Source organism: Salvelinus sp. IW2-2015, linkage group LG20 (genome assembly GCF_002910315.2).
Source record: "Salvelinus sp. IW2-2015 linkage group LG20, ASM291031v2, whole genome shotgun sequence".
Lineage (NCBI taxonomy): Eukaryota > Metazoa > Chordata > Actinopteri > Salmoniformes > Salmonidae > Salvelinus > Salvelinus sp. IW2-2015.
The window spans coordinates 31,380,335-31,523,240 of record NC_036860.1 but is presented as its reverse complement, the minus strand read 5'-3'; the positions used below and the strand labels follow the sequence as shown (position 1 = coordinate 31,523,240).

General features: G+C 42.7%; 5 protein-coding genes across 6 annotated transcripts; all 5 read right to left on the bottom strand.

Moving 5' to 3' along the window:
• Positions 1–2,930: 2,930 nt before the first annotated feature.
• LOC111979963 (protein phosphatase 1 regulatory subunit 14A) lies at positions 2,931–12,780 on the bottom strand. Its single transcript, XM_070449729.1, has 5 exons — positions 12,440–12,780; positions 8,232–8,304; positions 8,067–8,098; positions 7,623–7,681; positions 2,931–3,512 (listed from the first exon to the last, which is right to left on the bottom strand). Exons 1-5 carry the CDS (start codon positions 12,704–12,706, stop codon positions 3,308–3,310), a joined length of 636 nt encoding a protein of 211 aa, XP_070305830.1. The 5' UTR covers positions 12,707–12,780; the 3' UTR covers positions 2,931–3,307.
• Positions 12,781–13,360: 580 nt separating this feature from the next.
• LOC111981771 (delta-like protein B) lies at positions 13,361–21,261 on the bottom strand. The gene is made up of 7 exons (XM_024013203.2): positions 21,004–21,261; positions 20,665–20,904; positions 20,498–20,555; positions 20,120–20,377; positions 18,964–19,325; positions 18,399–18,615; positions 13,361–15,945 (listed from the first exon to the last, which is right to left on the bottom strand). Exons 1-7 carry the CDS (start codon positions 21,052–21,054, stop codon positions 15,224–15,226), a joined length of 1,908 nt encoding a protein of 635 aa, XP_023868971.1. The 5' UTR covers positions 21,055–21,261; the 3' UTR covers positions 13,361–15,223.
• Positions 21,262–58,027: 36,766 nt separating this feature from the next.
• capns1a (calpain, small subunit 1 a) lies at positions 58,028–66,634 on the bottom strand. Of its 2 annotated transcripts, none has more exons than XM_024011962.1 (11): positions 66,526–66,634; positions 65,774–65,845; positions 62,217–62,253; positions 62,011–62,103; positions 61,679–61,736; positions 61,402–61,466; positions 59,693–59,761; positions 59,466–59,544; positions 59,111–59,227; positions 58,820–58,878; positions 58,028–58,644 (listed from the first exon to the last, which is right to left on the bottom strand). In XM_024011962.1, exons 2-11 carry the CDS (start codon positions 65,818–65,820, stop codon positions 58,618–58,620), a joined length of 651 nt encoding a protein of 216 aa, XP_023867730.1. In that variant the 5' UTR covers positions 65,821–65,845; positions 66,526–66,634; the 3' UTR covers positions 58,028–58,617. The 2 variants fall into 2 exon arrangements, with proteins under 2 accessions (XP_023867730.1, XP_070305442.1); XM_070449341.1 differs by lacking the exon at positions 66,526–66,634 and adding an exon at positions 66,358–66,423.
• A 6,493-nt stretch (positions 66,635–73,127) lies between these two features.
• Positions 73,128–82,931, bottom strand: alkbh6 (alkB homolog 6). The gene is given in 7 exon segments (XM_024011961.2): positions 73,128–74,034; positions 74,836–74,891; positions 74,894–74,933; positions 80,808–80,959; positions 81,062–81,122; positions 81,229–81,297; positions 82,588–82,931. Coding segments are annotated over 7 exon segments (705 nt in total). The 5' UTR covers positions 82,642–82,931; the 3' UTR covers positions 73,128–73,761.
• A 9,873-nt stretch (positions 82,932–92,804) lies between these two features.
• On the bottom strand, positions 92,805–126,343 carry LOC111980902 (RNA-binding protein Nova-1-like). Its single transcript, XM_024011953.2, has 4 exons — positions 125,981–126,343; positions 122,833–122,976; positions 106,633–106,799; positions 92,805–101,451 (listed from the first exon to the last, which is right to left on the bottom strand). Exons 1-4 carry the CDS (start codon positions 125,982–125,984, stop codon positions 100,432–100,434), a joined length of 1,335 nt encoding a protein of 444 aa, XP_023867721.1. The 5' UTR covers positions 125,985–126,343; the 3' UTR covers positions 92,805–100,431.
• Between the last annotated feature and the right edge of the window lie 16,563 nt (positions 126,344–142,906).

The following is a 142,906-nucleotide window of genomic DNA, read 5'->3' as shown; positions in this document are numbered from 1 at the left end:
TGCCCAACTCGGAGAGGGTGAGGAGGAGGATCTGATGATTCACAGTATCGAAGGCAGCCGATAGGTCTAGAAGGATGAGAGCAAGAGAGAGAGTTAGCTTTAGCAGTGCGGAGCGCCTCCGTGATACAGAGAAGAGCAGTCTCAGTTGAATGACTAGTCTTGAAACCTGACTGATTTGGATCAAGAAGGTCATTCTGAGAGAGATAGCAGGAGAGCTGGCCAAGGACGGCACGTTCAAGAGTTTTGGAGAGAAAAGAAAGAAGGGATACTGGTCTGTAGTTGTTGACATCGGAGGATCGAGTGTAGGTTTCTTCAGAAGGGGTGCCACTCTCGCTCTCTTAAACGGAAGGGACGTAGCCAGCGGTCAGGGATGAGTTGATGAGCGAGTTGAGGTAAGGGAGAAGGTCTCCGGAAATGGTCTGGAGAAGAGAGGAGGGGATAGGGTCAAGCGGGCAGGTTGTTGGGCGGCCGGCCGTCACAAGACGCGAGATTTCATCTGGAGAGAGAGGGGAGAAAGAGGTCAGAGCACAGGGTAGGGCAGTTGTAGCAGAACCAGCGCGTGTCGTTTGACTTAGCAAACGAGGATCGGATGTCGTCGACCTTCTTTTCAAAATGGTGACGAAGTCATCTGCAGAGAGGGAGGAGGGGGGGGGGGGGGAGGAGGATTCAGGAGGGAGAGGAAGGTGGCAAAGAGCTTCCTAGGTTAGAGGCAGATGCTTGGAATTTAGAGTGGTAGAAAGTGGCTTTAGCAGCAGAGACAGAGGAGGAAAATGTAGAGAGGAGGGAGTGAAAGGATGCCAGGTCCGCAGGGAGGCGAGTTTTCCTCCATTTCCGCTCGGCTGCCCGAGCCCTGTCTGTGAGCTCGCAATGAGTCGTCGAGCCACGGAGCGGGAGGGGAGGGACCGAGCCGGCCTGGAGGATAGTGGACATAGAGAGTCAAAGATGCAGAAAGGAGGAGAGGAGGGTTGAGGGAGGCAGAGTCAGGAGATAGGTGGAGAAGGTTTGAGCAGAGAAGAGATGATAGGATGGAAGAGGAAGAAGTAGCGGGGGAGAGAGAGGCGGTAGTGGACGGCGCGATACCATCCGAGTAGGGGCAGTGTGGGAAGTGTTGGATGAGAGCGAGAGGGAAAAGGATACAAGTAGTGGTCGGAACTTGGAGGGAGTTGCAATGAGGTTAGTGGAAGAACAGCATCTAGTAAAGATGAGGTCAAGCGGATTGCCTGCCTTGTGAGTAGGGGGGGAAGGTGAGAGGGTGAGGTCAAAAGAAGAGAGGAGTGGAAAGAAGGAGGCAGAGAGGAATGAGTCAAAGGTAGACGTGGGAGGTTAAAGTCGCCCCAGAACTGTGAGAGGTGAGCCCGTCCTCAGGAAAGGAGCTTATCAAGGCATCAAGCTCATTGATGAACTCTCCYAGGGAACCTGGAGGGCGATAAATGATAAGGATGTTAAGCTTGAAAGGSCTGGTAACTGTGACAGCATGGAATWCAAAGGAGGCGATAGACAGATGGGTAAGGGGAGAAAGAGAGAATGACCACTTGGGAGAGATGAGGATCCCGGTGCCACCACCCCGCTGACCAGAAGCTCAATAATTAATAATTATTAATTATTAAAGTGTGGGAATAAGCTCATGCCAGACTTAGCCTACGTTTAACCTCTCCCTACATTAAGTCCATATGTTCATGACTCGAGTCATAGAAATCATGTCAAATTATGTTTCCTACAGAATACGTTTTGACAAGATTTTGAGTGATGAAATACATTTCAAAATATTCTATAAAAGATATTTTGAGTGTCAAAGACTCCAGTGGTCATACATAATTCATAGATTTACCAAACATGATTCTATGTTTCATTATTCCTGGTATATACTACTGGTTATGATTGCAGACAGGGCCCAGAGAATGGATGGTGCAATATTGAATTAGTCATATTTGGATTAAGTGCATGCATGGGGATGTCCACGTCACTCAGAGATATGCACATGCTGTAGAGATACACCTAACAGACTGAAACTTCACTGTTGTAGGTATAATACAGCTAGTGCTATCTAGACCTGCGCTGGCAAACAAATCCATTGCATTAGCTACTTAAATGTGAAGTAAACTCAACTGAGGAGTAATAGAGAATGGAGACTTTTAACTTGAATACGTGCAGAATACCTCTTTCCGGTTTCCCTGACTTCTGTTTTTTTTATATACTGTGTTATGCTTGTTGAGTAGCATTCCTCACAGACCGTTCCGCGTACGTTATTTTTTGTTGGTGAGATTAAACTGATAAAACTCTGAAAAGGTATTAAGGTACGTCAGAATTGCAACACAAGATTTGCTCAAGCCTAAAATGTTAGTCCGTAATCGTAACATGGTGATTATCTGTTCAAAGATTTTTTTAAATCATGTTTACGTTTAATGTTTCACACGTGGCTTTTCTTACGATCCTGACAATAAGTACGTTCAACCTTTTGGCGGCTATCTCCATAGATATTCCCCCTTAAAAGATTACATGCCTGACCCAGCCCTGGCATGTCATGCAGACAAGCATGTACAAAAGAAGGACGGACGTACTGTAGGCTACGTCACATGCAAGCCCAGAGTAGTAACACTGTCGCCTCTTTTTGAACTAGAGCCAAAGATAAACTGCCTAGAACAGTGCATATGACAACCATAGAAAGAGGAGTTGCCTACAGCACATACAGATCTCCAGGCCCATATTCATAAAGCGTCCCAGAGTAAGAGTGCTGATCTAGGATTAAGTCCCTCTCTCTATTTAATCTTCTTCATTATGATCTAAATGGCAAAACAATATCCAAGATCAGCAATGCTACTGAATTCAGGACCTGGGACCAGGCTAGACATGCTGTTCTTTTAAAACCTTGTCTAAGCAGCCTATCTACAACATCTTTGTGAATGACAACAACAACGACAATACAGGCCCTATAGTGATTGACATATGTTTTATTTACCTCCATTTTAATATGATGAATTCATTTAATTCATTTAAATTCACTCAAAAATAAAGTTGGCAGTACAAACAAGAGGGCAAACTGGTAGGGGGCCATCACTGCCAAGATGACTGGGATGAAATGGGATGACTGGGAAACAAATTTACAGAAACATTCCCAAAATTCCCAGGTTTTCTAGAAATCCCGATTGTAGGATTCCCGGGAATACTTGGTTATTTGGTCCCTGCTTATTCCTTCCTGATTCCAGAAATTCTCCAACCGGAATTTATGGAAAACGTGGGAATTTTGGGAACATTTTCAGAGTTTTAGTAAGACCCTAGTCAGAGGTCATATGTCAGTGGTTTGGTGAGCTCAGGGGGTCTGGTGGGTGTGGGTTCGGGGCCAGTTGGGTCTGTTAAAGTGGTAGGGCTCATGGCGGTGCTGGGCGTGGTTGTAGTGGGAGGGGTGTTCGATGCCCTCGGTAGCCAGCTCCTCCTGCTTGTGAAGGCCCTCCAGCTTGACCAACAGCTCTCCGATGAAGGCCTGGCACGGAGGGACATATAGTAGCATCACGTACAGTACCAGTCAAAAGTTTGGACACACCTACTCATTCAAGGGTTTTTCTTTATTTTTACTATTTTCTACATTGTAGAATAATAGTAAAGACATCAAAACTATGAAAGAATCCATATAGAATCGTGTAGTAACCAAAAAAGTGTTAAACAAATCAAAATATATTTTAGATTCTTTAAAGTAGCCACCATTTGCCTTGATGACAGCTTTACACACTTGGCATTCTTTCAACCAGCTTTATGAGGTAATCACCTGGAATGCATTTCAATTAACAGGTGTGCCTTGTTAAAAGTAAATTTGTGGGCCTCCCGGGTGGCGCAGAGGGCTAGGGCACTGCATCGCAGCGCTAGCTGTGCCATCCGAGATTCTGGGTTCGCGCCCAGGCTCTGTCGCAGCCGGCAGCGACCTGGAGGTCCGTGGGGCGACGCACAATTGGCCTAGCGTCGTCTGGGTTAGGGAGGGTTTGGCCGGTAGGGATATCCTTGTCCCATCGCGCACCAGCAACTCCTGTGGCGGGCTGGGCGCAGTGCACGCTAACCAAGGTCGCCAGGTGCACGGTGTTTCCTCTTACACATTGGTGCGGCTGGCTTCCGGGTTGGATGCGCGCTGTGTTAAGAAGCAGTGCGGCTTGGTTGGGTTGTGTTTCAGAGGACGCATGGATTTCGACCTTGCTCTCTCCCGAGCCCGTACGGGAGTTGTAGCGATGAGACAAGATAGTAATTACTAACAATTGGATACCACAAATTTGGAGAGAAAAAGGGGGTAAAAAGAAAAGAAAAAGAAAAGTTAATTTGTGGAATTTCTTTCCTTCTTAATGCGTTTGAGCCAATCAGTTGTGTTGTGTTGTGGTATACAGAAGATAGCCCTATTTGGTAAAAGTCCATATTATGGCAAGAACAGCTCAAATAAGCAAAGAGACATGAAGGTCAGCCAATCCGGAAAATTTGAAGAACTTTAAACGTTTCTTTAAGTGCAGTCACAAAAATCATCAAGCGCTGTGATGAAACTGGCACTCATGAGGACCGCCACAGGAAAGGAAGACCCAGAGTTACCTCTGCTGCAGAGGATACGTTCATTAGAGTTAACTGCACCTCAGATTGCAGCCCAAATAAATGGTATTTGATACCATTCCACCTATTCCACTCCAGCCATTACCACGAGCCTGTCCTGCCCAATTAAGGTGCCACCAACCTCCTGTGATAAGTAATGTTTTGTATTTTTCCCTTTCACATTAGATACATACACTGTGTCACACCTTGATCTGTTTCACCTGTCTTTGTGCTTGTCTCCACCCCCCTCCAGGTGTCGCCTATCTTCCTCATTATCCCCAGTGTATTTATACATGTGTTCTCTGTTTGTCTGTTGCCAGTTCATCTTGTCAGGTCATACCAGTGTGTTTCCCATCTCCCTGCTTTCTCAGGTTCTGTTTCCCTGGTTCTGACCATTCTGCCTGCACTGATCCTGAGCCTGCCTGCCGTTCTGTACCTGCGTGACGTTGACCCGTTTACAAACCTCTGCCTGTCATAAACCCCGAGTCTGCTTACTGTTCTGTACCTTATTGAGTCTGCCCTGGATTACGGACCTCTGTCTGCCTTTGACCTGTTTTTTGCCTGCCCCCTGTTCGGGTCAATAAACATCTGTGACTCCAGCTGTCTGCATCTGGGTATTATCCTGAGTTCTGATACACTGAACAAAAATACAAATGCAACTTGTAAAGTTTTGGTCCCATTTTCATGAGATGAAATAAAAGATCCCAGAAATTATCCATATGCACAAAAAGCTTATTTCTCTCAAATACTGTGCACAAATTTGTTTACATCCCTGTTAGTGAGCATTTCTCCTTTGCCAAGATAATCCATCCACCTGACAGGTGTGGCATATCAAGCAGCTGATTAAAAAGCATTACCATTACACAGTTGCACCTTGTGCTGGGGACAATAAAAGGCCACTCTAAAATGCCACAGATGTCTCAAGTTTTGATGAAGTGTGCAATTGGCATGCTGACTGCAGGAATGTCCACCAGAGCTGTTGCCAGAAATAGTCATGTTAATTTATCTGCCATAACCCACTTCCAACGTTGTTTTAGAGAATTTGGCAGTATGTCCAACTGGCCTCACAACCGCAGATCACGTGTATGGCGTTGTGTGGGCAAGCGGTTTTCTGATGTCAACGTTGTGAACAGAGTGCCCCATGGTGGCGTTGGTGTTATGGTATGGGCAGGCATAAGCTACGGACAATGAACACAATTGCATTTTATTGATGGCAATTTGAATGCACAGAAATACTGTGACGTTTTTTTGGCCCAGATGCTGTATTCCTGATATCTGTATTCCAGGTCATGTGAAATCCATAGATTAGGGCCTAATAAATGTATTTCAATTGACTGATTTCCTCATATGAACTGTAACTCAGTAAAATCTTTGAAATTGTTGCACGTTGCATTTATATTTTTCTTCAGTATAGATAATACATAGATAGGAATTAGAGTGGGAGACGGAAAATAGAGAAGTCTCAACCCCAGCCACTCTAGGTTTGGTCTCTAGACCACCTGGATTCACCATGGTGTGCTCTGTAGTGTGTGTGTGTGTGTGTGTGTGTGTGTGTGTGTGTGTTGTGTTGTGTGTGTGGTGTGTGTGTGTGTGTGTGTGTGTGTGTGTGTTGTGTGTGTGTGTGTGTGTGTGTGTGTGTGTGTGTGTGTGTGTGTGTGTGTGTGTGTGTGTGTGTTAGAAGCGTGTGTTTGGAAAGCGGTGTTGTGGAAGCGTGTGTGTGTGCATGCCAGAGTATGAGATCGGAGCGGAGTTGGAGCGAGCCCAATTTGACTGGGGTGGGGAGCGAGATTCCCAAAGGCTGGAGCATCGGCCTTCTCGCCTGCTCCAATTTTGCTCCATTAGCACTCACTTCATGAGCTCAGGGCATGCCCGCCCCAGCATGTATTTGTAGTTTGCTTGTCGTAGACTACAAATGCATGTGCTAAATCAAGGTGACTTACAAAAAGGAGGACCAAGAGCAAGAGAGGGAGTACAGTGATGTAGTGTCCACAGCTAAAGAATCATTGTGGAATCTGAAAAGACACGTATCCCAAAAGCATGATTGTGTACTTACTAAGAACTTACATGCTAAAAGAAAGGAACGAGGTGGATAGATAACTAGGTGTGTCATTGTAGCAAAGTATTTATAAACAAAACTCTGATCTCTTAAACGTTTAATTCATTTTTGTTCTATTATCTATATAATTGGCCATAATTGATTTTGGCCCATTAGGCCTGGTATACCCTAACCCTTACCCTACTTTCAAGGAGCTTTCAGTTTTGATTGGGTTATTTTGCCTAAAAACTTTTAGGCCTACCTATAGAAAAACAACAAAAAAACAACTCTGCCTCTCTGCCCAACCTGGCAAAAGTGGCCAAAGGAGTGTTTAGCATCCCCAGTGGTTCTGCAAGTGTGGAGAGGATATTCTCTGCTGCTGGCCGGCTCTCCAGCGACCATCGCATGAGCCTGAAGCCACAGACTGGCCTAACTCGTGTCTCTAAAAACTAATTTAAAAAAGATTCTAAGGCACTAATAAGGCATTTTTCATTTAATTTGTATTTAAGTCACATCCTATATACATAATTTATAGACTATAATGATTTAATACAACAAAATGCTGAGGGTTTTATGTCCTTACCAGCCTATTGTGTCGCACTTGCAAATGCTTCACAATCTATTTCTTTGTAGGCTATAGCCTTGAAAAAATTGAAATAATATAGCCTAAATAATTCATCTTCATTCCTTCTTAGGCTCGCTGTCTGGCTCCTGACCTATTTAGTGTTTATATGCTGTTTAATATGACATGTAGCCTATTTGAAACTATGTTCGCTTCTTACATTCAGTTATCATATTTATTCACATACTTTTCATTCAAATCCATTTGGTTTGGTTTCAATACTTTAAAAACCAATTGGTAGGTCCAGGTAGTCACACAAATAGATGGGTGTTGGTTCAATTGTGATTTTTTTTTTCTCCCTGTGAGTGTGGAGCGGTTTTTAGCTGAGCGGTAGGAAAGGACAAGGAGCGCCAGAAGCACCACTCCATGAGTGATGAGCGGGATTTCCAACAGCTCAACTGTGCTCACATGCTCTGGTGCATGCGCATGCGTGTTTGGGCCTGAGCAGGCCAGTGTCCAAATAGGTCCTTTGTTACAGCAGGGAACAGGGGGAAAAAGAGAAGAGAAGAAATAGGGAAGAGAGAGAGAGAAGGCTAGGACAGACGGTCATTGTAAGGCATGTGGAGTGACAGTGGAAGGAGGTGTCAGACACTGCTGCCTCCTATCGAGGCATACAGTGTGTGTGTGTGTGTGTGTGTGGTTGTGTGTGTGTGTGGTTTGTGTGTGTGTGTGTGTGTGGGTGTGTGTGTGTGTGTGTGTGTGTGTGTGTGTGTGTGGTGTGTGTGTGTGTGTGTGTGTGTGTGTGTGTGTGTGTGTGGTTGTGTGGTGTTTGTATGTAGAAAGACTAAATAAAAAGGTATGACTTAATATCATGATTATTCCATATCATAAAACATTAGGGTAAAACAATACCTCTGTGTGTTGCTGCATGTCTGAAGGATCTCCTGATGGTGAACAGAGTTTAAAGAGAGATCATTCCTAGTATCAAAAAATTCCAGCAGTAAAATTATCTGTCAAAGTCTGGTTGGTCTCAGTCTATGATCAGAAAAATTTGGGTGGGGCGGGCCTACCTTTAACTTTTCACTCGCTCCTCATCGCTAGCCAGGTCTAACAGATGATCAATGTTTACCTCATCTGGCATGTCATCCTCCTGCAAAACACAAGTCGGAAGTTTACATACACTAGGTTGAGTCATTAAAAACTCGTTTTTCAACCACTCACAAATTTCTTGTTAACAAACTATAGTTTTGACAAGTCGGTTAGGACATCTACTTGAGCATGACACGAGTAATTCTTCCCAAAATTGTTTAAGGACAGATTATTTCACTTATAATCATTGTATCACAATTCCAGTGGGTCAAAGTTTACATACACTAAGTTGACTGTGCCTTTAAACAGCTTGGAAAATTCCAGAAAATGATGTCATGGCTTTAGAAGCTTCTGATAGGCTCATTGACATCATTTGAGTCAATTGGAGGTGTACTGTGGACGTATTTCAAGGCCTACCTTCAAATCAGTGTTTCTTGCTGACATCATGGGAAAATCAAAAGAATCAGCCAAGACCTCAGAAAATAAATTGTAGACTTCCACAAGTCTGCTTCATCCTTGCGAGAAATTTCCAAACGCCTGAAGGTACCACGTTCATCTGTACAAACAATAGTACGCAAGTATAAACAATGGGACCACGCAGCCGTCATACGCTCAGGAAGGAGCGCGTTCTATCTACTAGAGAGAACGCACTTTGCGAAAAGTGCGAATCAATCCAGAACAAAAGCAAAGGACCTGTTGAAGATGCTGGAGGAAACAGGTACAAAGTATCTATATCCACAGTAAAAACGAGTCCTATATCGACATAACCTGAAAGGCCGCTCAGTAAGGAAGAAGCCACTGCTCCAAAACCGCCATAACAACACACACACACGGTTTGCAACTGCACATGGGGCAAAGTCCTCTGGTCTGATGAAACAAAAATAGAACTGTTTGGCCATAATGACCATCGTTATGTTCGGAGGAAAGGGGGGGAGGGATTGCAAGCCAAAGAAACCATCCCAACCGTGAAGCACGGGGTGCAGCATCATGTTGTGGGGGTGCTTTGCTGCAGGAGGGACTGGTGCACTTCACAAAATAGATGGCAGGAAAATTATGTGGATATATTGAAGCAACATCTCACGACATCAGTCAGGAAGTCAAAGCTTGGTCACAAATGGGTCTTTCAAATGGACAATGACCAAGCAAACTTCCAAAGTTATGGCAAAATGGCTTAAGGACAACAAGTCAAGGTATTGGAGTGGCCATCACAAAGCCCTGACTCAATCCTATCAGAAAATTTGTGGAGAATGTCAAAAGCGTGTGCGAGCAAGGAGGCCTACAAACCTGACTCAGTTACACCAGCCCTGTCAGGAAGAATGGGCCAAAATTCACACAACTTATTGTGGGAAGCTTGTGGAAGGCTACCCGAAACATTTGACTCAAGTTAAACAATTTAAAGGCAGTGCTACCAAATAATAATTGAGTGTATGTAAACTTCTGACCCACTGGGAATGTGATGAAAGAAATAAAAGTTTAAATAAATCATTCTCTCTACTATTATTCTGACATTTCACATTCTTAAAATAAAGTGGCGATCCTAACTGACCTAAAACAGGGAATTTTTACTTGGATTAAATGTCAGGAATTGTGAAAATCTGAGTTTTAATGTATTTGGCTAAGGTGTATGTAAACTTCTGACTTCAACTGTATATTAAAAACGCACACACATGTATACTGTATATTATCAGAGTAGAAAAGTAATAGTAGCAATGTCCATGTATCCAACTCTCCAAACTGTATCAGTGGCCTAGCCAGACAGAACAGAACTCTGTTGTTCCAGACCAGTTGAAGATCAGCCTCCTCTCCACACAACTGCTCTGAATTGCCGGCCTGGTACCAGTTCGACTTCTGGGTGGCTGGATTTCACAGTCATAAAATCCATAAAAATTCTCTGTTAAGGGCATATCCTAAAATGATAGTTGCTGACATTATTGTTTATCTGATCTAATGCTTAGGTGAGATCAGGCATGGGCCAACAAGGTGCACTTGTGGCCCTAAAGGGTTGAATGTCCTGCTTTACACTAGTAGTGTACTAAAATCAAATCAAATCAAAGTTTATTTGTCAAATGCGCCAAATACAACAGGTGTAGACCTTACCGTGAAATGCTTACTTACAAGTCCTTAACCAACAATACAGTTAAGAAAATAGAACGTACTAAAAAAAAAATACTAAAACTAAAGTTAAAAAAATACAAAATAAAATAAAAAGTAAGCTGTCATCAATGCAAAGGGTGTCTACTTAGAAGAATCTAAAATCTAAAATATATTTTGATTTGTTTAACACTTTTTGGATTACTACATGATTCCATATGTGTTATTTCATAGTTTTGATGTCTTCATTATTATTCTACAATGTAGAAAATAGTAAAAAATAAAGAAAAACCTGTCACGTGTGCTCCCTCTCCGGCCTCTAGGTCATCAGGCTGCTCGTTATGGCGCACACCTGTCACCATCATTACGTGTACCTGAACGTCATCAGACTCACCTGGACTCCATCACCTTCTTGATTACCTGCCCTACATATGTCACTCCCTTTGGTTCCTTCCCCAGATGTGATTGTTTCTGTTCCTGTGTAATTTCTGTGTGTTGTTCGTGGTTCTTTTTTTATATTATGGTGTGTTTATTTATTAAAGCACCTGAACTTGCTTCCTGACTCTCAGTGCACATCGTTACAAAACCCTTAAATGAGTAGGTGTGTTCCAAACTTTTGACTGGTACTGTAGGTCAAGGATGGCAGGAAGCTTGCAGTATTGTTACAAGGTTACAAGGTTATTGTTACAAGGTGCAGTATTGTTACAAGATGTGTGTCCAAAATTGCAGCCTATTCCCTATATAGTACATAACTTTGACCATAGAGCTCTGGTCAAAAGTAGTGCACTACATAAGGAATAGGGTGACATTTCAGATGCAGACAAGAACACGGAGCAGAATGTTATATTTTGACATTTTAATAATTTATCAGACACTTTTACCCAGAGCGACTTACAGGAGCAATTAGGGTTAAGTGCCTTCCTCAAGGGCACATTGACAGATGCTTCACCTAGTTGGCTTAGGAATTTGAACCAGCAACTTTTTGGTTACTGGCCCAACGCTCTTTACCGCTAGGCTCCCTGCCACTAGGACACCTGTATCCCCAAACCCAAAACATCAGAGCAGAACATCTGGCTAGTGATGTCACATGGCCAGCTGCAGTATGTTTACCCTACCTCAAGGAGTATTAACCCCATCCTCTGTACGTTCTCTTCCTGTTTCTCATCCTTCATCCCTCATACCCTCTCTGTAAGGGAGGGAATGAGGGATGAAGTTCCATTTCTGTTCCTTTCCCTTTTTCCAAGTGGCCATGTAAGGCAGTGAGTTAGCATCCCCCAGCCACCATGTATACATGTGTCTCTGTCAGGAGGCGGCTGCTACAGTGGTGGACAGTGGTGGCTCAAGACTTAAGCTACATCTGACATGGCACGTTATTCCCTAGTGCACTACCCATAGATCCCTGGTCAAAAGTAGTGAACTATAGGGAATAGGGTGGCATTTTGGACAGAGCCTTAGTCCACAGTGCACCTTGCATCTTCTCCAGTCCTTTTATGGACACTGTGCCCTCTCATAACATACATATTGTATACACCTTGTATATACATCTCATATACCACACCCACAACAATGTGCAAGTCTGCTTAGTCCTGTTAAGGACTACGCAGAACAGCTGGTTTAGAAATGCCTCTGTAATTTCAAGTGCAAGTTATTGTGTTGGAATATACTATAGTAGTTATTCTACATTGTTTGTGTCCCAGAGGAGTGTTCATTTGTCTGCCTGTTAGACATGGGTTATAAAGCCCTGTAATACCCTCAGTGCTGCGAAAAGTACAAGTTTAATGTTGAGATCCATGTGTTATGTACAGTGTGTCTTTACAGAGCACAAACCCAGCCCTTTTTATATGAATATCCAACTCAAAGCCTTGTTTTTAAACATAAAGTGAACTATTTTTTTAAATCAAATTCTATTGATTTAGGCAAAGGTGAAAGAGCAAAGTTCTCATTCTTAAAGGATGGGAAACTTTCAGATAATATTGCCTGATTAGAAAGTTAACTTGCCATGATACCCAAAATCTCTTAACAGTCTGAAACCTATTGCCTGAGCGCTTACATGACACTTTGTGTGGTGACCATTATTATGATCCATAGGCTATGACGGCACTCACTTTGCTCAAGTACAGCTCATCCAAGCAGTCATCGATCCATTTCTCCACGTCTAGTCGTCTCTGTAGCTCCTTTCTGTTGTATTTCACAGTCACTCGAGCTTGTCTCTTCTGAAGGTTGACTCCGTGTTCTCGACACGTTTCCAAATCTGATGAGTGGACTTCATCTGCTCGCATCCGTCCGACCCTGTCGGCTGCCATGTCTGGTCTGAATGGTTCCCAAGCAAATGGGAGCTTGAAACACTGTGTGGGTTGAAGCGAGAATGTCATTGTGGATTCGACAACATTCAATGTAGCAAACCTAAAACAGTCTTCGGATTCTAGTTTCACCTTTTTCCTGCGGAAGCGCACCGGAAAAAAGCGCATAGTAAAAAGTGACCGAAACATTGTAGGTTGGTAAACCAACACAGACAGAAATTGGGACAGATTCTGGTAAATATATATATATATTATAGAAACATGTGTTTGAGCAAGCGTTCGAATAATTTTGCTAATTGGGTAGGCCTACCTTGCGTACATTATGCAATGGCAGGTTACTTCACATTTTATACCAATCGTTTTACAAAAACCCCTCATTATAGGCTTATTTTCAAACCCAGCCAAATATGCATATGTAAACATTTGAATTGAATGACATTTATACCTTTGTCTATCATAGGGCCAACATGCTGTATGTTGATACTCAATCGATAGGTGACAAAAGCTGAAGATTTTGTAGTTTTTATTCAACACAAACAAAAAACTTTTTTTTTTTAGCAAATGCCTGACAAACTAACTTTGGCATGAACATTACACTGGCTGTTCTTCAGAAACAGCAATACTCATGATCCGTGTATCAAAGTCACATGTTCATTGATTTCAGGTCATAAATAATTTCCCCGGAATATTCCTGGTGTATTTAGAATACACAGAATAACAAAGATGTAGAACAAGTTGTTTATTTAGGAGCACATAAATATATCTCTGAATTTGTGACAAAAGGAAAACATTTTACATATAAACTCAGCAAAAAAAAGAAACGTCCTCTCACTGTCAACTGTGTTTATTGTCAGCAAACTTAACGTGTAAATATTTGTATGAACATAAGATTCAACAACTGAGACAAACTGAACAAGTTCCACAGACATATGACTAACAGAAATGGAACAATGTGGCCCTGAACAAAGGGGGGGGGGGTCAAAATCAAAAGTAACAGTCAGTATCTGGTGTGGCCACCAGCTGCATTTAGTACTGCAGTGCATCTCCTCCTCATGGACTGCACCAGATTTGCCCGTTCTTGCTGTGAGATGTTACCCCATTCTTCCAAGGCACCTGCAAGTTCCCGGACATTTCTGGGGGGAAATCGCCCTAGCCCTCACCCTCCGAACCAACAGGTCCCAGACGTGCCCAAGGTGGGTTTGTGCCTACAGGCGACATTGTTGCCGGTGATGTCTGGTGAGGACCTGCCTTACAACAGGCCTACAAGCCCTCATACCTGCCTCTCTGTCTATTGCACAGTCTGAGCACTGATGGAGGGATTGTGCATTCCTGGTGTAATTCTGGCAGTTGTTGTTGCCATCCTGTAACCGTCCAGCAGGTGTGATGTTCGGATGTACCAACCCTGCGCAGGTGTTGTTACACGTGGTATGCCACTGCGAGGACGATCAGCTGGCCGTCCTGTCTCCCTGTAGCGCTGTCTTAGGCGTCTCACAGTAAGGACATTGCAATTTATTGCCCTGGCCACATCTGCAGTCCTCATGCCTCCTTGCAGCACGTCTAAGGCATGTTCACGCAGATGAGCAGGGACCCTGGGCATCTTTCTTTTGCTGTTTTTCCAGAGTCAGTAGAAAGGCCTCTTTAGTGTCCTAAGTTTTCATAACTGTGACCTTAATTGCCTACCTTCTGTAAGCGTCATAACGACCGTTCCACAGGTGTATGTTCATTAATTGTTTATGGTTCATTGAACAGGCATGGGAAACAGTGTTTAAACCCTTTACAATGAAGAGCTGTGAAGTTATTTGGATTTTTACTAATTATCTTTGAAAGACAAGGTCCTGAAAAAGGGACGTTTCTTTTTTTGCTGAGTTTAATAAATAACATAAATAAAATGATGGTATAACGACTGATAGTTTCTTCTTAGGAAATGGTATGTTGACAAAATAATAGTTAATTTTAAAATGAAAAATATATATGTTTTATCTTTTGGAATTGCTAATATCAGAGTTCTGGTGAAATGAGCTAACAAACAAAAACAGTGGGAAAAGTCAATACAGCAAATATATTCATCTCCTTGAAGGTCATTGATAACAGTCTATTGTCTTCCAAAAAGGTACAGGTCAGAGAATCAGGTCTGCCTGTATTTGGTTTAAATGGTTCTTCCAGAGTCATTTGGTCAATATCACTGTGTTGGAGGAAGTGCAATGATAGGTCAGTGTCCATCGTATGTAGTTATGTGGTATTGGTAGTCATCTCTTTGGGTTATTTGACATGGAAGACCTTTCTCTGAGGAGATTTCCTAAAGTTCCCATACTTCAAGAGGTCATTTACTGTTCTTCATGACACAAGGTTGTTTTCCAACATATTTTTTCTTTGTTGTCAAAATGTGTAACAAACATTTTCAGAATGAGGGGAATAATTTCTAACCATTCAAGCAGTTTGTCTTTTTCTTCATTCACTTAACATTTCAAAAAGAGAGAAAAATAAGTGCTAACGATCCCTTGTTCTTCCTCACAGTTTTCGTCTCTCCCTCCCCAGGTGTTTGGCTGTTCAGTCTCCTTTTTCTGTCCATCTTGGGTCCAGGCCAGTGGCTCATCTCAGCCCAGCCCCGCTGTCCCCCCTCCAGAGGTAGTCCTGTCCAGGGGAGAATGAGTGGCGCTCCCCCCCAAGTCCCCGGCCCGTCCTGTCGTCTGTGGGTCTAAGCGATGCAAGTGATGCCATGCTGAGGCGCGGGTCGCTGTTGCTGATCTTGAACAGGCCACTAGCAGCCATGAAAGCCTCTCTCTCGCTGGGGAAGCGGTTGATCCCCGTCTTCAGGTCGTTGAACACCGCCGTGTCGTTCAGCTGCTTCCTGCCACTCAGCCGGCGCCGCCGCAGCACCACAATGCCCGTCGCCAGGCCAAGGGCGAGTAACGCCAGGACGCAGGAGGCTGTGAGGGCGGTGGAGGAAGGTTTATTGGTCAGTCGGGGGGCAGGATGGAAGCTGGGCTGCAGCGTGAACTCGCAGCTGGGTCCCATGAAACCCGGCGGGCACTGGCACACGGGCCCCGTGAAGTGGGTGAAGCAGGTGCCGCCATTCTGGCAGGGCTGGGCGCTGGCACCGCGGCCGCAGGCATCTGAGCGCAGGCTACAGTTCTTGCCGGCGTAGCCCAGTGTGCATGAGCAGGTGTAGTCGTCCACACCGTCCTGGCAGGTGCCAGCGTTCTGGCACGGCGCTGAAGCACAGTCGTCGATGTTGAACTGGCAGTTGGCGCCGGTAAAGCCAGAGTGGCAGCGGCACAGCACGCTTTGACCCAGGTCTAGACACTCACCACCTAGAAGACAACATTTCACACGGCGCCAATTAGTACACTGCAGCCTACCACATTCTGAAGTAGCGCAAGATGTGATACATGGGATCACACACTGTTGGCACTTCATGACATCATGAATTGATATACCCTGAAAACATGTATTAATTCATTGTTCTATCAGCCAAGTGAAGTACTTCATTATCAAGTACTTCAAGCAAGTGCAGGTGCGTACTTCAACCACTAGGTGTTGCCAGAACTAAGGCAAGATCCTCTCCATCCACTTTCACCTGTTTCCACTTTTTTGGGGAGCTGGTGGACCGTTTCAAATGCCTTGGCATAACCATCTCATTCGATCTGATATGGCCAGCCAACAAACGCTGTGATCAGAATGGTACAGCAGCGGCTCTATTTTCTGAGGCTACTGAAGAAGTTTAGCATGAGTACAGGCACTCAGTAGAGAGCATCCTGACTGGATCCATCAATGTGTGGTATGGTAACACCAATGCACAAGACTGCAAACGTTTTCAGAGGGTAGCACACACTGTAGAAAGAATCATTGGCACTACCCTCAGCGAGTACATCAATGCAGACAGATCCCTTACTAGGGCCCAAAAGACCCCAGCCACCCTGCGAGTGCACTATTCTCCCAGCTACCATCTGGGCGGGTTACAGGAGTATCAAGACCTCCACTACCAGGTTCAAGAATAGCTTAAACCAGAGTACAATCCTCCTTTTAAACCAAGCAACCTGGCTGCTGTTTTTCTCCTACTTTTGGAAGTTTACTTAAACAAGTTTTAATGACTCCAACCTAAGTGTTTCAACCACTCCACAAATTTCTTGTAAACAAACTATAGTTTTGACAAGTCGGTTAGGACATCTACTTTGTGCATGACAAGTAATTTTTCCAACAATTGTTTAGACTTGTTTAGATTATTTCACAATTCGTTGGTCAGAAGTTTACATACACTAAGTTGACTGTGCCTTTAAACAGCTTTGAAAATTCCAGAGAATTATGTCATGGCTTTAGAAGCTTCTGATAGGCTCATTGACAATCATTTGAGTCAATTGGAGGGGTACCTGTGGATGTATTTCAAGGCCTACCTTCAAACTCAGTGTTTCTTTGCTTGACATCATGGGAAAATCAAAAGAAATCAGCAAAGACCTCAGAAAAAACATTGTAGACCTCCACAAGTCTGCTTCATCCTTGCGAGAAAATTCCAAATGCCTGAAGGTACCACGTTCATCTGTACAAACAATAGTGTGCAAGTATAAACACCATGGAACCACGCAGTCATCAAACCGCTCAAGAAGGAGACGCGTTCTGTCTCCTAGAGATGAACGTACTGTGGTGGGAAAAGTTCAAATCAATCTCAGAACAGCCGCAAAGGACCTTGTGAAGATGCTGGAGGAAACAGGTACAAAAGTATCTATATCCACAGTAAAACGAGTCCTATATCAGCATAACTTGAAAGGCTGCTCAGCAAGGAAGAAGCCGCTGCTCCAAAACCGCCATAAAAGCCAGACTACGGTTTACAACTGCACATGGGGACAAAGATTGTACTTTTTGGAGAAATGTCCTCTGGTCTGATGAAACAAAAATAGAACCGTTTGGCCATAATGACCATCGTTATGTTCGGAGGAAAAAGGGGGACGCTTGCAAGCCGTTGAACACCATCCCAACCGTGAAGCATGGGGGTGGCAGCATCATGTTGTGCGGGTGCTTTGCTGCAGGAGGGACTGGTGCACTTCAAAATAGATGGCATCATGAGGCAGGAAAATTACCCATGCAAATCGGTCTTCCAAATGGACAATGACACCAAGCATACTTACAAAGTTGTGGCAAAATGGCTTAAGGACATCAAAGTCAAGGTATTGGAGTGGCCATCAAAGCCCTGACCTCAGTCTTATAGAAAATGTGTGGGCAGAACTGAAAAAGCGTGTGCGAGCAAGGAGGCCTACAAACCTGACTCAGTTACACCAGCTCTGTCAGGAGGAATAGGCCAAAATTCACCCAACTTATTGTGGGAAGCTTGTGGAAGGCTGCCCAAAACATTTGACCCAAGTTAAAAAAAAATGTAAAAGGCAATGCTACCAAATACTAATTGAGTGTATGTAAACTTCTGACCCACTAGGAATGTGATGAAATAAATAAAAGCTGAAATAAATTATTCTCTATTATTATTCTGACATTTACATTCTTAAAATAAAGTGGTGCTCCTAACTGACCTAAGACAGGAAATTTTACTCAGATTAAATGTCAGGAATTGTGAAAAACTGAGTTTATTGTATTTGGCTAAGGTGCATGTAAACATCCGACTTCAACATACTGTATGACTGAAAACATATTTTATTTTATTTTTACTGTACATGTCTATGTACTGTACTATATGTGAGAGTGCTCCAACAAAGAATTCCAACTACTTGGAAATAAACTATAAACTTCAATTTGAGCTTGATCCACTGCAGTCACTCACCATTCAGACAGGGGCTGTTGCTGCAACGGTCCAGTTTCTTCTCGCAGTTGGAGCCAGTGTAGGTGGGAGGGCAACGGCAAGTATAGCCCCCCGTCAGCATCTCCATGCAGGTGCCTCCATTGAAACAGGGCCCATCGGCACATGTCATGGCGATGATCTCACAGTTCTTCCCATAGAAGCCCTGGGGGCAGGTGCACGAGTAGTCATTCTCCAGGTCCTAAAGAGAGAGATGATTGTCATTGGAGTATTTTTGATAATGTCGAGAGAATTGTCATTAGACAGACACCTTGACTGAGCTTTGGCTTTTTACAATCCATAGATGAACCATGATTACTGATCATGTTTCTGACATTGTGTCTAATTTAAACATGTTTTACTGTGTTATGTTACACTGCGTTTGTACCTTGGGCACATTAACATTTTACCTTCAAATGGACAATTAAGGAAAAAAACAATAACATGGAATGCCAAAATAACTCAAAAAATATTGTTTAATTAACACCCCAAAATCTGAGCCAATATTTAACTACCCCCTACTACCCCTGTAAGCTGTAATATTACTCACATTGCAGCTGCCTCCGTTCTTGCAGGGGTTGCTGTCGCACTCGTTGGTCTCCAGCTCACAGTTGGTGCCACCGTAGCCCGGGCGGCAGATACAGGTGTAGCTTCCCTGGCCTGTGTTGGTACAGGTGGCACCGTTGGCACATGGCCGATGGTTGGTGCAGTAGTTGAGGTCCTGGTCGCAGAAGAGGCCGCCCCAGCCCTCCTTGCAGTCACACTGCCATGGCTGGACGCAGGTGCCATGGAGGCAGCCCGGGTAGCGCACACACTCGTTGCACGAGGGCCCCTGCCAACCCATTCTGCACTTGCAGTCCCCAGGGGCCTCACAGTAGCCATGCCTCGCGCTGCAGTCTGCCGAACAGATGGCTGGTGGGAGGAGGGGGGAGAGGGTGTGATTACAATGAATGGGCAGATTGGGCAGGCACGCATGCCCCCCCCAACTCTGTCTGAGCCCCCCCCACTGCCGGCCCTCCCAACTGTTTGTTAAGTATTAAACCAAGCAGCTGGTGAGCACTCCACCGTAGGAACAGAAGCCAGGACCTTCTTTTCGCCCTCTGCCACACACACAGCATCTCCAACATGTGTCCCTGGTGAGTCATGTTTCTTTCTCCCTTTGTTATAGGGGAACAAAGGGCAGATCGAACTCCACAAGCCTTCCTTACTATAAAGTCTATAAAGCAACACAACAGGAGGCTTTCTGAGATAAAAGTAGATACTTAAGGCTCATGCAATTATGCCTGTCTAAAATAGTAGAGTGGCTGGTTATGGGATTAAATTGAAATCCTTGAGGCAGAAGAGTAATCTTACTTTAGAATTAACTTGGCACAAACATTTTCATAAAATGTACAATTAAAATGTGTTGCACATGCTTAATTGTTGGTGTAATTATGTGTAGGCCTGTATGTACAAATTATTGCCACCAATCATTCAGGTCTATATACTGCCCTTGTGACACCTTCAAAGAGCATTAATTGTTTTCACTAAGGAGAATGCAAAAAATAGCATTTGCCTCATTTATCAATGAATCATTGTGTGCACTGTGCAGTCTATTTCCAATAGGCCTATACAGTGCAGACTGAGACAACCTGATTGACAGAATCTGAGTCTGGACAGTAATGTAGCCTAAAGTCATTGACGTTAACCAAGTAGATTGAACTTACGATCAGAACAGTAGTTGCCCTTCCAGCCCTCCAGACATTGTTTGTTCCCCTCCACGTCACAGGTGTAGTGGCCCAGAGTGTCGTCGCGGGGTCTGCAGTATTCGGCGCAGCTGTCGCCAAAGTAGTACTCGTCACAGAATGCGTGATAGGAGTAGCGCAGCTCGCTCTGCTCTCCGAAGTGGACGTCTTGAGACCAGTCCTCGCCTATGGCCAGTCTTCTTCTGGTAGCCAAGCGACTGACCAGGTTGTTTTGGTTGTCTGAAAAAATAAGGGAAAAAATAGTATTGTAGTAGCATATTGGCATACAGAATTTTTTTTAAGTAACAGGTAGGCTGTTTAAAAAAATGCTATAATAAGCCTACTGCAACAACACCTTACCTGTGTATTCTGTAGGGATTTCTGCGTTCCATGCTTCAATGATCAGCGAAAATGTTCCCTGTAAGAGGTAAATCCTGGATTAAAACGTTTATGCAAGAATGATAGAGTAACATAACATTTATATTTCCTTGTCTAACATTAGTATTTATGAATATAATATTATTTACCGGCCACTTAAAATGGAACGGTATTCTAATAGGAGCGCTGCTGGAAATTGAGGTCTGATCTGCGCGGATGACGTTGGTGTGTCCTGTTCCAAAAGTGCATGGTGGCTCCGCATGGATGACATCCTCTGAGTGTTTGAGACAAATTCTGAAAAATATGTGACAGTCCCTATGCCTTCTGCATATGCGCTGAGCAGTGTTGAACGAATGGACTTTCAACTCGAACACACCAGAAGATGATACCTGTCAAGAGAAGAGCGAATTGGACATTAGAGATATGCTGTGCATAAAGCACGGCAATATTGAATGGTTCCTTATTGTTAGGTTACACTTCGTACTTACCACTTGCACTACAGCCAAAGCAAAGACACATCTAAGAGGTAGCGAGGCCATTTCCGCCAGGTGTTTGGTTGGTAGCTATACAACAATTCGCAGGTGTTTGCATTTGTTGTGTCCAATAGAAATGTGACAGGCGCGTATTCCCAAAAACCCGGATAGAAAAAAATCCTTGCAGTCACACCATACAATTAGTATGAAAAGGTATAGCAGTCCTCGCTCTTCCCTATGTGCTGGTCTTCACTTGTTTTGGTTCTGGTGGTTAATGAGAGTGAATGAATTTTATACCCCTGATGCGCCCTGTCACGCGTCAGGAGGCGGGGCACGGTAAGACCCAAGGGACAACCACGACGCGTCGGATCATGTGTGTGGATTTGGTGCTGATTAAATTTATCAGCAAAAATAACATAAGGCCTATACTTAGAGCATAATCATATTGGAAGTGTGATTGGCACAATACACATTTTATACAGTTATACAGCTGCAACAAGCTGCGACAAACACTCAAACGGGACAGTTTTATTTCAATCTCTTCATTCAAAGACTCAATCATGGACACTCTTACTGACAGTTGTGGCTGCTTTGTGTGATGTATTGTTGTCTCTACCTTCTTGCTCTTTGTGCTGTTGTCTGTGCCCAATAATGTTTGTACCATGTTTTGTGCTGCTACCATGTTGTTATGCTGTTTTGCTACCATGCTGTGTTGTCATTTGTTTCTGCCTTCCTATGTTGTTGTCTTAGGTCTCTCTTTGTGTAGTGTTGTGTTGTGTCTCTTGTCGTGATGTGTGTTTTGTCATATATTTATATTATTGTTTTTATTTTTTAATCCCAGCCCGGTCCCCACAGGAGGCCTTTTGCCTTTTGCCTTTTGATAGGCGATCATTGTAAATAAGAATGTAGAATGTGACTTGCCTAGTTAAATAAAGGTTAAATAAACAAATAAAACATAAATACAACTAACTAGCCAAATGTCCACGATTTTGGAGTCGAGCTAGGAAATGTGTGACACAAGCATCGAAAACTACATATTTAATTATTCAACTTCAATCAGACAAATAATAATATAGGCCTACAAAAGCATACGATTTTCAACCAGTATAATGAATAGGCTTCACAGCCTAACAGCTCTACAGTATCTATACCTACTGGAAACATGTAACAGAAAAAAAGTTGTTAATTTAAGCACTTTAGCCTACCGGCACAATGATGGTAAATTAAGTGTTAGACAGCATCACATGATAATAAACATTTGGGTTATGAGTGGCTATAACCTAGGCTACTATTCGATATCACCTAATCTTAGTCCTTTCAATTCTGTTCCAAATAAGTTGTTTTCACAAAAGTTTGGCATAAGAACATATATTGTTCAGTATCAATTCATTGTTCAGTATTAATTAATGTGTGGTAAATATCGATCTGAAGGAAGTAGGGAAGAATAGCATGATCCGCCCTTTCTTCAGTCACAAAATTGTAATTGCTCAGACGCGTGCGGGCAGGTTATGGATGAGACCTTTCATTGCGCGCTTCGGGGATATTCGGGGGTCTATTGTTGAGGTTGAGACGGGGGAGGGGCACTCTCTCTGGACCCTGCAGCAGGCTAGAGTTTTTGCCTTTGTGTGAACAGCTGTATGGTAATCAATGGCACATGATCTACCGTGCGGTGTCCCCCACACACTATTGTTTTCTCAAACTGTCCTTCCCAACTGCACACAACTTTCTTAATGCATATTGATTTAGGGGGCATCAACAGGGGTGTTTCCAGCATCTGTCGTGCTTATTGCCATTATAGCCTATACACGTTTAGAAAAAAAAGGTGCTATCTAGAAGTAGTTTAGTTATAGGACTAGGCTACTTTACACCACGCACTTTAAGATCTTTGACCACTTTCAGATCATATGTCTTTCCTGTATTATTAAAATTAACTCTAATAACCCAAACAATTACTATTGGATATTGGACTACAGTCAATTTAAAATATTACTATAAAATATCCAACCAATCAAGTCTTAACAATATGGGTAGCCTGCTGAGTGCACTGCCGTTTTACGCAGAGTAGACTCATTATTCATGGGTTTTAAAGTGCGAAGAGATGTTGAAGTCTCCTAATTATTGAGAACAAAACTTTCTATCAAGCAGCACCACTTGAAAAAAAAGTGCTTCACGCGAAAGTGTGTGTGTGTGAGCTGGTGTGAGAGAGAGATTTAGAGGGGAAGGGCCACCACTGCTTGTCGTTCGTGCATTGATATTCTAATGAGTGAGGGGCGCGTGCCGTCACTGACCCACACATCATTCCTGGCACACTTCTCTGCTACAACAGTAAATCAAGTAATTCCATGAAGTTGCGCACAAATAAGTCACAAGTAGAGCATAATGAAAGAAGTCCTCAATGACAAAGAAATATAGAGAAATGTTCAACTGAAATATGTAAAATGTAAAGGACACCAAGTAAACTTGACACAACTGTTCGAAAGCATTGGAGTCAACATTGTGCAACTCAATAGTAGGAAGGTTTTCCCAATGTTTGATTTACTCAGTGTATATCTATTTATTATGCATGGGAATAGTTTGGAACAGATTTCCAAAATTAAAATCACTTGGAGCTGATTTGCATGGTGTATTTACATGATTTTTTTTATTTTACCTTTATTTAACTAGGCAAGTCAGTTAAGAACAAATTCATATTTTCAATGACTGCTTAGGAACAGTGGGTTAACTGCCTTGTTCAGGGGCAGAAAGACAGATTTTTACCTTGTCAGCTCGGGGATTCGATCGTGCAACTTTTCGGTTACTAGTCCAATGCTCTAACCACTAGGCTACCTGCCGCCCCATTTTATGTCAAACAATAAAAAAAATTACACAAAAATATATATACACTACCGTTCAAAAGTTTGGGGTCACTTAGAAATGTCCTTGTTTTTGAAAGAAAAGCATTTTTTTTGTCCATTAAAATGACATAAAATTGATCAGAAATACAGTGTAGACATTGTTGATGTTGTAAATGACTATCGTAGCTGGAAACGGCTGATTTTTTTATTCAATATCTACATAGGCGTACAGAGGCCCATTATCAGTGTAACGGCAGCCTATAGCAGGGATCGGACCAAGACGCAGCGTAGCTCGTGTTCAACATGTTTAATACAGAATGATAAACGTGAACACTTAACAAATACAAAATAACAAAATGTGGCAAACCGATACAGTCCTAGCTGGTGCAGAGAAAACACAGAGACAGGAAACAACCACCCACAATCCCCAACACAAAACAAGCCACCTATATATGATTCCCAATCAGAGACAACACAAAACATCTGCCTCTGATTGAGAACCATATTAGGCCAAACATAGAAACGGACAAACAAGACACACAACATAGAATGCCCACCCAGCTCCCGTCCTGACCACAACAAGCAAAACACATAAGAACTATGGTCAGAACGTGACAATCAGCAACCATCACTCCGGTTTCCAATGGCACGTTGTGTTTAGCTAATCCAAGATTATAATTTTAAAAGCTATAATTGATCATTAGAAAACACTTTTGCAATTGTTAAGGTGGCCTCGCAGGACGAGGCCACCACTCCACCATTGTCTTTGTCCCCTCCTTAGCGTCCTTTGAGTGGCGACCCTCGCCCCCGACCTTGGCCTAGGAATCTTCACCAAGGTCCCCACTAGATTGAGAGACAGCTCAGAACAGAGAGGTAGCTCAGGACAGAGAGGTAGCTCAGGACAGACGAGAGGTCAGCTAGGACAGAGGGCAGCTCCGGACTGAAGGGCAGCTCCGGACAGAGAGGCAGCTCTGGACTGAAGGGCAGCTCCGGACTAATGGCAGCTCTGGACTGAGGGGCAGCTCCGGACTGAGGGCAGCCCCGGACGAAGGGCAGCTCTGACTGAAGGGCAGCTCCGGGCTGAGGGGCAGCTCCGGGCTGAGGGACAGCTCCGGGCTGAGGGCAGCTCTGGACTGAAGGGCAGCTCCGGACTAATGGCAGCTCCGGACTAATGGCAGCTCCGGACTGAGGGGCAGCTCCGGGCTGGGGGCAGCTCCGGGCTGAGGGGCAGCTCCGGGCTGAGGGGCAGCTCATGACTGGGAGGGCAGCTCATGACTGGAGGGCAGCTCATGACTGGAGGGCAGCTTATGACTGGAGGGCAGCTCATGACTGGGCAGGCAGCTCATGACTGGCAGGCAGCTCTGGCAGCTCCTGACTGGCGGGGCGCTCTGGCAGCTCCTGACTGGCGGGCGGCTCTGGCGGCTCCTGACTGGCGGGCGGCTCTGGCGGCTCCTGACTGGCGGCGGCTCTGGCGGCTCCTGACTGGCGGGCGGCTCTGGCGGCTCCTGACTGGCTGGCGGCTCTGGCGGCTCCTGACTGGCTGGCGGCTCTGGCGGCTCCTGACTGGCTGGCGGCTCTGGCGGCTCCTGACTGACAGACGGCTCTAACGGCTCGGGACAGACGGGCGGCAGATGGCGCTGGGCAGACGATGGCTCAGATGGCGCTGGGCAGACGGATGGCTCAGATGCGCTGGGCAGACGGATGGCTCAGATGGCGCTGGGCAGGCAGGCAGCTCAGACGTCGCTGGGCAGACGGGCAGCGCAGGCGGCGCTGGGCAGACGAGCAGTGCAGGCGGCGTTGGGCAGACGGCCGACTCTGACCTGCTGAGGTGCACAGTAGGCCTGGTGCGTGGTGCCGGAACTGGTGGTACCGGGACTGGAGGACACTGCACCTCAAGGCTAGTGCGGGGAGCAGGAACAGGGCACACTGGACTCTCGAGGCGCACTATAGGCCTGGTGCGTGGTATCGGCACTGGTGGTACCGGGCTGAGGGCACGCACCTCAGGGCGAGTGCGGGGAGAAGGAACAGTGCGTACAGGGCTCTGGAGACGCACAGGAGGCTTGGTGCGTGGTGCCGGAACTGGAGGTACTGGGCTGGAGACACGCACCACAGGGAGAGTGCGTGGAGGAGGAACAGGGCTCTGGAGACGCACCGGAAGCCTGGTGCGTGGTGTAGGCACTGGTGGTACTGGGCTGGGGCGGGGAGGTGGCGCCGGATAGACCGGACCGTGAAGGCGTACTGGCTCCCTTGAGCACCGAGCCTGCCCAACCTTACCTGGTTGAATGCTCCCCGTAGCCCGACCAGTGCGGGGAGGTGGAATAACCCGCACTGGGCTGTGCTGGCGAACCGGGGACACCCTACGTAAGGCTGGTGCCATGTACACCAGCCCGAGGAGATGCACTGGAGACCAGATGTGTTGAGCCGGCTTCATGGCACCTGGCTCGATGCCCACTCTAGCCCGGCCGATACGTGGAGCTGGAATGTACCGCACCGGGCTAAGCACACGTACAGGAAACACCGTGCGCTTTTCCGCATAACACAGTGTCTGCCCGTACTCCCACTCTCCGCGGTAAACACAGGAAGTGGGCGCAGGTTTCCTACCTGACTTCGCCACACTCCTCTTTAGCCACCCCCCCAAGAAATTTTTGGGATTTCTTCTCGGGCTTCCAGCCACGCTTCCGTGCTGCCTCCTCATACCACCGCTCCTGGGCTTTAGCTGCCTCCATCTCTTCACGAGAGCGGCGATATTCTCCAATGTTAGCCCAGTGTCCTTTACCCTCCAAAATTCCCTCCCATGTCCAGGAGTCCTGTGTAGTGGGCCGCTGCTGCTGCTGTCGCTGCTGCCCGGTCCGAGTTTGGTGGGTGGTTCTGTAACGGCAGCCTTCCTCCTCTTCGTCTGAAGAGGAGGTATAGCAGGGATCGGACCAAGACGCAGCGTAGCTCGTGTTCAACATGTTTAATACAGAACGATAAACAACCACCCACAATCCCCAACACAAAACAAGCCACCTATATATGATTCCCAATCAGAGACAACACAAAACATCTGCCTCTGATTGAGAACCATATTAGGCCAAACATAGAAACGGACAAACAAGACACACAACATAGAATGCCCACCCAGCTCACGTCCTGACCAACACTAAAACAAGCAAAACACATAAGAACTATGGTCAGAACGTGACAATCAGCAACCATCACTCCTGTGTTCCAATGGCACGTTGTGTTAGCTAATCCAAGATTATAATTTTAAAAGGCTAATTGATCATTAGAAAACACTTTTGCAATTGTTAAACTTCCGACTTCAACTGTACATGTGTAGGGGGGTGCACAGTGTGTTCTTTTACATGTTCTTCACAGAAAATGAGCTAAGGCCAATGAGTCTCAGGATGAAAAACAATTATAATTATTAATTGTATCATTTTTCTTTTAGTAGACATTGAAAATGGGTCCCATAATCCGGACATCACACAAGGGTTAATCTAACAGTGCATTTAATGTAAAAATAAATTGGCAGTTGTAGCCTACCATATAATGAGGCCTATGCACTCACAATGGCCAATGTGTATATTGGCTCGCTCAACACAGCAGCAGGCCCCAGAGAAACAGGTACAGGGACAGGCGGGAAGACACTTCCATTACAGGAATCATAAGGATAATGTACTTTACTGTTTGACCAAATCATGGTTTTAGCCTTATACAATTAGGATGTTATTAGTGAGGTGAATAAATGTGCAGACCGCACCGATGCAACCAATTTTTTTTTTTACTCCCACATCTAGGTGTCAAAGGGTCGCAAAATGTAACAAAATGTGACTCTTTTGAGGAAAATAGGCGTATGTCGCTCGTCACTACTTTACTGGAGAGGCATTTGAATATTTATTTTTTTGGATCAAAATACGTTTTTTGGCAGAAATGCATTCTGGAACATGTGAATTTTCATGTGCCTTAATAACAAACCTGCATGCCATCTGTAAATACAGATACAAATATTAAATTACGAGCATAGTTGTTTTAGCCACGGAAAAAGTTAGGAGCCTTCCCACTAGCCATGATTGACTGAGATAATGGATGGGCTGGATGGGCTGGTCACGCTTATGTCTATAACATGAGCTGCTCAGTATGTGTAGGTAATCTTTTCTTACATGGACATTTTGAAACATATCAAAAAGAACTGCATAAGTGTTGCTAAGGCTCTCCACTTTCTGGAGGACCGTGTTTTGAAATCAGTGGAATGCCCGGTGGAAGCAGAGTATGATAGCTAAGGAGATGGGAAAAATTCTGCTGTTTGATTGCAAATAATGCAGAGGGAGTTGAAAAGAGAACACACAGAAGAAGGCTGTTGTAGGGGGCAGTATTTGGAAGTTTGGATGAATGAGGTGCCCAAAGTAAACTGCCTGTTACTCAGGCCCAGAAGCTAATATATGCATATAATTGGTAGTATTGGATAGAAAACACTCTAAAGTTTCCAAAACTGTTAAAATAATGTCTGTGAGTATAACAGAACTGATATAACAGGCAAAAACCCGAGGAGAATCCATCCGGATTCATTTTCTGGAGGTGACACCATTTTAAATGCCTGTCTATGGGGAAATCAATGTAATACCTCCCAGATTGCAGTTCCTAGGGCTTCCAGTAGATGTCAACAGTCTTTAGAAAGAGTTTCAGGCTTGTTTTTTGAAAAATGAGCTTGAATTTGTAGTGGCTCCCATTTTGGCTGTAGTGTTGTGGCGCACGTCGGTGAGGGCGGGCACTTCGTTATTTATCTCCTGTAATGAACATACTATTCTCTGTCTTAAATTTTATCGTTTATTTACATATTAGGGTACCTGAGGATTGATTACAAACATTGTTTGACTTGTTTGGACGAAGTTTATTGGTTACTTTCGGGATTCATTTGTATGCATTTTGAACGAGGGAAACCAGTGGATTACTGAGTCAAGCGCGCCAACTAACTTACTTTTTTGGGATATAAAGAAGGACTTTATCAAACAAAAGGACCATTTGTTATGTAGCTGGGACCCTTATCATTGCAAACAGAGGAAGATCTTCAAAGGTAAGTGATTTATTTTATCGCTATTTCTGACTTTCGTGACCCCTCTGCTTGTTTGGAAAATGTTTGTAATGCTTTTGTACGCGGGGCGCTGTCCTCAGATAATCGCATGGTATGCTTTAAGCCTTTTTGAAATCTGACAAAGCGGCTGGATTAACAAGAAGTTAAGCTTTTAAACGATGTAAGACACTTATATTTCCATGAATGTTTAATATTAAGAATTTTGTATTTTGAATTTCGCACTCTGCAATTTCACAGGATGTTGGCCAGGTGGGACGCTAGCACCCAAATTGCAGTTCCTATGCATTCCACTAGATGTCAACAGTCTTTAGCAATTGTTCAATGTTTTTCTTTTGAGAAATTAAGAAGTAGTCCTATTATTTCCATGTGTCACTCAGAAGGACTCTAGTCTTCTGGTGCACGTGAACAGGAGCGCGCTCCGTGTTGTTTTTCTCCGGTTTTGGAAACAGATTATTCCGTCTTAAATTTTATCGATTATTTACATTTTACGGTACCTGAGGTTGGATTAGAAACGTTGTTTGAAATGTTTGGACCAAGTTTCAGGTAACTTATTAGATACTTTGTAGGCATGTTGGACGAGTTGGAACCGGTGTATTTCTGAATCAAACGCGCCAAATAAATGGACATTTTTGGGACATAAAGAAGGACTTTATCGAACAAAACGACCATTCATTGTGTAACTGAGACATTTGGGATTGCAAAAAGATGAAGATCTTCAAAGGTAAGCAATTTATTTTATTGCTATTTCTGACTTTCGTTATGCATCTGTTTGGTTGGAAAATGTTTTTCATGGTTTTGTATGTGGGGCGCTGTCCTCAGATAATTGTATGGTATGCTTTCACCGTAAAGCCTTTTTGAAATCTGACAAAGTGGCTGGATTAACAAGAAGTTTATATTTTAATTGATGTAAGACACTTGTATCGTCATGAATGTTTAATATTACTTAGTTAGTATTTTTGAATTTCGCGCTCTGCAATTTACCGGATGTTGTCAAATCTATCCCGTTAATGGGATTCGAGCGTTAAGGGGTCCCTTAGAGGTTTAAACCATGCTGTTACGGCAAAATACAATTTGCTCTTAACGACTTTCCCATACAGATTAAATCACTTACCCACTCCACAGCAAGCTGATCTATCCTCACTGATTGGTGAAGTAATTTTAATGTCGCTCTAAATGTAAAAAATATGTATATTTCAGAGGTTTAAAAAGGAAAAGAAAGGAACGATAAAACAGTACCTTCTTTTGGTTAGAACCGGTTCAGAACTTAATTTTGCTGGTTGGAACAGTGGAACGGAATGAAAAAAATAAAGGTTCTGTTCAGAACAAAACAATTGGAAAATATTTTGGCTCCTTCCCCTGCTTCAATTAAAAAGGTCTCCATCTTCACAATCAATATCAAGCCTAGGCTCCTATCTCGCTTTCTCTCTCTCCTCAGCAGCAGGGCAGCCCCGGCTCCAGTTTTATTTATCGGCTTTTCATTTATTTTATCGGCCAAAAGCTGTCAATTACCGGTTAACAGAAACCCTGCGCCCCAGTGGCTTTCCATCGCCCCCCTACACACACCACAACGTGCTCTGTCCATTATGATGACATAGCGCAGCGGAGATAGAGATTTTGCAAAAACCTGTCACTCAATCATTTGAACTTTTTTTTTTGTTGCTATTTTTATGTAGGGACATAAAACTCAAACTGAGGGGGGACAAGTTTCAACTGAGGGGGCTAAGCCTATTGCAACCATTGATGGCACTAGATTATCACCAGTTGATGTCTCAAACCATCAATATGTGCTAAATTCACCCGCACAGCTGATCTCAATTGCAACCATTATTGGTCACTTCATTACCGCTTCCTAAAAGATGTCGGTGTTACCTTAGCCCAGTGGTTCTCAAACTAGGGGTCGCAACACTATATGGGGTCGCCTGATTTTAAAATGGGGTCACGGGAGAATTCCCAGAATCCTGAAGAAAAAAAATATATATGTATATACAGTGGGGCAAAAAAGTATTTAGTCAGCCACCAATTGTGCAAGTTCTCCCACTTAAAAAGATGAGAGAGGCCTGTAATTTTCATCATAGGTACACTTCAACTATGACAGACAAAATGAGAAAAAAAATCCAGAAAATCACATTGTAGGATTTTTTATTTATTTATTTGCAAATTATGGTGGAAAATAAGTATTTGGTCACCTACAAACAAGCAAGATTTCTGGCTCTCACAGACCTGTAACTTCTTCTTTAAGAGGCTCCTCTGTCCTCCAATCGTTACCTATATTAATGGCACCTGTTTGAACTTGTTATCAGTATAAAAGACACCTGTCCACAACCTCAAACAGTCACACTCCAAACTCCACTATGGCCAAGACCAAAGAGCTGTCAAAGGACACCAGAAACAAAATTGTAGACCTGCACCAGGCTGGGAAGACTGAATCTGCAATAGGTAAGCAGCTTGGTTTGAAGAAATCAACTGTGGGAGCAATTATTAGGAAATGGAAGACATACAAGACCACTGATAATCTCCCTCGATTTGGGGCTCCACGCAAGATCTCACCCCGTGGGGTCAAAATGATCACAAGAACGGTGAGCAAAAATCTCAGAACCACACGGGGGGACCTAGTGAATGACCTGCAGAGAGCTGGGACCAAAGTAACAAAGCCTACCATTAGTAACACACTACGCCGCCAGGGACTCAAATCCTGCAGTGCCAGACGTGTCCCCCTGCTTAAGCCAGTACATGTCCAGGCCCGTCTGAAGTTTGCTAGAGAGCATTTGGATGATCCAGAAGAAGATTGGGAGAATGTCATATGGTCAGATGAAACCAAAATATAACTTTTTGGTAAAAACTCAACTCGTCGTGTTTGGAGGACAAAGAATGCTGAGTTGCATCCAAAGAACACCATACCTACTGTGAAGCATGGGGGTGGAAACATCATGCTTTGGGGCTGTTTTTCTGCAAAGGGACCAGGACGACTGATCCGTGTAAAGGAAAGAATGAATGGGGCCATGTATCGTGAGATTTTGAGTGAAAACCTCCTTCCATCAGCAAGGGCATTAAAGATGAAACGTGGGTGGGTCTTTCAGCATGACAATGATCCCAAACACACCGCCCGGGCAACGAAGGAGTGGCTTCGTAAGAAGCATTTCAAGGTCCTGGAGTGGCCTAGCCAGTCTCCAGATCTCAACCCCATAGAAAACTTTGGAGGGAGTTGAAAGTCCGTGTTGCCCAGCAACAGCCCCAAAACATCACTGCTCTAGAGGAGATCTGCATGGAGGAATGGGCCAAAATACCAGCAACAGTGTGTGAAAACCTTGTGAAGACTTACAGAAAACGTTTGACCTCTGTCATTGCCAACAAAGGGTATATAACAAAGTATTGAGATAAACTTTTGTTATTGACCAAATACTTATTTTCCACCATAATTTGCAAATAAATTCATTAAAAATCCTACAATGTGATTTTCTGGATTTATTTTCTCATTTTATCTGTCATAGTTGAAGTGTACCTATGATGAAAATTACAGGCCTCTCTCATTTTTCTAAGTGGGAGAACTAGCACAATTGGTGGCTGACTAAATACTTTTTTGCCCCACTGTGTATATATATAGTCTTTGTATATCAAAATCGTTGTAATGTGGTTATCCTTCAAAATCTAAATTAAAATTATGAAAAACTAAAAGATAAAACTCAACCAGAGAGCGACTTTAGATCATGGGACAAGGCCACACTTGATCGCTGCACTTGAATCATTCCCACTGTGATTGGCTAGGCCCGCTACGCTATGAAACCTCACACAATTGCAGAGACTTTGATATTACCGGCCACAATTGATATTGTGAAAGCTGGCTTTTTATAAAGGAGTGGGACACTAACAACAATCATTTGGGCAAAACTGAAAGAACTGACCAGACGTAATGGCTTCAAGCTGGCTAGCTAATATTGTTTATTACTGGATAACATACTACTGTGATACAGTGGGGGGAAATACAATTATTTAATGTTTTCTAACTTAGCTAGCTTGTAGCTAGCTAGGTAAATTAGCTAGCTAAACAAATACCAGTAGCCACATCCATGATGAAAGATAGAAGAGGTTTTACAATCTGAGATATTTTGTATCTCGATTGTAAAACCTCTTCTATTTTTAGTCATAGATATGGCTAGCTACTAAACAGAAAGCTACAACAATATAACCAGCCACCTAAAGCTAGGTTTATCAGCAAACGTTAGCACATGACTGGAGTTGGCTTGCTAGTTTGGCTGGCGCCTGCTAACTTATGCACCATGCCTCACATTTGTAACTTGTTAGCAAACTTGTAAGATCAGCAACTGTATATAATTTTACTAGCTAGTTACAGTTGAAGTCGGAAGATTACATACACCTTAGCCAAATACATTTAAACTCAGTTTTTCACAATTCCTGACATTTAATCCTAGTAAAAATTCCTGTCTTAGGTCAGTTAGGATCACCACTTTATTATAAGAATGTGAAATGTCAGAATAATAGTAGAATAGCAGAATAATAGTATTATTTCAGCTTTTATTTATTTCATCACATTCCCAGTGGGTCAGAAGTTTACATACACTCAATTAGTATTTGGTAGCATTACCTTTCAATTGTTTAACTTGGGTCTAACGTTTTCGGGTAGCCTTCCACAAACTTCCCACAATAAGTTGGGTGAATTTTGGCCCATTCCTCCTGACAGAGCTGGTGTAACGTAGTCAGGTTGGTAGGCCTCCTTGCTCGCACACGCTTTTTCAGTTCTGCTCACAAATTTTCTATAGGATTGAGGTCAGGGCTTTGTGATGGCCACTCCAATACCTTGACTTTGTTGTCCTTAAGCAATTTTGCCACAGCTTTGGAAGTATGCTTGGGGTCATTGTCCATTTGGAAGACCCATTTGCGACCAAGCTTTAACTTCCTGACTGATGTCTTGAGATGTTGCTTCAATATATCCACATAATTTTCCTGCCTCATGATACCATCTATTTTGAAGTGCACCAGTCCCTCCTGCAGCAAAGCACCCCCACAACATGATGCTGCCACCCCCGTGCTTCACGGTTGGGATGGTGTTCTTTGGCTTGACCCCAGCCCCCCCCTTTTTCCTCCAAACATAACAATGGTCATCATGGCTAAACAGTTCTATTTTTGTGACTAAAATGGCATAGGCGGAATTGATTGACAGTGTGCCTTCGCTCTGGCTCCCCCTTCTGTCCAGCTCAGGCGTTCAGCGCCGCCGGCCTAGCTGCTGCCGGCAAACGCCCTTCACTCATCAACCCCGAACTTGCCTCGTCATCATTACACACACCTAGTTCCAATCCCCACTCTATCAGGGAGGGTAGGTAGCAACACATCTGCCACGCTGATCCTCAACACTGGAGATCCCCAGGGGTGCGTGCTCAGTCCCCTCCTGTACTCCCTGTTCACCCACGACTGCATGGCCAGGCGCGACTCCAACACCATCATTAAGTTTGCTGACGACACAACAGTGGTAGGCCTGATCACCGACAACGACGAGACAGCCTATAGGGAGGAGGTCAGAGACCTGGCCGGGTGGTGCCAGAATAACAACCTATCCCTCAACGTAACCAAGACTAAGGAGATGATTATGGACTACAGGAAAAGGAGCACCGAGCACGTCCCCATTCTCATCGACAGGGCTGTAGTGGAGCAGATTGAGAGCTTCAAATTCCTTGGTGTACACGTCAACAACAAACTAGAATGGTCCAAACACACCAAGACAGTCGTGAAGAGGGCACGACAAAGCCTATTCCCCCTCAGGAAACTAAAAAGATTTGGCATGGGTCGTGAGATCCTCAAAAGGTTCTACAGCTGCAACATTGAGAGCATCCTGACCGGTTGCATCACTGTCTGGTACGGCAATTGCTCGGCCTCCGACCGCAAGGCACTTCAGAGGGTAGTGCGTACGGCCCAGTACATCACTGGGGCAAAGCTGCCTGCCATCCAGGACCTCCACACCAGGTGGTGTCAGAGGAAGACCCTGAAAATTGTTAAAGACCCCAGCCATCCCAGTCATAGACTGTTCTCTCTACTACAGCATGGCAAGCGGTACCGGAGTGCCAAGTCTAGGACAAAAAGGCTTCTCAACAGTTTTTACCCCCAAGCCATAAGACTCCTGAACAGGTAACCAAATGGTTACCCGGACTATTTGCATTGTGTGCCCCCCAGCCCCTCTTTTACGCTGCTGCTACTCTCTGTTTATCTTATATGCATAGCCACTTTAACTATACATTCATGTACATACTACCTCAATTGGCCCGACCAACCAGTGCTCCCGCACATTGGCTAACCGGGCTATCTGCATTGTGTCCCACCACCCACCAACCCCTCTTTTTACGCTACTGCTACTCTCTGTTCATCATATATGCATAGTCACTTTAACCATACCCACATGTACATACTACCTCAATAAGCCTGACTAACCGGTGTGTGTATATAGCCTTGCTACTCTTATTTTCAAATGTCTTTTTACTGTTGTTTTATTTCTTTACTTACCTACGCACACCTACACACACACTTACTTTTTTTCCCTCCGCACTATTGGTTAGAGCCTGTAAGTAAGCATTTCTCTGTATTCGGCGCACGTGACAAATACACTTTGATTTGATTTGATATCAATGTATATATACTCCCTCTGTCATTTGTCTTTGTCGGTCATTGTAAATGTTGCTTGTTTTCCTGAGAGGAAGATCTCCTAGTATTTCCTGAGTACTTTATTTTGCACTTTGGGTTTCGTCCCGCTTTTTTTATATACGACTGCCTCCTGCCTACTCCTCTCTATACTTGTGACAAAGATTTTTGCTAACGACTTCAAAAAAATCTTGCCTAGAGAAGTTCTGAGGTTACTGTGTGTTTGTTGGTATTTTGAAGTAAACAACGCCATTATTCAAGTTTGTGGGCAATACCTGGCAGGCTGTATCAGCATTCACTGAATGCCAAACTTGGTGGTTCACTAAGAGCAGACCAATACAGAGTGAAATGTGCTAGTTCTAGCTCTTGGTTTGGATAATTGTGATGTTTATGATAAAAACGTAATGTTGATAATATAGCAATGGCTATATGCCATGGCAGAGCCAGGGTGAAATTCCCCTTTTACCTCAAGGTTTTAATATATAACCATTACTTTTGAATGTTCTATATTTTCTCTGGTTATTATTCTCATCGTCCTATGGTCTTTAAATACAGTAATGATGTTTTTATTTTACTCTCCGTCTCATACTGTGTATTATACCTTTTCATACTATAATAGGTCAAATCATCTTATCTCAATATCTCACTCTGTTCCCCAGTTATTAGCATACCCGTTGTCTTTGTATGCGAACCAATGTGGTGCATATCAATAGGTATATCTGAGAGATCTTTGTGTCAAGGAGCAGATGGACTCTGTGCCTGGTCTCTCTCCCTCTCTGATGTTGTGTCATCTGTATCCCCTTGAGTGGTGTGACAGAAGCCTGCCACGGGGCATGGGAACCTGGGAAGAGGAGTCACGCAGTCACCCAGGCCCTCCCATCACTTCCATTAAAATGACCAGCATCTGTTTGGTTCACAATACAGCCGTCCAGAGACCATTACCACCGCGAGGGAGAGGGGAGAGCTGGGGGAGAATCAGGCCCAGAGCCCCAGACCCTCAGGGGAAAAGCCAGGCTGCTTCGGCCACCGCTCCTAGCCCCTCCTACCCCCCAGCCTGCAGTCTGACTGTGGTACAGGACAAAAGGAGGAGTGGGGATTGTACTGGAGCATGTGGCTGGGTGTGGTCGGTTGAGCAATTGATATGCTGCTCATGTGTCAACGTGTGGATTAAGTATGTGTGCGTGTCTGTTATAGCTATTTTTGTATGTGTGTGTGTAAGGACATGGTACATGTCTTATCAAACTGTAATGAAACGAGTGAGAAGTACAAGGTCCCTAGCTGGCCACAAACTCTGGTCGCCTGGTCCTAAGACAACTGCCTTAACCACAATCCCAAAAAGGATATCTCTTTTGTCAAAGTTTGTAAGTCGTGTATCAACTAGGGTCATTACAATACGTGTGTGGATGTGTTTAAGTCCCCACAATAATCGTAAACGAACAAAAATTTGACCAACTGGGGACATTTTGTTAGTTCCCACAAGGTCAAATGCTATTTCTAGGGGGTTTAGGGTTAAGGTTAGAATTAGTGTTGGTTAGAATTACATTAAGGTTAGGAGCTAGGGTTAGGGTTAGGAGCTAGGGTTAGGGTTAAGGTTAAGGTAAGAGTACGGTTTAGGGTTAGGGTTAGGGGAAAGTGTATTTTCAATGGGACTGAATTGTGTGTCCCCACAAGGTTAGCTGTACAAGACTGTGTGTGTGCAATGCTTAATTTGTAAATGAGCCCGAGAGAGAGGTGACCCGGGGTGCTCTGAGGTACCAGAACGCTTGAAAGAAAATCACCTTTTATTATAAAGCATTGAGTGCTTAATCATGCTTTTGCGTACTAGCATAGATCACTAGAGTAGAGGCGCTTGCAAAAGTTGCGCACACACATGGGGAACATGTTTTGTAGCCTAGGGTTCGGGAGAAATGTGGCCTTTATAAACACATTTCATGCAATTCTATTATACCTCACAAAGGCCTGTTTTTGCTGTATGAAATTCACGGACAGATTTGCTACGCGTTCCCGACTGTAGGCATGCCTCGTGATTGGGCTACACACAATCCACAGCTAGGCAATTCTTTAAAATAAACTATTGATAATCTGTGGCTAAATTATAGGCCTACTCCTGGTGTAGTATTAATAATGATTTAATTTATTTCTGAACAGACAGCAGTCATTCTATAACTTTGGCAAATGTAGGCTATTTCAATTTATATGGGGTGCTGCGGCACCTCCAGAACCATTCGCTCGGATATGATTCTATAAGGAAATAAATGAAGTGCAACGCTGGAGAGGTGAGAGTTGCAGTCGGATGTCAGTGAGTGAGTGAGAAGCTAATCTCTTACCACAGCAATGGCCACACGTTGGTCTATATACCCTCTAAAAAATAAGGGGTTCAACAAGGGTTCTTCTAAGATCCTCAAAGTTCATCGAAGAAGCTTAGGGTTCTTGGCACTGAAAATTGCCCCCAAAAGGTTCTTCCAAGAACCCCATAGGAGGTGGGGTTCATCGTGGGGGTTCTTGCAGGAACCTAACTGCCCAACTGATACGTTTACATTTTAATTTGAAAGGACAGCAGGTGCAGTCACTTAACTGAACATTTTTAAGATCTCCTCAATTTAAAGTAAGGTTTGTCCCTTGTATGCTCTTTTCATATTTGTGCAAATCTTTCTAAAATAGAAAATGGACACAATTCAATGAATATCAACCAACCGAGGTAAAAATATGTAGGCTATAATAATATGTTGAAGGCTAGCTGTATTGGGTGCAGATGACTGAACTGCTCACTTTGTGTCTGTCTGCAGGTATACATACCAGAAGGCATACAAAGGTATGTTAAGCAGATCACATTTACCATCCTCCTCCCTTACCTCTTCAATGAATATCCCATAGGCCTCTACATTATGGACAATGTATGTGTATGAAAACTATTATCAAAACCGTTTTTTAAATTCACATTTACCACAGGTATGAATGTTGTCGTGTGCATGTTTTGTTAAGCATGTTTTGTTAAACATCTGTATAATTACTATTTTTGGATTCACAGACTTCACCCTCCCTACACCTCTGAATATAACAGGAAACCTGTTTGATCACCATGCACTGCAAAATCATTCTGGCTATGGAGAACATCAACACTAACAACACGCCAGAGGATATACCCATTATACTTGGGGCTTATACAAAATGTAAAAAATATTATTTTCTTTTTATAGTGCATATTTAGATTTTTTAAGTCTGCTTTGCCACTAAAATCGTAATAAACACTGACAACTAAAATATTGTGTTATTTTTATGCTGATTAATAATAATGGGGCCCCCATAAATGTACCCCAAAAATCTATTTGAGAAACTATTAAAGGGGGTTCTTTGAAGAACATATAGAGGTTCTCCCACAGATTCAATTTGAAGAACCCTTAAAAGATCTTCCAGGAACCTTTTCTTTTTACAGTGTAGGCTACAATGTTGCACAAATCATAAACCCGGGTCAGCCCAACACGAATCAATTATCAGCACGTTTTCACATTACGTTTTTTAGGAGGCAGCCAGGAGAATTACAGATGAGTCAACTTGAATTAGCCTAACTTATAATTTGCATATTGCAAAGGGTGAAAATTATTTTGCATGCCACAAGAGATACCAGATCCTAGAAAATGGGTTCCGGAAGGACACCGAGGTGCTGGATCCTGTTCTGGCACAAATTAAGCACTGTTACGTTTGTGTGTGTGTGTCATGGATGTGGCAGTCTCTACTAATTTCATTTTGTATCTGCCATGTCCAAGAAAACAATGGCTAAATACATTGATACCCCTCCCTGTCTTGATACCCCTTCCACATCTACCTCTATCCAAGTCCCTCCCTCTATCCGCCTGTCCCTTACTCCCCATATCCCTCTCTCTCCTCCTGGAGCTACTCTGGCAGATGGGAGATGAAAGGGGGAGCAGGGGGATGGGAGAACAAGAACAGGTGGGCATGAAGAAAGAAAAGGGCTGAGCGGTCAACGGGGGCTAAAAGAAAGGGGGAGGAAACTCCAACTTGTACTTGCAGAGAAGGAAGTAAGCCTCCATTTGAGCTCATTTTTCAAAGTAAATAAGTATTGAACATATTTTCCCAATCCAGTTTAACAGAACAAGTCATGAATCTTCCTTTCCCCAATCTGATCCAATGTCTAAACCAAAGGAAACGCGGAGAGGTAAAAATAAAACCCAATAAAATTGTATTTTTGGTCGCGGACACATATTTTGTAGATGTTATCGCAGGTGTAGCGAAATGCTTATGTTCCTAGCTCCAACAGTGCAGTAATACCTAATAATACAATACGATACACGCAAATCCCAAAAATAAAAAGAATGGAATTAAGAAATATAGTAATATTAGAACGAGCAATGTCCGGAATATAAATATACAGTGCCTTCAGAAAGTATTCAAACCTTATTCAGACTTATTCCACATTTTGTTGTGTTACAGCCTGAATTCAAAAAGGGAATAAAAAAATAATAATCTTCACCCATCTCCACACAATACCCCATAATGACAAAATGGAAACATGTTTTAAGAAATGTTTGCACATTTTGTGAACATGAAATAGAGAAATGTCTCAGTTACATAAGTATTCACAGCCCTGAGTCAATACTTTGTAGAAGCACCTTTGGCAGCGATTACAGCCGTGAGTCTTTCTGTGTAAGTTGCTAAGAGCTTTCCACACCTGGGTTGTGCAACATTTGCACATTTTTCTTTTCAAAATTCTTCAAGTTCTGTCAAATTGGTTATTGATCATTGCTAGACAACGATTTCCAGGTCTTGCCATAGACTTTCAAGTAGATTTAAGTCAAAACTGTAACTCGGCCACTCATTCACGGTCTTCTTGGTAAGCAACTTTAGTGTAGAATTGGCTTTGTGTTTTAGGTTATTGTTCTGCTGAAAGGTGAATTAATCTCCCAGTGTCTGGTGGAAAACAGACTGAACAAGGTATTCCTCTAGGATTTTGCCTGTGTTTAGCTCCATTCTGTTTCTTTTTTATCCTGAGAAACTCCCCAGTCCTTAACGATTACAAGCATACCCATAACATGATGCAGCCACCGCTATGCTTGAAAATACCAAGATTGGTGATCAGTAATCAAATCAAACGTTATTTGTCACATGCGCTGAATACAACAAGTGTAGCCTTTACAGTGAAATGCTTACTTACAAGCCCTTAACCAACAGTGCAGTTCAAGAAGAGTTAGGAAAATATTTACTAAGTAGACTAAAATAAAAAGTTAGCATAAAAAGTAACACAATAAGAATAACAATAATGACGCTATATACAGGGGGCACCGGTATCGAGTCAGTGTGCGGGGGTACAGGCTAGATGAAGGTAATCTGTACATATAGGTGGGGACGAAATGACTATGCATAGGAAACAAACAGCGAGTAGCAGCAGTGTACAAGGGAGGGTCAATGTAAATTGTCCGGTGGCGATTTTATGAATTGTTCAGCAGTCTTATGGCTTGGGGTAGAATCTGTTGAGGTGCCCTTTGGTCCTAGACTTGGTGCTCTGGTACCGCTTGCCGTGCAGTAGCAGAGAGAAGTCTATAACTTGGGTGACTGGAGTATCTGACAATTTTATGGGCTTTCTTCTGACACCGCCTATTATATAGGTCCTGGATGCTTGACCCCAGTGATGTACTGGGCCGTTCGCACTATCCTCTGTAGCGCCTTACGGTCAGATGCCGAGCAGTTACCATACCAGGCGTTGATGCAACCGGTCAGGTCGCTCTTGATGGTGCAGCTGTAGAACCTTTTGAGGATCTGTCTTTTCAGTCTCCTGAGGGGAAAAAGGTTTTGTCGTGCCCTCTTCACGACTGTCTTGGTATGTTTGGACCATGATAGTTTGTTGATGACGTGGACACCAAGGAACTTGAAACTCTCGACCCGCTCCACTACAGCCCCGTCGATGTTAAAGGGGGCCTGTTTGTCCCGCCTTTTCCTGTAGTCCACGATCAGCTCCTTTGTCTTTCTCATATTGAGGGAGAGGTTGTTGTCCTGGCACCACTCTGCCAGTTCTCTGACCTCCTCCCTATAGGCCGTCTCGTTGGTGATCAGGCCTACCACTGTTGTATCGTCAGCAAACTTAAGGATTTTGTTGTCGTGTTTGGCCACACAGTTGTGGGTGAACAGGGAATACAGGAGGGGACTAAGTACACACCCCTGAGGGGCCCCAGTGTTGAGGATCAGCATGGCAGACGTGTTGTTGCCTACTCATACCACCTGGGGGTGGCCCGTCAGGAAGTCCAGGATCCAGTTGCAGAGTCCTCAGCTTAGTGATGAGCTTCGTGGGCACTATGGTGTTGAACGCTGAGCTGTAGTCAATGAACAGCATTCTCACATAGGTGTTCCTTTTGTCCAGGTGAGAGAGGGCAGTGTGGAGTGCGATTGAGATTAAGTCACCTGTGGATCTGTTGGGGCGGTATGCGAATTGGAGTGGGTCTAGGGTGTCCGGGAGGATGCTGTTGATGTGAGCCATGACCAGCCTTTCAAAGCAATTCATGGCTACCAACTTGAGTGCCACGGGGCGGTAATCATTTAGGCAGGTTACCTTCGCTTCCTTGGGCACAGGGACAATGGTGGTCTGCTTGAAACACGTAGGTATTACAGACTCGGTTAGATAGAGATTGAAAAATGTCAGAGAAGACACTTGACAGTTGTTCCACGCATGCTTTGAGTACACATCCTGGTAATCCATCTGGCCCAGCGGCTTTGTGAATGTTGACCTGTTTAAAGGGTTTGTTCACATCGGCTACCGAGAGCGTTATCACAGTCATCCAGAACAGCTGGTGCTCTCATGCATGCTTCAGTGTTACTTGCCTTGAAGCAAGAATAAAAGGCTTCTAGCTCATCTGGTAGGCTTGCGTTACTGGGCAGCTCGCATCTGGGTTTCCCTTTGTAGTCCGTAATAGTTTTCAAGCCCTGCCACATCCGACGAGTGTCATTGCCGGTGTAGTAGGATTCAATCTTAATCCTGTATTGACACTTTGCTTGTTTGATGGTTCGTCTGAGGGCATAGCGGGATTTCTTATAAGCGTCCGGATTAGTCTCCCGCTCCTTGAAAGCGGCAGCCTTTAGCTTGATACGGATGTTGCCTGTAATCCATTGCTTCTGGTTGGGATATGTACGTACAGTCACTGTGGGGACGATGTCATCGATGCACTTATTGATGAAGCCGATGACTGAGCTGGTCTATTCCTCAATGCCATTGGATTAATCCCGGAACATATTCCAGTCTGTGCTAGCAAAACAGTCCTGTAGTGTAGCATCCATGTCATCTGACCACTTCCGTATTGAGCGAGTCACTGGTACTTCCTGCCTTAGTTTTTGCTTGTAAGCAGGAACCAGGAGGATAGAATTATGGTCAGATTTGCCAAATGGAGGGCGGTGGAGAGCTTTGTATGCATCTCTGTGTGTGGAGTAAAGGTGGTCTAGGATTTTTTTCCCCTGGTTGCACATGGGAATTTTGGTAAAACTGATTTAAGTTTTCCTGCATTAAAGTCCCCGGCCACTAGGAGCACCGCTTCTGGGTGAGCATTTTCTTATTTGCTTATGGCCTAATAGAGTTGGTTGAGAGTGATCTTAGTGCCAGCTTCGCTTTGTGGTGGTAAATAGACGGCTACGAATAATACAGATGAGAACTCTCTTGGTAGATAGTGTGGTCTACAGCTTATTGTAAGGTATTCTACCTCAGGCGAGCAATACCTCAAGACTTCTTTAATATTCGACATTGCACACCAGCAGTTATTGACAAAAAGACACACATCCCCCTCACCTCGTCTTACCAGAGGTAGCGTCTCTGTTCTGCTGGTGCATGGAAGATCCAGCTAGCTCTATATTGTCCGCATCTTCGTTCAGCCACGTCTCGGTGAAACATAAGACGTTACAGTTTTTAATGTCCCGTTGGTAGGATAATCTTAATCGTAGGTCATCAATTTTATTTTCCTTTGATTGCACGTTAGCAAGAAGAATGGAAGGCAATAGGAGTTTACTCGCTCGCCTCCGGATTCTCAGAAAGGTGCCCAATCTGCGGCCTCTTTTCTGATGTCTTTTCTTCACGCAAAAGGCATGGACCTGGGCCTGTTCCAGTGAAAGCAGGATATCCTTCTCGTTGGACTCGTTAAAGGAAAATATAAATATTTTATTATTATTAATATTCTATATTTTTTAAAGGAACTCAGTCCAGCTTTAAATGTACTCTTGTAAGTTTTAATAGTAGAAAGCTCAAGGTGCAATTTTGAAATTGTGTCACGCCCTGACCTGAGATATCTCTGTTTTCTTTATATTTTGGTTAGGTCAGGGTGTGACTAGGGTGGATACGCTAGTTTTTGTATTGTCTAGGGGTTTTGTATTGTCTAAGGGTTTTGTAGGTCTAGCTATTTGTATGTTTATGGTGGCCTGATATGGTTCCCAATCAGAGGCAGCTGTTTATCGTTGTCTCTGATTGGGGATCATATTTAGGTAGCCATTTCCCTTTGGTGTTTGTGGGTTCTTGTTCTATGTTTAGTTTCCTGTCTGTACTATTCATATAGCTTCACGGTTCGTTTTGTTATTTTGGTTAGTTTGTTCAGTGTTCATTCTTATAATAATAAAGAATGTACGCATACCACGCTGCGCCTTAATTCGATTCATACGACGAACGTGACAAATTGGGTAGTGCATCATCAGTTCCTCTTGTCATGTTAGTCATTGCAAACCTTAGAGCTATTTACAACATGTCAGAAATGTCCAGATCAACTAGCCCATGTCAGCTAACGTTTTTTTAGCCCATAGATATTGTTGTAACTTTTTTTGTCATTCAAATATCACATGAATATGTAACAGTATAACTTTAGTACCGTCCCCTCGCCCTGACACGGGCGCGAACCAGGGACCCTCTGCACACATCAACAACGGTCGCCCACGAAGCATCGTTACCCATCGCTCCACAAAGGCCACGGCCCTTGCAGAGCAAGGGGAAACCCTACTTAAGTCTCAGAGCAAGTGACGTAACTGATTGAAATGCTAGTAGCGCGTACCCGCTAACTAGCTAGCCATTTCACATCCGTTACAAATACACATTAGACATGTCAAAATGTATAGAATTACAAGAAAAGTTGCTTTAAAACCACAGAATGTTCTTTGCACCCCATGACAAAACATAGAATTGCAGTAAATAAGTTTTAAACCTGCAAAATTCTATACAGTGCCTTCGGAAAGCATTCCGGCCCCTTGACTTTTTCCACATTTTGTTACGATACAGCCTTGTTCTAAAATTGAATAAATAGTTTTTTGAAAAAGTTAAACGAGGTCTTGTATCTCCAGAGATGCCAGAGCCCGGGCTCTGGCTGGGCCACTCAAGGATATTCAGAGACGCCACTCCTGCATTGTATTGGCTGTGTGCTTAGGGTCATTGTCCGATTGGAAGGTGAATCCTGAGCACTCTGGTGCAGGTTTTCATCAAGGATCTCTCTGTACTTTGCTCCATTCATCTTAGCCTCGATCCAGACTAGTCTCCCAGTCTCTGCCTCTGAAAAACTTCCCCACATCATGATGCTGCCACCACCATGCTTCACCGTAGGGTTGGTGCCAGGTTTCTGTGGTGGTTAATTTCTTTACTATCAAATAAGGAGAGACAAACTTATCACACAAGTCAGAGTCATACTTAAACTAAATCTTTAATAATAAGAGCTTTGCAAGAGCAATGACTTTCAATGATTCACCATTTCTAATGATCCGTTGAGAGTGGCAAAACAAAAGTACAAAGCTCTTTTATAACCAAGATACACCCCTTTCAACCTACATGACGAACAACAGATACATAGAATTGTCACAAGGTTAAGATTTGTATAAAAGATATATATAAGATAGACAGCATCTGCAGTGTCAAGAGTTTTCATTGTATAGACCAGTGTCTGGCCCTCCTACTCCAAAATGGAACCATCTCTCCCTGGTACGGTATAGAACAGAAACATTAACTCATGTTCTCTGGAATGCTCTTTGGGTTTTATCACCCAAGACATCGTAAATCTCCTCTGTCAGTGTTATCTCATATAGGCCCATCCTCAGTAGAACACACACACAATAGTTAACAGAACACTCTATTCTGTCGAATAAAACAACTATTATAATGCAATACAAGCATTATAACATAATCTTGCAATTACCCTGACATTTCCTCCAGACGTGACGCTTGGCAATCAGGCCAAAGAGTTCAATGTTGGTGTCATCATACCAGAGAATCTTGTTTCTCATGGTCTAAGAATCTTTAGATATCTATTGGCAAACTCCAAGCGGGCTGTCATGTGCCTTTTACTGAGGAGTGGCTTCCGCCTGGCCACTCTACCACAAATGCCTGATTGGTGGAGTGCTGCAGAGATGGTTGTCCTTCTGGAAGTTTCTCCCATCTCAACAGAGGAACTCTTGAGCTCTGTCAGAGTGACCATTGGGTTCTTGGTCACCTCCCTGACCAAGGCCGTTCTCCCCTGATAGCTCAGTTTGCCTGGGCAGCCAGCTCTAGGAAGAATCTTGCTGGTTCCAAACTTATTCCATTTAAGAATGATGGAGGCCAATGTGTTCTTCGGGACCTTCAATGCTGCAGACATTTTTTGGTACCCTTCCCCAGATCTGTGCCTCGGCACAATCCTGCACTGTCAACTGTGGGACCTTATATAGACAGGTGTGTGCCTATCCATATTAAGTCAAATCAATTTACCACAGGTGTATTCCAATCAAGTTGTAGAAACATCTCAAGGATGATCAATGGAAACAGGATGCACCTAAGCTTAATTTCGAGTGTCATAGCAAAGGGTCTGAATACTTATGTAAATAAGAGATTTCTGTTCATTATTTTTAATACATTTACAAAAATGTCATTATGGGGTATTGTGTGTAGATTGCTGAGGATTTCTTTTATTTAATACATTTTAGAATACGGCTGTATCGTAAAACAAAATGTGGAACAAGTCAATACTTTCCGAATGCACTGTAAGTATGTACAGTTGAAGTCGGAAGGTTCCATACACGTTAGCCAAATACATTTAAACTCAGTTTTTCACAATTCCTGACATTTAATCCTAGTAACAATTCCCTGTTTTAGGTTAGTTAGGATCACCACTTCATTTTAAGAATGTGAAGTGTCAGAATAATAGTTGAGTGATTTATTTCAGCTTTTATTTCTTTCATCACATTCCCAGTGGGTCAGAAGTTTACATACACTCATTTAATATTAATATTCTCACACAAATTATCAATGAACCCACCTGGTACAACCCCAAATCCGTAAACACGGGCACCCTCATAGATATCATCCTAACCAACTTGCCCTCCAAATACATCTCTGCTGTTTTCAACCACGATCTCAGCGATCACTGCCTCATTGCCTGCATCCGTGATGGGTCTGCGGTCAAACGACAACCCCTCATCACTGTCAAACGCTAACTAAAACACTTCAGCGAGCAGGCCTTTCTAACAGACCTGGCCCAGGTATCCTGGAAGGATATTGACCTCATCCCGTCAGTAGAAGATGCCTGGTCATTATTTAAAAGTGCCTTCCTCACCATCTTAAATAAGCATGCCCCTTTAAAAAATGTAGAACCAGGAACAGATATAGCCCTTGGTTCTCACCAGACTAGACTGCCCTTGACCAGCACAAAAACATCCTGTGGCGTTCTGCATTAGCATCGAATAGCCCCCGTGACATGCAACTTTTCAGGGAAGTTAGGAACCAATATACAGAGGCAGGTAGGAAAGCTAAGGCTAGCATTTTCAAGCAGAGATTTGCATCCTGTAGCACAAACTCAAAAACGTTCTGGGACACTGTAAAGTCCATGGAGAATAAGAGCACATCCTCCCAGCTGCCCACTGCACTGAGGCTAGGAAACACTGTCACCACTGATAAATCCACTATAATTGAGAATTTAATTAATTAATTATTTTAATTGCTATATTGTAATTACTTCGCCACCATGGCCTATTTATTGCCTTACCTCCCTTATCTTACCTCATTTGCACACACTGTAAATATACTTTTTTTCTACTGTACTATTGACTGTATGAATGTTTATTCCATGTGTAACTCTGTGTTGTTGTATGTGTCAATCTGCTGTGCTTTATCTTGGCCAGGTCACAGTTGTAAATGAGAACTTGTTCTCAACTAGCCTACCTGGTTAAATAAAGGTGAAATAAGGCCTACCGGGTGGCGCAGTGGTCTAGGGCACTCTGGTTGTTTCGGTTTGTTCGTGCGTTTTTGTAGTAAGTACTTGTTCGTTCGTTCTGCGTGTGTTATGTCAGTTCGTCGTACTAAGTCTGTCTACTTTCGTTTTGTTATTTTGTTAGTTTATTCAAGTATAGTTTGTTTCGTTTTGTCTTGTAAATAAAATTCATCATGTATTCACAACCCGCTGCGCCTTGGTTCGATCACTACTCCTCCTCTTCTTATGAAGAGAGAGAGGAACGCCGTTACAAATATATATATATATATATATATTTGGTAATGTTGCCTTTAAATTGTTTAACTTGGGTCAAACGTTTATGGTAGCCTTCCCACAATAAGTTGGGTACATTTTATCCCATTCCTCCTGACAGAGCTGGTGTAACGTAGTCAGATTTGTAGGCCTCCTTGCTCGCACACGCTTTTTCAGTTCTGCCCACAAATTTTCTATAGGATTGAGGTCAGGGTTTTGTGATGGCCACTCCAATATCTTGACTTTGTTGTCCTTAAGCCATTTTGCCACAACTTTGGAAGTATGCTTGGGGTCATTGTCCATTTGGAAGACCCGTTTGCGACCAAGCTTTAACTTCCTGACTGATGTCTTGAGATGTTGCTTCATTATATCCACATAATTTCCCTGCCTCATGATGCCATCTATTGTGTGAAGTGCACCAGTCCCTCCTGCAGCAATGCACCCCCACAACATGATGCTGTCACCCCCGTGCTTCACGTTTTGGATGGTGTTCTTCGGCTTGCAAGCCCCCCCCTTTTTCCTCCAAACGTAACGATGGTCATTATGGCCAAACAGTTCTATTTTTGTTTCATCAGACCAGAGGACATTTCTCCAAAAAGTACAATCTTTGTCCCCATTTTGCAGTTGCTAACCGTAGTCTGGCTTTTTTATGGCGTTTTTGGAGCAGTGGCATCTTCCTTGCTGAGCAGCCTTTCAGGTTATGTCTATATAGGACTCGTTTTACTGTGGATATACTTTTGTACCTGTTTCCTCCAGCATCTTCACAAGGTCCTTGGCTGTTGTTCTGGGATTGATTTGCACTTTTCACACCAAAGTACGTTTATCTCTAGGAGACAGAACGCGTCTCCTTCCTGAGCGGTATGACGGCTGCATGGTCCCATGGTGTTTATACTTGTGTACTACTGTTTGTACAGATGAACGTGGTACCTTCAGGCATTTGGAAATTGCTCCCAAGGATGAACAAAACTTGTGGATGTGTAAAAAATAAATTCTGAGGTCTTGGCTGATTTATTTTGATTTTCCCATGATGTCAAGCAAAGAGGCACTGAGTTTGAAGGTAAGCCTTGACAGGTACACCTCCAATATGTCAATTAGCCTATCAGAAGCTTCTAAAGCCATGACATCATTTTCTAGAATTTTCCAAGCTGTTTAAAGGCAGTCAACTTAGTGTATGTAAACTTCTGACCCACTGAAATTTTGATACAGTGAATTATAAGTGAAATAATCTGTCTGTAAAAAAATTGCTTGTGTCATGCACAAAGTAGATGTCCTAACCGACTTGACAAAACTATAGTTTGTTAATAAGAAATTTGTGGAGTGGGTGTATGACAGCAACCTAAGTGTATGTAAACTTCCGACTTCAACTGTATATATACAAAAATATATATGGGGGATTGGAATTCATGCAGACAATTACATTGATGGAAGCTACGATCTATCTACAATATTAAAGCTGATCTACCACCTAAAAAACAAAAAAAAGAACATTAGGCTCCTTAAGAGCACATCTCGGGCTGAGCTGGATATAAAGGTGAACTTTTTAATGTTGGTTGATATTAATTGGGGCCATTGTGTGTTAAAATGCTGGTGTAAAGGCTACAATGTTCTACACTTTGGAATTCTTGATCTAGTTTCTTAATCCTTTGATGGGGTGATTGAAATGAAAAGATGCAGTCTTGCAGAACAGCCTACACTGCAGCTCAGGCCAGGCTGCCCTCTAGTGACAACATTGTCACTTTCATCCCTGGCCTTGACCCGCTTGGTCAATGTATACAATATACAATACAATATACAAGTTTTTGGGCGACCTGACCAAATTCACATAGAAATGTGAGATATAGATATGTCATTGAAAGCAAGACTAAGAAGCGGTAGACCTGTTCTATTTACGCTATTTCTATGCTTCCCAATTTTAATTTTTTTGTTTTGGCATCTTTTACAAATTTTAGTACACCAGCTTCAAACAGCTGAAAATACAATATTATATTTTCTGCAAAGCTAAAATATTGAATTGTTTTAAGATGGTCATACCGTGGATCATTTAGTTATTTGGTTTAGAATTTTTGATCCCCTTTAGCTAGCAAAAAATACATAATTTTATAATAATTTTATAAGATATTTTATTTGGCCTATATTACTATAGCCATAGAAATGCATTGAATAACACATTCATAAAAGGCAAAATAGAAATAAGGAATAAGGCTTTCAAGTGTCTGTCCTATATCTAGGAGATATAAGAAAGCTCAGGAAATATATTTTTTGGGACACATATTTAACCCCTTATTATTTTTTGCACAAAACTACCTACATATTCCATTCATTTTTATAGGTTATCTTCAGACAAGTCCCGTGACACTTCTGGGGGTTGTAGAGCAAACCATTGTGTTCACGAGTCTCCTCTTTCCACAGTGGGGTCATATTCGTTTGTAGCCCAAACATGACCCTTGTCGAGGCCGTAGAACAAAACGGAGAACTCCACGGTGTTCGTGAGTCTAAGGCCAAACCGTTATTTGTTTTAGGCCAAAGAGTTCTGACACTACAGAGGTTTCATGAGAAGAACGATTTTCAGGATGTCTCATGGGATGACAAACACTGCTGTAGCTCGGCCTCCTTCCATCACAGATGCGGAAGGCTGACATAGGCGGATGCTGTGGATTGAGACGCAGCCTACTCTAGTTTAAACTGACAGATTTTGATGGGGATTTTTTTTTTTATGATGTTACTTTGATGCATGGGCAAGTCAATACTCTTAAGGATTAAAACAGGTGAGTAGAATTTTGATTTGATTTATCGGACCATTTTAAAACGCAATACAACCACTTGTGGATTCAACAATGCCATTAAAATCATCAAGGATGACAACGTTTTTAAAAGTATTTGCATTGTGTTCCTCATGAACATACATGAAAACAAAATACATCTAGCATTTCTTATTAATAGGGGGGAGGAAACCATAAAAGGAATGAAATAGATGACCAAGTGACGTTAATTGAAACAATTATACATTTTGCCCAGAAACCATTTCCTAAAACTCCCTAGCGTAGGGACAGACTTCAGTAAAGCTCACAGACAACTAGTAAAGCTCAAACCAAGTGTATTCCCCCACTGGGTCAAACAGCTGCAAAGACAAAGACATGTTTACACAAGTACATAGACTCAGCAAAAAAAGAAATGTCTTCTCACTGTCAACTGTTAATTTTCAGCATACTTAACATGTGTAAATATTTGTATGAACATAAGATTCAACAATTGAGACATTAACTGAACAAGTTCCACAGACATGTGACTAACAGAAATGTAATAATGTGTCAAAAAATCTCCTCCTCATGGACTGCACCAGATTTGCCAGTTCTTGCTGTGAGATGTTACCCCACTTTTCCACCAAGGCACCTGCAAGTTCCCGGACATTTCTGGGGGGAATGGCCCTAGCCCTCACCCTCCGATCCAACAGGTCCCAGACGTGCTCAATGGGATTGAGATCCGGGCTCTTCGCTGGCCATGGCAGAACACTGACATTCCTGTCTTGCAGGAAATCACACACAGAACGAGCAGTGTGGCTGGTGGCACTTTCATGCTGGAGGGTTATGTCAGGATGAGCCTGCAGGAAGGGACCGCATGAGGGAGGAGGATGTCTTCCCTGTAACGCACACCGGTGAGATTGCCTTCAATGACAACAAGCTCAGTCCGATGATGCTGTGACACACCGCCCCAGACCATGACGGACCCTCCACCTCCAAATCGATCCCGCTCCAGAGCACAGGCCTAGGTGTAACGCTCATTCCTTCAACGATAAACGTGAATCCGACCATCAACCCTGGTGAGAGAAAGCCGCGACTCATCAGTGAAGAGCACTTTTTGCCAGTCCTGTCTGGTCCAGCGACAGTGGGTTTGTGCCCATAGGCGACGTGTATCTATACACAGAAGAGTGGTATCGTTCCACAGAGACACTCTTTACCCACTTCCTTAATCTATGAGCCTCGCAAATCTCTACCACAGTCATATTCAATTCCGCTTTCCCAATTCCCTGTAACGTTAAAGCCTTGGCTTTTGGGATTCCATAGAATGCACCGATGTCGGTCCTGCCAGATTCTGCAACTAACACACTTATGCAAACATTCAGTCTCAAACACAGGCCCCCTATGTACTTTGCCTCTGGCCACAAATACATTTGCACATAAATCATTCCATCTAACCCATAACACGTTAGTCACTACTGCTAGTCCACTTATATAGTTATAAACATACTAAAACATGCTCAAGTCAATTAGTCAGTTTCCAACAATCCCTCATCTGGAACAATGATCACTCATGTTCCACGCCCCCCAGAAAACATATTGACTTGAACAGGGAAGATCATTTTTATTTAACTAGGCAAGTCAGTTAAGAACAAATTCTTATTTACAATGACGGCCTTCAAAAGAATACATGTTTAATAATTTCATACACCCTTGATGAGAATGAGATTGCAACAAGAACCATCCATCCGTTCTGTTCCATGCCAATGGGATGCTAGTCTCCATGCCAGTCTCCTTAATCCTCATCCTTGGGTGTCAAAGCAAGATGCAGACTACGAGCCTTTTAAGTAATTAATTGTACTATATCATCCAGAAAGCCATATGTATTGATGAGCTTTAACATTACGATTCAGATGACATGGTAAAACAAAACCCCTACTATCAATGTCCACATCATGGTTAGTCCAAGCTACCGTCTAGTGCAGGGGTATATATATATATATATATATATATATATATATATATATATATATAAATAAATAACAGGTGCACAATTAAAATTCAAAGAGGTCCAGTGACTAACATTTTCTCCCCACAAAGGTCCAAACCATTAAAATGTCTAACGTGCGCTATGATTTGGGGGCATGTCGATCTTGTGTGTGTATATATATATATATATATATATATGTGTGTGTATGTATGTGTGTGTGTATATATGTGTGTATATATATGCATATATGTGTGTACATATGTATGTATATATGTGTGTACATATGTATGTATATATGTATGTATATATATATATGTGTGTATATATGTGTACATATGTATGTATATATATATGTGTGTGTGTGTATGTGTATCTATATATGTATATATATATGTGTGTGTGTGTGTGTTACGTTCCCCAGTTTCTGTGTTGCGGTTTTGTATGTGTGTGTTTCAGGATGGCTTCCTGAAATTCCCCCAAGCAGCTGATTGGTCGGCCCCATTGCTAATTGGAGCTGACCCCACCCTCTCGTCAGAGGATACAGCTGTATCCCATTACAGACTCCTTTCCTTCTCCAGCTATATAAGCCAGTGTTCTGTTGTGCGGAAGAGAGCTGATTATTATGTCCTGTGTTGGTTGTTGCTGAGAGAGAGCTGATGCTGATGTTTTGGTTGTTGCTCAGAGAGGTTTTCGTTAAGTATTTTTGTAGCTGCTGATTTGAGGTATGTGTGTTCCAATAGAACTGTGTTTTTGATTCTTGAAATGGTTTACTTACGTTTGTTCTGTTTCATTTGTTCCCAGGGCGGAAGGGGAAGGCACCTAGGGAGTGCTTAGGCAAGAGGCCTGGGGGCATACATAACCCGTAGTATTTACTGTATGCACAGTAGGTAAGACATGGGCGGACCACCCCCTGTAATTTGGTTGGCGCACCAGGTGGTGCTTAGGCAGGTAAGGTAGGAGAGGGGGCTTTCACTTTTACTTAATTTGCTTTGGTTCCGTCCAGCCCCTCTTCCCCAAATTACCGTGTGACGGAATAAATTCTCAGTAAACGGTAAATTCTCTGCCTTTGTCATCCTTACTTGCACCTACAATCCCATATCTCTTTCACTGCACGGGGAGTTGAGTTGTAGCAGGGTGTTGCGTTCCTTCTTCCTAGAGGTGTACTTAACAGCGTGTTTTTATGTGTGTATGTATACACACTTATTTGTGTGTGTGTATATATATATCTGTGTACAGTCGTGGCCAAAAGTCAAAGTTTGCTGCTTCAGTGTCTTCAGATATTTTTGTCAGGTGTTACTATGGAATACTGAAGTATAATTACAAGCATTTCATAAGTGTCAAAGGCTTTTATTGACAATTGCATAACGTTGATGCAGAGTCAATATTTGCAATGTTGACCCTTCTTTTTCAAGACCTCTGCAATCTGCCCTGGCATGCTGTCAATTAACTTCTGGGCCACATCCTGACTGATTGCCAATTCTTGCATAATCAATGCTTGGCTTTTTGTCAGAATGTGTTTTTTTTGACCACCTGCCTCTTGAGGATTGACCACGTTCTCAATGGGATTAAGGTCTGGGTAGTTTCCTGGCCATGGACCAAAAATATCGATGTTTTGTTCCCCGAGCCACTTAGTTATCACTTTTGCCTTATGGCAAGGTGCTCCATCATGCTGGAAAAGGCATTGTTCATCACAACTGTTCCTGGATGGTTGGGAGAAGTTGCTCTCGGAGGATGTGTTGGTACCATTCTTTATTCATGGCTGTGAAATTGTGAGTGAGCCCACTCCCTTGGCTGAGAAACAACCCCACACATGAATGGTCTCAGGATGCTTTACTGTTGGCATGACACGACTGATGGTAGCGCTCACCTTGTCTTCTCCGGACAAGCTTTTTTCCGGATGCCCTAAACAATCGGGAAGGGATTCATCAGAGAAAATGACTTTACCCCAGTCCGCAGCAGTCCAATCCCTGTACCTTTTGCAGAATATCAGTCTGTCCCTGATGTTTTTCCTGGAGAGAAGTGGCTTCTTTGCTGCCCTTGACACCAGGCCATCCTCCAAGTCTTTGCCTCACTGCGTGCAGTTGCACTCACACCTGCCTGCTGCCATTCCTGAGCAAGCTCTGATGGTGGTGGTACCCTGATCTCACAGCTGAATCAACTTTAGGAGACGGTCCTGGCACTTGCTGGACTTTCTTGGGCGCCCTGAAGCCTTCACAACAATTGAACTGCTCTCCTTGAAGTTCTTGATGATCCGATAAATGGTTGATTTATGTGCAATCTTACTGGCAGCAATATCCTTGCCTGTGAAGCCCTTTTTGTGCAAAGCAATGATGACGGCATGTGTTTCCTTGCAGGTAACCATGATTGACAGGAAGAAATATGATTCCAAGCACCACCCTCCTTTTGAAGCTTCCAGTCTGTTATTCGAACTTAATCAGCATGACAGAGTGATCTCCAGCCTTGTTAACGTGAGAATCACTGACTTGTCACCTGGTCCTTTTGTGGCAGGGCTGAAATGCAGTGGAAATGTTTTTGGGGGGGTTCATTTGCATGGCAAAAAGGGAATTTGCAAATAATCTTATCACTCTTCATAACATTCTGGAGTATATGCAAATTGCCATCATACCGAGGCAGCAGACTTCGTGAAAATTAATATTTGTCATTCAACTTTTGGCCACAACTGTATATATGTGTGTATTTGGTTGTGTGTAAATATATATATTATACACACGTGTAAATGAGTGTGTTTGTATATAAATATGCATGTATGTTTTTTGTGTGTAAAAACATTTTATTTTAGGTTCAACACTTACTACATGATTCCATAGTTTTGATGCCTTTACTATTATTCTACAGTGTAGAAAAAGTAATAAAGAAACCCTTAAATGAGTAAGTGTCCAAATGTTTGACTGGTAGTGTATATACAGTGCCTTTGGAAAGTATTCAGACCCCTTCACTTGCTCAACATGTTACGTTACAGCCTTATACTAAAATGGATTAAATAAATCCTCAGCAATCTACACACAATACCCCATAATGGACAGAGTGAAAACAGTTTAGAGATGTTGCGTATTTATAGAAAACAAAAATACCTCTACATAAGTATTCAGACCCTTTGCTATGAGACTTGATTGAGCTCAGGTGCATCCTGTTTCTACATGATTTGGAAAGGCACACACCTGTCTCTATAAGGTCCGACAGTTGACATTGCATGTCAGAGAAAAAACTAAGCCATGAGGTCGAAGGAACTGTCCGTAGAGCTCCAAGACAGGATTGTGCTGAGGCACAGCTCTGGGGAAGGGTACCAAAACATTTCTGCAGCATTTAAGGTCCCCAAGAACACCATTCTTAAATGGAATAAGTTTGGAACTACCAAGACTTTTCCTAGAGCTGGTCGCTGGCCAAACTTTACAATAGGGTGAGAAATGAACAAAAACCCGATGGTCACTCTGATACAGCTCAAGAGTTCCTCTGTGAAGATGGGAGAACCTTCCAGAAGGACAACCATCTCTGCAGCACTCCACCAAATCAGGCCTTTATGGTAGAGTAGCCAGACAGAAGCCATTCCTCAAAAAAGCACAACAGTCCGCTTGGAATTACTCTCAGACCATGAGAAACTAGATTCTCTGGTCTGATGAAACCAAGATCGAACTCTTTGGCCTGAATGCCAAGCGTCACGTCTGGAGGAAACCTTGCACCATCCCTACGGTGAAGCATGGTGTTGGTAGCATCATGCTGTGGGAATGTTTTTCAGCGGCAGGAACTGGGAGACTAGTCAGGACCGAGGAAAAGATGAATGGAGCAAAGTAGAGATCCTTGATGAATACCTGCTCAGAACCTCAGACTGGGTTAAAAGTTCACCTTCCAACAAGAAGCAAACAGCCAAGACAACGCAGGAGTGGCCCGGGGACAAGTCTCTGAATGTCTTTGAGTGGCCCAGCCAGAGCCCAGACTTGAACCCACTCCAACATCTCTGGAGAGACCTGAAAATATGTGCAGTGACGCTCCCCATCCAACCTGACAGAGCTTGAGAGGATCTGCACCAAATACAGGTGTGCCAAGCTTGTAGCGTCATACCTAACAAGACTTCAACAAAGGGTCTGAATACTTGTGATATCCATTTTCAATAAATGTGTAAACATGTGTATTCATTGAAGTGAGGGAGACATATTCCACAATGCCCGTTGTCTGCTCTCTCTCTGGTCTCGACCTTCCCTTCCCAAAACAATTCTCAGTACATCACTGGACCTATATCAAATAGACAGCATACAACTAAAATAAGATGCATTTGATAAACTATAGAATTCTGATTACAAAATAACATTTATTTATGATTGATAATAGTGTAAGCTGGAGAAAAATCAGCAGGTGGGCGCGCTAGAGGCGCATCAAAAATCAGGTAAAGTGAAGTGTGTCCACGAATGCGCGTTTATATTCTATTTGGTTCCCGTTACATTGCATGAAAGAAAAATAATACAAGCCCTGCAACCTATAATTGCACTGCTGTGACAGTCTCGCGCAATAAGTTTAACAGACGCAACCGAGTACCATCGTCATAAAATTGAGCCATAGAGCAGCCAGTGCGCCAAGTCTTGACTTAGTTAATCTTGACGTTACTGAGTAGACTGCTATTTAAGTAGCTACATTAGGTAAAGCTACCCTTTCGAAAAAAATGCATGACTTGCTAGCTAACGTTAGGTGTAACGTTTATGTACACAGCGGTAAACCCTGTTGGTATGGCAAATGGTAACATATTAGCTCTATAAAAAGCACAATGCCTCAATCAAATGTCATTTTACAAATTTGCCCATGTTTATCCACAAATAACGCTAGCTAGCTAAACTAATGTTAGTTAGCTAATGTTAACTAGTCACGTATTTACAAAATTGTAGCTAGCTACCCAACGTTTCCCAGTGATTGTCGCCTCTTCATTATTTTTACAAGACCGACAAATAAACTTGATATTTGTAATATTACTATGCATGATAGTGTTACCTTTGAGGAAAATAAAGGTTGTGTCATTTCTGATTAGTAGGAAAACATTGTAGTTGGCTAGCTAGCTAACCAGTCAGATGTCTCACGGTAGTTTGTACGCAAGCTCAGTAGCTAGCTACGTGGTTTACTTTTCTGAGAAAGGAGAAGTACCCGGACTGACCACAATACATGAGCTAGAGCACTGTGTTGGATGCACATCTGAACTATAATTTTTTATAATCCATTTATCATTCCAGCCATTAGGTAAATGCAGCAACCCTTAATGATTGAATGGTCGATAAGTAGGCTTGAAGTGTTGAAATAACATATGCAATAAATACATTGTTAAGATTTCTTTAATTCCATAAATTTCAAAGTAATAACAGCTCAGTGACTTATGGCAACATTTACCCAATCATTAAATGGCATCTGTTGGCTTCATGAAGCAATGGCACAAGACAATTTTTTGTTGTGAGACATGACAAAAACTAGCATTGTATTGCTGTTGTGTAGCTACATATGTGACAGACTATTTCATAACTGGCTTAAATAATTGTTAAATGACTACTATTTGAGAGAGCTCTTTGAAAGGTTAGGACAGCCATAGCCTGTGTAGAGGTTTTCTTGAATTCAAAAGGAAAACAAGCAGATAGTCGTGGGCGAGTGCAAGACTAGCATTGGTATTGAGCAGCCCAAAGAACACCGTGTGCAGGTTTTTGCTACCACAATAGTCTACAAATTGGTCTACAACTCCCCTTTGTTATATGAGAAAATGCTATATTCACATAGTGTAGGTTGCAAAGCATGTAGGGAAACCTGCATACACTGGGGGGCTGGTTGACTGACATAGGGCGTCCCTGGAGTGGTCTAAAGCGCAGCGCCATGTAGAAAGAATTGTTTTGTAAACACGTGTAGGCATTTAATGTGCTTAGGAGTACATTGTCAACTGGAGCCACTGCAGAGAGACAGAAAAACAATTGATTGACATCAACCCTGTACAATGGTGGGTTTTGACCTCGTGTGATATCGTCGGCATTACTCTACAATGTTGTTCCTAAAGTAGTTCTGCTAGGCTAATTACATTCATAAAACCGTCTAATTGTTACAGCTTGTAAGTGTGACATGCTTACCTCTTGAACGTTGACCTTGATAGTTCCATTGTTATCCTTGTCTAAGGTTTTGAAGGCACCTGAACCAGGAAGATACTACTTTTAGTGACAAAACAACTTTGCCAATTTTCACAATGATTATGTACCCCATTCTTTTCAAAGTACCATTAGTTGTGCTGACACACAAATGTAACAAAGGTTAATGCGTATGTAATTATATATATATATATTTTTTACATCGAACACCTATACAGATCAAAAATAACCATTGCCATGGTGATGAGATAGGAAAGAGCAGGGAATTGGACTTACGGCACATAGCGTCCAGTCTCACAAGGCAGCCAATGCAGTTGTCAAAGTCCATGTTCCCGTTCTCATCGCTGTATCTGCGAATGATCATCTGGAACAGCTGATCATTGAGGGGAAAGCCTGTGTCCAAACCATAGACATACATGTTTAGGTTTTATGTACATCCTTAGTCCACACTGAAAAGCTGATATCTATAAAGTTGTAAAGAATAACAGAATTGCTGGGTCAAACACCACTTTACTTAATAACTTAGAGAATCAAAATGTATTCATATCACAAAGTGTAATGTTTCAAGATGTATGCTGTAAAAAGTGTCTGGCAAACAGCCAAAATGTTTGTGCTACATGATAGCTCTTACCTGCCGCCCTGAAAGCATTGGGAAGCTCATCTGCACCAATAACCCCAGAGCCATCAGTGTCATAAGTCTTATACACACACTGAAAAAACACAGTGAGATATATGTGTATGTTGTATGATACATCTATGATTAAATCTCCATGGTTACAAATTTGTATTATACTTTCTAATAAAAAAATAAAAATGTATATTAGTGCCAATACTCTCAAACTACTTTGTTACTCTCACCTGCCATTTCTTGATATTGTTCCAGAGGTGTTTGAACTCATGGAATCCGAGCTTCCCAGTACTGTCACACTGCAACAGCGTTAAGGTTAACAAAAACCTGACACCTATAACAATGCTGTGTACACAAAACATTAAGAACACCCGTTCCTTCCCTGACAGACAAGGTGAATCCAGATGATAGCCATGATCCTTTATTGATGTCACTTGTTAAATCCACTTCAAAATCAATGAAGGGGAGGAGACGGGTTACAGGATTTTTCAGACAATAGGGACATGGATTGTCAAGCACACCGGTTTGAGTGTGTCAAGAACTGCAACGCTGCTGGGTTTTTCAACCTCAACAGTTTCCTGTGTGTATCAAGAACGGTCCACCACCCAAAGGACATCAAGCCAACTTGAGAACTGTGGGAAGCATTGGAGTCAACATGGGCCAGCATCCCAGTGGAATGCTTTTGACACCTTGTAGAGTCCATGCCCCGATTAATTAAGGCTGCTCTGAGGGCAAAAAGGGGGTGCAACTCAATATTAGGAAGGTGTTCCTAATGTTTTGTACACTCAGCGTAAGTTACCTCATTGGCTTGGTGGAGGCATGGGCTAATGGGAGTTTCCACCATATTTCTTATACCAGTCATTTCCTTTCAAATCAGTAAAGGGAAGTGAACACAACAAATCTAAAAGCATTGTATTGGTGGAGGCATGGGCTAGGTGGAGTTTCCACTTTATTTCTTATACCAGTCATTGGGAGATTCTCAATTTGTTTTGCTCGACTCGTTGCTTCCACTACTCGTCTCCTATGAAAAAGGCCAAAGGTAAATCGAGGAGCGGAAGAAAGGAAACAAATGCGCAGTATGAAATGAGACTCCACCACGCACATCAGGCAAATTACGTTTACAGAGGAATCCCCAAATACATGTGTTAAGTGGTAAAAAGAAATGTAGCTGGTTGTGCCAGACATTTCATATATAAAAGATAAGTAGTGTATTGATTTTAAACATGTGCATGGTCTTCTCATTCGAGAAAACAACAGATGATTCAAAGGGGGTGTGGGCAGATTTCAAAACACTTCCGTGATAGGAAACACCAGAATGTCCTTGGCTGGAGGAGGCTATCAGAGAGGTGCAAACTCCGTTCGCCTATTACCAAATTGACATCCCTACATATGGTGACCACTTATCGGTTTCCGGGTCACAGAAAAGAGGATGGCGTAGTCAAGGGTAGGACAAACTTTACCAATTGAGAATTCCCCCATTTCCTTTCAAATCAGTGAAGGGAAGTGAACATGTGCACAACTACTTCCCACAACTCTAAAAGCATTGGATTGGTGGAGTGAGAGTTTCCACCATATTTTTTTAAACCAGTAATTTCCTTTCAAAATCAGTGAAGGGAAGTGAACAAATACCCACTTAGGAAGGTATTTCGACATAGCCATAGAAAAGGTCTAAGAACAAGGGGGAGGTTATGAACAACCCATGCTTTCCAAGAGTTTAGGTCAATTTAAATAATCCATCAGATGTGTTATATGATGGATTATTTTAATTGACCTAAACTCTTGAGAAACATGGGTTGTCAATAAACCTTCCCCCACTGAGACCTTTTATATGGCTATGTCTGAATAATCTCTCCATCCTTATGGCACTAAATTCTGGAAATGATACTTTTGCATCAACATCAGATGCATTACCACAAACAGATAATAACAGGAAGGATACATCCATGACTGCAACCATGCTCCTGCAGGACTCAATGCTAAACCCGTCTGTCTTCAGGTCACCATCTAAAATTCAAAAGCAGCCAGGTCACTCACTGGATTAACATGCCCTTAATGACTCACAAAGACAAACAAAAATCAATCTCACTGAGAAATTCATCACAAATATTACATCTCAAACATGGCTTTCTGAGATAGAGTGATTGAATAACAGGTATACACTTAATGCACACAAGCACAGGCAAAGCCACATGAACATAGACAGAAACATAGCTTACGTTTGGAAATAATTCTGTTCAAGATGTTCATCAATTCAGTTGGGCTCACCTCCATGTCCTTCGGGAAAAGTTATTCTGTTTAATTACTCCAACATCGAAGAATACCACGTATAAAGTGTCTTAACAATATTCAATAGTGAATTTGAGCCATTCTTAAAACAGAAATAATTACATGAAGATCAAACTGCTATGCTGCATCAATTTCAGCTGTCACCGTGCCTTTCTAACGGCAATGTGTAGCATTGCCACAAGGGGTTTACTTTTACAGGGGTATTATGAAGGTAAACTAGAATAGGAATGTGTGAGAAGTGACAGGGACGTATCGTACTCACATCTCCAGCCAACTGCTGGAAGACTTTGCGAAACTGTCTTTCCTCGTCACTCTCATTCTGCTCTGCGTACGCAAGTGGCCTTCGTGGTGCGGGCTGCACGATAACATTTGTACTTCAGGTTACTATTATCCATAACAAATGCACATTTTCAGCAATATAGTATGCTCTGGTGATAACTTGAATGATAAAATAGCGATGCCACTCACTGGGTCAGAGGGCACAAACACAGCTGGATCAATATTGCTGCAAAGGACACAGGAAATTAACAGGTTAGTCACTTGGTAGCATTCCTAAGAGATAGATACGACACACACACACACTTGTGGACACCCCTTCAAATTAGTGTATTCGGCTATTTCAGCCACACCCGTTCCTGCAGCCATGGAATCGCCATAGACAAACATTGGCAGTAGAATGACCTTACTGAAGAGCTTTGAACGTGGCACTGTCATTGGATGCCACCTCTCCAACAAGTCAGTTCGGAAAATGTCTGCCCTGCTAAACTAAGTGCTGTTATTGTAAAGCCTTGGTTTCATGCATGTTAACATCAGAAGCCTCCTCCCTAAGTTTGTTCTATTCGCTGCTTTAGCACACTCCGCTAACCCCAATGTCCTAGCCGTGTCTGAATCCTGGCTTAGGAAGTCCACCAAAAATTCTGAAGTTTCCATCCCCAACTACAACATTTTCTGTCAAGATAGAACTTCCAAAGGTGGCGGAGTTGCAATCTACTGCAGAGATAGCCTGCAGAGTTCTGTCATACTATCCAGGTCTGTGCCCAATCAGTTCGAGCTTCTACTTTTAAAAATCCACCTTTCCAGAAATAAGTCTCTCACTGTTGCCGCTTGTTATAGACCCCCCTCAGCCCCCAGCTGTGCCCTGGACACCACATGTGAATTGATTGCCCCCCATCTATCTTCAGAGCTCGTACTCTTAAGTGACCTAAACTGGGATATGCTTAACACCCCACCAGTCCTACAATCTAAGATATATGCCCTCAATCTCACACAAATTATCAAGGAACCTCCAGGTACAACCCCAAATACGTAAACACGGGCACCCTCATAGATATCATCCTGACTAACCTGCCCTCTAAATACACCTCTGCTGTCTTCAACCAGGATCTCAGCGATCACTGCCTCATTGCCTGCATCCGCTATGGGTCTGCGGTCAAAAGACCACCCCTCATCACTGTCAAACGCTCCCTAAAACACTTCAGTGAGCAGGCCTTTCTAATCGACCTGGCCCAGGTATCCTGGAAGCATATTGACCTTATCCCATCAGTAGAGGATGCTTGGTTGTTCTTTAAAAGTGCTTTCCTCACCATCTTAAATAAGCATCCCCCATTCAAAAAAATGTAGAACTAAGAACAGATATAGCCCTTGGTTCACTAAAGACTTGACTGCCCTTAATCAGCACAAAAACATCCTGTGGCGTACAACTATCAGGGAAGTCAGGAACCAATATACACAGTCAGTTAGGAAAGTTAAGACTAGCTTTTTCAAACAGAAATTTGCATCCTGTAGCACTAATTCCAAAAGGGTTTGGGACACTAAAGTCCATAGAGAATAAGACCACCTCCTCCCAGCTGCCCACTGCACTGAGGCTAGGAAAAACTGTCACCACCGATAAATCTACAATAATCGAGAGTTTCAATAAGCATTTTTCTACGGCTGGCCATGCTTTACACCTGGCTAACCCTACTAGAGACCGACCGATTAATCGGAATGGGCAATTAATTAGGGCCGATTTCAAGTTTTCATAACAATCGGAAATTGGTATTTTTGGACACCGATTTGGCCGATTTTTACACCTTTATTTAATCTTTATTTAACTAGGCAAGTCAGTTAAGAACACATTCTTATTTTTAATGACGGCCTAGGAACGGTGGGTTAACTGCCTCGTTCAGGGGCAGAACGACAGATTTTTACCTTGTCAGCTCGGGGGATCCGGTCTTGCAACCTTACAGTTAACTGGTCCAACGCTCCCACCACCTGATTACATTGCACTCCACGAGGAGCCTGCCTGTTACGCGAATGCAGTAAGCCAAGGTAAGTTGCTAGCTAGCATTAAACTTATCTCATAAAAAACAATCAATCATAATCACTAGTTAACTACACATGGTTGATGATATTACTCGTTTATCTAGCGTGTCCTGTGTTGCATATAATCGATGCGGTGCGTATCGTTGCTCCAATGTGTACTTAACCATAAACATCAATGCCTTTCTTAAAATCAATACACAAGTATATATTTTTAAACCTGSATATTTAGCTAAAAGAAATCCAGGTTAGCAGGCAATATTAACCAGGTGAAATTGTGTCATTTCTCTTGCYTTCATTGCACGCAGAGTCAGGGTATATGCAACAGTTTGGGCCGCCTGGCTCTTTGCGAAATAATTTGCCAGAATTTTACATAATTATGACAACATTGAAGGTTGTGCAATGTAACAGGAATATTTTGACTCATGGATGCCACCCGTTAGATAAAATACGGAACGGAATAAACGTTTTGTTTTCGAGGTGATAGTTTCCGGATTAGTCAAAGGTATATGGTTTAGAGAGAAATAGTCGACGAGTTATAATTCCTGTAATAACTTGCGGCTGAACTTGACAGGGGTTCCTTCGTTATTTTACCGTTCATGTCTTCCATAGAGAATGTCTTGATCTACTTCAAATAAGGTCTGTGTTTCGTGCAGGCTTAAACCGCCTCGACGTTTTGATACCCGTGTAAATCTCACTAGGATATGGTAACGTTTGTCAACATATTTTCATAAATACACTATACAAAAAGAATTATCTTCGCTTATATTTAGCCAATATTGATCAGTTACCTTGTCCTATGGATATCTACACAGTTATAAAATTGGCACGGTGGTGTAAGCCTACACGAAACTTATTTTAAGTGAATCTAAAAATATCCTATGGAATAAATGAAGGAACCGCTTTTCAGATTTTGCTAGGTGTCATGGGAATTATGACTCGCACTTTGGTCGTCAATTCTTACRATGCCCATTATTAAAATAGGATTTCCTGCATATAGAAATGACAGTTTTTGTTTTCAACATTCKTCACAGGTAACTTAAACTCTATTTTTATTCAAACAGTTGAGAGTATTTGTCTCCTATGCAGACTCTTCAGTATCATTGTCACTTCAGAGCTGTGTGTGTGTGTGTGTGTGTGTGTGTGTGTATTTATGTATTATATTAAGTTAAAACAAAAGTGTTCATTGTTCATTCAGTATTGTTGCAATTGTCATTATTACAAAAAAGTGTGTGTATGATATATATATTATTATTTTTATAAATCGGCCGATTAATCGGTATCGGCTTTTTTTGTCCTCCAATAATCGGTATCGGCATTGAAAAATCATAATCGGTCATGATTATGCCCATGATTTTGGAATGAGATGTTCAACAAGCATGTGTCCACATACTTTTGATAATATAGTGTATGATGAGGGATTGATTTACGGCCTGAGGTTACTATCTGAAGAATCATGCTCCTATCCAACACAGCTTGGCTGTTGCAATGGTACAATCAGTTTTAGGAGTGTCAGTGTCCTAAAATTAGACTACTTTCATTGCCCTTCCTCCCCTGCAACCTATACAGCCTCCTCAACCACCTTCCCATTGGGCAAAGTCCAGGAAACATTTTTTTTGTTGTTGCCAGAAACATGTAGAGACTAAATTCCTGTGGTGAACATTGTTTATACATAAGAGAGAATGATTTAGAAGACGTCCTTACTACTACAGCCAGATCCCTACCTTACGACATCAAGAATGCCACCGATGAGTCTTTTGGCAAGAAACATGTTTAATCAATTGAAATGTGTGAACCTGGGAGAAAGGAAAAACATGAAAAAACGTTAGTCGTTTTTAAACGTAGTTTATATTTAAAAAACACACCTGAGTCAAATACATCATGGAAATCATACGGCCATTACAAGAATGGAAGCCTACTAAGTCAGCTAGGATAGGCCAATGACTATGGGGATAGGCTAATTACTCAAGTTGATACATGCCATGGGAGTCATACCCGCTGCAAATGTTTCGCCCTACGACGACTTTGGCAAAAAAAACACCCCTTTCAGAGTGGTCTGCTAAAAAGGACAAAATTAATCAATATTACCCCTGCGAATGATAAATTGATGTTTAACTCACGACAGCTAGTTAGGGGGCTAATTTGCCGACCACATCGACGTTAACGAGCGAAGTTAACTTAATCAATGCTACGAACATATTTAAATGGGAAGGCTGAACAGTCAGTTCGTTTAAATAATGTTACGATTACAACCCAAAACTGTATGGCCTTTTTCGCAAGCCTTCAAACCAACTACTAGACAGGTTACCTACTAGCTAGCTACTAGCTAGCTTGCCCGGACAGGAAAAGGATGGCTAGCAGTGTGTTACTAACTAGTTAGCTAGCTGAGAATGCTGACGTAGTAGGCAAACGAGGCTACAATAACACTATAGTCACATCGACAAAAGTATTCAACATGTTAGTAGTAGTTACTTACCAGACTTGGAGTTGCCAGTGATATTGTAAAAAGAAAGCAAGGAGGCTGTCACGCACGTTATTTTGGTAAACCAATGAGGAGTGATGCCGTGCCCATGTCATGTCTGAAACTGGGGACCTCTTAGTTAAAGTGAACGTAAGTTTTTTGCGTAGAGCTTGCTGCTTCTTCGATGAGGTTTAACGGCGGTTAGCATCCAATAAATGTTGCATTACAGCCACATACTACACTGGAGTACAACTAACTCCCTTATACTTTGCTTGAATTTTTATTTATTTTATAAAAAAATTAAAAACTACCCTCTAACACTACACTCACAAAAAAATAACACACACTACTCCACTATTTAAATATATTTAGTCCTACCTCAGGCCAATAACCTGAAAGGATGGGACACCACTTAACACACCCTGTAAATTCTGATGTCATGTCTCGCACACCCAACTACCTCTCTGCAGCTGCCACCACAACCTCAATTTTCTGTGACTTCCGTTCTATCCCTCCAGTACAGTTGATAACCATTGCTATAAATGCTAAAAATCAATCTTACTCTAACATATCACTTTTTGGCCTATCCCTCTGTACTGGTACATATCTACCTCACACCCCTCCTCTCAGGATCCCTCCCCCTTGACCCATCTTCCTCTACTTTCTTCACTGTCTCAGCATATGACAACTTTTGCACTACTCTAACCATGAAAACATCAAACTGCCTCTCTCGCACGGGCCTTTTCTGATCCCCAGCCCCATGACTACACCTACAATTAACACATACCACTACTTTCCCCAATGCTACACATTCCTTTGTCTCATGCCCTTCTGCACACTTCTCACATCTAGGAACCTCCCTCCTACACACTGCTGCTACATGCCCATAAGCTTGACACCTGTAACAACGTAAAGAGTTCGGCACAAAAGCTCATACAGGATAACTTATATATCCCAACATCACTTTGTCAAGCAGACTCAACATCAAAACAACAAACAATGACTCGTCTATTTCACCACTCACACCACCCTGTCTGCGTCGCACCAAACGACGAGCATCACAAACACCGGGAATCTTCCCCTTCAGTTGGTCAACTTTTACATTTACTGTTACCCCAGTAAATCACTCCTTTCAATGGCGCTATTTTATTGAGAGCAAAACAATTAAAATGTCTTGCCCCCATTGGTTTAACGCAGAGCACCTTCGTACCTATGACCAGCAGAAACACAAACAATTATCACAAGACCACTTCTGGTTACCCTCACTGATTCCACAGCACCCAATTCTGTTTTCACTGACCCTAAAACAAATGGATCAGCCAAAGGGCAAGGGTCCACATCTTCCAAAAACTTCAGTCCTACTGTCAGACTCATCTTTATCCTGACCCTCGGTGCAAGCCTCGGGCTCCGAGAAATTCACCACACCTACCACCTCCGATACTTCGACCTCATTCACTTCCAATTCTCCTCCTGTCTTCAGCTCACTCTGCTTACAATTTGAAGTAGTGGTTCCCCACAATTTCTACCATTCTTCTTTAACAAACCATCTCCCTTTTTCCCGCCATTTTTAACCGACTCAAGCTTATCCTCTTCCTCGCTCTCTCTCTCTGCCTCTCTTTTTCCCTCCATTTCAAGTATATGTCTCCTTATAATAATACTGCACTTCTCCTGACATACATCTTGTTCTTGCCTTTGTAACGGATGTGAAATGGCTAGCTAGTTAGCGGTGGTGCGCGCTAATAGCCTTTCAATCGGTGACGTCACTCGCTTTGAGACCTTGAAGTAGTGGTTCCCCTTGCTCTGCAAGGGCCGCGGCTTTTGTGGAGCGATGGGTAACGATGCTTCGTGCGTGACTGTTGTTGATGTGTGCAGAGGGTCCCTGGTTCACGCCCGGGTCGGGGCGAGGGGAAGGACTAAAGTTATACTGTTACACCTTCAAGGGACACCATTTAACCGGCTGTCACAATCTCTGTACAATGTAGCGCTCAACAGTGCATCCCACTTAAAAAGCAGCTGCTTTATCTTGATGTTCTTTTTTATCAAAAGCTACCTCAACTCTTTCCATTTCAAACAAGCGCACTCTTCCAACCACCATCTACATAACCCTAACCCTTTTTCTAATCTTAACCTAAGTCGCATAGAGCTTGCTATTGGTTGATTCTGATACATACTGTAGTTCCCAAGTGGGAACTCTGGTATCATCTTTCTACGCGTAAGCAAATTGAAAATGTCTGTGATTCCGCGTGAGTTGATCATGGCATAAACAAAACCACTGACACTGTCAATCAAACTCACTAGCTGGGTCCCCCGAAGCAGAATGGATGATCATGCAAAGAGAAAGGAAGTCTTTACCGCCAAACATAACTTGATCACAAGTAGAAAATACAATCCTGATAAAACCATACATTAAATATTATCATCTAACATCTGTGTGTAGTTTTCTGTACTGTTATCTGTACAAAAATCTGAAAATCTATATACTCTGGTTTCTCCTCATTACGCACAAACCTGTGCAGTGGAGATTTTCTGGGGTTGTGTCCCTCCATACCTTTTCTCCATCTTCTATTTTATTTTGGCGGACAAGGGGACAGTGCTAGTAACAGTGACTTGACCACTGCTTTGGCTGATCCCCTAGTTCACGGACCACTCAGACACCTGAAAGACTGGGGAAGAAGGGAAGCTACTGTAAGTGTCTTGACAGCGGTCTGACCTGACTCCACGGACAATCCCGGACTCCCCCAGCCACAACCAGACAACCACCCGTAGCAGTTTCCTAACAGGAGAAACCAGGCCGGACGCAGAAAACACCACCTCAACCAGGGCACAGAGTAAGGAATCCCCTAAAGATACCAACCTACGCCCGGAGCGAGCAGGCCACAGGGGAGTACCATCACTGACCTCCGGGTCTTGGGCTTCTGTGTCTGTGTAACAGTATAGCTTCCGTCCCTCTCCTCGCTCCTACCTGGGCTCGAACCAGGGACCCTCTGCACACATCAACAACTGACACTCACGAAGCATCGTTACAACTACTTCAAGGTCTCAGAGCGAGTGACGTCACCGGTTGAAACGCTATTAGCGCTCACCACCGCTAATTAGCTAGCCATTTCATATCGGTTACATCTGCTCGCTCTTCAGGTTGTCCCAGTTCCAGCACCATACCCAGTACTGGAACCAGTCCCAGACACCAGACGAGGTACAGAGGATGGACCAGAATTCTAATCTTCACCTGAAGCAAGCAGACCACAGGGGAGTGCCACCGTTGACCACTGGGTCTAGGGCTTCCTTGTGTGTCTCTGCTTGCTCCTCAGGTTGCCCTTCCTCCTGTCTACAGATCCAGTCCCAGCACTAGAACCAGCACCCACCCCAGGTTTCCAGTCCTGGTACCAGCACGACTTCCAGACCCGGACCAAACACAGGTACAAACCAATGATTTACAGCAGGGATCATCAACTAGATTCATCCACTGGCTGATTTCTTCTTGAGCGGATGGTCGGGGGGCCGGAACATAATTACAAATAATTTGGAGACTGCAAAAAGCCCAAACAGATATAATATTTGACTAAAACATAATAATTTCAAACCTTGCTTACATTTGTATATGATCACGTGTCTCTCTATTTTGTGTGGAAATGCATTTTACATTTACATTTTAGTAGACAGATTTCCCAAATTAAAATCACTTGGAGCCAATTTACTGGTGTTTTTACAGTTTATGTCCAACAATGAAAATTCAACAGAAACTTGAGGGGCCAAATAACTACCCGCGGGCCGGTAGTTGGGGAACCCTGATTTACAGTATATACACTGAGTATACAAAATACCAAGAACATCTGCTCTTTCCATGACATAGACTGCAAGGTGAATCCAGGTGAAAGCTATGATCCCTTATTGATGTCACTTGTTAAATCCACCTTATTCAGTGTAGATGAAGGGGGGCAGACAGGTTAAAAGAAGATTTTAAGACAATTGAGACATGGATTGCGTATATGTGCCATTCAGAGGGTGAATGGGCAAGACAAAATATTTAAGTGCCTTTGAACGGGGTATGGTAGTTGCCAGGTTCACCGGTTTAATGGCTGTGATAGGAGAAAACTGAGGATGGATCAACAACATTGTAGTTACTCCACAATACTAACCTCATTAACAGAGTGAAAGGGAAGCCTGTACAGAATAAAAACATTCCAAAACATGAATCCTGTTTGCAACAAGGCACTAAAGTAATACTGCAAAAAAAAATTGCCAAAGCAATTCACTTTTTGTCCTGAATATAAAAGTGTTATATTTGGTGTAAATCCAATACAACACATTACCGAGTACCACTCTCCATATTTTCAAGCATAGTAGTGGCTGCATTATGTTATGGGTATGCTTATAATCGTTAAGAGCGGGGGAGTTTTTCAGGATAAAAAAAGAAACGTAATGGAGCTAAGCACAGACAAAATCCTACAGGAAAACCTGGTTCAGTCTGCTTCCCAACAGACACTGGGAGATTAATTCACATTTCAGCAGGACAATAATCTAATACACAAGGCCAAATCTACACTGGAGTTGCTTACCAAGAAGACAATAAATGTTCCTGAGTGGCCGAGTTATAGTTCTGACTTAAATCTACTTGAAAATCTATGGCATGGCCTGAAAATGGTTGTCTATCAATGATCAACAACCAATTTGACAGAGCTAAAAGAATAATGGACAAATGTTGCACAATCCAGGTGTGGAAAGCTATTAGATACTTAACCAGAGAGACTCACAGCTGTAATCGCTGCCAAAGGTGCTTCAAAGTATTGACTCAAAGGTTAAACAACAAATGTGGAATAAGTTGAATAAAATAGAAAGGATATTTTTCCCATTCCGAAGCGAGTGCGATTATGAAGTGGCTATGTTGAGCGTAAAAGTGATCATATGAAACAGTTCATATTCACTAGATTGAGTAATTTGGCAACAATTGTGAATGATACTACCCTTAAAAATGTCCAAGAAATCAAAAATATACGAGCTGCATGATGCAACTACAGGCTACTGATGAGAAAGTCTCAAAAAAAGCTTGCGCTCTGTTCCTTGCCTTTGGCTGCACAGCTGTTCTCTCATCAAGTGATCATATTTTCACCAATCATACTTTTCTCAATTTAATCTTTAATGTGCAAAACTAGTTTTGATTTAAGAAGGGCCCGTTATGAAATGGGCAAGAACAGGGGCAGGGGAAAGAAGACGTCATCCGTTTGTACTCCAATAGTGAATGGCGGCCACTTTCCCGCCGGTTAATTTTTTATCCCCAATGACGCTGGGTATGCTACTTCAGTTTTATAGCAGAGCATGTGCTTAATATGAGCAGCTAAGAAATAAATATAGTAGCAGCAGGGATCCTCTTTTTAGTGGCAACCACAAAAACGTTGCTTTCACACGGGGTTGCATATAGAAATGTCTGGGCTTATAGGAACACTTACTTCACTCCACGCATCAATCACTGCTTGAAGAGCATGCACTCGCAGTGTGACAGGTGATATTCCGCCCAAACTCTGTATGCCATGGGCTCTCCAACCCTGTTCCTGCAGCAACCCATTGCTTAATTTGGGAAACCAAGTAAAATCTGCCGCCCTGCACAATCAATGAACCAACAGCATCGCCTAGGCCTATACGTTCTCTTCCAGATTCGTAGACAACGTTTGGAGCGTAGCACAAGGCAACCAGTCCATCCAGTATGCATAATAATACAGTCCACACTCAAAAGGCAATTACTAGAATTTGTTTAATTTTGGAGTGTAGGCTAGACCAATTACATCTGAAATCAGTTTTGTTTTATTTTTTTCTGCCGTGCATAATATGCGGTAGGCTATATATTGTATAACGGCACAATCATTTAAATTAGTTTTTAAAACTTTTTTAGCCTCGCATATGTGTAAGCTCTAATATGTGCATGGATGTTTTGAATTAATCATCACCTTAGAAAGTGCTGTCCATTTCATTGTTTTGGTCGTTGTTTCAGAGCCTATGTTTTCCACTCAGTTCCAACCTGTTGTTGAACTTCTTTCTTCAAATTGATCATCACAGTGAGGTGTTTTAAAAGCACAATACTGTTTTGAAGATAAGTGTTTATGATTTTCGATTGCATTTGCATTGATGTCAGAGTGGTTAGAAGGACAATAGAGCCCTGAGTACCAGGCCATTGGTAGCAATTTGGGTACTACCAACCAATGCCTAAAACTAACTTTTCTGTATACCAGCCACTGTGGCAGGTATAATTATTATTATTTTTTTTAAATCTACTAGCCATTCAGATTTTTTACCAGACAAAATAAAGCTTTGCATAATTACACACGAAAAAACCATGAGCATGCTTAGTAATGTTTCTAAAACAAATGTATTACTAGTAAGAATGTTGTATATTGACTGAGTTAATATTCTGTGACCTTTGAACCAAAATAACAGAAAAAAAATTCTGCTGCCCATTTAAGGTTACCTTGGTAACAGGGCCACTCAAGTCATGTGTGCCTGTGAGAATCTCACTAGTAGAGTCCAACAATGTCTGTTTTTGCTAGCAGAGGAAGCAAACTCAACATTAAAAATAACCTAGTTTGTGAACAAAACAATGTCAATAGCCAAGAAAAATGGGGACAGTCTCATTTTAGTCGAATTGAGTAAATTAGACCAACTTTTATTCCTGTGCGCATTGCTTCTAAAAACAAACCTTTTAGCACTTCACACATGGTGCTCATAGCCCCCTAGACAGGCAGCATTGCTGTGCGAGGTGGGATAGCTATAACGTTAGGATTCAGATTTCTTTGTGCATTACCAGATATTAAACAAAATGGCATTTATTTTGCTATAAATCACAACTGGCACTTGTGCCCATACTTGACTATTTTTATGAAATGCTCGCACTGTAGAGCCCTGAGTATTACCACCTGCCAACGTGGCTAGTGAATTACACATTTTAGGCCCTTCTACCAACGGATGTCCAGATCACAGAGAAGATTACCGTGACCGTTGTCATGTGGAACTTTACTGCAGCCATGACAAATGACTGCCGGTGTGGCGGTAATATGTCCACTGCAACAACCGTACCCGTTTGAAATTTCAACTTCAACAGGATGACGTCAAGAGTTGGAACATCCCAAGGATCCCATTTAAACTTTTCCTTGGCATTATAATTAATACATTTTATAGAGGATCGAGACAGTGAATGACATAATCAAGTCAGTCTGTATCATGGTGTCAATTTTTTCCCAAGCCCTCAAATGTCACTTCCTCTTGTCATTTCCTGCCCAGGAGCAGATTGGCCCTCATGACTATGGGCACGTGACGCACGGTGAGGGACACCCTGGTGCCTCGGGTTAATGTGGCACCTGGCAGGACACCAGCAGCGAGCAGGTTGGCCACCCTTTCAGTGAGGGAGTCGTGGTGTGTCCCCTGGATGCCGTGGAGGAGGCGCTGGTACATGTCGTCCTGGAGGATGAGGAGGCTCCGCGGCCGCACCAGCAGAGACAGGAGGTAGCGGCTCTCCTCAGTCTGTGGCACCTCATCCAGCTGGGGATGAAGTGAGTGACAAGACGTTAGTAAGCTAGTTCCACCAATTCTGTGTCTTTTGAAAAGTGTAACTTGGTAAATAATTATAATAATAAATCACCTCATAACATTGTCAAAAAAGAGCACATGTTCAACTTCATAAAAACAAGTTCCCATTTTAAGAGGTTAAATAAACTATAGTAAGTGTCTATTGAGTAACAGGGTTGACAATTTATTCTTAAAAAAACATCTCAAGAATGACCAATGGAAACAGGATGCACCTGAGCTGATTATTTTAATTTAATCAAATCAAGTTTATTTTATATAGCCCTTCGTACATCAGCTAATATCTCGAAGTGCTGTACAGAAACCCAGCTAAAACCCCAAACAGCAAGCAATGCAGGTGTAGAAGCACGGTGGCTAGGAAAAACTCCCTAGAAAGGCCAAAACCTAGGAAGAAACCTAGAGAGGAACCAGGCTATGAGGGGTGGCCAGTCCTCTTCTGGCTGTGCCGGGTGGAGATTATAACAGAACTATGCCAAGATGTTCAAAATATTCATAAGTGACAAGCATGGTCAAATAATAATCATGAATAATTTTCAGTTGGCTTTTCATAGAGTTGAAAATAAAATTAATCCATTTTAGAAGGCTGTAACGTAACAAAATGTGGAAAAGTCAAGGGGTCCATATACTCTCCGAATGCATTGCATCTGTATATTGCGCGTGTGAAATGTGCTCCATAGATGAATTATTACTACATGTTAGCATCTATTCACATATTTATAAATGAGAGCAGACACAGTGCTGTGTTGGGAAGCTTACCTCCTCGGCGCTGATGGGCCTGTAGAAGTCCAGCAATGTGTGGGAGCCCAGGCTAAGGTCGTCACTGTGGGATGGTACAGAGGCCCGTCCTCATGGGGCTGTGCACACACACACACACACACACACACACACACACACACACACACACACACACACACACACACACACACACACACACACACACACACACACACACACACACCACACACACACACACACACACACACACACACACACACACACACACACACACAACCCCCCTGCAGTAAGCAGTAGCCAAATCACCACCTACCAGGGGCTGGTCATATACAGTACCAGTGAAAAGTTTGGAAACACCTACTCACTCAAAGGGTTTGATTTATTTTCACTATTTTCTACATTGTAAAATAATAATGAAGACATCAAAACTATGAACTAATACATGGAATCATGTAGTAACCAAAAAAAGTGTTCAACAAAACAAAATGTATTTTATAGTTGAGATTCTTCAAAGTAGTCACCCTTTGCCTTGACAGCTTTGCACACTCTTGGCATTCTCTCAAACAGCTTCATGAGGTAGTCACCTGGAATGCATTTCAATTAACAGGTGTGCCTTGTTAAAAGTTAATTTGTGGAATTTCTTTCCTTCTTACTGCGTTTGAGCCAATCAGTTGTTAACAAGGTAGGGGTGGTATACAGAAGATAGCCCTATTTGGTAAAAGACCAAATCCATATTATGGCAAGAACAGCTCAAATAAGCAAAGAAACGACAGTCCATCATTACTTTAGAGTTACCAGCCTCAGAAATTGCAGCCCAAATAAATGCTTCAGAGTTCAAGTTATTTTTTTTGAAATTTCACCTATATTTAACCAGGTAGGCCAGTTGAGAACTGCGACCTGGCCAAGATAAAGCAAAGCAGTGTGACACAAACAACAAAACAGAGTTCCACATGGAATAAACAAACGTACAGTCAATAAACAAGAGAAATATATACAGTGTGTGCAAATGAGGTAAGGCAATAAATAGGCCGTAGTGGTGAAGTAATTACAATTTAGCAATTAAACACTGGAGTGATCGATGTGCAGAAGATGAATGTGCAAGTAGAGATACTGGGGTGCAAAGGAGAAAAAAAATATATATAACAATATGGGGATGAGGTAGTTGGATGGGCTATTTACAGATGGGCTATGTACAGGTGCAATGATATGTGAGCTGCTCTGACAGCTGGTGCTTAAAGTTAGTGAGGGAGATAAGTCTCCAGCTTCAGTGATGTTTGCAGTTCGTTCCAGTCATTGGCAGCAGAGAGCTGGAAGGAAAAGCGGCCAAAGGAGGTGTTGGCTTTGGGGATGACCAGTGAAATATACTTGCTGGAGCGCGTGCTGCGGGCGAGTGCTGCTATGGTGACCAGTGAGCTGAGATAAGGTGGGGCTTTACCTAGCAAAGACTTATAGATGACCTGGAGCCAGTGGGTTTGGTGACGAATATGAAGCGAGGGTCAGCCAACAAGAGCATACAGGTCGCAGTGGTGGGTAGTATATGGGGCTTTGGTGACAAAACAAATGGCACTGTGATAGACTACATCCAATTTGCTGAGTAAAGTGTTGGAGGCTATTTTGTAAATGACATCGCCAAAGTCAAGGATTGGTAGGATAGTCAGTTTTATAAGGGTATGTTTGGCAGCATGAGTAAAGGAGGCTTTGTTGCGAAATAGGAAGCCGATTCTAGATTTAACTTTGGATTGGAGATGCTTAATGTGAGTCTGGAAGGAGAGTTTACAGCCTAACCAGACACCTAGGTATTTGTAGTTGTCCACATATTCTAAGTCAGAACTGTCCAGAGTAGTGATGCTAGACGGGTGGGCAGGTGCGGGTAGCGATTGGTTGAAGAGCATGCATTTAGTTTTACTTGCATTTAAGAGCAGTTGGAGGCCACGGAAGGAGAGTTGTATGGCATTGAAGCTCGTCTGGAGATTAGTTAACAGTGTCCAAAGAAGGGCCAGAAGTGTACAGAATGGTGTCATCTGCATAGAGGTGGATCAGAGAATCACCAGCAGCAAGAGCGACATCATTTATGTATACAGAGAAAAGAGTCGGCACGAGAATTGAACCCTGTGGCACCCCCATAGAGACTGCCAGAAGTCCGGACAACAGGCCCTTCAATTTGACACACTGAACTCCATCTGAGAAGTAGTTGGTGAACCAGGCCAGGCAGTCATTTGAGAAACCAAGGCTGACCAAGACCGTGAGCGTGGCTGAGGTGCACCCATGACCAGCTCGGAAACCCGATTGCATAGTGGAGAAGGTACGGTGGGATTCGAATCGGTTGGTGATCTGTTTGTTAACTTGGCTTTCGAAGACCTTAGAAAAGGCAAGGTAGGATAGATATAGGTCTGTAACAGTTTGGGTCTAGAGTGTCTCCCCCTTTGAAGAGGGGGACGACCGCAGCAGCTTTCCAATTTTTGGGGATCTCAGACGTTTTGAAAGAGAGGTTGTAATAGGGGTTGCAACAATTGTGGTGGATCATTTTAGAAAGAGAGGGTCCAGATTGTCTAGCCCAGCTGATTTGTAGGGGTCCAGATTTTGCAGCTCTTTCAGAACATCAGTTATCTGGATTTGGGTGAAAGAGAAACGGGGGAGACTTAGGCAAGTTGCTGTGGGGTGTGCAGAGCTGTTGACAGGGGTAGGCGTAGCCAGGTGGAAAGCATAGCCAGCCGTAGAAAAATGCTTATTGAAATTCTGAATTATTCTCCATGGACTTAGTGTCCTAGAACTTTTTGGAGTTTGTGCTACAGGATGCAAATCTCTGTTTGAAAAAGCTAGCCTTTGCTTGCCTAACTGCCTGTATATATTAGTTCCTAACTTCCCTGAAAATTTGCATATCGCGGGTGCTATTCGATGCTAATGCAGTACGCCACAGGATGTTTTTGTGCTGGTCAAGGGCAGTCAGGTCTGGAGTGAACCAAGGGCTATATCTGTTCCTGGTTCTACATTTTTTGAATGGGGCATGCTTATTTAAGATGGTGAGGAAGGCACTTAAAGAATAACCAGGCATCCTCTACTGACGGAATGAGGTCAATATCCTTCCAGGAAAGGCCTGCTCGCTGAAGTGTTTTAGGGAGTGTTTGACAGTGCTGAGGGGTCATCGTTTGACCGCAGACCCATTACGTACGCAGGCAATGAGGCAGTGATCACTGAGATCCTGGTTGAAGACAGCAGAGGTGTATTTAGAGGGCAGGTTGGTCAGGGTGATATCTATGAGGGTGCTCGTGTTTACGGATTTGGGGTTGTACCTGGTAGGTTCCTTGATAATTTGTGTGAGATTGAGGGCATCTAGCTTAGATTGTAGGACGGCCAGGGTGTTAAACATGTCCCAGTTAAGGTCACCTAAGAGTACGAGTTCTGAAGATAGTTGCGGGGCAATCAATTCACATATGGTGTCCAGGGCACAGCTCCGGGCTGAAGGTGGTCTATAACAAGCGACAATGGTGAGAGAATTGTTTCTGGAAAGGTGGATTTTTAAAAGTAGAAGCTCGAATTGTTTGGGCACAGACATGGACAGTATGACAAAACTCTGCAGGCTAACTCTGCAGTAGATTTCGACTCTGCCCCCTTTGGCAGTTCTATCTTGTCGGGAAATGTTGTAGTTGGGGATGGAAATTTCCGAATTTTTGGTGGCCTTCCTAAGCCAGGATTCAGACACGGCTAGGACATCCGGGTTGGCAGTGTGCTAAAGCAGGGAATAAAAAAACTTAGGGAGGAGGCTTCTCATGTTAACATGCATGAAACCAAGGCTTTTACGGTTACAGAAGTCAACAAATGAGCGCGCCTGGGGAATGGGAGTGGAGCTAGGCGCTGCAGGGCCTGGATTAACCTCTACATCACCAGAGGAACAGAGGAGGGGTAGGATAAGGGTACCTGCTAAAGGCTATAAGAACTGGTCGTCTAGGGCATTCGGAACAGAGAGTAAAAGGAGCAGGTTTCTGGGCGCGGACGAATAGATTCAAGGCATAATGTTAAGACAATGGTATGGTAGGATGTGAATACAGTGGAGGTAAACCTAGGCATTGAGTGACGAGAGAGGTTTTGTCTCTAGAGACACCATTTAAACCAAATCAGGTCACCGCATGTGTGGGAGTTGGAACAAAAGGGCTAGCTAAGGCATATTGAGCAGGGCTGGAGGCTCTACAGTGAAATAAGACAATCACTAACCAAAACAGTGATCATAGGGTCCAATGAATAGCTAGGCGAGCTGGAGACACGGCAATTCAGACAGCTAGCGGGCCGGGGATAGCAGGCGGGCCTTCAGGGGACGTCGCGACCGAGGAGCCTGTTGAAACCCCCTCGGGCGGATTACGTCAGTAGGATCGTGATGGATCGGCGGGGCTCCTTGTCGGCAGTAAAAGGGGTCCAGGCCAATTGGCAAAATAGGTATTGTAGCCCAAGAAGTGGCTGATTGTCCTCTTCAGCTAGCTGGGAGATGGGCCTAGCACGAGGCTAGCTCCAGGGTAACTGGTGCTTGCTTCGAGACAGAGACGTTAGCCAGGAGTAGCCTCTCGGATAGCAGCTTGCTAGCTGCGATGATCCAGGTGAAAAGGTTCAGAGCTTGCGGTAGGAATTCGGAGATGTGGTAGAGAAAAAGCAGTCCGATATGCTCTGGGTTGAATGGCGCTGTGCAGATTGGCAGGAGTTGACCAGGCTGAGGTTAGCTGATAACCGCTAGCAGTGGCTAACTGACTAAGCTGGCTAGCTTCTGTTGGGGGTTCCGGTTCTAAAGCATAGAAAATTGCAGATCCATACCACATTGGTATTGGGTGAGGAGAGTATGTTGAAATTGAGGTAAAAAATATATATGGATTCTGATGATAGACACATCAACATCAACTGTTCAGAGGAGACTGCGTGAATCAGGCCTTGATGGTTGAATTGCTGCAAAGAAACCACTACTAAAGGACACCAACAAGAAGAAGAGACTTGCTTGGGCCAAGAAACATGAGCAATGGACATTAGAAGGTGGAAATCTGTCCTTTTGTCTGTTGAGTCCAAATTTGAGATTTTTGGTTCCAACCGCTGTATCTTTGTGAGACACAGAGTAGGTGAATGGATGCTCTCCACATGTGTGGTTCCCACCGTGACGCATAGGGGAGGTGGTGTGATGGTGCTTTGCTGGTGACACTGATTTATTTAGAATTCAAGGCACAGTTAACCAGCACGGCTACCACAGCATTCTGCAGTGATACGCCATCCCATCTGGTTTGTGCTTAGTGGGACTAGCATTTGTTTTTCAACAGGACAATGACCCAAAACACACCTCCAGACTGTGTAAGGGCTATTTCACCAAGAAGGAGAGTGATGTAGTGCTGCATCATATGACCTATTGTAAAGTGGTTGTTCCACTGGATATCATAAGGTGAATGCACCAACTTGTAAGTCGCTCTGGATAAGAGCGTCTGCTAAATGACTTAAATGTTAAATGTAATGACCTGGCCTCCACAATCACCCGACGTCAACCCAATTGAGATGGTTATCGTTTGGGATGAGTAGGACCGCAGAGTGAAGGAAAAGCAGCCAACAAGTGTTCAGCATATGTGAGAACTCCTTTAAGACTTTTGGAAAAGCATTCCTGGGGAAGGTAGTTGAGAGAATGTCAAGAGTGTGCAAAGCTGTCATCAAGGCAAAAGGTGGCTACTTTGAAGAATCTAAGATATATTTTGATTTGTTTTAACACTTTCTTGGTTACTACATGATTCCATATATGTTATTTCATAGTTTTGAAGTCTTCACTATTATTCTACAATGTATAAAATAGTAAAAAATAAAGTAGGTATCCAAACTTTTGACTGGTACTGTACAAAATGAACAATGACACAAAAGCAGTGAAGTACCACACCCGATGGAATGTATTGAACACTTATTTTCACACACACACAAAAGTGCACAAGAATATCGGTGTTATCACACAGTGCTAATGACTGAAGCTGATGTGAGGACCGTACCATTATTCCCTCCCCTGGCTTATATTCATTCACCAGTACATGATTGGCAGTCTTCCCAGCAAATGCACCAAGAGCAGATATTCTCTCGCAGTACTTCAGGAGCCAATCAGGAAGCTTCTCTCCAAGCATCCCTTTCGGACGAGGCAGCCCACCTGTATTAAGTACATAGGCGTAAGAATAGCATTTCACCCAGCAGTCATATCATTCCCAGTTCACAAATGCACCTCACATTCAGTTTTAAATCACTGACATACCCCAGTTCTGGAGCCTTCTGTTGGATAACTGCGTCCATTTAGTTTTTGGTGCCTTATACACCTGGAACAGCATTAGAATAAAGGCATTTCATGATGTCATGTCTAGTTGGCGTTATACCTAAACATGTGTAGTGCATCTGTCACCCCCTTCCCTTGTATTCCATTACCTGTTGTAATAGTTGAGACTCCTCATCCTCTGTTATGAAATCTGGAATGTAGTAAACCGTTGGTGGAGCCTAAAAATGTAAATATCCATACTCAGATTAATATCCATTGCACATTTAACCTTTTCATATAATGTATGCCTACCTAGAGCTAGACTAGTTAGTAGCAAAGATTATGATCATGTTTTCCCTTTCATCTGTGCTTGCGTAAGATGCAAGCTAGTAAAATATTGGCCAAGTAGCTAAATCTATTAGCATCCTATCCAGCTAGATAGCGTTTTTTATACTGACCAATTTATAAAACACATGTTAAATGTTTCATCAGCTGAAATAAAAATCCCTGAAATTTTCAATACCCACAAAAGCATATTTCTCTCAAAGTTTGTGCATACATTTGTTTACATCCCTATTAGTTATCATTTTTCCAATGCCAAGATAATCCATCCACCTGACAGGTGTGGCATATCAAGATGATTAAACAGCACGATCATTACACAGGTGCACCTTGTCCTGGGGACAATGAGAGGTCACTTTAAACTGTGCAGTTTCGTCACATGACACAGCTGTCAAGTTGAGGGAGCGTGCAATTTGCATGGTGATTGCAGGAATGTCTACCAGAGCTGTTGCCAGAGAACTGGATGTTAATTTCGCTACCATAAACTGCCTCCAACGTCATTTTATAGAATTTGGCAGTATGTCCACCTGGCCTCACAACCGCAGACCACGCCAGCCATATGAACAGTAACTCAAAATATTTGAAATTGTGTTTATATTTTTGTTCAGTATGTTTTAATTCAGAGAAGCTCAACCTCAACTTGCTCTCGAAAACACAACCGTTTTCAGCCATTAGCTTTGCCCACAACAATCCCTACCCTGTGTTTTAACGTTTAGAAACGTCAATAATCGCTTGTGATATGGCTTTCGAAACATACATTATCTTTCATCAGCGATAAAGAATCATTAAAATAAAAAAATATATACTTTTGCACAGATCCATACAGTTCTATGGGTGCCTCAATCTGACGAAACTACATTTCGAGTTATGCTTACACACAGGTGTTCAGAGGATGCTAGATAGCTAATTAGCACAGGTGGTAGCCTCGTCTACCGTAAACAAGCGCAGTAACATGGAGATATGGCGTGTGGGAACACTACATCGAGGTGTGTGTCAATGTAAAACAATTGTATTGTTATTTCTCGGTGAGCGTCGGTCTTATAAAACTCCCCGTAAAGAACACGCCTTCGTCCAATGACTTGTGTAACGTTAATGTAATGGAGTCGTGCTCAAGGGCTAACCCTCAACTAGCTGACAAACACTATGATACTAGAAGTACATGAGGGGGGTGGTAAAGCTTTTCTTACGTCTTTTACGACATATCGTTCCAAATCCTCAAAACTACTGCATGGGTGTTCCATATCTCCTCGTGAAAGTTGACATGGAATGCCTGCTAAAAGTAGCTGTGGTAGTTGGAAGGAGCTAACCGTTAGCTAAATTGGCAGGTAACTAGCTAGTAACCAAACGTGCACCTATACCAGCCTTTTCCCTGAATATAAAACGTATTAACCGTAGCTACTATGAACACAAAACAAAGTCATGTAATATGACAAACAAGATTCATCGATAGCTACAGTAGCTAATTGTTCTCGAAGCACTTCTCCTGATACGTTTATTAGATTCTTCTTCTAAACCTTGAACAGCTGACTTGAATCAATATGTAGTGCAATACTGCCACCTACTGCACTGGAGTATATCGCAAAGCAGAGGGTCCTTGGTTCAATCAGATATGTGATCATTGGTTCACTCAGAGATGCGGTCATTTCTGTCTAGCTCCCGCCTATCTTTTCTTTGTATTGGTGGATACTTAAATGATAAAGCCCGAGAAACCCGTGTTTGGAAGATATATTATGGCACGGGCAAACCGTGTCAATATATCCTCCAAACACTGGCTTCGAGAGCATTATCACTTTTATACAACAGGTTACCAACACATTATTGACATAGTGTAACGACCCTGGGTTTATAAGCGCGGAAATCGACTCTGCCGCACGAGCATGCTTTTGCGGCACAGTCGATAGCGCGCCGGACTTCGGGCTAGAAGGTCGAGGGTTCGAGACCTGCTCCCTGCCTGTTTCATTACACTGGTGTCAGAAGTGATCGGACCTCGCATCCACGACAGTGCGTGTGCTTGGCCGGTGAGCGCGTTCCTGTAAGACGTAGAGTCGCAAGCTAGCGCGAGGACGCGCTCTTTGAAAGGAGGGAGTAGTGTAACGACCCTGGGTTTATAAGCGCGGAAATCGACTCTGCCGCACGAGCATGCTTTTGCGGCACAGTCGATAGCGCGCCGGACTTCGGGCTAGAAGGTCGAGGGTTCGAGACCTGCTCCCTGCCTGTTTCATTACAATATTTTCACATTTTTGTTGATTTTATTCATTCTATTTCATACTTCCACAAGATATAGTCCCGACACAAATGTAGGGTTGCTACACCTTCTATCGGTTTGGTTGCCAGAGACGCGACCCTGTCAGTCTTTTTGTTCTGTATCAATGGACGCAACCTAGTTGTTCTTTCTAAATGTCCCATTGTCATACTGGCTGGCAACGTTCTAATCCCTTGCTTGCTAGCTAGCCAACTACGGCTAATTTACAGTCACGTCAAACAGTGCAGACAGAATAACAACAGTAGCTGCATTTGTTTAAACTGTATTGCAGTGACATTTATTTGGATACAGCCATAACAATGAGCTAATGAGGCGCGATTTTGCCTGGCATAGAAAATGTGCTCACTTTTCACAGACTGCAAGGTTTGTACAATTCTCTGCTGTTGAAAACTAAATGTTATTCTAAAAGAAATGTGAGAAATGTCTAGATGTTTTTTTATAGTGGAGATCAAGTGTATAACTTCCCTGCCTGGGTTGATGAGACAGTGGATTGCGCAGTCAAATGGAACAGAGTAAATAGGAATTTTCATGTCATAGATTTACCCGGTGGTAACTTGTGGAATGGACACTGGCTGGAACACGGTTTTAACCAATCAGCATTCAGGATTAGACCCACCCTTTGTATAAATCTCATTATAAACTGGGTGGTTCAAGCCCTGAATTATAGTTGGCTGACAGCCATGGTATATCAGACCGTATACCACAGGTACAACAAAACATTTATTTTTACTGCTCTAATTACGTTGGTAACCAGTTTATAATAGCAATAAAGCACAGGGGTTTGTGGTATATTGACAATATAGCACGGCTAAGGGCTGTGTCCAGGCACTCCGCATTGTACTTAAGAACAGCCCATAGCCATGGTATATTGGCCATATACCACACCTCCTCGGGCCTTATTGCTTAATTATTGTAATCCTTTTTTGAATATCCGATGAGGGTTGTTGACGTCAACCGTTTGTATTCAATGGAGAGAGATGATATGCTAATAGCCTCAAATCCTGAATATGCAGAGCCATCTCGAGACAACTCCAATATAAGTGTATTTTTCTCAAAGTTTCCGGGCTGTCATGTGTCCTTATCAGTAAACTCGTTATCAGTAAACAACTTAAGCATTACGAAAATTATATTTTATCAAAGAAACCTTACATTCATTTTTTTGTTGAACAAATTCGACACTCTCTCATTGACCTCCATACAAAAACTCCTTGCTTGTGGGTGAAACAATGCCACCTGCTGGAAGGAGAAATGTTTTCAGACGTGTTGGGCATCTCTCTGCTGGTACTCAAACTAGTGGTTCAGTGTAATACTGCAGTCTGTTTTAGGCTGTTACCTACCTAGAACGAGACTACAGTGTTTTAAAAAATCTCATTATTGATTTGTCTGAAACTGACCAAGCTAACATAATGTGCAACACAAACACATCATATATTGAGAATCTTACATAGCTAGTTCATATTAAACAATCCAAATTATTTAATAAATTCAAGACTAGTTTGGATGTATAAAGACAATTAGGGATCATAGTATGATACTTTACAGTATCTGTACAGTAGTTTATGTTTTAATAATTTTTACAAGACTTGGTATATTATGAAGAACCATGTAAATGTATTACAAAGGCTCTGCAGAGATATCTACTCATTCAATCCCACTCCAGCGAGATTCACTCCAACCATGAAATATAGGTTTCCATGGTTACATTAGGAGCTATGTTAAGGGGTGCCTCAATGCCTCTTGATTCTGCAGTAGTCTCCACCTTTATTTTCCATTCACTATGTTGCAAGACAGTGCCATCTTAGGAATAGGGCTGTGCTGCAGTTCTAGGGGAACCAATTATTTTTTGCAACATCATTGACCTGAGTCACCTTGCTGTGGGTTTCAAACGTTGTGATTTATTGAAACAAAAAATATCAGCACAGCTCGCACTTACCTGGTCATCCTGATGGGGGTGCATTGCAGATCTTGAGTTGTTCAGGAGTTGCCAGGGCTACAGATTTAATCCTTGCAAGAGCATCCCCAGTGTGACATATTGTTCTCGGTACAACCTGTTACCTTGACAACATGATTTGATCATTCTAGTCCACCACTACCTTTTCCCACAAAGGGGATCAAATGCTTTCACAAAGCCGGATAAGACTGCGGTTTGCCGGGAATGTCTTGAAATATATGGTACCACCACACTTGCTTCCAGGGTTTTTTTCTGGGTCAAAATGGGGCTTAGGTGGTGGGCGTGGCGGGGGCTTGCCCAGTGGTGTGTCGCTAACCGCAAATTGTAGAGGCAACCTTGTTGGCCACAGTGACAAAATGTAGCTGTTTTAAAGCTAATTTCCTGCAATTCTTAACATTTTGCCATGGCTTATGCTATCTGAGACTCAAATATTATAACAAAATCAATAGAGGCCCATGGCATGACAAAAATACTCCTGAATGGATAATTTAGGTGTTTTTTGGTTCTCTTATCTACGTACTTTATATCTTTATAACTTTTTTTACAATCCGAAAATGTTCTTAAAATGTATATATGTATATATACACACACTGAGTGTACAACACATTAGGAACACCTTCCTAATATTGAGTTGCACCACCTTTTGCCCTCAGAACAGCCTCAATTCATCAGGGTTGACTTCAATGCTTCCTGCAGTTGAGTCAAGTTGGCTGGATGTCCTTTGGGTGGTGGACCATTCTTGAGACACACAGGAAACTGTTGAGCGAGAAAAACTCAGCAGGGTTGCAGTTCTTGACACACTCAAAACGGTGCGCCTAGCACCCCGTTCAAAGGCACTTACATATTTTGTCTTGCCCAATTACCCTATGAATGGCACACATACACAATCCATGTCTCAATTATCTCAAGGCTTAAAAATCTTCTTTAACCTGTCTCCTTCCCTTCATCTACACTGATTGAAGTGGATTTAACAAGTGACATCAATAAGGGGTCATAGCTTTCACCTGGATTCACCTGGTTCAGGTCTGGAGATTGGGCTGGCCATGACAGGGTCTTGATCTGGTGGTCCTCCATACATACCTTGATTGACCTGGCTGTGTGGCATGGAACATTGTCCTGCTGGAAAAACCAATCCTCAGAGTTGGAGAACATTGTCAGAGCAGAAGGAAGCAAGTTTTCTTCCAGGACAACCTTGTTCGTGGCTTGATTCGTGCGTCCTTCACAAAGACAAATCTGCCAGATTCCAGCCTTACTGAAGCACCCCCAGATCATCACCGATCCTCCACCAAATTTCACAGTGGGTGCGAGACACTGTGGCTTGTTGGCCTCTCCAGGTCTCGCACTCACTGTGAAATTTGGTGGAGGATCGGCCATCGATTGCTTGGCCCAATCTCCAGACCTGAACCCCATTGAAAACCTCTGGAATGTGATCAAGAGGCAGATGGATGGTCACAAGCCATCAAACAAAGCCGAGCTACTTGAATTTTTACGCCAGGAGTTGCATAAAGTCACCAAACATCAATGTGAAAGACTGGTGGAGAGCATGCCAAGACGCATGAAAGCTGTGATTGAAAATAAGGGTAATTCCACCAAATATTGATTTCTGAACTCTTCCTAAGCCATGCTGGTTAAGTGTGCCTTGAATTCTAAATAAATCACTGACAGTGTCACCAGCAAAGCATCCCCACACATCACACCTCCTCCTCCATGCTTCATGGTGGGAACCACACATGCTGAGATCATCCGTTCACCTACTCTGCATCTCACAAAGACACGGCGGTTGGAACCAAAAATCGCACAGTTGGACTCATCAGACCAAAGGACAGATTTCTACCGGTCTAATGTCCATTGCTCGTGTTTCTTGGTCCAAGCAAGTCTCTTCTTCTTATTGGTCCTTTAGTAGTGGTTTCTTTGCAGAAATTCGACCGTGAAGGCCTGATTCACACAGTGTCCTCTGAACAGTTGATGTTGAGATGTGTCTGTTAGTTGAACTCTGTGAAGCATTTATTTGGGCTGCAATCTGAGGTGCAGTTAACTCTAATGAACTTATCCTCTGCAGCAGAGGTAACTCTGGATGTTCCTTTCCTGTGGCGGTCTTCATGAGAGCCAGTTTCATCACAGCGCTTGATGGTTTTTGCGACTGCACTTGAAGAAACTTTCAAAGTCCTTGAAATTTTACGGATTGGCTGACCTTCATGTCTTAAAGTAATGATGGATAGTCATTTTTCTTTGCTTATTTGAGATGTTCTTGCCAATATATGGACTTGATCTTTTACCAAATAGGGCTATCTTCTGTATACCACCCCTACTTTGTCACAACACAACTGATCGGTTCAAATGTATTTAGAAGGAAAGAAATTCCACAAATTAACTTTTAACAAGGCACACCTGTTCATTGAAATGCATTCCAGATGGCTACCTCATGAAGCTGGTTGAGAGAATTCCAAGAGTGTGCAAAGCTGTCATCAAGGCAAAGGTTGGCTACTTTGAAGAATCTCAAATATAACATATTTGGATTTGTTTAACACGTTTTTGGTTATTACATGATTCCATATGTGTTATTTCATAGTTTTGATGTCTTCACTATTATTCTACAATGTAGAAAATAGTAAAAATAAAGAAAAACCCTGGAATGAGTAGGTGTGTCCGAAGTTTTGACCGGTACTGTATATATATATTTTTTACTGTTTGGACATAGGCGGCCCGAAAAACACTTAAACGGCCTGCCCAAGACTTTTCTATGAAGAAAAAAACCTGTCTTCCTTTACCATTGTGCGGTGTAGGGTGGGGAGTTGGTGAGACCTTCTCCTTGATATTATGCACAAAGCACAGATGAGAATAGATTACATTTATTGTTGAATGTATACGCTCAGCCAGATATTGCTGTATTGGTTTTGCCGGCTATTTGCTAGTCTTCACACATGGTGAACCCATCTGTTGGCGCGTCTGTTTCAGTGTTTTCTGTTATCACTACCATCCCATGTTACTGAATGACTTTCCAATAACACCCTAAACAAATGCTTAATTTACTCAGGGAAACCCATATCTGTTTTTCATGTAACTTCAGAGATTGTAACTTTTCTGTGTCTCATCCAAAGTCGCCGGAACAGCCAATATCTTTCATTCATGAGGTTGCTCAGCCACCTGTCTGAATACACGCATTGGGTCTCTAAAGGAGAACATTCAAAGGGTCGGAGAAACCAAGCAGCTTCACATGGTAGGCCTACTGTGGGTGTATTGCAGTGTTGAGAGCCTTTACACTGTTTTAACCTCTCACATTCCACAGAAATATGAAACATATATTATATTAACTACCTTAGATTCATATATTTCGCAGTGGCGGAGACATGGTTGAGCAGCATCCCATATCCTCACCTCTGGAATGTACTCCCCGCCATCTACCTCAAGGCACCTCAGACTCTAGTTTCTATCAAATCTGGCCTCAAAACGCACCTACAGTGCCTTGCAAAAGTATTCAAGCCCCCGTGGATTTCTTCACCTTTCATTGGGTTACAAAGTGGGATGAAAATGGATTTAGTTGTCATTTTCTGTCAACAATATACACAAAATACTCTGTAATGTCAGCGGAAGGAAAATTCTTTAAAATATATATTTAAATTACTCAAATATAATCATTGCCTAAATATTCAGCCCCTTTGTTTAGGCAAGCCTAAATAAGTTCAGGATAAAAATGTGGCTTAACAAATCACATAATAAGTTATATGGACTCACTCTGTGTGAAATAATAGGGGTTGACATGCTGTCCACAATACATACAAGATCTGTAAGGTCCCTGAGTCAAGTATTGAATTTCAAGCACAGATTCAACTTTCGATACCACGACGGTCCTCCGATACCATGACGGCCCTCAAGGAACTACACTGGACTTTGTGGAAACTGGAAACTACATATCCTGAGGCCGCATTTATTGGAGCTGGGGACTTTAACAAAGCAAATTTGATGAAAAAAAAACCTACAAGCATTTCACTACACCCACAATAACATCTGCTAAATATGTGTAGGCGACCAATAAAATGTTGTTTTATTTCCAAAAACCAGGGATCTTTTAAAAAGCCTCATAAAGAAGGGTAGTGATTGGTAGATGGGTAACAGTAACACATCAGACATTGAATATCTCTTGAAGCATGGTCAAGTTAATAATTATGCCGTAGATTACATATATGAAACCACCCAGATACATCAAAGATACATTCGTCCTTGTGAACTGAGCTGCAGGAAAGAAATTAAACTTCCATGAGGTCATTGGTGATTTTAAAACAGTGACAGAGTTCAGTGTCTGTGATGGTTGAAAACTGAGGATGGATCAACAGCCTTGTAGTGACTCCACAATAATGACCTAAATGACAGTGAGAAGAAGAATACAATATACATAATAAAAATATTCCAAAACTTGTATCTTGTATGCAACAAGGCACTAAAGTAATACTGCAAAGGGATACACTTTTTGGCCTAAATGCAAAGACTTCTGTTTGTGACAAATCCAAAACGTAACTGAGTAAACACGGATATGATGCAGCCACCACCATGCTTGAAAATAAGGAGGCAGTTTGACATCGACAAATACTAGGGAGCTTTTCAGGATAAAAACATATGGCAAAAATCCTAGAGGAAAACCTGCTTCACACCAGCAACTGTGAGAGAAATTTACCCTTGAACGGGACGACAACAACCTACAACACAAGGCCAAATCTACACTGGAGTTGCTTACCAATAAGACAGTGAAAGTTCCTGAGTGGCAAATTTAGAGTTTTGACTTGAAAATCTATGGCAAGACTTGAAAATGTTGAGCCATGATCCCCAATCACCTTTGGCAGCGATTACAGCGGTGAGTCTTTCTGGGTAAGTCTCTAAAAGCTTTCCACACCTGGATTGTGCAACATTTGCCCATTATTGTTTTCAAAATTCTTCAAACTGTGTCAAATTGGTTGTTGATCATTGCTAGACAACCATTTTCAGGTCATGCCGTAGATTGAAGTCAAAACTGTAACTCAGCATTTATTGTCTTCCATGCCGTAGATTTAAGTCAAAACTGTAACTCAGCATTTATTGTCTTCTTGGTAAGCAACTCCAGTGTAGATTTGGCCCTGTGTATTAGATTATTGTCCTGCTGAAATGTGAACTCATCTCCCAGTGTCTGTTGGGAAGCAGACTGAACCAGGGTTTCCTGTAGGATTTTGTCTGTGCTTAGCTCCATTACGTTTCTTTTTTTATCCTGAAAAACTCCCCAGTCCTTAACGATTACAAGCATACCTATAATATAATGCAGCCACCACTATGCTTGAAAATATGGAGAGTGGTACTCGGTAATGTGTTGTATTAGATTTGCCCCCAAAATAAAATTTGTATTCAGAACAAAAGGTTAATTGCTTTGGCTCATTTTTTAGCAGTATTACTTTAGTGCTTTGTTGCAAAGAGGATGCATGTTTTGGAATATTTTTTATTCTGTCCAGGCTTCCTTCTTTTCACTCTGTCAATTAGGTTACTATTGTGGAGTAACTACAATGTTGTTGATCCATCCTCAGTTTTCACCTATCACAGCCATTAAACTCCGTAGCTGTTTTAAAGTCACCATTGGCCTCATGGTGAAATCCCTGAGCAGTTTCTTTCCTCCCTGGCAACTGAGTTAGGAAGGACACCTGTATCTTTGTCGTGACTGGGTGCATTGATACACCATAAAAATAATAACTTCACCACGCTCAAAGGGATAATCAATGTGTGCTTTTTTTTTACCCATTTACCAATAGGTGCCCTTCTTTGCAAGGCATTGAAAAACCTCCCTTGTCTTTATGGTTGAATCTGTTTTTGAAATTCACTGCTCGACTGAGGGACCTTACAGGTAATTGTGTGGGTACAGAGATGAGGAAGTCATTCAAAAATAATGTTCAACACTATTATTGCACACAGAGTGAGTCCATGCAATTTTTGTGACTTGTTAAGCAAATGTTTACTCCTGAACTTATTTAGGCTTGCCATAACAAAGGGATTTAATACTTATTGACTCAAGACATTTCAGTTTTTCCTTTTAATTAATTATGTAACATTTCTAAAAATATAATTCCACTTTGACATTATGGGATATTGTGTGTAAGCCAGTGACACAAAATCTAAATTTAATAAAAATAAAATTCACACTGTAACACAACAAAATGTGGAAAAAGTAAAGGGGTGTGAATACTTTCTAAAGGCACTGTAGATCAAGGTAACTTCAACAGGTTCTGGCCTATTTGAAGAACTTCACAGGTTCACAAAACAGATACAGGTGTAGGATATACATTTTACCAGTTTCTCACAGCAGGAAAATAATCCTGCATCAATAGAAAATGTGAATTATTGTGTGGATTATAATTAATGGAGATGTTTAGTTAGGGCAAATCAAGTCTGACATTTTGAAGTGGAAATTACTAACTTTAGAAGTCTTTTCAAACCTTGAATACACTACAAGTTTGCATTTCCTGCTGTGCAGGGAATTTCCTGCAACAACAGGGTGATCAAATTAAGATCTCAGCTATATCTGTAACGCTCCAACATTCTGCCCACACACCACTGTACTAGAACTACCCACTGGGCACACAATGGTTAAATCAACATTGTTTCCATATAATTTCAATGAAATTACATTGAACCAACGTGGAATAGACGTTGAATAGATGTCTGTGCCAGGTAGACACTAATTAGCTTAGACGCTAACTTTGGCTTTCACCAAGACCTTGAACAACGATTAGGACAGCACTCATACAGAACATGCACAATAAAACCGCAGTTATGATTTGGAGATATAGAGTGGCGCAGCGTTTAAAGGCACTGCATCACAGTGCCAGAGTCATCACTACAGACCCTGGTTAGATTCCAGGCTGTTTCACAACCGGCCGTGATTGGGCGTTCCATAGGGCGGAGCGCAATTGGCCCAATGTCGTCCGGGTTAGGGTTTGGCTGGGGTAGGCCGTCATTGTAAATAAGAATTTGTTCTTAACTGACTTGCCTAGTTAAATAAAGGTTAAATAGAAATATGTAAATGTTTCATGAACTACTTCATAAGCGAAGATTCAGCACTCCATTTAGAAAACAAACATGTCGGTGAGCATATTGCATGCAGTTTTATCAACTCAAGACCTTTCACTCCAATGAGGCAGAGAGTAGAGGTGGAGGAGAATAAAGGAACAGAAGACAAGTGATGCTAAAATGAACATTTATAATGACTCTTTGTTGCTGTTGCCATCGCAAAAATAATCTTTAAAAAACAATTCAATATATTAACACTGAAATGCTGACTTCACTGGTAGTCCACGAGTCATAAAACACAACTCACAGATTTTTTTTACAAACACAGTACTACAGTTACATTATATAGTCATTACCCTTAAATCTATTAATGAATGATGTTCAGATAAATTTATAATAATAATTAAAAAAAGTTCACAAAAATGACACTTTAAAAATCCTTTCATTCCCTTTTCATAGTTGCTGTTGTCATTAATCAACAGTGTATCGTTATAAAAGGAACTGCTTCTGAGATGTTTCACTGAGGAAAGCAGTAAATAGACTGGCAGCATATAAAAATAGTGGCATGTCATGTCAAATGTCAAACAATGAAGTGTTGTCTGGGAGAAATGGGATTGGGAAGTGAACCATCCCAGTGCTACCACAGATTCAGTGTGTAGGCTGGCTGGCTTTTGGCTTAATGGAGATTTCATTTGGCACTCGTATTGGCAAATATCTCGATTAAAAAGCTCCCATCCGTACTTCACTGAAATGGCTCAAGGAAAGAGAGTGTTGCCCTTGTATCTTTCAGATTGAGACTGTGTCTGTGTAAAGGCATCCAAGCAAATGCTTAAGTCAAAGGACAAGTGAGGCCTAAACTTTCAAATGGTATCTTCTCTGTCTTAATATAGAGACACTAGTCATTCAGATTGACAAAACTCTTTTTAGTTTTGAATAACATTTAACTTATGCTGACAGTCCATTTCTTGAAATGGAAAAACAAAAAGAGTTTTACAAAATTAAAAACCTAACCCAAAATAATATTTGCAATGGAGCCAAAGAGGTGTGCAAGGCATTGTCATGCTTTTTTCAATCAACATTTTAGTTAACTTTCAACCCTTCAGAATTATCCGGATGACAAGAAAACAAACAAACAAAATGAAAATTCATACAGTTGTAGTCTCAGCAAAGTTTGGCAATAAACCTGGGGTCAAAATAATAAAAACACACAAAGGGTGGATAAGGTCAACTAAGTTCATGGGAGGGTCATAAAAGGGTCAAAGATAAGGTGCCAGACACAACACCACACATAATCGTAATGTCATGTAGGCTGAAATGATGATGAAGAGAGTTGAGGAGAAGCGGGGGCAAGCAGCCTGAACCGTCTTAGTCCTGTGTCTGATAGTTCAACGGAATCCCCCCCCGAGGAGGATCACTGGGGGGTTAGGTGAATATCCAGATGATTATTTTTTAAATAATATATATTTTTTAAATGTTTGGAATGGTGTTGACTTAGTTTGGCACTCTGTAGTGGAGAGGTTAGAACAGTGATTGAGGTTAGTAGCAGTGCATGACAGAAGAATGAGACAGACACTCAAAGCATGCATGTGGTAAAGTAGTTAGGCCATTTTAGGTTACACAGGGTTCTAAAATGTTGTTGGCGTCAAATACACCAACACTGACAGCGGTATGACCGAAGCGATCACATTTTTCCGGTGCTGTATTTGTCTCTGATCTAATATTATATCAGCGAGACCTTGGGATAGCATTCTGTAACGTAACAAACATGGACTCTGATAACAGCACATAGAGACATTGTATGAGGTTTACCATGCTTTCAATGCCAATTTGTTCATAAAAATACTCCCACCGCTAGACTTCAAGGCAGCAGAATGCAACATGACAAGGTGGAACAGTTCCACTCTTAAGTTCCCTCTTTTAAATCTAGAATCCTTAATTGAAAAAATTACAAAGCTGAGGGATGGGTCTGGAGAAATGTAACAACTCAAATTCATAGACAGAGCCATGGATGCAAGGACTGACCATGCATGATATTAACATTTTAGTTTTAACCATGTTTTGAGGCAATAAAGTGTTTCTTTACATCTACATTGTTAGCAAACATTGGAGTAAAACAAGCGTATATTTGGGGTTCTGCTGTGATACGACAGTTGAATTAAGCTTATGAGGCATGTATAAGTTATATTCTTCAAGGATCAATGGGTATATATCATTAATTTTAAAAAAATTATGTAGCAACAAAGGATTCTATCTTCAAAGAGAGATTTGCTCATTGCGATTAACACAAATCTTTGCTAAAAGGAAATGAGAATCGATATTGTGAGGACTCGGGTGCCACCTTTTCAGAGAAGTCTGATACACAAACCCCTCTCATCATTCACAAAAAGTTTCATTTTTTTGAGTGTTTGTTTGTTTTTTACTAAAACAATAACATCAGAGCAACAGCAAAGAATGACAAAAACGGCAGAAAATTAACATTGTTTGCTTTGTTTCACATCCAATAATAGGAGATGTAATTTGTAAAAAGTAAAGTGCATTTATGCAACACCAAACATACAGGATAATGTTTACAGCGAATCTGAAGTGTTGTTGAAACATATCTGGATTATGACTATGGCCATGTCCGGCCTACCTGACTATAGCTGAAATTGGTTCTTGACATAATATGTTAACGCTACATGTAGTTGACATTCCAGCCTTGAATTCACATTTAAAGACTGATAAACATTCAACAGAAATAATGAGCAAATGGTAGTACATTCATAGATTAGATCTGGGAATTCAAGCTGTAGTATAAAAAATCGTAAAAAATATTACGCAGGTTTTGTGAGGTTTAACCTGATCCTAAAAAAATGCATGCCTGGTATTCTAGAAAGCAAAACACAAGAATAACACTGACTAACATTTTCGCATTTGTAATACTCCTCATGGTACCTTATAAAAAAAACAAAATCATATCTGTAATAATATAAAGAGATGGACTGTATGAGAATTTGATCTGAAATATGTTGTATTTGGACCAACATGACAATAATAGAACCCCTCCCAACTTACGACAATAAACCATTTTTTAAATATGAGACGGTTTTAACGTAAGTGCTCTACAACTGATTGCATGCAACGTTATGTCTTTGAATGTTGCGAGAACACCTCCATTTTTTTTTGCATTCATTTTTTCCCCTCCATATTTCACTTTGATACCATGCAATAGAAGACGTGCAAAAAGATAACACCTAACTCCACGAAACACATTTTGTCTGATAATGGCTGGCTATGTTATGAATGCTTATAACATGTTATGCTAAGTCCATGCTGGCCTATAGAGACATTTGTGAAAAACAGCAGTGCTTAAGCCACAGGTCAAATGAACACACAAGGGATGCATGGAGTGTAAAACAACATGGATCCATAAAAATCACAATCTTTAGCTCTTACTCTATGTAGCTATGGGGTAAAACAATGCACAAAACAATTATCCATCCTTTGTTTTCTTAAGTAATGTATTTGATTATCTTTTCTTAACTTAAAAACATTGTTTGATTGGCACTTGATCAGCACTTCTAAACAAGTTATTGATATCTAACATTTGATTGCACATCTACAATTTCAAAAGCTGCAGAAGTCTAGTTTGGCACAGGTTGTACTATAGAGTCTAGTATTACTGTTACTATCTTACCAATACTGTATAGTATTCTATACACCTAATTGTATGCCCCTGTCTTTTAGAGCATGTTTCTAATCAACAGACCAGACATCTTTTCAACTAAAATGTTTTGTATATTTTACTTATCAAATAGCAGCATTTTCATAATTTACAAAAAGTACATGTAAACCTATTAATTCAAAATCTTAGTAATTTCAAAGGTACATACGACAAACATAACCAAAACACAAAACAGGACAACATGCTACTATATTGCTTCCAATATTCTTTACATTTTTCTTACGGTCAAACTAAATGACAGAAATATGGACGCCATATGATGAGTCATCGTAATGCACAAACAAATAGCGAAGCTAATCTTACTCAGGCTTAGTTGGCACTCTTCATCATCCACACAAAGATAACATAGAGTTTCACATTGTATCGACGAGACGCTGGACTGCATTTGGACTACAAACTAGAATAGCTACAATAACGTACATATACATCATGTTGACATGACATATTCCACAGAAATTAATTTCTAGTCATTTTTCAGATAAGAGGATATGCATAAAGGATGTCACTGTTTCAGCATGAGGTCACGAACGAGTTCCCATCTTTCTCTTGCGCTCTATCATTAACTTTTTTTGAAATAAACTCCTGTTAAAAGGCTGAAATAGAAGTTCTGTTTGGTCAACCAACAGACATTTGCTCATTGAACAAAGATTTGCTTTCTTATTTTGCTTTCCAGTAGAAAAAAATACATAACCTCTCCCGTTCCCCTAAAAGGTCATAGATTACAATGTAAGCCTGTCTAAATCCTACTTGTTCTTCTTTTAGTAGGGAATTTGATACTGTAGTTTGAACCAATGTTGCTTGTTGGTCTTGTGGGGTGTCACAGTTTGGAGGCAGTTGTTATCTGTGCATTTTTGCCTGGTGAACTCTATGGGCTGTGAAAATATTTGCATACCCTTATGACCTATAGTGCATAACTGCTATCGATCACTTCGGCACTCCCTGCAACCCCAGACGTCAGCGCCTATGAGTAGACAGAAGGAAGGAGAGAGAGGGGGAGCAGAGTGGAGGAGAGAGAGAAGGGAATCTGGATATAGGAGCGTTCTAAAATATACTAAAAATACCATATGAAGGGTGGGAGAAATGTCGAAGTAAGTAATGTAATGAACGGAAAAGGAGGACAATGTATAGATCAGACAGCTCTAGAGTAGTCCTCTAAACCAAGTCTAGTTGCATTGCTTATATTATTAAATTCACCTTGATTTGTGCTTTTATTTTAAATCAGCGTAAACATTTTGTGAGGTTAGGGCTAAAATATGAAGGTTTCTGAACCCCACGGGTGGAAGTTACAGATATTTTAACTGGAGTGCCATTTCAAATAACCAGTGCACCATTGAGTACTGTTATAAGTCACAGCACATCCCTTCAGAAATACAATGAAAGGGAAACGTATATTCAGTTGAGTCAAGGTAATGGGGCTTGTGGCTAATGCCATGCCATGCGGAGTGCTCAAACACATAGTTGATAGTAAGATGAGGTAAAGGTAACTTCTTTCTCGAGCAAACATTCCTTAGAATAACTATTGAGTAGGTATGGTGGAGGAGGGGCGTGGTCATTTCACTCATAAAAAGGGAGTGTTGCTTTTTCTTTGATTCTCTGCCGCTATCCCTTCCGGTCCTGTATTACTGAAAGCCAATCACAGAGCTCTGGTTACATAAGGATAAACGTGTGAAATGGAAAAGAGGGTCCGAATAAGATTCAGGGACTGCTGTGCAGGAAAATAAATGTAGTAGGAGTCATTTGGGTTAATAAAAGACAATATGGTTGACCGATGACTCTGGACTCATCAGTAGAAGAGACTTCCATTAATATGAATGTATAGCAGCTCTCTGCTGTGCAATATTATTGGTAAACCAAAACATCTCCAAGACATCACATTATGGATGTTCTTGTGGAGATGTTCCTTATCTCACTGCCCGGCTGGTTTTGCTCTAGAACATGCAATGCATGTGTGTCAGCTGTAGGCCTATTTCTTGGATATGTACATCAACATATGAACACTTGGCTCAAGAAGGGACAGGCAAAATTTGCGTTGTGTCTTCGTTGTGTCTCACAGTGCAGTCATAATAGACCCAGTGTACTCGGATGAAAACCAATGTATAGCAGCGCAGAAGCAAGCAAGGGTAATCTTTGTTTGTTTGAGAATGTTCTAGAAGACAATTACCCCCCCCCCCCCCCCCCCTGCAATTATCCTTACAGAATGTCAGCAAAATGTTTCAGCAATGCATTATGCACTACTGCCAATGTAAGCTAGTGTCGATGTCTGCTTTAGGCAAGATAACAAGTTGGACTGACCAACTGCATATGCTGTTCGACTCCATATTGGTATTTACTCTGATTGGGAAGAATGGTTCATAAAAAACTCTAAATGGTTTCAGTCCAAATGTGTTTCATGGTGACTCCATTTCTTTCTCATTCGTGTCTCTCTTGACTACCAGCCACCCTAAATCTAAAGCAATCGTCTTCTTGTTCACAGATAAGGTTCAAACTGCTTTTCTTAACAAAACTGCTTTGTAGTGCTTCATTCCCTTGGGGGACTCTTCTGGTTAGATGTTCCTTCAATTGAAAAGGTAATGTAACATACCTCGAGCTGTGTATAGTGCTGTCTTCCCTTTCGGATACGATGCTCCTTCCCATAGGGGTTTAATCATATTTCTACATACTGTAGGAGTATGTCCCAAGGAGCGATATCGGCTGGCAAACTCAAAGTACATGGCCAATTTATGACAATAGGATAAAAATTATTGGTTTTAAACCAGTAACTACGTTATTTGGATCTAAACTGCCCATGATGGTACAAGAAACAGTTTGCCATGGCAACTAAAGGACAACTGATTTACTGGGGTAAAATATTAAGACTGGCAATCATAGCATGAGATCCAGTCTTACTTTACTCACATAAAGGCAGAACTAAATCCCGTAAACTATAGATGAGTGGACAACGCTTGGCATCTCACAATCATGGATAGGGAGAGCAATCTCCAAAGGGATTTTCAATTTAGGTAATACAGGAGATATAGGCCTATCTGTAGTTATGTTTTCGTAGCACCAAAAGTGGTGTGTATGTGGGTGGCGGTCTACATGTATGAATGATTGTCTGTGTGTGTTCCTGTGTATGTGTGTGTACATTCCTGTGTGTCTCATCTATCCTCTCACATTGAACATTTGACCCCTGATCTACACTCATATATAGTTACTGTGCAGTTCTGGGTTAAAACTATACATATCTGTCACTGCAACTCAACATTTGATCCTCGTTAATAACAAAATAACAATAATACTGTCTTTACATTCATATCAACCCGAATTCACAGGTTAAAATTATCTATACGTGTTTGAATGAGACCATATTTCAATAAATAATTGATGAAAATAAAAAAATTATAACAACCAAAGTGTTAAAATCTTAATTTTGATATGAATCATACAGTGGCATGTCATTAACATTGTGATGTCCGTTAAGAATTTAGATTAAAATGGATGCCTAATGGTCTTGGACGACCTCTGGTGAGCATCATTTAACCTCTCTCATGTAGACAAGGCCTTTTTTGCTTTGTTCACATGGAGAAAGGTTAACATCAAAGGAAAAAGGCATGAGCAAACATCCATCTCTGCTCTTTTAGCTTGTCTGGCACCTCAACTGACTCTCAACTCACCTGGAGCGGAGGTCTGCATCTGAAGCTGAAAAACCCACACAATGATAGAAGAGTGAAACGGAAGAGAACGAAACCCAAAACAAACCCAGCTATGAGGTTTCTGAATAGGGGCGAACTCGTGTGCTCACCCCTGGATCTGCAGCTTGGCAGTGGACCAGTTCAGCTTTACTCTAATCGCCATCATCAAAAGGACTCCTCACAGCTTTTTAAAAACATCAGGACCTCGGTCCTAAAAACACAATCACATATCACACAAACTTATCTTGGTTTTCTCCACCTCTTCCTCCTTTGTGATCTTCTCTTTTTAATACTGAAATATTGAACGGATATTTGGACATTTTTTTCCCCTCGCCGTGACCCTCGATTCCCTTTTATTTTCTCTGTCTCCATCCTTCCTTTATTTGACTAATTTTTTCCCATTTAGCCCACCTTCTGTGGGTTGGTGGCACGCACACCCTGCTCATACGTGATCCGCTGGCTGATCAGATACTGGGCAGCTTGCGTTGCCGCGGGCGACCCTGTTATGGTAACTTTACGGTTTCGCGTGCCGGGGATGAACTCTCCCTTTTTGGAGATCTGGATGCGGGCGCCTGTCAGCTCCTGGTACTCCACCAGCGTTTTACCACCTTTCCCCAGGATGGCACCCACCAGATTCTCGGGCACGGCAATCTCCACCACGTCCTTGGCCCCATCTCCCAGCTTCTCTGTGGCCAGCAGGGAAGAGGCCATCAGTGGGGATGAGGCGTTCAGGTAGCCGTTGGAGGCCCCTGTGGCGGCAGCCAGCGAGCCCAGGGAGAAGCCGCCCAGGCCGACAGCGGGGTGGCCGGAGCCGCCGGAGGCATCGCTGGCATAGGAGGCCAGGAGGTTAGCGGCGGCAGCAGCGGCTGGGTTAGCGCTAGCAGCCACGGCGGCCAGGACCCCGGAGGCGGCAGCGGGGTTCAGGCCCAGACCCAGGGTGTTGGTGTTGTAGCCATAGCTGGCCAGTGTATTGAGGGCCGAGGTGATGGCCAGCAGGTCATTGCCAGAGAAGCTGGACATGGTGCCCGGGAAGCCGCCCATTCCTGCCAGGCCGGCCTGGCCCAGAAGGCTGGAGGCAGTGGCGGCAGCCGCGGCTGCGTTGGGGAGGACCTCGGATGAGTTGGCGTAGGGGGAACCGGTGGGGTTAGAGTTGGCCACGGGGCCTGAGATGTTGGAGTAGCTGATGTTGAGGCAGCTGCTGCTCTGAGGGTCCTCCTGGATCTTCTGCACGATGATCTCCACGGCTTTGCAGTTCTGCTCGGGCTCCCCACTGATGGTGACCACGCGCTCCTGCAGGTTGATGCCTTCAGGCTTCTGGGACAGCTGCACCCAGGCACCCGACTGCTCCATCACCGCCTTGACCGTGGCCCCGCCCTTACCGATGATCAGCCCAGCCGTGCTGTTGGGCACAATCAATTTAGCCTGCAGAGGAATGTTGGGAGCCAGAGGGAGGAGGGGAGAGAGGAAGGGAGAGAGTGAGTGATTGTTAAGTAGGAAAGAGAGGTAGATAAATATATCTCTCACAGAGTCATTCTACTATCCCAGCCCCCCTGCTTTACTCAGCAATGTGTTAATCCCAGGGGTTAAGGCTACAGCTGTCGTCCAGCTCTGTGGCACTGTGGAGGACCTAGCGGGCGGTCGGCCGTTAAAAATAACCCCTTGCCTTCACATATTTCTGACCCTGTCAGGACTCGGGTTGTGGGGCAAGTACCCGGTAAGAAGGCTCGCCCCTGTCAGAAAAAGTGTGTGGCAAGTGTGACTGTGTTCTTGCCATGTGCTGACCATGTGCCCTTATGACCAGGTTTGCCATGTCCAAGGTTTTCCATCCAAATTGGGCTACTTTGAAAACGATGTTGTGGGTGAAAATGTTTTGGTGGCGGGCTGCGGGTTTTTGGGCTACTTCTAAGTTGCACTGCGACCGCCATTGCATTTCTCTTTAGAAACAAAAATGTATTTCATTGTGACCTAATGACTATCAGGCAGTGAGGCAGGCTGTTGCTGAGTGAGTGAGTGGTGGGGAGGGCCAGAGGAGTGTTTGTTGAGCGAGTGCTGCAGCAGGCAGCTGAGTTTACATGAGTGAGAGGATACATAGCAGCAGACGCGCATGTCATGACAACATTTTACCAGTTGTGGGCTATTTAGATTGTCATTATGGAGACAACTATTTCTTTTCAACCTTTTTTTCCATAAAACATTAACATGCTAGAACTGATGCGCATCAAGAAATAACGGTGTCATAGCACTGGAAAACGACATTGGGCGATTAGATAAAAAATTAACCATATCAAACGAAGTGTTTTATGCATGTTCAGTTCTTGGGTCTCGAAGGCTGCGCGAGTAGAAATTTGAAATGGAAGTTATGGATCCCCCTCGTGTGCTTCTGTTATGGGGAAGTACTCAATGGAACTGACATTGAAATGTTGAGAATGATATCTGTTGGCCATCAAGTAGCCTATTCATTTATCTGCCATTGTAGGCTACTGTAGTCTACCATTTGATACAATAAATATGTTAAAATGGCGATATCACTGGAGTCATTACAAATCAATTAGTGCCACTTGTGTAGCCTACCTGGAGCTGGCAAACCAATTTAATAAATAGCCTATAACTTCAGTTTATTGTTGTTGTAGCCTTGTGTTATTATGCAATTATTAATTCATTAAATTGGAAGTTATCAAAGCTCTATCACAATTGCTGATCAGTAGGTAGAATGCATTAGATTGACAGTAACAGTAGTTAGATTAGGCTAAAGAAAAAAAACACTGGCTGTTGTTGACAAGCATATTCAGTTCATATCCATATTCTTAATATTTGGTTCAGTGATAGAAATTATGACCCCATCCTCAGTACCCTATTCCAGCAGGCTATTGGGCAACACAAGCACTTCTTACCTCGAAATCACCTCGCTATTCATGTTGAATAAATGAGTCTGTCAATTTGAACGAAGCAAGCCGCTAAATCATTCTGCTTACATCTTGCCTACATCTTGGCTAGGCTACTGTAGGCTATCTGAAATTAGATGTAGACCTATCAGGGCTATAGGCTACCTGCATATAGCTAAGATCCTCCTGATTCATGCTTACAAGCAAAAATTAAAGCAGGAAGCACCAGTGACTCGGTCTATAAAAAAGTGGTCAGATGAAGCAGATGCTAAACTACAAGACTGTTTTGCTATCACAGACTGGAACATGTTCCGGGATTCTTCCGATGGCATTGAGTACACCACATCGGTCACTGGCTTTATCAATAAGTGAAGTGCATCGAGGACGTCATTACCACAGTGACTGTACGTACATACCCCAACCAGAAGCCATGGATTACAGGCAACATTCGCACTGAGCTAAAGGGTAGAGCTGCCACTTTCAAGGTGTGGGACTCTAACCCGGAAGCGTACAAGAAATGCTGCTATGCCCTGCGACAAACCATCAAACAGATAAAGCGTCAATACAGGGCTAAGATTGAATCATACTACACCGGCTCCGATGCCTGTCTTATATGGCAAGGCTTGCAAACTATTACAGACTTCAAAGGGAAGCACAGCCACGAGCTGCCCAGTGACATGAGCCTACAAGATGAGCTAAATCACTTCTATGCTCGCTTCGAGGCAAGCAACACTGAGGCATGCATGAGAGCATCAGCTGTTCCGGGCGACTGTGTGATCATGCACTCAGTAGCCGACGTGAGTAAGACCTTTAAACAGGTCAAAATACATAAGGCTGCGGTGCCAGACGGATTACCAGGACGTGTGCTCCGGGCATGTGCTGACCAACTGGCAGGTGTCTTCACTAACATTTTCAACATGACCCTGATTGAGCCTGTAATACCAACATGTTTCAAGCAGACCACCATAGTCCCTGTGCTCAAGAACACAAAGGTAACCTGCCTAAATGACTCACTCAAGTCCGTAGCCATGAAGTGCTTTGAAAGGCTGGTCATGGCTCACATCAACACCATTATCCCAGAAACCCTAGACCCACTCCAATTTGCATACCGCTCAAACAGATCCACAGATGATGCCATCTCTATTGCACTCTACACTGCCCTTTCCCACCTGGACAAAAGGAACACTTATGTGAGAATGCTATTCATTGACTACAGCTCAGCGTTCAACACCATAGTACCCTCAAAACTCATCACTAAGCTAAGGATCCTGTGACTAAACACCTCCCTCTGCAACTGGATCCTGGACTTCCTTATGGGCCGCCCCCAGGTGGTGAGGGTAGGTAGCTACACATCTGCCACGCTTTTCATCAACCTTGGAGCCCCCCTGGGGTGATTGCTCAGTCCCCTCCTGTACTCCCTGTTCACCCACGACTGCATGACCAGGCACGACTCCAACACCATCATTAAGTTTGCTGACGACACAACAGTGGTAGGCCTGATCACCGACAGCGACGAGACAGCCTATAGGGAGGAGGTCAGAGACCTGGCCGGGTGGTGCCAGAATAACAACCTATCCCTCAACGTAACCAAGACTAAGGAGATGATTGTGGACTACAGGAAAAGGAGGACCGAGTATGCCCCTATTCTCATCGATGGGGCTGTAGTGGAGCACGTTCAGAGCTTCAAGTTCCTTGGTGTCCACATCACCAACAAACTAGAATGGTCCAAACACACCAAGACAGTCGTGAAGAGGGCACGAGAAAGCCGATTCCCCCTCAGGAAACCAAAAAGATTTGGCATGGGTCCTGAGATCCTCAAAAGGTTGTACAGCTGCAACATCAAGAGCATCCTGACTGGTTGCATCACTGCCTGGTACGGCAATTGCTCGGCCTCCGACCGCAAGGCACTACAGAGGGTAGTGCGTACGGCCCAGTACATCACTGGGGCTAAGCTGCCTGCCATCCAGGATCTCTACACCAGGCGGTGTCAGAGGAAGGCCCTAAAAATGGTCAAATTGCCACCCCAGTCATAGACTGTTCTCTCTACTACCGCATGGCAAGCGGTGCCAGAGTGTCAAGTCTAGGACAAAAAGTCTTAACAGTTTTCACCCCCAAGCCATAAGACTCCTTAACAGGTAATCAAATGGCTACCCGGACTATTTGCATTGTGTGCCCCCGCCAACCCCTCTTTTACGCTGCTGCTACTCTCTGTTTATCATATATGGACAGTCACTTTAACTATACATTCATGTACATATGTACATACTACCTCAATTGGCCCGACCAACCAGTGCTCCCGCACATTGGCTAACCGGGATATCTGCATTGTGTCCCGCCACCCGCCAACCCCTCTTTACGCTACTGCTACTCTCTGTTCATCATATATGCATAGTCACTTTAACCATATCTACATGTACATACTACCTCAATCAGCCTGACTAATCGGTGTCTGTATGTAGCTTCGCTACTGTATATAGCCTCGCTACTGTTTTTCACTGTCTTTTTACTGTTGTTTTTATTTCTTTACTTACCTATTGTTCACCTAATACCTTTTTTGCACTATTGGTTGGAGCCTGTAAGTAAGCATTTCACTGTAAGATCTACACCTGTTGTATTCGGCGCACGTGACAAATAAACTTTGATTTGAAAACCAAGGCAAAGTTGAATTGCAATCATAAACCCAGATTTTAGTCTGTAGCCTATGCCTATTGAAATAACAAGACAATCTCGCAAATGGGCCATTTATAACGGTTTGTAGTCTTAACACCTGACATAATAACGGCACAATTGCCATTTTTTTAAAGTGTTTTTTTGCGCAGAGACTTTGAAATCCTCTGTCCAACTTTCATCACTCAAACTCTCCTGTCTGATATATTTATATTTATGCACATGCGCAAAAGGGATTTATTTACATGTATAGCCTGGGTGGTTCGAGCCTTGAATGCTGATTGAATGACAGCCGTGGTATATCAGACCGTATACCACTGGTATGACAAAAAAATATATTTTTACTGCTCTAATTACATTGGTAACCAGTTTATAATCGCAATAAGGCACCTTGGGGGTTTGTGGTATATGGCCAATATACCACGGCTAAGGGCTGTATCCAGGAACTCCGCGTTGCGTCTTGCTTAAGAACAGCCCTTAGCCGTCGTATATTGGCCATATACCACACCCTCGTGCCGTATTGCTTAAGTATGGAACGGGTATGACAAAAAAAACGTTTTACTGTTCTAATTACGTTGGTAACCAGTTTACTGTATAATAGCAATAAGGAACCTTTGGGGGTTGTGGTATATGGCCAATACACGGCTAATGGCTGTATCCAGGCATTCTTGCAACATATTCAAATTCCTTTATTACGTCACGTCATAGCTCGCATTTATTATTTTGATGAAAACCAGATGCAGCTTCTAATGTCATTACAAGTTACGTCGATATTTCTTCTTAATTGGCCCGATAACGTTATGGAAAAAGGGTTTATTGCATAAATGTGTCAAATCCTCTCTTGTTGCAGAAAAAATATGGGCTACTTTTCAGGCCTTCTGTACGGGTTTTGAGTGGTCATTGGGTTAGAAATTTTAGTTAGACCTGGAAACCCTGCTTATGACATGTCAATATTGTAGACAAACAGACAGATCATCAGGGAAGGAACATGCTTTGATCTGTCAAGTATGATGGTCGGTCAGGGCTGGCTGACTGTGAGTGGACCGTGCCTCACCTGTTTGACGCGGTCGGGGTTGACAGTGGTCTGTGGTTGCAGTATGCTGACTGGCTCTGTTTTCTGGGCGCTCTGAGGCATCTCACGGACTTTCTCCGCGATGAAGCTGTGGACGCTATTCAGCGCCTCGACTGTACCCTGTATCAGACATACACGCTCTGTGGTTCCTGTGTGGAGAGAAGAGAAAACATATACATCTCGGTGTATCAATACTACTTTCTTTGGGATCACAGTCTTGTGAGAACATAGATTCTTGTGCCTTGAGGTCAGCGTCTGCTATGGCTGTAGTATATCACTTGCAAGAGACTTCCTTGTTCAATTTAAGGAACAGGATTTCTTGGATAAAACATGTTTTTATCAAGTACCTGTTTTACTAAAACTAGTACTTAGTGTTGCAAAGCAACCTAATTTATAACTGAATAGCTACTTATGCAGTGACTATTTGCAGAAAAAAATGGATGCTCAAGGTTTGATATCACAGTTTCTTTATGCAGTGGTGCTAATTGCTAACCTATCCCATAATACCCCACCTCCCAAGTAGGCGCTCAAAAATAGAGCAGCTAAAAGAGTAGGATTCCTCCTAAATTATGTAACTCTTCCAGGGCCCTGGAATGCAGGGCCTTTCCTTTCCCCACTGCCCCGTCCATAGTCTCCATACACCCTTCCCTCTTGCAAGTTTCTTTCTACACCCCCGTTGTCGGGCCTACCGGAATTCCGTTGCCATGGTTAAGGAGCTGCGCTGTGGAAACAGGTGATGTAACAGCATGTCCGTTCTACAGCCTGCTTCTCTTCCTTTGACTCCTTCGCTTTCTCTCCCTCTCTTACTCCCCTCGTTTGCCTTGCTTTATTTCTCTCCTTCCTTCGCACAGATTCACATTCAAGAAAAACTTAAATATGTTTTACCTCATTTCTACCAGCATGCCACATGTGGAATCAGAGGGAAAAAAACTTGAGACCACCTTTACTCCACACACAGAGCCTTTATTTGGCAAATCTGACCATAATTATATCCTCCTGATTCCTGCTTACAAGCTAAAACTAAAGCAGGAAGTACCAGTGATTCGTACATATCAAAACCAGAAGCCATGGATTACAGGCAACATCCGTATCGAGCTTAAGGCTAGCGCTGTCGCTTTCAAGGAGCTGGATCCGGACGCTTACAAGAAATCCCGCTATGGCCTCAGATGAACCATCAAACAGGCAAAGCGTCAATACAGAACTAAGATTGAATCCTACTACACCGGCTCTGATGCTCGTCGGATGTGGCAGGGCTTGAAAACTATTACGGACTACAAAGGGAAACCCAGCCACGAGCTGCACAGTGACGTGCTCCTACCAGACGAGCTAAATGCCTTTTATGCGTTTTATGTGAGCAAGACAAAAGAGCTGTGGACTATAGGAAAAGGAGGTCCGAACAGGTCCCCATTAACTTCGACAGGGCAGTAATGTAGCGGGTCGAGAGTTTCAAGCTCTTTGGTGTCCATAAGACCAACGAACTATCATGGTCCAAACACAACAAGACAGGTTTGAAGAGTGCACAACACCTTCTCTCCCTCAGGAGACTGAAAAGATTTGGCATGGGTCCCCAGATCCTTAAAAAGTTCTACAGCTCCACTATCGAGAGCATCCTGACCAGTTGCATCACCGCCTGGTATGGCAACTGCTCAGCATCTGAACGTAAAGCGCTATATAGGGTAGTGCGTATGTCCCAGTACATCACTGGGGTTTAAGCTTCCTGCCATCCAGGACCTATATATTTAAAAAAATGATTTAACCTTTATTTAACCAGGAAGGGCTCATTGAGATTTGAAATCTCTTTTTCAACAGCGTTCTGGCCAAGATAGGCAGCACCAAGTCATTACACAATTACAGACAGACATGAAAAACTACAAGTAATCTAGTAAAAAAACTGAGAATTCACAAGAGTAAAACAAAATCATAAAACAGCAAATTAAAAGCATTGACAGGTCAGGGAATCAGCCTCAAAATCATTCATCAATGATTTAAAAACACCAATCGGTTCTTCCAGTTGAAAAGTATTTTGTAAGGCGTTCCAAGCAGAGTACATAAAAGCCTTTTTACCAAATTCAGTTCGGACATTTGGAACAGTTAGCAGGATAAAGTCATGCGAACAAAGAGAGTACCCATCACATTTCTGAAAAATATAAAAATGCCTTTTTTTGTTAGTTGTTGAATATGCAATTTAAAAGAGAGGCCATCATCATTTCAAATGCCAAGATATTTATATGAGGTTACAGTCCCAATCTCATTGCGGTAGTAATAGGTGAAAGGTTCAGAGGTCTATTTCTTGCTTTAGAAAACACCATTAGTTTAGTTTTGTCAATATTGAGGATAAGCTTCAATTGACACAAGGTATGTTGAACAGTATAAAAAGCAGTTTGCAAGTTCTGGAAAGCTTTTGTGAGAGACGAGTCACAACAATAAATAACAGTATCATCAACATAAAAGTGAAGTTGCACATTTTGCACATTTTTGTCTAAATTATTTATATAAATAGTGAATAAGAGGGGACCAAGTACAAAGCCCTGGGACACACCATTACAGACAGACAATTTAACAGACATGAGTCCATCAAATTGAGTGCACTGAGTTCTATCAGACAGATAGTTAGCAAACAATGCAACTGAATGCTCTGAAAGACCTAAGCTCGACAATCTCTGACTCAGTATAGCATGATCAACTGTATCAAAAGCCTTAGAGAAGTCAAGGACTTCAGTGATATAATTTAAAACCTTAATGGCTGCTGTAATTGTGTTATGTTTCTTCCTGAAGCCCGATTGGTACGTTGATAAAGTAGAGTTACTATATAAAAAGGTTTCAAGTATTTTCGCCAGGGGTGACAGCTTTTAGATTGGCCTATAATTATTTAAAAGAGTTGGATCTCCCTCTTTTATTAAAAGTGGTAGGACAAATGTGTCACGCCCTGACCATAGAGAGTATTTTATTCTCTATTTTGGTTAGGTGTGACTAGGGTGGTTGATCTAGTGTGTTGATTTCTATGTTGGCCTGGTATGGTTCCCAATCAGAGGCAGCTGTTTATCATTGTCTCTGATTGGGGATCATATTTAGGCAGCCATTTCACCACTGTGTTTTGTGGGATCTTGTTTATGTGTAGTTGCCTGTGAGCACTGCTTGAGCTTCACATATCGGTTATGCTTCTTTGTTGTTTTTGTGAGTTTCATTTGATTAAACATGTGGAACTCTACGTACGCTGCGCCTTGGTCCGTTAATTCATTAGACGATCGTGACAAAATGCTGATTTCCAGATCTTTGGAATTTCAATACATTCCAGGGTTAGATTGAACAGATATGTACTGTAAGTGGTTCAGCTATGAAATCAGCTGCCAGTTTTAAAAAGCAGGGATCAAGAAGATCAGGACCTGCAGGCTTTCTCTGATCTAAGGATTTCAGGGCTTTATGTACTTCCTGCACTGAGAATGGCAAAAAGCTAGAAGTTGGACCAGCTCTCACTGGTTCATCCACACAGGGTTGTACAGAGACAGAGGATACTGAATCAAACAGCCTACCAGATGATACAACGTGCTTATTGAAACAATTCAGCATTTCAGTTGTCATATTCAACCACAGAGTCCTTCAATACACATGACAGTAATTCATGTAAACATTACAGACATAGACTTAATAGCCTTCCAAAACTTTCTAGGGTCATTCTTGTTATCAGTGGTAACAGACATAACATTTTCAGACTTGGCCTTCCTGAGAAGAAAAGAACACTTGTTTCGTAGCTGCCTGAAAAGAAGCCAATCAGCATCAGAATATGATTTCCTTGCTTTAGCCCAGGCTAGATTACGTTTGTTAATAATACAAGACATCTCAGAAGAAAACCCTGGATTATCCCGCCCTTTAACTCTGAACCTGTGGAATGGGGCATGTTTGTTTACTATTTGGATAAAAAACAATCTGAAAGAATTTACAGGCAGTTTCCACTCCAGACAAAATAAAACAAATCATGAAAGAAAGCCTGCTCATTAAAACTCTTTAAATGTCTTACGAATAAAGCGTGGGTTTGTTTTAGGAACCTTCGTATTTCTAACAGCAACAACAGCACAATGGTCACTTAAATCATTACAGTAAACACCAACCACCGAATATTTATGTGGAACATTTGTCAATATCAAATCAATCAGGGTAGATTTCTCTGGACATTTGAGATGTGGGTGAGTTAATCACCTGGGTACGGTAAGATTCATAGAATTACAATACATTTTATAATCAGAGACCGACTTTAACCAACACCAGTTGAGCTCACCAATCAAGATAATTTCACTGTAAAGAAGTTTAGACATAAGGTGCATCAGAGAAGAAAATACATCACTGAGAGCAGAGGGGGGTCTATAACAGCCCATCACAGTTATAGAGAGACCCTTTGAAACCTCAAGATTCAAAGCAAGAAAGTACAAGAAAGTACAACTGTTTACAAATAGTTGAAGACTTTGCCACACTTACAAGGAATTTAGTCTTTACATATATAGCCACACTCCCACCTTTCTTAACTTGATCAGTGCGATACACATTGTAACCATTTATACAAATATCCTTATCTAGAACAGACTTGCTGAGCCAGGTTTCAGAAAACACAATTACATCAGCATCAGTTGATTTAGCTCAAATTCTTACCCCATCCACTTTTGACAACAGTACATTTAAATGAAAAATACCAAAACCAGATCTAGATTTAAAATCAGAGGGGGTTTGGAGACATTGCATATCAGGGCCAGGTTTAGGATGCACGTTACCTGATATCAACAAAATTAGAATAACTAGGCACCTCTGTTAAATAACCTTCCACGGCTTCTCTTTTTTAATAGACTTACTGCAAGCGAATTCTACAAGTGAGTTACCAGACAATACAAAACAGTCATTTAAAACCATTAGACTTTGGTAGTGACACAAGTTCGTACCGTTCACATCATGCCTCAAAGGCATCGGCACTTGGACTAGTGGACCGGGTGAAAAAGAGCGAGTTTCCGCAGACAAAATGTCTAATGGACGGGAGAGCACATTGTCAGGTGTACTCACCCAGCGACAATGTATGTTTTCTCCAGAGTTCAGTAAAGTCAGTGCACAAAGCAATACCATGGAAATTGTCATTTTCTCTGAGAGATGTAAGAAATAGAGGCCAAGGAAAGGTAAGGGGAGAGAGAGACTGTGCGTATGTATGAGTCTGTACGTGAGTGTGTGAGTAGATTGGGTGTGGGGGTTGATAGAGAGAACGGGTTGGGGATTGTTGAGCTGCCTCTGATAGCCAGGCGGAGAGCGAAGAGGAGCAGCTTGGACGAGACACTCCGCAGAGGGAAAGCTGAAGATAGAACCCAGGCCAGCCAGAGAGAGAGTTACTTTGGTAAACTTCAAGTAAATAAGTGCAAATAGCTAAAAAATATATATCAGAGTTGAGGGAGACCCGCGATCTTTGCACCAGCAAAACGAAATAGTTTGCACTACACAACAAGGAAATTGTAGATTTGCTCCACCATAAATGAATAGGTTATTAGTAGGTTAAAAATTACAAGTCACAGACAAACGACTTGACATGCTGCCATCTTGGATTGACCTATATATTGTCCCTAGAATTTCTAAGCAAACAGCTGGAGGCAGGGCTTTCTCCTATAGAGCTCAATTTTTATGGAATGGTCTGCCTATCCATGTGCGAGACACAGACTCGGTCTTGACCTTTAAGTCTTTATTGAAGACTAATCTCTAGTAGGTCCTATGATTGAGTGTAGTCTGGCCCAGGGGTTTGAAGGTGAACAGAAAGGCACTGGAATGACGAACCGCCCTTGCTGTCTCTGCCTGGCCGGTTCCCCTCTCTCCACTGGGATTCTCTGCCTCTAACCCTATTACGGGGGCTGAGTCACTGGCTTACTGGTGCTCTTCCATGCCGTCCCTAGGAGGGGTGCTTCACTTGAGTGAGTTGAGACACTGACGTGATCTTCCTGTCTGGGTTGGCGCCCCCCTCGGGTTCGTGCAGTGGGGGAGATCTTCGTGGCTAACTCGGCCTTGTCTCAGGATAGTAAGTTGGTGGTTTGAAGATATCCCTCTAGTGGTGTGGGGGCTGTGCTTTGGCAAAGTGGGTGGGGTTATATCCTGCCTGTTTGGCCCTGTCCGGGGGTATCATCGGATGGGGCCACAGTGTCTCCTGACCCCTCCTGTCTCAGCTTCCAGTATTTATGCTGCAATAGTTTATGTGTTGGGGGGCTAGGGTCAGTCTGTTATATCTGGAGTATTTCTCCTGTCATATCCGGTGTCCTGTGTGAATTTAAATATGCTCCCTCTAACTCTCTCTTTCTTTTCTCTCTTCTCTTGGAGGACCTGAGCCCTAGGACCATGCCTCAGGACTACCTGGCCTGATGACTACTTGCTGTCCCCAGTCCACCTGGTCGTGCTGCTGCTCCAGTTTCAACTGTTCTGCATGCGGCTATGGACCCCTGACCTGTTCACTGTTCACCGGACGTGCAACCTTGTTCCGGACCTGCTGTTTTCGACTCTCTCTCTCTACCGCACCTGCTATCTCTAACTCTGAATGATCGGCTATGAAAAGCCAACTGACATTTACTCCTGAGGTGCTGACCTGTTGCACCCTCTACAACCATTGTGATTATTATTATTTGACCCTGCTGGTCATCTATGAATGTTTGAACATCTTGGCCATGTACTGTTATAATCTCCACCTGGCACAGCCAGAAGAGGACTGGCCACCCCGCAGAGTCTGGTTCCTCTCAAGGTTTCTTCCTAGGTTCCTGCCTTTCTAGGGAGTTTTTCCTAGCCACCGTGCTTCTACATCTGCATTGCTTGCTGTTTGGGTTTTTAGGCTGGGTTTCTGTACAGCACTTTGTGACATCGGCTGATGTAAAAAGGGCATTATAAATACATTTGATTGATTGATTGATTGATAGATATACTAGGTGGTGTCAGAGGAAGGCCCCAAAAATTGTCAAAGACATCTGTCACCATAGTCATAGACTGTTCTCTCTGCTACCGCACGGCAAGCTGTACCGGAGTGCCAAGTCTAGGTCCAAAAGGCTCCTTAACAGCTTCTACCCCCAAGCCATAAGAATGCTGAACCATTAATCAAATGGCCACCCGGACTACTTACTTTGTTTTTACACTGCTGCTACTTGCTGTTTATTATCTATGCATAGTAACTTTACAAATTACTTTGACTAAACTGTACCCCTGTATATTGCCTCGTTATTTTTATGTCATTTTCTTGTATTACTTTTAGATATAATTGTTTTACTTTATTTAGTAAATATTTCCTTAACTTTATTTCTTGAACTGCACTGTTGGTTAAGGGCTTGTAACTAAGCATTTCACGGTAAGGTTGTATTCTGTTGTATTTGGCGCATGTGACAAATAAAATATGATTTGAAATACTTCTACACCCACATCATACATTCAATCTCACACCACCAGCTTTACAATAAGCACTACATTGTGTTATATCTATCAAAATAAATAATTAATTAAATTACAAAGAATTAATCGACTGTTGAAATGACTTGCTGGTGAACAGAAATCTGATCAAATACAACAATCCAATAAGTGAAAAATGTATTCAATACTAGTGACAAGACCTTTTAACTGGGGGGGGGGGTTCTCTGTTAGCGACGAGAGTCAACCTAACCGAGTTTTCTCCTATCAGGAAGACCGGCTGGTTGAGACTGGCCTGTTACGTTTGCGGGTTCATACTGCTCCACTCTAGCCAGTCCGGGCCATTTGTGTTCCTTTCCTTTTAATGTGAGCTCATCTCCCCTTACAGAATTGGGTGACACACATCTGCCCTTAGAAGAACTTGTCAACATTCAGGAAATGTCCGTCAAAGTTATCAAAACACACAGCCCACACAGTCTGGTGACGGGACAGGATCTCACTCAAACTCGATCCAACTCCGGCTGGTTGCTACTGTTCCCATCTTAGAGTCCAATGTAAAGACATTCAACCATATTGTCTTTCAGTAGTTATGCTGTGTGGCATGGACAGAGTATAGTCCCTATGGGGCTACTACTGTAGGTTGCATCATGGGTTTACGTATACTTGTGCCTGTGCCTCAAAGTGCTGTCATACATTGACTGAGACGGGTTAAGAACCGCAATGGTTTCTTTTCAAGTAATTTGGGTGGGATTGAGGTTCTCTGGGAGCTTGGTTTACTTGACAGCGTTATTAGGAGCAGTTATCATATAGGTTCTGATATGTGTGTAATAAAAATGAGAGTAACAGTATGTTTAATCTTAGAGGGAGGTCTGGCACACAGGGCAGCAGTTCCAAAGGCAGAATGATGTAGGACCTTGAATTTGGAGTCCAGTGGCTTCAGTAAAAGCCTGCAATTTTTTAACTGCAGAGGGCTATAAAGCAGTAACAACTATCTGCGTTTCACTATGAATACTAAAAGGCTGTCTTCAAAGCATTTCAATGAGGTTACTTAACTATGTAACATGCTTTTTGATCGAACTACCTCACACAAAATGGACTGACATGGTGTTGTTTTTCAGGGTGAGGTCAGTCTTTCTGTTTTTCGGCTAATCTAAAAATTCAGCACCATTCCTATGACATCATAACTATTTTATCTGTTTGTGAAGCACAGTGTGTAACTTTATATGCTAACTGAGCTGACGGCTAGCTGCACAAAGCAGGGAGCCTGGATTGTTGGTTCTTTGCGCCCTCACCAAGGACTCTCAGCTTAATTTGCAGCTGCTGTGAAATTTGTGTGTGTGTGTGCACATTTGTGCGTATGTACATTAATGCGTGCACGTGTGTACAGTATGAGTGAACAGTATGTTGTTCAAATACTGGGGTATGGTTAATTCTGTCAGTTATGGTATAAGTAAGGATGTGATTGAATGACAAAAGGGGGCTGGGGCTGTTCGTTACGAGGCAAACAAAACTCTGTAGAGACGGCACAATGCCTTCTAATCTGGATAAAACTTCCAAACTATTAAGAACAAGTGCTATGAGAAAAACAGGCTCAGGAGGGAGAGAGAGAGGGGAAGAGGAAAATTGGCGTAGTGAGAGAGCAGTTTGATTACAGCTGGGGCTCAGTCACTTCCAAGGAGAGAGAGATTGAAATAGGCTATTTCTGGGACTGCCCCCCTTTCCCCTCCCCTCACACACAATCATGCATCGTTCACACCCTTCACTATCTCCAGTCATCTATGTCAGGCCACCACAGCAGGGCCTAGTAGTACAGTTCCCATTCCCATCAAGGCCTTCCCCCATTCATGGTTTCATGTCTTACAATGCATTCGGAAAGTATTCAGACCCCATGACTTTTTCAAAATGTTCTTATGTTACATCCTTATTCTAAAATGTATTAAATCCCGCGCCCCCCGCATCAATCTACACACAATACCCCATAATGACAAAGCAAAAACTAAATTTTAAAAACATTTTTTTGCAAATGTATATATATATATTTTTTTTAAAGATCACACTTATATAAGTATTCAGACCCTTTACTCAGTACTTTGTTGAAGCACCTTTGGCAGTGATTACAGCTTCGAGTCTTCTTGGGTATGAAGCTACAAGCTTGGCACACATGTATTTCGGGAGTTTCTCCCATTCTTCTCTGGAGATCCTCTCAAGCTCTGTCAGGTTGGATGGAGGGCGTTGCTGCAGAGCTATTTTCAGGTCTCTCCAATGATGTTCGATCGGGTTCAAGTCCAGGCTCTGGCTGGGCCATTCAAGGACATTCAGAATCCACTCCTGCGTTGTCTTGGCTGTATGCTTAGGGTCATTGTCCTATTGGAACGTGAACCTTCGCCCAAGTCTGAGGCCCTGAGCGCTCTGAAGCAGGCTTTCAATAATGATCTCTCTGTACTTTCCCTCGATCCCCACATTTTTTGGCACCCTTCCCCAGATCTGTGCCTTGACACCATCCCTGTCCCGGAGCTCTATGGACAATTCCTTCGACCTCATGGCTTGGTTTTTGCTCTGACATGCTGTCAGTGTGCGCCTTTCCAAATCATGTCCAATCAATTGAATTGACCACAGGTGGACTCTCAAGGATGTTCAATGGAAACAATATGCACCTGAGATCAATTTTGAGTCTCATAGCAAAGGGTCTGAATACTTATGTAAATAAGGTATTTCTGTTTTTATTTTTAATACATTTGTAAAGATTTCTAAAAACCAGTTTTTTGCTTTGTCATTATGGGGTATTGTGGGTAGACTGATAAGGGAAAAAAATATTTAATCCATTTTAGAATAAGGCTGTAACGTAACAAATGTGGCAAAGTCAAGGGGTCTGAATACTTTCCAAATGCACTGTACACTGGTGGATGGGAGACTGGAGGTGGGTGGGATTGTTCTAACCAGGGCTATCACTACTTAGCAGATTGCTGCGTGGAATGTATGTCTGTCTGTATCCTTGTTGTGCTGTAGGTAGGGTAAGCCAAGGCACCTGCAGTGTTACAGATTAAGGGGTGATCTGTGCATATTGGTATGAACATGACATGTCAACATAGGCCTCTCATAGCTCAACACAGAATGGAGATAGACCAACTGTCAAGTCCCTTCACTGACATTTTCAAACTCTCCCTGACGGAGTCCGTAATACCTACATGTTTCAAGCAGACCACCACAGTCCCTGTGCCCAAGGAAGCGAAGGTAACCTGCCTAAATGATTACCGCCCCGTAGCACTCACGTCATTAGCCATGAAGTGCTTTGAAAGGCTGGTCATGGCTCACATCAACAGCATCCTCCCGGACACCCTAGACCCACTCCAATTCACATACCGCCCCAACAGATCCACAGATGACGTAATCCCGATTGCACTACCCTTTCCCACCTGGACAAAAGGAACACCTATGTGAGAATGCTGTTCATTGAACGTTGAGCTGTAGTCAACACCACAGTGCCCACGAAGCTCATCACTAAGCTAAGGACTCTGGGACTAAACACCTCCCTCTGCAACTGGATCCTGGACTTCCTGACGGGCCGCCTCCAGGTGGTAAGAGTAGGCAAATACATGTCTGCCACGCTGATCCTCAACACAGGCCCCTCAGGGGTGTATCCCCTCCTGTACTCCCTGTTCACCCATGACTGAGTGGCCAAACCTGACTCCTACACCATCATTAAGTTTGCTGACGACACAACAGTGGTAGGCCTGATCACCGACAACGATGAGACGGCCTATAGGGAGGAGGTCAGAGAACTGGCAGTGTGGTGCCAGGACAACAACCTCTCCCTCAATATGAGAAAGAGAAAGGAGCTGATCGTGGACTACAGGAAAAGGCAGGCCGAACTGGCCCCCATTAACATTGACGGGGCTGTAGTGGAGCGGGTCGAGAGTTTCAAGTTCCTTGGTGTCCACATCACCAACGAACTATCATGGTCCAAACATAGCAAGACAGTCGTGAAGAGGGCACGACAAAACCTTTTCCCCCTCAGGAGACTGAAAATATTTGGCATGGGTCCCCAGATCCTCAAAAGGTTCTACAGCTGCACCATCGAGAGCATCCTGACTGGTTGCATCCCCGCCTGGTATGGCAACTGCTCGGCATCTGACCGCAAGGCGCTACAGAGGGTAGTGCGTACGGCCCAGTACATCACTGGGGCCAAGCTTCTTGCCATCCAGGACCTATATAATAGGCGGTGTCAGAGGAAAGCCCATAAAATTGTCAGAGACTCCAGTCACCCAAGTTATAGACTGTTCTCTCTGCTACCGCACGGCAAGCGGTACCAGAGAGCCAAGTCTAGGACCAAAAGGCTCCTCAACAGCTTCTATCCCCAAGCCATAAGACTGCTGAACAATTAATAAAATCGCCACTAGACTATTTACATTGCCCCCCCTCCCTTTTGTACACTGCTGCTATTCGCTGTTTATTATCTATGTATAGTCACTTCACCCCTACCTACATGTACAAATTACCTCAACTAACCTGTACCCCCGCACACAGACTCGGTACCGGTACCCCCTCTGTATATAGCCTCGTTATTGTTATTCTTATTGTGTTACTTTTTATTATATTTGGTAAATATTTACCTGTTTGTCATTAAAAACAAGTTTGATAAAATATTGCAGCAGAATTTACAACATATTTGCACTAAGTTCAGTAGGGAATAAATCACGAAAGGTAGAACGAAAATGAAAGGTGAGGTGCGGTGAGGTACAAGGTAGTCAAAATAAAATGTCATTGATTAGCTTTGTTTCTCGTCTTTTAATTCCTCAGTAAAAAATAACGGCTGCAAACTTTGAACAGGTGCAAAAGCTTCGTATATTTGGTCATATAAGTGTACATTGAATACACGCAGACTTTCTGGAAGAGTTCGGGCCCATTGTGTGAGATGGTGTAGTAGTTTAATTTGACTTTGGGGACCCTAGCAGTACCCAATGAAATGGCTGCCAGCACCCTCTCCCTGAACTCCTCACAACACGATGAGGATGGGGCGGGGCAGAGCAGGTGGTGCTCTATCAACACATCCACCACCCAGCGAGAGGAAGAGGATACAAAAGCACAACTGCTTCAAAGTGTGTTTTCAATGTATACTAAGTAGTCGTGTTGCACGGTATACCTCTTCATTTTTTCTTCACTTTCGGTACTTCTGTCAAATGTGTCTCACGTCATCTACTGGTTGAGAGAGGATCAAGTCTGTCTATCAGCACAGCCAATGTCCTCTTATAGCACGACAGTACAGTGCCTGTTGCACTTCCTCATTCCTAGCTCTAGCCTGTCCTGAAGAACAACTCCTCTCACTGGGAGTCTGGGCTGCATCACCACTTATGCTGCACAGAAGTTAACACACTTGAATAATGCAACATGGCATGTTGCAATTTTGAAACTAGCAACGCGCATGCCCCGCCCAGCTGAGGATCTGTCTTTTAGCCATCTATTCCCTGTGTTTGAGGGGCGCTAAATCCGCTTGTTACTTAAATCTCGCTGGATTGACTGCTTTAATTTTACTCCTGCAACTCATTTCATACTTTTGCTTGTGTCTGTCAATTTTTCCCCCCATGAACGTTACGACCGCTGAAATGCTTGTAATGACCTGTCAACGCTTCATCGGAGATTGAACTCACCGTCTCGAAACATCACAAGAAAGAGAAGAAAAATCACTTTATTTTGATGGGTGTTCATTTTTTGTGTAATTGGGAAAAAGTTATAATCTAACACAGTTGAAATGTTTATAAATTAGATGTGCTGAAATGAAAGCAACTTTCGAAAATGAGCTCTCGGATGAAAGTGATATTATGTATGATCTCGCAAACATCGTAAAGTATGTTTATGTGACTGCAGTTAGGGTAGACTGAGAAAGTGTTGGTGGTTGCAGCCTTGTTCCTCCCTTTGCGTTAATGTATTCATATATGCAACAACAAAAAACTGGATTATAAAAATTCCAAAAGTTTGGAGTATCTTAATTCATTGTTCAAATGTGCATTTATTAGAATAGTTTTTAAAACCTTTTAACAATTTCGATGACCATTGCTATTGAATCATTTCTGTTCACAAAAGAAAGCTTACAGCAGAAGCTAACATCAATTGACTATCCTAGTACCTTGCTTGTAATCATATGTAAACCAAAATGCTAAATGCTGCTGATTTTCACCCAAAAACTTTATTCATTCACTTCATCTCCCCTGCCTCACATCTCTCCCAAGATCATATTTGCTCAAGCCTAGAACTTAGTGTGTGTATGACGTCATGGGTCTTAAAGAGACAGCACGCACTTTTACAAAAGAAGAGATTGCTTCTTCTATGCAAATAATAAAATAAGCCCCAAATGGAAGGTAAACATTGTTTTTCATCTGTAGCCCCATGAATTCCGCCAAAACAAGCTCAATAACTCATTGCATGCACACACTCCTATTGAATATGTATTCACCTGTATTGTTAATAGGCCTAGGCTACATCTTGATTCACCCAGTTTATCAATAGACTAGAGATTGACCTTTCAAATAAATTGCATGCTTGTATAATTGTTTTCTTAATGCATCCATTCAAACATCTACAATTTCAAATGTTATGATATTGAACTCAAAAGAACTGTCTGGATCGAGTGCCATTCTGTGACTGGCTAATACGCCTTCTTTTTTCCCTTGGTATCGTTTTGCTATAGTTTTGGTATCGAGCTTTGTGATGCTGAACCTGGTATCGATATCAAAGTCAAAATTCTGATATCGTGACAACACTACAAAGTAGTGCTGCTACATTGTATGCAAAAGTAAGCCATTACTATAGTTCATTTTCAGCGTGTCATGGTGACGATCGATGAATCCAGTATTTCAGATAGTGCAGTAGTGGGAATAGGAGATACCCTAAAAAGGAAATATTATTGTACTTCTATTCTTGCCAAGGTTCAATAATTATTGGTAACACTTTATATATGGATAGTCAATCTGTAGATGCTCTACAGACTATCTGTAAGGGCTGTTGCTCTCCTCATCCTCGGACGAGGAGAGGAGAGAAGGATCATCAGACCAAAATGCAGCAMTCGGGAAGTAAGCCATCTTTATTTGACTAATGACGATGGCAACACGAAACAAAACACTTTCAAATATACAAAACAAGAAAACGACGTTGACGAAACCTGAACATAAACTTACATAACTAAACGTAAACTCACGGACAGGAAACAGACGACATCAAAATAAACGAACAGCCAAACAGTCCCGTATGGTACATACATTCAACGACACAGGAGACAATCACCCACAAACAAACAGTGAGAACACCCTACCTAAATATGACTCTTAATTAGAGGAGAACACAAAAACCCCTGCCTCTAATTAAGAGCCATACCAGGCAACCAAAACCAACATAGAAACAGATAACATAGACTGCCCACCCAAAACACATGCCCTGACCATAAACACATACAAAAACAACATAAAACAGGTCAGGACCGTTACACTATCAGTAACGTTCAATTTAACTATCTACTAACACTAACCTTAACCCTTATCCTAACCCTAAACTTAACCCTAACCCTAGCCCTTATTCTAAACCTAACCCTAACCTTAGCAAGCAGTTGCTTATCAACAGATAGTTTGTTGAGAGTATGACAATCTGTAGAGCATCTACAGATGGACTATCCAAATAAAGTGTGACCTAATATTTTGCCAAGGTTTAGTCCAAGTGCAGTATATCACAACTTCCGCGTGTCAGAACATAGCCCATATTTGAGCCATATTGCCATTTTTGTTCAATCAGTTAGAGAGGTGAGCCAGCAACTGCAGTGTTGCCAGTTCTAATCCAGTGTCCGACAAGAAAACATCTGTCTGGAAGTGACCTGGCAACTGGAAGGTTGCTGGTATCAATTCCTAGATGCCATTACCTGCTGTTGTGCCCTTGAGCAAGGCACATAACCCCCCACAACAACAGGTGCCCAGTGTGGCAGCCCCCTGCACCTCTCCATAAACCTGTATGTGTGACTTTCGGAGGGGTTGGGTTAAAAGCGGAAGTCAAATTTGTGTGCAATTGGCTAATAAAGTAATCTTAATCTTAATCAACAGCGAGCCGCCCGACACCTGTTATTTTCCAGAAGGTTGAAGCTTACTCAGCCATGAAGGACAAGCGCATACACTTTACTGCGGCTCTCACATTTCCTGCTCCGAAGACAAGATGCTTCAGCACCAACCAGAGAGTGCAGTGACCTCCATCAGTGTGGGGTCATTGGGAAAACATGAGCATCTTTTTCCATGTTGACATGTTTTTAAGAACAAGGCCCTATTGGGAGACTACTGCTTTCAGTGTACCTTACATGTCCTCGACATTGGATAATGTGCTCTCTCCATCTTGGAGTAAAATGGCAGCCAGGCAGCTAAGCGGGGAATTGATTAAATGCAGTCTGCATTGTAGCAGAATGAAGAATGATAGTACTTCTGGGGACTACAGACTTTTCACAGAAATTGGATCAGCTCCCTGCTAAGAGCACAGCCAAATTGAAAGAGCAATTGCTTGTATCTAAAAATGCTATTCCTGAGTCAGAAGCAGCTGTAGCATCTGAATAGGTCTTTTGTCTGGGTAAAAATACTGTGCATTTGGAAGGCTGGATCAAACTCATTGGGCTCCCCAGTTGGAATTCAAACTGCAGCGTAACCAACAAATAACGTCTTGTACTGAACTTGAATTGAGAGAGTCCGATGATTTTGGGGGCTCTTACTTGGGTGTATGCCTTTATATTTGGAAAATTAGATCAGGGACAAAGTGGGATCCAATTACCTGGGTAGAAGTCTTTGGATTTGGACAGCTTGATGGTGGCGCCCGTCTCTTTCTGCAGCTGTACGATGGTCTGGCCGCCTTTGCCAATTATGGAGCCGGCCGCATAGCTGGGGATCAGCACCTTCAGGAAGTACTCACCCTCCTCTGGAAGGACATAGAGAGAGAGAGACGAACAGGCAGGAGAGGTTCAGAGCTAGTAAAGAAGCTGTAGTCTACACACATACACCATACTGCAAGTAACCCAGACACCTCAGCTGATACATGCCTCTGGCTCCATTCACACTGGCTCCATTCAATCATTCTCAATAGGAACATGTAAGCGTCAGATCAGATGCAAACAGTTGAATAGGTAGCTAGCCACATATATTCTTGTCAGACTGACACTTTGGTAGGAAGGTATCTAAAGGTATTTTTCATTTCGGAGTGTGATTCTTTTGTAGCCTCTAGTCCCATATTTCATCAGAGTTTGGTGACACGTTCTGTGTTCTGTCCCAGATTTCCTGTGGAGTAAATGCTGACCTCCTTTCCAGTTTGCAGAGGTCTAATTTTAACTGTTTTCAATGAGTTTTAGTATCATTTATCAGAATCTTCTGACAAAATATCTAATTCATGGTTCAATCCAAGCCAAGTCCTACAATGTAAAAAAAAATATATATAATCTCAATCCGAGAGACAAAGGGCAGCATAAACATCATCGGAATGGTGAGAATTATAGGATGTATTAACATTACTCAGACTATTACTCACACAGGACTATGTCGAAACATATGCTTGCGGTGCATGAAATCCAACCAATTGTGATCCAGAGTAATAACTGTTAGAGATGCTAGCATAAGGAAACAAAATCCCTCTGATTTGTTCAAATTGGATACTGCCAAAAAGACAGACTCAATCTCCTCCCGTTGAAAAGGGGGTTCAGTGGCTTACAACACTGTCTTGTATCAGTCAGTGATTGATATCATGTCAGCTCAAAGAATTCACAGATCAAACCTTCTGTTCTTCATCCTTTTAATCGAGAATGTTCCACTCCACATACTGGCTAATCAAGAAGATTTAATCATCACCCAGGTGAGCAGTGTGTGTCACTCCAAACAAATCCAGATTGGGTAGCAATTGGGTAGAGCAATCAACCCAATGTTGGGATTGGACTCTGTGCCAATTATTGCGAATACCAACCCAAAGATGGTGGATTGGTCAGAGGTCCGGTCTGCTTAAGGGATGGCTCTCCCATAGATACCAATGCAATAGCAGCTGGTTCTGGTCTGCTTAGTTCATTAACTGTAGATTAACCAGAAAAAGATTGCGACTGGGATGTCTCACTTCCTCTTCCGTCTCTGTACCAACCAACACCTGGTTGTGCTATTCCAGACATAAGTAATCAACATGGGAGACAGACATGCGATCAATATATGAACCTGTGAGAAAAATTACTACTCAATGTCACCCCAGAAATCAATTAGATAATAATAGCCTAAATAATTCTTCAATCATCTGTGCTGGTATGACCCAAAAAGTATCTAGTATGGTTTTCAGATATCAACTACTAGTTTTAACATTCCTTTTTCAATGAATGACTCCAATTTGGGACTTCTTCAATGCTTCATCAGCAAGGGTGACGTCACTCTGTCAAGAACGTACATTCAAAGAAGTGTTTATATCAGTATACAAACGTCTTTTTAATACAGACCAGCACACAAAAAAGATAATGACGATATCAAACCGTAGTTGTTCGTTTTAATGGTGATTTTGGTTGACAACGCCAAGATGCGTGTTTGCCTGTGTCGTCGTTGTATAGCTTCATGCAGGGGGATGGATTTGCAGGCTCGTCCAGGGAAGATGGATGGATGGAGGTCTGCACACATCGATGTCACTGTTCTAAGACTGACCTTCTGTTTGCCTCTTAAATGGGCTCATTAGATCCTGATCACAATGAATGTGGCACTGTGACATCTAGGGATTTCAGTCACTCTACGTGTCAACTCTCTACTGATTCTTTTAACATGCCCCTCATGTTCCATTTGGATTTTGATAGGTCTCTCAATAAAGTCATGACACGTTGATATCTAAAATCCAAAGTCAATTCTGTTAACTCGGACTAAAGGACCTTCCTTACTGGTCACACATTAGTCTACTAGAACCAACATTTATATGAAAATTCACACCACCTTCACATGTCTAGTCCGTCAACACATTTATATTGTAAATCACACCGATGAATGATAGAGCCTTTCTGAGAACATCCATTAGTCCTCTATCAATCGGAGAGAAACCATTATGACAATCTGACACAAACCATACTCCTTTAGCCAAGGCACTTTTTCTGCTTGGATTTCTGCTTTCTACTCCATTAATCTTCCCCTTTCAGAGAAAAAAGTTTTCCCTTCCAGGAAAAAAAAAGAATAGATGACCTTGATGAAAAAGTAAAAACCATGGCTTAGACATTGACATTGTCTTCATGGAAGTACAGACTTTTCTACTGTCAGTCAGAGGACACATGTTATTACAACTCTCCACACAGGATAAACTGAACAATAGGAATGGAAATATCCTCTATTAGACCTGTGTTGGCAGGGGTGCACAAGTTCCCGTTTCTATATGTCTTAAAACCAGGGTGAACCCAGCAGGGGAGAGCATGCCATTGAGATTCACTCCATTGCCCTCACAGGTAGCGTTTGCAGTCATTAGTCAATAATTAATTTCGTCCTAGCGTCTGAAAAATCACACTAACAGGTTTCAATGGCGTCATGTAGTAGAGTAAACATGGCAATCTGTTGCTGCAATCCGTCAGGGGAATGGGAGCAGTATGGGGCAGGTTGGGAAGCTAAGCCAGTCGGGGCTGTTGAGTTCAAACCCCATGCATCCAATACTGGAGGGATGGCTTGAAGGAGAGACACGGACACTGAGCCAAACGTGTTTAGTGAAGTCACTCAAGGGGGGTGGGTCAGGAGGAAATGCCTTGTGACCACCCCCCACTCCCTCCAAATACCCACTCTGCATGTCAATGGACCAACCTGGCGCTGACAGGCAGCAAGAACGATGGAACAAAATGGGCAATAATGAGCAGAATAGATTTTACGTAGTCAAGTATAAAGAGTTGAGTGTGATAAATGAATTCAACAAGTCATGACAAAAACAGTTTGGCTCTTACCCATTCTGAGATCTGCTGGTAAAATCCTCTGTCAGATCGCCATCAATACCGGGGTACAATCTTGTAAGGGTACCTTAACGTTAGGCTAGTCATAGGTGCAATGGTGGCGTTGAGGAATGCGGCCAGTCAACCTTTTTCACAGAGGTCTAATACATCAGTGGGTGCAAAAAAAAGATTTCACCGCAACATCCAAGCCATGCCTGCAGCTGGCCAGAGCCTCAATTGTATGAGAAAATGCTAATGCAGGCTCTCAGTATTTTCAGTGAAAGACGCCACGCATTGTTCAAGCCTGCACCGGTTTGAAGGGGGGGGTCTTCCCTGCCGCATCACCCTTTTCACTGCTCTCATCCATATTCATCGAGTGGCCTGTCCGTCTGCAGCAGCGTGGCGACTGACACCTGCCCTGGCCAATCGGCAGTCTCCTCCCTAGCACGTCATTCCCCAACCACCCCCCACAATGCCTGTCCCCGAAAAAATATATTTTCTTCCACACTCCGCCTCTTTTGACGCAGCACTATAAAGCATAGCAACCCATTCACTTTCTTTTTCCGTGAAAATGACAAACTGGTTTGTGCGTTTCATTGGAGAGAACGTGGGGTGACCTTGAGCGATGGCTGAAAAGGTGTGTGGATGCGGTGAGTGGAGGAGGAGAGGACTGATCTGATAGTGTGTGCCGTACACCCCATCTCATCCACCCCTCTTCCCTCAAACGGCCATGTTTGAGTGGGAGGGGGGCCCTCATCAACCACTGCAAATGGCAGTGCCGCAGAATGGTGGAGGGGGGAAGGGGTGGGGGGCAACGAAGCCAATCACTACGTCTATAAATCTTGTAGACTTATCTGAGCGCCGTACGGATACATCACTCACTCCACAGGTAGGGCTCGGTGCTTCACTGTCTAGCTAGCTAGTGCCATGATGTGCATCGCGTGTAAGAGTAGTGTGCTGATCAGTGTGAGCTCGAGATAGATGAGCATGCTGACGAACACACACACACACACACCACACACACACACACACAACACACCACCACACCACACACACACCACACACACACACACACACACACCAACACACACACAACACGTAGGAATGTGCTGTGACTCGCGTCGGTCGGTTCTCGTATAAGTCTAACCAAGATTAAAACTATGTGTGTGTGAATCTTGTTGCTTTGTGCCTGTGTACTATTGGTATCTATGGAAGAGTAGTTCTGTGTGTGTGAGCGGGAGGGTGGCTCGAGCTCATAGTAATTTCCAGGGAACCTCTAGAAACACTAGTACCATTTTCATAGTCTCTTTGTTCCTTTTCTAGATTAATTTCCAATGTATTTAAATCACAGAGCAAACTGAAGTAATAACTGAGGCACATAAGCATCTGGCCAAACGTCTTACTGTAAATTCTACCGATGAACCGTTCACTGTGTCACCCGGACTCACTGGTGTACATAAGCATTGTCTCTCTGTAGGCTCCCTCCTCTCTTCCTCTGCCACCTGGCAAATTCATAGTCTGCTCACGTCACATCTCTCTGCAAGGGCACCTGTGTCCTTCTCACAAAAAAATCACCAGCTCACATTCCTGTGCCAACCTTTCCATTAGCAACATTACCATATCATACATAATCCTTCAACTACACAGGCTTAGGAAAGGTACCCAGGCCAGTAAAAGGGGCTCGGGACATGGGAAACTACAGGCTAAATTAGCATGAGCGATGAATGAAAGAGGAGAGGGGTGTTGCTGATAAAAGAAGCAATAGGCTACCTCTTCCTCGAGTTGGGCAGTAATTCGCCAGCAATCCTAAATGCACAATAGGCACACGGCAGTAAAAAAACAGCAGAGCCGTACTCCTTTGTTATGGTAACTGCCAGTCATGTTAATGATCAACAGGAATGATGTAATCAATATCAGACACAATTTGTAATGTAATGACCATGATGGCTGAGGATCATCAAGCAGTGTCACCAGAAAAATACTTATTACATATGTATTATATACGGTGTCCTCAGAAAGTATTCACACCCCCTCACTTTTTCCAAATGTTGTTGTTATAGCCCAAATTTAAAATTGATTAAATTCAGATTTTGTGTCACTGGCTACACACTGGCTACCCCATAATGTCAAGGTGGAATTATGTTTTAGAGATTTGTACAAATTAATAAAAAATTAAAAGCTGAAATGTAAGTATTCAACCTGGGGCGGCAGGTAGCCTAGTGGTTAGTGTTGGGGCAGTAACCGAAAGGTTGCTAGATCAGTTAACCCACTGTTCCTAGGCTGTCATTGTAAATAAGAATTTGTTCTTAACTGACTTGCCTAGTTAAATAAAATAAAAACCCATGTGTTACGGCAAGCCAAATAAGTTCAGGAGTACAAATGTGCTTCATAAGTTGCATGGATTCACTCTGTGTACAATAATAGTGTTTAACAAGATTTTTGAATGACTACGTCATCTCTGTACCCGACACATACATATAATTCTAAGGTCCCTCAGTCAAGCAGTGAATTTCAAACAGGGAGGTTTTCCAATGCCTCACAAAGAAGGGCACCTACTGGTAGATGGGTAAAAGCATTTTTTTAAAGCAGACATTGAATATCCCTTTGAGCTTGGTGTAATTAATAATTACACTTTGGATGGTGTATCAATACACCCAGTCACTACAAAGATACAGGCATCCTTAAATGTGGAAGACACATTTCAGTTGAATGCATTCAGTTGTACAACTGACTAGGTATCCCCCTTTCCCTTTCCTTCCCCTTCCTAACTCAGTTGCCGGAGAGTAACGAAACAACTCAGGGATTTCACCATGAGACCAATGGTGACTTTAAAACAGTTACAAAGTTTAATGGCTGTGATAGGAAACTGAGGATGGATCAACAACATTGTAGTTACTCCACCATACTAACCTAAATAACAGAGTGAAAAGAAGGAAGCCTGTACAGAATACAAATATTCCTAAATTTGAATCCTGTTTGCAAAAAGAGACAAAAGTAAAACTGCAAACAAATTGGCAAATAAATTAACTATGTCCTGAATACAAATAGTTATTTGGGGCAAATCCAACACAACACATCACTGAGTACCACTCTTCATATTTTCAAGCATATTGGATAAGGATGAACAGAAACGAAAGGACATGATTTGTGACACAACGTTCATCCTGTTAAGACAAGTTCCCTCCAAGCTATGGTGATCATCTACCTCTAGAAAATGATTACATTGCTGCATTAGAGAACATTATTTCTTCAAGTTGAGTTAATCACATACTTTTTTATTATGGGAGTGCAAGAGATGATTGACAACATTATATATTCCCTGCAGTCTGGGGATGGCACATGTTGAATAAATGTGTCCTACCAAATGAGGATTGGAACGGTCCCCCATCTGAACTGTCTAAATGGTCATCATGGGGGACACCTTCCAGGGGTTGCTGGCTATCAATGATCCAGGTCAACAAGTAGTGTTTACCATGATTTGCGAGGATTGGAACGGTCTCCCATTTGAACTGTCCAAATGGTCATCATGGGGTATACCATGATGACCATTTGCTGGCTATCAATGATCCAGGTCAACAAGTACCCCAGCTCATCTATCTCTGGTCTTACCAGTCTTGATACGCTCCCTACGAGCAACAGCACTTGTCTTCTTTAAGTAGATTATTATGTTTTTCCACAGGACCTTAGAAAGACAAAACAATATAGAAATTACATTAGTTATTGTGTATGATATTGTTTGTGTTACATTTCTGTGACACAAATACATTTAAGAGCCACTGTGTTGTTACACATTTCATTCTGTACGGAGCAGACATGGAGAGAAGAGAGAACACGCACATCGAGAGGGATTAGAAAGCATACTTTTATGACTACTGAATACCAACTATCAATCACTTAGATTATGTATTTTCAGGCTCGCGAAGCAACTGTTTCTAATCCCTCTCGATGTGCATCTTCTCTCTTCTCTCCATGTCTGCTCCATACAGACCGGACAAGTTTAAGTAAGCGCACAATCGATTATGGTCATTGTAGTTATTTACTCAATTTTCTACACTAAACTATGTAGAATATTGGCCTTTTGGAAACTACAACTCCCTACTACATCGCACAGTTCAGGCTTGATCTGATTTATCTCCACTGAACCTGCACATTGAGCTCACAGAAAAAGAAAAAAAAACTAAATGGAATTCAAATAATTGAACCAACATCAGTCAATTAGTTGTTTAAAAACCCCAAAAATAACCAACATTTGAGTTAATCGCTCAGCACTAGTATTTACAAACAAGCGTGAAAATGTGTTTCACTGAGTTGTGGCTGAATGACGACATTAAGAACATACAGCTGGCGGGTTATACACTCTATCGGCAGGATAGAACAGCAGCCTCTGGTAAGACATGGGGCGGGGGCCTATGCATATATGTAAAACAACAGCTGGTGCACGATATCTAAGGAAGTCTCAAGGTTTTGCTTGCCTGAGGTAGAGTATCTCATGATAAACTGTAGACCACACTATCGACTTAAGAGTTTTCATCTGTATTTTTCGTAGCTGTCTACATACCATCACAGACCGATGCTGGCACTAAAACCACACTCAATGAGCTGTATTCCGCCATAAGCAAAAAGAAAAACGCTCATCCAGAGGCAGCGCTCCTAGTGGCCGGGGACTTTAATGCAGGGGAAACTTAAATCCATTTTACCAAATTTCTATCAGCATGTTAAATGTGCAACCAGAAGGAAATAAATTCTATACCACCATTACTCCACACACAGAGACACGTACAAAGCTCTCCCTTGACCTCCATTTGGCAAAGCTATAGGCTACCTGCATATAGCTAAGATCCTCCTGATTCCTGCTTACAAGCAAAAATGAAAGCAGGAAACACCAATGACTCGGTCTATAAAAAGTGGTAAGATGAAGCAGATGCTAAACTACAGGACTGTTTTGCTAGCACAGACTGGAATATGTTCCGGGATACTTCCGAAGGCATGGAGTACACCACATCAGTCACTGGCTTTATCAATAAGTGCATCGAGGACGTCATCCCCACAGTGACTGTACGTACATACCCCAACCAGAAGCCATGGATTACAGGCAACATTCGCACTGAGCTAAAGGGTAGAGCTGCTGCTTTCAAGAAGCGGGACTCTAACCTGGGAGCTTATAAGAAATCCCGCTATGCCCTCCAACAAACCCGTCAGGATGCTCTCGATGGTGCAGCTGTAAAACCTTTTGAGGATCTGAGGACCCATGCCAAATCTTTTCAGTCTCCTGAGGGGGAATACGCTTTGTTGTGCCCTCATTACGACTGTCTTAGTGTGTTTGGAGCATGATGATGTGAACACCAAGGAACTTGAAGCTCTCAACCTGCTCCACTACAAACCCATCAATGAGAATGGGGGCGTGCTCAGTCCTCCTTTTCCTGTAGTCCACAATCATCTCATTTGTCTTGATCACGTTGAGGGAGAGGTTGTTGTCCTGGCACCAAACGGCCAGGTCTCTGACCGCCTCCCTATATGCTGTCTCATCGTCGTCTCACTGTTGTGTCATCGGCAAACTTGATGATGGTGTTGGAGTCGTGCCTGGCCGTGCAGTCATGAGTGAACAGGGAGTACAGGAGGGGACTGAGCACGCACCCCTGGGGGGCCCCCGTGTTGAGGATAAGTGTCGCGGATGTGTTGTTACCTACCCTTACCACCTCGGGCGGGCCGTCTGGATGCCCAGGATCCAGTTGCAGAAAGAGGTGTTTAGTCCCAGGGTCCTTAGCTTAGCAATCGGTTTGTATTGCTAGTACTCTACGGATTGGGATTATGGTCATTGTTTAGCTGGCTAGCTAGCTAGCTAAATTACATATCTAAACCAAACACCCCAAATTAAAGTTAGCTAGCTAATGTTAGCTGTCCCGTATGTGTGATGTTTGGATGTACCGATCCTGTGCAGGTGTTGTTTAATGTAGTCTGCAACTGTGAGGACGATCAGCTGTCCGTCCTGTCTCCCTGTAGCACTGTCTTAGGCATCTCACAGTACGGACATTGCAATTTATTGCCCTGGCCACATCTGCAGCCCTCATGCCTCCTTGCAGCATGCCTAAGGTACGCTCACGCAGATGAGCAGGGACCCTGGCCATCTTTCTTTTGGTGTTTTTCCAGAGTCAGTAGAAAGGCATCTTTAGTGTCCTTACTTTTCATAACTGTGACCTTAATTGCCTGCCGTCTGTAAGCTGTTAGTGTCTTAACGACCGTTCCACAGGTGCATGTTCATTAATTGTTTATGAGAATCAGTGTTTAAACTCTTTATAATGAAGATCTGTGAAGTTATTTGGATTTTTACGAATTATCTTTGAAAGACAGGGTCCTGAAAAAGGGAAGTTTCTTTTTTTGCTGAGTTTATATACACTACCGTTCAAAAGTTTGGGGTCATTTAGAAATGTCCTTGTTTTTGAAAGAAAATCTACTTTTTTGTCCATTAAAATAACATCAAATTGATCAGAAATAAAGTGTAGACATTCTTGATGTTGTAAATGACTACTGTAGCTGGAAACGGCAGATTTTTTATGGAATATCTACATAGGCGTACAGAAGCCCGTTAACAGCAACCATCACTCCTGTGTTCCAATGGCACGTTGTGTTAGCTAATCAAAGTTTATCATTTTGAAAGGCTAATTGATCATTAGAAAACCCTTTTGCAATTATGTTCGCACAGCTGAAAACTGTAGTGCTGACTAATTAAAGAAGCAATAAAACTGGCCTTCTTTAGACTAGTTGAGTATCTGGAGCATCAGCATTTGTGGGTTCGATTACAGGCTCAAAATGGCCAGAAACAAAGACCTTTCTTCTGAAACTCGTCAGTCTATTCTTGTTCTGAGAAATTAAGGCTATTCCATGCGAGAAATTGCCAAGAAACTGAAGATCTCGTACAACGCTTTGTACTACTCCCTTCACAGAACAGCGCAATCTGGCTCTAACCAGAATAGAAAGAGGAGTGGGAGGCCCCGGTGCACAACTGAGCAAGAGGACAAGTACATTAGAGTGTCTAGTTTGAGAAACAGACGCCTCACAAGTCCTCAACTGGCAACTTCATTGAAAAGTACCCGCAAAACACCAGTCTCAACGTCAACAGTGAAGAGGCGACCCCGGGATGCTGACCTTGGCAGAGTTGCAAAGAAAAAGACATATCTCAGACTGTCCAATAAAAATAAAAGATTAAGATGGTCAAAAGAACACAGACACTGGACAGAGGATCTCTGGCTAGAAGGCCAGCATCCCGGAGTCGCCTCTTCACTGTTGACGTTGAGACTGGTGTTTTGCGGGTACTATTTAATGAAGCTGCCAGTTGAGGACTTGTGAGGCGTCTGTTTCTCTTGAATTCAGGGCCGACAGACACGTTCCATACTTTCTTCCCCTTCCACTTGCCTCTTCCATTTTTGCGGTAATGCTGCAATTAGTTGGTTTTAATTTTGAGTACATACATTTTTAGCTTGATATTGTTTGTTAAGTTAGCGAACAGCTCCATTGTATCACTGTTATTAGTGGACAGAACCGTTAGCTAACATTAGCTAGCAAATTATCTAACTATCTAGCTTGCTAACATTAAGTCACAGAGAACAAACCAGCCAAGTTATTTAGCTGGCTAGCCACAAACTTGCAACCTTCGGCACTGCAAAACCGTTACCAACTAGTTACAGGCTTGCTCGTTAGCGTTACATTCCTCCTGTTAGTAGCCTCTTCGCTTCGAGAGACAGGGGTGCATTCATTAGAGAAACCATTTACCGCTTTAGAACCAAACGGAAGCAAACAAGAAACATAACGAAACAGGGAGGGACCTACCTGAATTTTTCGCATAGAAACTCTCGTTTGCGTTTGTAGTAAACGGTTTCTGTTGCAAGACATTTTGCAACAGATGACACATTTTGCAACAGAATTGACTTAATGATAACACCCCAGGTCTCCCGGAGGCTATCCTGTTAGCTGACGTTACCAATAGTAGTTTTTCCTGTCAGTGAACACATCTAGGTTTTAAAAGTTGTAACGTTAGCAACCTTGCCAGTTATTTAGCTATATAGCTATGTACGACTATGCCAGAAATACTAATATCTGGCTATACATTGCTTTGACCAACTAGTTAACATTATCAACCAGAGAGACATTTAGGTCTTAGCTACGATTCCTAGCTAGTTGTCTAATTCTAGCTGTAAACAGCCGAGTTGACTTCCTATTTTAAAATGCCTAGAGGAGTGGAATAGATATATCTTTTTACTTCGACCAATCACAGGAAGAAGATCAGCAATGATCCGCAATGGACGTCACCAACAATGCGAGGTAGGCTACACCTGAAGTCAGACGGTTACTAGGAGGGTGTGTGTGGATGTGGGTGGTGTTTCTTTATCTCATCTCTCACTGATCATTTCTGTCATGCCCTGATCTCTCATTCCGCTTCTCTCTCCCTCCCCTTTCTATCTTTCTCTCTCCCCCTCTCCTTCTCTCTTCCAGTGTGAAGGCTGTGTGTAATGAGCTCCACAACACTCTCATGGCCATCAATGAGAAGGACAAACTGCGCTGGTGGAAGAACACCCACAGACCAGGCATACTCACTGACTCACCTCAGTTCCAGGTGCAACACACACACACAGCGGCTAATGGAAGTTAATGGGGCCTAATGGAGTAAACTGTAATATGGGATGATGTAGACTTCAGCCCCTTTGTTATTAGTCTAATGTATTGAACAGTGTTACAAGCTAATGTAGCAGACTGTTTAACAGTAATGTATGGTCCAACAATGTTACCATTATTAGAGACTGCTGGAGGGTAAGACTTTATACAATCTGCCTTGTTGTTCAATGGAGTCGAATGAAACCTCTTTCAGGAGTGGGCACCAGAAAAGAAAAGCAACAAAGGGGAAAAAATAGGTAGAGGCACAACAAGGCACAATAGAGGGGATGGGTATTTTAAATGGATACTTCAGTATTTTGGCAATATCTACTTCCCCAGACGAACTCATGGATACCATTTGTATGTCTCTGCATCCAGTATGAATGAAGTTAGAGGTAGTTTCGTGAGCCAATGCTAACTAGCGTTAGTGCAATGACTGGGTGTAAATGGTATCTACTAGCATGCTAGCAATTACCATAGACTTCCAGTCATTGCGCTAACGCTAGTTAGCAACTTCCTTCAAACTGCACGCAGAAATACAAATGGTATCCACAAGTTCATCTGACTCTGGGGAAGTAGATAAAGGGACAAATTCCTGAAGTATCCCTTTAAAATACCCATCACATTACAAATTTAGTAAGGACAGCACTTTCTTCCCAAACTATACGTTTTTCGAGGGATTGGATTTTGAAATTTGCCTAAGGCAAACTGACAGTCGCAACCAACAATAGACATGTAATCCATAGATGGCAGTTCTCATTCAAGTCAAGACTGATTCAGATTCAGTGTTTAATAGTCATATGTACAGGGTTGCAGGTGTGATTGCAGGGTACAGTAAAAATCTTAGGCTTTGAGCTCCAACATGCAGGACTAAGTGAAATAAAATAGTTAAAATGGTAATAAAAAACAACAATACAAATAGAAATAGCACTATATACCAGTGGAGGCTCCTCAGAGGAGGAAGGGGAGGACCATAAAAATAAGAATTGTGAAACAAAAAAAGTAATCACTTTTAGATAAAATTATTCTTAATATATTCATATATCACCAAATAATTGATTAAAACACACTGTTTTGCAATCAATGACTGCTGTAGCCTCAACAGCACTCTGTAGGGTAACACTATGGTGTAGCCGGAGAACAGCTACAGTGAGGGGGGAAAGTATTTGATCCCCTGCTGATTTTGTACATTTGCCCACTGATAAAGAAATGATCAGTCTATAATTTTAATGGTAGGTTTATTTGAACAGTGAGAGACAGAATAACAACAAAAATATCCAGAAAAACGCATGTCAAAAAGGTTATAAATTGATTTGCATTATAATGAGGGAAATAAGTATTTGACCCCTCTGCAAAACATGACTTAGTACTTGGTGGCAAAACCCTTGCAATCACAGAGGTCAGATGTTTCTTGTAGTTGGCCACCAGGTTTGCACACATCTCAGGAAGGATTTTGTCCCACTCCTCTTTGCAGATCTTCTCCAAGTCATTAGGGTTTCGAGGCTGACGTTTGGCAACTTTCAACCACTCCACAAATTTCTTGTTAACAAACTATAGTTATGGCAAGTCGGTGGGACATCCACTTTGTGCATGACACAAATAATTTTTCCAACAATTGTTTACAGACAGATTATTTCACTTATAATTCACTGCATCACAATTCCAGTGGGTCAGAAGTTTACATACACTAAGTTGACTGTGCCTTAAACAGCTTGGAAAATTGCTGAAAATGATGTCATGGCTTTGATGGAAGTGATGGAAGCTTCTAAAAGGCTAATTGACATACTTTGAGTCAATTGGAGGTGTAACTGTGGATGTATTTCTAGGCCTACCTTCAAACTCAATGCCTCTTTGCTTGACATCATGGGAAAATCAAAAGAAATCAGCCAAGACCTGATTGTAGACCTCCACAAATTGTAGACCTCCACCTCCACAAGTCTGGTTCATCCTCGGGAGCAATTTCCAAACGCCTGAAGGTACCAAGTTCATCTGTACAAACAATAGTACACAAGTATAAACACCATGGGACCACACAGCCGTCATACTGCTCAGGAAGGAGACGCGTTCTGTCTCCTAGAGATGAGTATCATGTAATGTGTCCATAGGGGGAGTAGTAGAGGGGGAGGGGGAGCCGGCTGCTGACTAGTGGTGGTCTGAGGTTAGAAACTATTGGCGAGTGTTTGCCGTGATGCTTCTGTTCTGCCCGCATCTGAGTGATTTGAAGCGGGGAGAACAGGACATGGCTTGGGTGGCTGGGGTCCTTGATGATCTTCTTGGCCTTCCTGCAACACCTGGTGTTGTAGGTGTCCTGTAGGGCAGGCAGTGTGCTCTCAATAGTGCGTTCGGCTGCACGTATCACCCTCTGAAGAGCCTTGCGGTCCGCGGGAGTGGGTTGCCGTACCTGGATTTGATGCAGTTTGACAGTATGCTCTCGATGGTGCTTCTGTGAGAGCCCTCGGGACAGGCCAAATTTATTCAGCATCCTGAGGTTGAAGAGTCGATGTCGTGCATTCACTACGGTGTCCGTGTGGTTAGACGATTTCAGCTTCTCTGAGATGTGTACGCCAAGGAATTTGAAGTTATTGACCATCTCCACGGCCGTCCCACTGATGAAGATGGGGGCATGTCCAGCCTGGTTCCTCCTGAAGTCCACAATCAGCTATTTTTTTTTGCTAACGTTGAGGGAGTGCCTACCTCCTCCCTGTAGACAGTCCCGTCATTGTTGTTAATCAGGCCTACTACTGTCGTGTCGTCAGCGAACTTGATGATGGAGTTGGAACTGTGTGAGGCCACGCAGTCGTGGGTATACACGGAATACAGGAGGGGACAGAAGACGCACCCTTGTCAGCCCCCGGTGTTGAGGATTTCAGACCCAGGGCCGTTAGCTTTCTAATGCGCTTATAAGGCACTATGGTATTGAAGGCAGAGCTGTAGTCAATGAACAGCATCCTCTCATATGCATTCCTTTTGTCCAGGTGGGTAAGGGCAGTGTGCAGTACAATGGTGATTGCGTCGTTCGTGGATCTGTCAGGACGGTAGGCTAATTGGAGAGGATTGAGATTTCGGTGAGGGAAAAGGTGACTAGCCTCTCGAAGCACTTCATGATGACGGCAGTGAATGCTACTGGTCGGTAGTCATTCAGTTCGGTTACTTTCCATTTCTTGGGCACAGGATGATAGTGGACAACTTGAAGCAGGTGGGTATAGCAGCCTGAGCTAGGGAGATTGAAAATGTCTGAAAACACAACAGTCAGCTGGTCTGCACATGCTCTGAGGGCACGGCTAGGGATTGGCAGCCATTGCTAGTGTACCCATGAGTTTAACAGTCAAATTGCCAGGGTTAGAGGTTCCAAAACCCTTCTATAGATTATATGTCTATGGCCACAATGCAACAAGCTGTTACACAGATAGAAAGAGCGATAGGAGGGGAAAAGGTGCTTGTTCATTGACAAGCACACCAAAAACAGCATTAACGATAATTAATAAGATAAAGACAGCACTTCTAAAAGCATATTTCACACCATAGCCTGCTGAATTTGCAAGATAACTTTTCTTTCATTCTGATTTTGGCACAAATTAAAATGTGGCAGTGATTCGCCCATGGATTGATGTTTCAGCATTGTCTCAAAGAAGAGTTTGACGTTCGACTAGCGACATGCACCCGCGGTTACAAGCTTGCAAGAGTTAGAGGCAGGCGGGCAATCAATATCCACTGTCGTAGTACGGATGAAGCCTGACCTGGAATGTGAAGCTAATTGAAGCTGGCTAACTGAAACTGGCTAGTTATAAAAGGCTGAGTATATCCAGCTTACTTCGTAGTACACCACTCTGGTGACAGACACAGCGAGACACACGCTAACCACCATTCCTTTGCATCTCTCTCTGTTAGTCTAATGCAGCGGTTCCCAAACTAGCGGTCGCCTGATATAAAAATGGGGTTGCGGGAGAATTTCCAAAATTCTGAAGAAAAACAAATACAGTGCATTCGGAAAGTATAGCCTTACAGCCTTATTCTAAAATTGATAAAATAGTTTTTTCCCCTCATCAATCTTCACACAATACCCCATAATGACAAGCAAAAACAGGTTTTTAGAAACTTTAAAACATTTATTAAAAATATAACACTGAAATATCACATTTCCCCTTAACTCAGTACTTTGTTCAAGCACCTTGTTCAAGCACCTCCCTGACCAAGGCCCTTCTCCCCAATTGCGAAGTTTGGCCGGGCAACCAGCTCTAGGTAGAGTCTTGGTGGTTCCAAACTTCTTCCATTTAAGAATGATGGAGGCCGCTGTGTTCTTGGGGACCTTCAATGCTGCAGAAATGTGACCCGATTTAGGAAACTAGGCATATGTCACAAGTCACGACTTCACAGGAGAGCCGTTTGAACGGAAAAAATATTTTTTAAATAAAAATTAGTTTTTATTTTGTTGCAGAAATGCCTTCTCGGACATGTGAACTTTCATGTGCCTTACTTACAAACTTTTATGCCATCTGTAAATACGAATAAAGTTGTTAAATTAAGAGCCTAGTTGGTTTAGCCAAAGAAAAATACAGGAACCATCCTGCTAGCCATGATTGGCTGAGATAATGAGTGGGCTGGACATGTCGAGAGGTGAGTTTCAGATTGTTCTGCGGTGTAGCATCTTGTGTCTTTAAAATGAGCTGCTCGTTCTGCGTAGATAATCCTTTCTACTGCAGTTTTTTTCTAAAGATATAACGTTAGCCATGGAGAACTGCAAATATGTTGCTATTGCTCTCAATAACATTGCTGCCGTGAATTTATCAGGCACTATCGACTATCTGTGGGAAAAAGTTGTGATGGACTACTTTCTGTAGGACGCTTGTGCCATGCTGACTCGCTCTGACTCTGAAAATGAATCAGACGTTGAGGAAATCCCTGATTTGATAAAAACATTTTCATTGAAGAAGACATTGTATAGTCTTCTGATGACGGTGATGGGGACGAAACGGCAATCAACAGTGTTGTTTTCTAGGAAGAAGTTGACCGAGTTTTGWAATCAGTGGAACACAATGGGCCAAACAAGCTGTGCAAACTAAATGGAAACGACACAGAACGTCTTGTTTAATGAAAGGGGTTGCAGTCTGCCGTGAAGCTTTCATCCATGTATACAGGTAAGAATCTAGCAACAGTTTCAGATATTATACATTTCTAATTTTGTCAGAAAGTTGTTTTCATTGCAAGTTAAGGCTTGCTGTTAGCTAGCTAGCTGGAGATCAACGGCTGGCTTGCTAGCTAATGTTAACGTTGAACCTTACTTATTTGGTTAACTTTAGCTAGCTAACGTTAACGTGACATGTCTAAACAAATGACCCCAAGTTAAAGCTTGCTGCTAGCTAGCTAACATTAGCTGCGGTTAGATGGCTGGCTTGCTAGCTAACATGAATTTACATGTATGAATTGTGTGTAACTTTAGTGATGTTTTCTCAGAATGCCATTTCGCATTGCTAGTTACAGCCTAATGTTAGCTAATTAACATTTAACCTACCGTAGGTAGTAGAGGTCGACCGATTAATCGGAATGGCCGATTAATTAGGGCCGATTTCAAGTTTTCATATCAATCGGAAATCAGTATTTTTGGACACCGATTTGGCCGTTTTTTTTTTTTTTTACACCTTTATTTATCCTTTATGTAACTAGGCAAGTCAGTTAAGAACACATTCATATTTTCAATGACGGCCTAGGAACGGTGGGTTAAGTGCCTTGTTCAGGGGCAGAATGACAGATTTTTACCTTGTCAGCTCGGGGATTCAATCTTGCAACCTTACAGTTAACTAAAAGTGGCAGTAATAAAGCCTCTCTTGAAAAAGCCAAACCTTGACCCAGAAAATATAAAAAACTATTGGCCTATATCGAATCTTCCATTCCTCTCCAAAATTTTTGAAAAAGCTGTTGCGCAGCAGCTCACTGCCTTCCTGAAGACAAACAATGTAAATGAAATGCTTCAGTCTGGTTTTAGACCCCATCATAGCACTGAGACTGCACTTGTGAAGGTGATAAATGACCTTTTAATGGCATCAGACCGAGGCTCTGCATCTGTCCTCGTGCTCCTAGACCTTAGTGCTGCTTTTGATACCATCGATCACCACATTCTTTTGGAGAGATTGGAAATCCAAATTGGTCTACACGGACAAGATCTGGCCTGGTTTAGATCTTATCTGTCGGAAAGATATCAGTTTGTCTCTGTGAATGGTTTGTCCTCTGACAAATCAACTGTAAATTTCGGTGTTCCTCAAGGTTCCGTTTTAGGACCACTATTGTTTTCACTATATATTTTACCTCTTGGGGATGTCATTCGAAAACATAATGTTAACTTTCACTGCTATGCGGATGACACACAGCTGTACATTTCAATGAAACATGGTGAAGCCCCAAAATTGCCCTCGCTAGAAGCCTGTGTTTCAAAGGAAGTGGATGGCTGCAAACTTTCTACTTTTAAACTCGGACAAAACAGAGATGCTTGTTCTAGGTCCCAAGAAACAAAGAGATCTTCTGTTGAATCTGACAATTAATCTTGATGGTTGTACAGTCGTCTCAAATAAAACTGTGAAGGACCTCGGCGTTACTCTGGACCCTGATCTCTCTTTTGACGAACATATCAAGACTGTTTCAAGGACAGCTTTTTTCCATCTACGTAACATTGCAAAAATCTGAAACTTTCTGTCTAAGAATTATGCAGAAGAATGAATCCATGCTTTTGTTACTTCTAGGTTAGACTACTGCAATGCTCTACTTTCCGGCTACCCGGATAAAGCACTAAATAAACTTCAGTTAGTACGGCTGCTAGAATCCAGACTAGAACCCAAAAATGTGATCATATTACTCCTACACTGGCTTCCTGTTAAGGCAAGGGCTGATTTCAAGGTTTAACTGCTAACCTACAAAGCATTACATGGGCTTGCTCCTACCTATCTTTCCGATTTGGTCCTGCCGTACATACCTACACGTACGCTACGGTCACAAGACGCAGGCCTCCTAATTGTCCCAAGAATTTCTAAGCAAACAGCTGGAGGCAGGGCTTTCTCCTATAGAGCTCCCTTTTTATAGAATGGTCTGCCTACCCATGTGAGAGACACAGACTCGGTCTTGACCTTTAAGTATTTACTGAAGACTCATCTCTTCAGTGGGTCATATAGACACTCAATCGAGTGTAGTCTGGCCCAGAAGTGTGGAGGTGAACGGAAAGGCTCTGGACCAACGAACCGCCCTTGCTGTCTCTGCCTGGCCGGTTCCCCTCTCCACTGGGATTCTCTGCCTCTAACCCTATTACAGGGGCTGAGTCACTGGCTTACTGGTGCTCTTCCATGCCGTCCCTAGGAGGGGTGCGTCACTTGAGTGGGTTGAGTCACTGACGTGATCTTCCTGTCTGGGTTGGCGCCCCCCCTTGTGTTGTGCCGTGGCGGAGATCTTTGTGGGCTATACTCGGCCTTGTCTCAGGAGGGTAAGTTGGTGGTTGAAGATATCCCTCTAGTGATGTAGCACTAGTGGGTGGGGTTATATCCTGCCTGTTTGTCCCTGTCCGGGGGTAACATCGGATGGGGACACAGTGTCTCCTGAACCCTCCTGTCTCAGCGTCCAGTATTTATGCTGCAGTAGTTTATGTGTCGGGGGGCTAGGGTCACTCTGTTATATCTGGAGTACTTCTCCTGTCTTATCTGGTGTCTTGTGTGAATTTAAGTATGCTCTCTCTAATTCTCTCTTTCTCTCTTTCTTTCTCTCTCTCGGAGGACCTGAGCCCTAGGACCATGCCTCAGGACTACCTGGCATGATGACTCCTTGCTGTCCCCAGTTCACCTGGCCATGCTGCTGCTCCAGTTTCAACTGTTCTGCCTGTGGCTATGGAACCCTGACCTGTTCACCGGACGTGCTACCTGTCCCAGACCTGCTGTTTTCAACTCTCTAGAGACAGCAGGAGCGGTAGAGATACTCTTAATGATCAGCTATGAAAAGTCAACTGACATTTACTCCTGAGGTGCTGACTTGCTGCACCCTCGACAACTACTGTGATGATTATTATTTATGAACATTTGAACATTTTTTACATTTACATTTAAGTCATTTAGCAGACGCTCTTATCCAGAGCGACTTACAAATTGGAAAGTTCATACATATTCATCCTGGTCCCCCCGTGGGGAATGAACCCACAACCCTGGCGTTGCAAGCGCCATGCTCTACCAACTGAGCCACACGGGACCACATCTTGGCCATGTTCTGTTATAATGCAAGCGCCATGCTCTACCAACTGAGCCACACGGGACCACATCTTGGCCATGT

What these genes read in the sequence shown, in the direction of transcription:
- LOC111979963 (XM_070449729.1), bottom strand. Translation starts at nt 12,706, where the DNA reads ATGACATTCTCGCTTCAACCCACACAGTGTTTCAAGCTCCCATTTGCT. An exon ending in ACATGCAGCAACACACAGAG is followed by an intron (nt 7,682 to 8,066) that starts GTATTGTTTTAC and finishes GCTGTAACAAAG; the next exon opens with GACCTATTTGGACACTGGCC. An exon ending in ATGCGCATGCACCAGAGCAT is followed by an intron (nt 3,513 to 7,622) that starts GTGAGCACAGTT and finishes TTGACTGGTACT; the next exon opens with GTACGTGATGCTACTATATG.
- LOC111981771 (XM_024013203.2), bottom strand. Translation starts at nt 21,054, where the DNA reads ATGGCCTCGCTACCTCTTAGATGTGTCTTTGCTTTGGCTGTAGTGCAA. An exon ending in CGTTCCATTTTAAGTGGCCG is followed by an intron (nt 20,556 to 20,664) that starts GTAAATAATATT and finishes TACCTCTTACAG; the next exon opens with GGAACATTTTCGCTGATCAT. An exon ending in AGAACGGAGGCAGCTGCAAT is followed by an intron (nt 18,616 to 18,963) that starts GTGAGTAATATT and finishes CTCTCTCTTTAG; the next exon opens with GACCTGGAGAATGACTACTC.
- capns1a (XM_024011962.1), bottom strand. Translation starts at nt 65,820, where the DNA reads ATGTTTCTTGCCAAAAGACTCATCGGTGGCATTCTTGATGTCGTAAG. An exon ending in GAACAGAATTATTTCCAAAC is followed by an intron (nt 61,467 to 61,678) that starts GTAAGCTATGTT and finishes TTTGAATTTTAG; the next exon opens with ATGGTGACCTGAAGACAGAC. An exon ending in ACAATATCAAGAAATGGCAG is followed by an intron (nt 59,545 to 59,692) that starts GTGAGAGTAACA and finishes GTGTTTTTTCAG; the next exon opens with TGTGTGTATAAGACTTATGA.
- LOC111980902 (XM_024011953.2), bottom strand. An exon ending in ATCCAAAGACTTCTACCCAG is followed by an intron (nt 106,800 to 122,832) that starts GTAATTGGATCC and finishes CTCTCCACACAG; the next exon opens with GAACCACAGAGCGTGTATGT. An exon ending in ACCCCGACCGCGTCAAACAG is followed by an intron (nt 101,452 to 106,632) that starts GTGAGGCACGGT and finishes ATTCCTCTGCAG; the next exon opens with GCTAAATTGATTGTGCCCAA.